A 116,316-nucleotide genomic window follows, 5' to 3' on the forward strand; every position below is an offset into this window, starting at 1 on the left:
GCAGCGATAATCAAAACGCTCATTGGCTGTCGCCAGTACCGTCATAGATTGCAATTTGCCGTGTTTCACTTTCAGCCGGTAATGCGTGATTTAAATAAGAAAGCGCGTCAACTGAGCTATAGTGAATTCGCTATAGCTTTTTCAGCATTTAACAACTTGAATTATGCACTGCTTCCCACACTAAATTATCATCCTACTGTATATTCCACCAAACTGCAAACGTATTGTCATTTGGACTACTGTGGTATTGCTTTTTGACACGACTTCTGCAAATAAATTATACACTCACTCTTTATTGGTTAATTTGTTCTTTATAAAAATAAAAATAAATTAATGCAATACATTTTTATTGCATGGTTACATGATTTGTGGATTTTAAGGCCTATTTTATACATATTGTACTTCTGTTTTATATAAAATTACAGAGTTTTAATGTTAAATACACCTAAATATAAAACTAATAAGATTTACTTTCAAATTACACCGTGTTCCAAATTATTATGCAAATGATATCTTTCTCCGATTTTCATAATTAGTCAATGCAAATGACAGTCAGTATAATTTAAGTCATCAACCATAGGGTATAATTAAGTTGGCTTGGGAAAGCCAACTTACTGAAATCCTATTTAAACTTCTTCTTCTTCTTCTTCTTATTTTTCTGAGCGGAAAATATTTAGACACTAACTCCTCCTAGACCGTTCAAGCTACATACTCCAAACTCGGGTCAGATCTTCATACTGTTCAGACTTAGTGTGCTATATCTTTTCAGACTGTTTTGAGTTATGGTTTTCTTAAAAATTAATATTAAATATCATAAAAAGGTCCCATAGACTTTCATTGACCAAAAGTCCATGTCTGTTTGAACTATGTTTAATGTAAACTGCTAGAAGCCATTGATACTCAATTAAGATCTATCTATCTATCTATCTATCTATCTATCTATCTATCTATCTATCTATCTATCTATCTATCTATCTATCTATCTATCTATCTATCTATCTATCTATCTATCTTCAAACCTTATCTATCTATCTATCTATCTATCTATCTTCAAACTTTATCTATCTATCTATCTATCTATCTATCTATCTATCTATCTATCTATCTATCTATCTATCTTCAAACTTTATCTATCTATCTATCTATCTATCTATCTATCTATCTATCTATCTTCAAACTTTATCTATCTATCTATCTATCTATCTATCTATCTATCTATCTATCTATCTATCTATCTATCTATCTATCTATCTATCTATCTTCAAACCTTATCTATCTATCTATCTATCTTCAAACCTTATCTATCTATCTATCTATCTATCTATCTATCTATCTATCTATCTATCTATCTATCTATCTATCTATCTATCTATCTATCTATCTATCTATCTATCTTCAAACCTTATCTATCTATCTATCTATCTATCTATCTATCTATCTATCTATCTATCTATCTATCTATCTATCTATCTATCTATCTATCTATCTATCTATCTATCTTCAAACCTTATCTATCTATCTATCTATCTATCTATCTATCTATCTATCTATCTATCTATCATCTTCAAACCTTATCTATCTATCTATCTATCTATCTATCTATCTATCTATCTATCTATCTATCTATCTATCTATCTATCTATCTATCTATCTTCAAACCTTATCTATCTATCTATCTATCTATCTATCTATCTATCTATCTATCTATCTATCTTCAAACCTTATCTATCTATCTATCTATCTATCTATCTATCTATCTATCTTCAAACCTTATCTATCTATCTATCTATCTATCTATCTATCTATCTATCTATCTATCTATCTATCTATCTTCAAACCTTATCTATCTATCTATCTATCTATCTATCTATCTATCTATCTATCTATCTATCTATCTATCTTAGTCATGCCAGAATCATGCTAGCGACTTGCTAGTCGTGCTAAAATCATGCTAGTGACTTGCTAGTCATGCTAAAATCATGCTAGCGACTTGCTAGTCATGTTAAAAATCATGCTAGCGACTTGCTAGTCTAGCTAAAATCATGCTAGCGACTTGCTAGTCATGCTAAAATAATGCTAGCGCCTTGCTAGTCGTTCTGAAATCATGCTAGCGACATACTAGTCATGCTAAAATCATGCTAACGACTTGCTAGTCTTGCTAAAATCATGCTAGCGACTTGCTAGTCATGCTAGAATCATGCTAGCGACTTTGCTAGTCATGCTAAAATAATGTTAAAATCATGCTAGCGACTTGCTAGTCATGCTAAAATCATGCTAGCGACTTGCTAGTCATGCTAAAATAATGCTAAAATCATGCTAGCGACTTGCTAGTCATGCTAAAATAATGATAAAATCATGCTAGTGACTTGCTAGTCATGCTAAAATCATACTAGCGACTTGCTAGTCATGTTTAAAATCATGCTAGCGACTTGCTAGTCATGCTAAAATAATGCTAAAATCATGCTAGTGACTTGCTAGTCATGCTAAAATAATGATAAAATCATGCTAGCGACTTGCTAGTTATGCTAAAATCATGCTAGCGACTTGCTAGTCATGCTAAAATCATGCTAGCGGATTGCTATTCATGCTAGAATCATGCTAGCGAATTGCCATTCATGCTAAAATCATGCTAACGACTTGCTAGTCATGCTAAAATAATGCTAAAATCATGCTAACGACTTGCTAGTAATGCTAAAATAATGCTAAAATCATGCTAGCGACTTGCTAGTCATGCTAAAATCATGCTAGCGACTTGCTAGTCGTGCTAAAAATCATGCTAGCGACTTGCTAGTCATACTAAAATCATGCTAACGACTTGCTAGTCTTGCTAAAACCATGCTAGCGACTTGCTAGTCATGCTAAAATAATGATAGCGACTTGTTAGTCACGCTATAATAATGCTAAAATCATGCTAGCGACTTGCTAGTCGTGCTAAAATCATGCTAGCGACTTGCTAGTCATGGTAAAATCATGCTAGCGACTTGCTAGTCATGGTAAAATCATGTTAGCGACTTGCTAGTAATGTTAAAATCATACTAGCGACTTGCTAGTCATGCTAAAATCATGCTAGCGACTTGCTAGTCATTCTAAAATCATGCTAGTGACTTGCTAGTCTTGTTAAAATCATGCTAGCGACTTGCTAGTCATGCTAGAATCATGCTAGCGACTTGCTAGTCCTGCTAGAATCATTCTAACGACTTGCTAGTCATGTTATAATCATGCTAGGGACTTGCTAGTCATGCTAAAATCATGCTAGCGACTTGCTAATCATGGTAAATCATGCTAGCGACTTGCTAGTCATGTTAAAATCATGCTAGCGACTTGCTAGTCTTACTAAAATCATGATAGCAACTAGCTAATCATGCTACCACCCTGGGTACCCTAGTAACCTCATATCTATCCACATTCAAACTATATCTTCTAACTATTTATATCTATAAATCTTTCTATTTTCAAACTATTTATATCTATCTAGCCTATCTATCTTCAAACTTTATCAATCAAACTAAAACTATTTCAAACTGAAAACCTTTAAACTTTCTTTAAACTAAAAGCTTTTAAAACTACTTAAAACTTACTGGCTAGGCTTTCTCAAGCCAACTTAAAGTTTGCTAACAAACTTTTTATCTAGTTTGAATTTTATTGAACAAACCTCCTAATGATAACAGTATTTATTTCAAAAATAAAAAACTGAAAATGCACTGTTCCACATTATTATGCACAACAGAGTTAAAACATTTTATAGGTTGTAAAGAACAGAAAATTGCCATTTTCTGAATTTGCAGCATTAGGTGGTCATATTTACTGAAATCAAAAGCTATTTCAATCAAAAACATCCTAACAGGGCAAGTTACATCTTACCATAGGACCCCTTCTTTGATATCACTATCACAATTCTTGCATCCATTGAACTTGTGAGTTTTTGGAGAGTTTCTGATTGAATTTGTTTGCAGGATGTCAGAATAGCCTCCCAGAGCTGCTGTTTTGATGTGAACTGCCTCCCACCCTCATAGATCTTTTGCTTGAGGATGCTCCAAAGGTTCTCAATCTGGTTGAGGTCAGGGGAGAATGGTGGCCACACAATGAGTTTCTCATTTTCATACTTTGCCGAGGTCATTTTCACACCTTCAGGGACCCTAAAGGGACCAACCAGCTCTCTCCCTATGATTCTGGCCCAAAACGGCACCTCCTTGTTGTGGTCGCAGCCTTGTTGGGACATGTTCCATCCACTACTCCATCCATCTGGACCATCCAAAGACGCACGACACTCATCAGTAAACAAGACTGTTTGAAAATGAGTCTTCATGTATGTCTGGGCCCACTGCAACCGTTTCTGCTTGTGAGCATTAGTTAGGAGTGGCCAAATAGTAGGTTTATGCACAACTGCAAGCCTCTGAAGGATCCTACACCTTGATGTTCGCGGGACTCCAGAGGCACCAGCAGCTTCAAATACCTGTTTTTGTAATGGCATTTTAGCAGCTGCTCTCTTAATCTGATGAATTTGTCTGGCAGAAACCTTCCTCATTCTGCCTTTTCCTGAACAAACCAGTCTGTGCTCTGAATCAGCCTCAAATCTCTTCACAGTACAATGATCACACTTAAGTTTTTGTGAAATATCTAATGTTTTCATACCTTGTCCAAGGCATCGATTTGACGCTTTTTTTCTTTCCCATATTGCTTGAAACCTGTGGCCTGCTTAACAATGTGGAACATCCTTCTTAAGTAATTTTCCTTTAATTGGGCTCATTTGGCAAACTATTTATCACAGGTGTCTGAGATTCATTTCAGTGATCCTAAGAGCCATGAGACACAATACCATCCATGAGTTTAATTGAAAAACAATTTTTTTATGTTTATGACACTTACATCCAATTTGCATTATAATTTGGAACACGGTGTACAAAAAGAACATTAAATTGTTATGGACATAAACCTTAATGAGCTACATTATTTAATTACAGATTGTTTTTGTAATTTTATGTCAATGTGTAAGTAATTTAAGAAAACAGAAAAACAACGTTTTTAACAATTTAAAATAACACAAAAAATACTGTAATTTTCCTGTATAAAAAAAAAAATGTAATTTGCCTTTAATGATACAGGACCTAAAATAACAGTCAAATTGTTAGTTTACAGATATTCTAGATTAATCTAGATTAAAATGGCTAATTTGAATTCTGCTGAAGGCTTTCCGAATATGTGTGCTACCCAAATAATGACTAAAAGGTAGTCTTTCAGAACGGGTTTCTCAAGCCAGGTGGCACATTAGACCAGGCACTCATCTCCTGTTTCCAAAATGCATCACAAACTGCTTGAGAATTGCATTTACAACATAATTAACTATACAAACTTGTGTAACCAAGTACTTCTGCGCAAAAGGCTGCACGACGTGCGCGTTCCCCTTAAATACACAGACGCGTGCGGGCATGGATATCTGTGTGCATAGTCTTCGATTAAACTGCGTTGCTTTTAGAAGCGTCAATTCAGTTGTTGCATATAGTTTGATGTCTTTATTTCGGGATTATCAAAGTAAATTATAACTCAAACTTGAGATTTTACTGGGGCACGTGTAGGGTCTAGCAACGCACCTGCCCTGAAGCAAACCCGGTGGCTTCATAGCGGCATCCATGTTTGCACGTCTTGTTTGATGTGGTCATTTCACACTCACAGTAGGCATACACACAGGTTGAAGACTCGTTCTCACCTCCTACAGTGCAATTCGGCTAGGAAAACATCATCCGCACTAAAATATCAAGGTGAAAGTCATCATATCTTAGGTAGTTTAGACCCAGTTCCCAACTCAACTTTGAGAATAGATTAACAGCGATATTCTTTTTATCGCCTGATAAGAGTCTCATGTTAACGCAGCACGTTAGCGCCGATAACGGCCCACCACTATTAGTAATATTACTAAGTTATGAATGTAATTTGAAATCACAGAAAACTGCTGTAAAAAAGTTAGTTATTTTCTGTAAAATTAGGTTTTTTTCAAACAGTGCAGTTCAAACCAATCTTAGCTTATAAATATGCCATTCGAGACCCATGTATGTGTTCCCAGATCAAACCTATGCCCACTTGGCCCATAAATATGTCATGCAGGACCCATATTTGTGTTCCCATTTTAAACCCATGCCCACTTGGCCTATAAAAATTCTATGCAGGACCCATATGTGCATTCCCAGTTCAAACCCATGCCCACTTGGCCCATAAATATGCCATTCAAGACCCATATATGTGTTCTCAGATCAAACCCATGCCCACTTGGCCCATAAATATGCCATTCAAGACCCATATATGTGTTCCCAGATCAAACCCATGCCCACTTGGCCCATAAATATGTCATGCAGGACACATATTTGTGTTCCCATTTTAAACCCATGCCCACTTGGCCTATAAAATTTCTATGCAGGACCCATATATGCATTCCCAGTTCAAACCCATGCCCACTTGGCCCATAAATATGCCATTCAATCAAGACCCATATATGTGTTCCCAGTTCAAACCCATGCCCACTTGGCCCATAAATATGTCATGCATGACCCATATATGCATTCCCAGTTCAAACCCATGCCCACTTGGCCCATAAATATGTCATGCAGGACCCATATATGCATTCCCAGTCAAACCCATGCCCACTTGGCCCATAAATATGTCATGCAGGACCCATATATGCATTCCCAGTCAAACCCATGCCCACTTGGCCCATAAATATGTCATGCAGGACCCATATATGCATTCCCAGTCAAACCCATGCCCACTTGGCCCATAAATATGTCATGCAGGACCCATATTTGTGTTCCCATTTTAAACCCATGCCCACTTGGCCTATAAAATTTCTATGCAGGACCCATATATGCATTCCCAGTTCAAACCCATGCCCACTTGGCCCATAAATATGCCATTCAAGACCCATATATGTGTTCCCAGATCAAACCCATGCCCACTTGGCCCATAAATATGTCATGCAGGACCCATATATGTGTTCCCAGTTCAATCCCATGCCCACTTGGCCCATAAATATGCCATTCAAGACCCATATATGTGTTCCCAGTTCAAACCCATGCCCACTTGGCCCATAAATATGTCATGCATGACCCATATATGCATTCCCAGTTCAAACCCATGCCCACTTGGCCCATAAATATGTCATGCATGACCCATATATGCATTCCCAGTTCAAACCCATGCCCACTTGGCCCATAAATATGTCATGCATGACCCATATATGCATTCCCAGTTCAAACCCATGCCCACTTGGCCCATAAATATGTCATGCAGGACCCATATATGCATTCCCAGTCAAACCCATGCCCACTTGGCCCATAAATATGTCATGCAGGACCCATATTTGTGTTCCCATTTTAAACCCATGCCCACTTGGTCTATAAAATTTCTATGCAGGACCCATATATGCATTCCCAGTTCAAACCCATGCCCACTTGGCCCATAAATATGCCATTCAAGACCCATATATGTGTTCCCAGATCAAACCCATGCCCACTTGGCCCATAAATATGTCATGCAGGACCCATATGTGTTCCCAGTTCAATCCCATGCCCACTTGGCCCATAAATATGCCATTCAACACCCATATATGTGTTCCCAGATCAAACACATGCCCACTTGGCCCATAAATATGTCATGCAGGACCCATATGTGTTCCCAGTTCAATCCCATGCCCACTTGGCCCATAAATATGCCATTCAAGACCCATATATGCGTTCCCAGTTCAAACCCATGCCCACTTGGCCCATAAATATGTCATGCAGGACCCATATATGTATTCCCAGATCAAACCCATGCCCACTTGGCCCATAAATATGCCATTCAAGACCCATATATGTGTTCCCAGTTCAAACCCATGCCCACTTGGCCCATAAATATGCCATTCAACACCCATATATGTGTTCCCAGATCAAACACATGCCCACTTGGCGCCTGCTTGTCCCTTATATGACCCATGTAATCATCTCATATGGGCTTCCTATGTGGGACTCATGCTACAAAACCTACATGGGACCCACTGATTTCACCCAGCCAAAGCCCATGCCCACACAGTTCCCATGGAACCCGTGGTTAACCCAGCTGGGCCCCACAAGTCATTGCTGGCTGGGAGGTTGGTATTTTTACAACGTTTCTAAAACGTTTTATTTTGGTTACATTATTTTAAAACGTTGCACTACAACATTACCTAATTGCAGCCAAAATACAACGTTGTGGAAAGTTGTAAAAACGTTTTGTGTTTGCTGGGACAGCATTTTCATTATAAAATGCACTCGGTCCGCACTAGTGTTTTCCAAACATTTCTCATCCACACTGAATCGTTAAAAAACTTTAAATTCTCCTTACTGCGCATGTGTAAAACCTCATAAAACCTCACTGAGCGGATACTGATGAAACAGTCATAGTAAGTTGCAGTTCTTTTGGCATGATTAATTTACTAACACATCCAGGTTGCACTTTCAAAAAGCTCTATTTCGTCGACAAAAATTCCATCTCTGTGTGGATGGAAGGACAAAATGGAGAGAAAAATGTGTTTTCAAAGAAAAACATTAGTGTGGACATGGGCTGGGTATCATCAAGACATGATTACAGTCACACATCCTGTTTAATGTGCTAGAAAACCATTATGTTAAGGAGTATGAATTGATAATGTAACAGTTATTAATAATTATGATATGAAAAAATTGTCAAAACTGTTTAATGTTTTTTCTTTTTTTTATTATAGAGCTGGAAAATTTCTTGAAAACTCACAAAATCAAAATGAAGAATAAAGCGAAATATATTTTTGAGGGCAACAGTGATGACAGTGACACAGATCTGAAGGCTGTTTACACAGAGCTGTTCATCACAGAGGGAGATATGAAAGATGTCAATCAGGAACATGAGATTCTGAAGATTGATGATGCTCTAAAGACCCAGAAATCACAGGACAAACCAATCAAATGTGAAGATATATTTAATGAACTGAGGAGAAAGAATGAGGAGAAGATAGCGCTGACCAAGGGAGTCGCTGGCATTGGGAAAACTGTTTCTGTGCACAAATTCATCCTGGACTGGGCAGAAGATGAAACCAGTCAGGATATAGACTGTGTGTTTCTGCTTCCATTCAGAGAGATCAACATGATTAAAGACACAGAGATCAATCTCCATGAGTTTCTGATGAGGTTCTATCCTGATTTGAAGAACTTGGAGAAATCAAAGTTATATACAGAATCTAAACTTGCGTTTATATTTGATGGACTTGATGAGAGTCGCCTGCGTCTGGATTTTAAAAGTAAGTCAGTGAACACTGTTGAGGAAAGATCATCTGTAGATGTGCTGTTCACGAATCTGGTCAAAGGGACTCTGCTTCCATCAGCTCTTGTCTGGGTGACATCACGACCAGCAGCAGCCAATCAGATTCCTCCTCGATGTGTAGGTTTGTTCACTGAGGTGCGAGGATTCACTGACCAACAGAAGGAGGAGTACTTCAGAAAGAGAATCACAGATCAGACTCTGGCCGACAGAATCATCAAACACATTCAGACGAATCGTAGTATCTACATCATGTGCCACATTCCTGTGTTCTGCTGGATCACTGCCACAGTACTTCAGCATATTCTCACTGAAACCAATGCAGAGAACATCAGCACAACACTCACTGAAATGTACATCCACTTCCTGCGGATACAGATGACCATGAAGAACATGAAATATGATGAACAAGAAGAACAACAAAATACCAAGCTCCTGGAATCAAATAAAGAAATGATTCTGAAATTAGCCAAGCTAGCATTTGAACAGTTGAAGGAGGAGAACATTGTGTTTTATGAGGAAGATCTGAAAGCATGTGGTATTGATGTGAGTAAAGACACTGAGTTCACAGGAATGATCGCTGAGATCTTCAAGAATGAATTTGGCCTTTATAAGAGAAAGGTTTTCTGCTTTGTTCATCTGAGTGTTCAAGAGTTTCTCGCTGCAGTGCATGTGTTCATCTGTTACCTGAACAAGAACATGAGAGAGCTTCAGTTTTTCTTTAATAAACAAAAAGAAAATATCACATTGCAGGATCTACTGCAGAAGGCTGTTGTTAAAGCAATGCAGAGTAAGAGAGGACATCTGGACCTGTTCCTGCGGTTTCTGATGGGAATTTCTCTGGAGTCCAGTCAAAAGCTGCTCAAAGGTCTGATCAAACACACTCAAGACACCACAGAGAGCATCAGACAAACAGCTGAATACATTAAACAACTACAACAACAAAGCTTGAATATCAGAGATGAAGCTTTAGTCAACCTATTCTACTGCTTACTGGAGCTCAAAGATCATTCATTATTTGAGGAAATCCAGAGTTACATCAGTTCAGATGAAGGTCCAGGAAGAGATCTCTCCTCTTCAATGTGCACATTGCTGACCACAGTACTGCTGATGTCAGAGAAGGTTCTGGATGAGTTCAACCCAAAGAGGTTCACGTCAGATCCTTCAGACTATGAGAGACTCATTCCAGCTGTGAGATGCTGCAGAAAAGCCCTGTGAGTAATGTCTTCTGTCTTCTGTCTGGTTTGACATTCACATTTGCTGAATCACTGTTCAAATATGTGGAGGACTAGTTATGGGATGATTTTAGACTTAAATTGATTAATAGATTCACACACAATTATCCATGTACTGCCAACATTTTATGCATGTATCTTACTAACCACAAACAAATGCCTTTCAATTGGAGTCAGTGTAATTCAGGATTAAATGATCGTGCAGCAATTTGTACAATCACAGTTATGCATTAATATATCTTATTCCATGGAATGTCTGGATACTGGATTCTGATTGGCTGGCAGGTGTGCAGTAAAACCGTTTAATGCACAGGTAGTTCCAAGTCAGTTTAATCACCGTTCTATATTAATGCGCTGCTTTAATTGATGCACGCTAAAGCACAGAGAGAGAGAGAGAATTGTGAATTTACAAAATCCTTTATTTACAAAGTCACATAATCACAAATCTAACAAGCACCAACTCAGAGAAAAATTAATACACCGTGAAAATCAATTAATCTTCAAGAAGGACACAAAGCATGATTGCAACTCCAAATGTTCTGAAATAAAAACAAGTCATCAATACTCCTATAATAACAGAAATCAATCACAATTCTAGATTGCACCAGGTTAATGAACAATGTAACAATGTTTTGTACTACATTCTGCTCAATTTTCCTTTTCCTGCTCAAATAAATGGCCATCTTTGCTTGCCCCAACACAAAATTAAGCATTTGATACATATATCTCTTCTTTAAAACATATTTACATCCCAAAATGAAAACAACCTGTGTTACAATACCTCATTACATTTTCTAAAAATCTCTCTTAAAACAGAAAACAAAGGTTCAAGCCTATAACAACTTGAGAATGCATGACAAATAGTCTCCATATCATCACAAAAAGGACATTTATCAGAACTTCCAGGACTTAAAACAACAGTAAAAGCATTAACTGCAATAACACCATGAGCAACTCTCCATTGTAAATCTCCTGTCTTTCTGGTCAACGGTGGTTTATAAAAACCTCTCCACTGTGGCTTTTTATCATCCTCTAAATTAAAAAAGGCACGCCAAGGGGTATCTACCCTATTGCTCAACATTTTCTTGTTAAAAGCAATTGTACAATATTTATACAAAACCTTTTTATTACAAGAAAAGAAATCAACATTTAGAGAACTGGTTTCCTTAAGATAAAACACAGAATATTCATCCAATTTAGGAGTGAAGATCAAACAGGGAAAGGGGTCTTCCACATCGCGGCTGCACAGTCCGTTACTGTAATCTGATAACAGGAGTCTCTCATGATCACTTAAAGCCGATTCCCATCTCCGGAGGATTAGTGCCGTAACACGAGTAGAATTAAATCCAAGAACTTGAGAAAGTGCTTCATTATCTTTAAAATCAAGTCCAGTTACTTCCAGCAAGCGACCAAGAGTCACAATTTTGCTATCAATAAGTGCTTTGCTCAGCCCGGGAAAAGACGAGTTGCTCGTCAAGTCCAATCGTTTCCCATGAATTAAAGGTTCTTCCAGCAACCAATACAACGAATTTGGAAACTCTACTCTCTGAAAAGAAAAAAGATTCCACACCTTAAAAACATTCCTATAAAAAACAGGTAATGCAGGAAAATGAAAATTCAATGGATCCATCAAAAATATTGTCCTTCCAAGATTAAGGTTTCCTAAACTATTTAATATCACTCTTCCAACAGCATTCCAGGTAAAAGCATCTGAAGCAGTTAAAGTCGTTGCAAAAAGTGTAGCCTAAAAGCAGCTATTTTACTTTGTAAATGTATAAGACCCTGACCACCTTCTTTTTTAGATAGAAACAAAGCACTTTGCGGGATCCAGTGTAGCTTTGAGGCCACTAAATTATTGACAATCAAAACTTGTCCTCTAAAAGACATTTTTTGAGGCAACCATTTCCATTTTTCCAGTCTACCTTTCACTTTCTCAATTATACCTTCCCAATTTTTTTGGGTTACAGTCTCATCCCCAATAAAAACTCCTAATAAAAGCAATATTATCAAAAATTGATCTACCTGGGACACAATAATTTTGGTCAGGATGAATAACACTATCCATTACTTTGGCTAATCTATTGGCTAAGATTTTTGACAAAAGCTTATAATCACTGCAGAGCAAAGAAACAGGACGCCAACATTTATATCTCCAAGATCTCCCTTTTTCGGCAGGAGAGTCAGCACAGCTCTTCAGCTACTCTGAGGCAGCTTACCTCTTGCCATTGGTATTCAACATCTCTAGGAGATCCTCTCCTTTTGTTGACCAAAAGGACTTGTAAAAGTCCACTGGTTTACCATCAATACCTGGTGTCTTACCAGGCACCATCTCACCAAGTGCTTTCTGTAGCTCACTCATACTCAGAGGGCTAGACAATTCAGTGTTGAGACTTTGAGGTAACTGAGGTAAGTTTTCAAAGAAAATCTCACCCTCATCTTTCTGCTCTGCAGTGATTTCACTTTTATATAAGTTTTCATAAAAAGCAACTGCTCTTTGACGAATTTCTTAAAAAATCTGTCAAAAGAATTCCAGATTCAGAACGTAAAGCATGGATAGTTCCGCTTTGACCATTCTTCTTCTCCAAACTGAAGAAAATTTTTTTTTGAAGCATCCATTTGATCTATGCTTTGAAATCTTGACCTGACCAAAGCTCCTTGTGTCCTAGAACCAAGTAGATCAGCCAACTCAGGGCTCGAAATTAACTTTTTTACTTGGTAGCACTGGTGCTCCCAACTTTAAAAAGTTAGGAGCATCCCAAAAAATTTAGGAGCACCCAATTTCTTTTTAGTTATGCGCCGATCTTGAATCTTCATGGCCGATTCTGATTAACAGATTTTGATAGCCCAAAAATTAATTTAACTAGCCCAAATTAAAAAATATATATTTTTTTAAATATAGAAAATCAGATAGGAGTCTAAATGTCAATCAAAAATGTTTTCAATACACAAATATAAACAAATATCAAGGAAGGAATTTTATTTCACCATTTAGTGTCGCTGCAGCATTTTAAAATATCAATTTAAGGCAATTTATGACCCTTTTTTTTAAGAGCTGGGGTTTGACAATGTACGGTAGAATATTAACCCATAAAATAACATGATTCATAATTCAGATACAGACACAAAAACTAAATATCTAATAAAATGGCATTTCAACCTTTATACCATTAAAAGGGATAAATCAAGTAATTTCTTATATTTATATAAGATATAAAACATTAGTATTACTTAATTGTTTAGATTTTTAAAAGGCACATTAAATTCGTTCACATTTACACATGGATCGATAATTGCAATAATTCGCCCATAAACAGTTGAAAAAAATGTATTAGAAATAAAAATTAATGTTTGTCATGAGGGGGCGCTTTAGGAGCGCTGAAATAATACGGTTTCTCTAGTAACAGCTGTACACAAATCAGCACTAACGCCGTTTTATCAGACATGAATTGACAATGCAAACGACACGTTTCTGAGGACAGTTGGTTCCCTCAGATACATTAATATAAAGAGATCCGTGCTGCGTTTTGACTTTGAAACGTACAGCTTGCATATTTATTCAATGACATCATTGCCTTTTTGAAGATTTATCCAAACCTATCGCGATCGACTTTCTCTTAAACTTATACGTTAATCAAGACTTTTCTTATACCATTTTACATGTTTATAACTTTTTATGGACTTGCATTTGATACAAATAAATTGAGGAGTTTTAAGGACCTGCAGAAGTCCTCTACTTCACGATAGTACGTCTGACAGTCCGGTGAAACATTCTGGTAGCCCGACTGGAAACACAAGAGCCCAGGGATGTCGGGCTAGCCATTTTAGGAGCCCTTCCGGCTAATATCTCAAATCTGCATTTAAGGTAATGATGTGAAGATTAACTTAAATAGTTATGTAATGTTGGAGACATCTGCGAACCCGTCACTGTATCAGCTCACAGAGTCTGTGCAATAGTTAGGATAGCGACAGTTTTAAAACCTAGTCGCACCACACTCATTTCTCTCACTCGCACAAATGCTTCCAAATATAATTTGAGGTCGCACAGGTTAATTTTTGGTCGCAATTTCGAGCCCTGCAACTGTTTTTTTTTTTGTCTAATAACAATTCTAGAAAACCCCTTGTGGCAGTAGACTCCGCCAATTCCAAGAGTTTTAAAATATCAGCCTCCAAGATACCCATTTTAGAATTAGTCTCTGTAGTGATGTTTCGAGTAAATTGTAAACAAAGCTGCTTAATTTGAACTTTTCCTATATCCCACCATTGTTGTACAGAATTATAAAAAACTTTCTCTGTTTTAAAAACTCCCCAGAAGAAAATAAACAATTCTTTAAACCATTTGTCACTTAACAAAGCAGTATTAAACTGCCAGTACGCACTTTTGGGTTTCAAAAGGTTAATAAAAACTGAACATCTGTGTTCAGATTGATCACATTTTTGTAAAACAGAACACAAGATGTTTAAAAACACTATTCTCTCTATCATTGAGACTAGACAATACACACAAACAAAAACAATGACAATTTTTCCATAGCTAACCCTTACTTTTAAAAGTCTTCCTTTAACTATTTCTTCTACTTGAAATGAATGTGGGTTAAAACTTTTCTCAAAAAGAACAGCCACCCCTGCACTAAGCAAAGTGTTATGACTTAGAAAAACCACCCCATTCTCTAGTCTAGCCCAATCAGAGGCATTCATTTTGTCACTATGAGTTTCTTGCAACAAAAGCATGTAACCCGGGTAATCCAGGCTACTGTCAAATAAATTAAAATACTTCAAAATATAGAAAGAGCTGAAAGAAACTGAGAGATGAGAAAAAGGGATAAAGTTCCAGAAGGATGAAAGATTTATCAAATTACTTCTCACTTCAGTGACAGACTTCTGTAAGAACCAATGGTAGCAGCGCATTTATAAGCCCCGCCCACCTGCAGCGCCGGCGCTGACCCTTCAGGTATGTGTGATTGTGGAAGGGGAGAGGAATCAGCGGAACATGCAGAGCCGGATTAAATAAATGGACTACACTAGGCAGGCTGCATTTTTTGGGCCCCCCTCCATCTATGTTATTTATGAATTGAAATCTGAAACTTACCAAAGTTACTAATAAAAGTTAATTCACATTTTGCCTAGTCTTTGGTTACAAATTGGTTGTTTGTATGCCAAAATAATTCATGTGTTGTATATTAAACAGTCTATCAGACTATTTTTTTATATTCATTATTGTCATTACACGGCTCTATTAAATGCTATTAAATTATCCTCATCTTATCCATTGGGAGTGTCATTGTTAAGGCAGTAGTACCAGTAAATAACCAAAAGGTGTCAGTAAACTATGTAAACAGAGCAAATAACTTTATCTGGTTTAGCTGGCGCCTCTATATATGTATATACAGTATATCAGTGATGCGTGGGTCAATGTACATACAAAAAAAAAAAAAAAAAAGGTAAATTGTACTCTACCCGCTTCCTGACCCGCATGTTTAACATTTGTGACTGACGCCAGCGATTATATGCGGCTATGCGGTGGAGATGCGTTCACTGTCAAACATCATTCGGCATTTGTTAGGTAATTTTGTCAATAGAAATGTTCTTGATTAAAAGAAAAATACAGATTGTTCTTGTGATTTATTTTGTCTTTCCATTATACAGATTAGTTTCGTTTTCGAAATACTCTAAATTATGTCAGTAATTCTGCAATGTTAAATAAAGAATAGTTTTATTTCGATCTAAAGTGTAATAAAAGTTAAGAAAAATATTAGCCTATAGCCCTAAAATATATAGACTACAAGCTAATTCCTTTTTTCTAAAAATTATCAAGAATATTTAAATCAACTTAATAGGCTTGGTTAATGAATTTTCTTATACAAACATAACAAATGCACTTCAAAACGAAGTTTTCATATATAAATTCAGGAATCACGAATATGATAAAATAATATAGTTTTATCAAATGAATAAGGAAATTATAGTGCTTTAAATTTATTACGTAATGTTTAATTTCGTTCGTTTTGCTCTGTGGAAATGTAAAGAAAACATACCGTTTTTACATGGATTTCGTTATTAATCCCTGGTTTTAAACAAGCATATATGAGGTAATTTATATATTATTGCTAAAATAAAAGTTTAAAAATAGTGCTAGAAATTTTATAATTAAGGAAATTAAACAGACCTAGGCATTTGAAAAGACAGTGAAATGTGTCTAATAATTCTATATAAATAGTAGCCTATAAAAATGGTACAATTACATTGCTCAGTTCAACCTGGGAAATCAGGCATTTTGTCCCGCCTCAGCATTTATTCTACAGTTAATAACGCTTAACATTCAAAAGGTAAATATTATTCAGCCAATAAGTATATATTTTATAGAAAATCGTGTCTAGTAGCTACTATATAAATTACAAAGGTTTAATTGCCATCTTCATTTCAAACGACCCGACCGTCCGCGACCTGAATATCATTAAAAATATTAATTTTTTTATTCATAACCGCGGGTCACTGCTATATATCAAAGACTATACTTTGTATATATTAAACAGTCATGGGCTGTCGTTAATGTGACGTAATGTAACAGTCTATGGTTAAGATAAACATCGTCACTATTTTTAGTTAATAAATATTGAAATAAATTGTAGATAGGACATTTGTACATTTTATTTTATTTATATTTTTATTTTTTTTTTGCCCTCTGTCTGGGCCCCATCCCTCCAATCGGGCCCTAGGCACGTGCCTAGTTTGCCTTTGCGTTAATCCGGCTCTGGGAACATGTGATTAGTGAATGTGTCAAATATGAAAAACAAAGGATAAAATTAAAAGAGGAAGTACTGAAGTTTGGAGAAAACATGTTGAGCCTTAAAAATCTTTTTAAAATCGGAGAGCAGATAATGGGAGATTTGTTTAACTTTTTAAGAGAAACTGGTTTAATGAAAAGGATTTAATTGATTGGTAAAGTAATTATAAAGGTAGGAAGGAGGTAAAGTAAAGGTGTTTTTTTTTTTTTTTTTTGAGTCATACCGTGATCAGATGCTTACATTTCTGGCCCACACTCCAGCACAGTAGGTGGCGGATATGCACCTTAAATGCCAGGTTGCCACCTGCCATTAAAAAAGACGAAGAAGAAGAAGAAGCGCCGGCGCTGCTGCGCCTTTCAGAACAGAGAGACGAGATTGCACGAGACCGCAGCGGTTGTCTAGAAACTCACAGCGTTAAACATTAATCTAAGGAGAAATGTGATAGAGTACACTTGGAAACGAAACTTAAAGAATCGTGACATCATCTTGAAGTGTTGTCGTCGGACGGAAAGACAGAAGAGAGACGTGGAAATTGAAAGAAGTGTAGTTAGTTGGAGTGGATCTCAGTGCTGAAGCCCTGTGATTAATTATCTTTGTGTCAAAATATTGTTCTATTTGGCTCTGGTGAGTGAATTTTCATATACTGATCTAATATAATTTCAAAATGAGATGTTACAAAGCAATTTTGAGTAGGCCGCGCGCATACCGCATGGGTCAAACTAGTTAGCATGTGAGCTAAAGCTATCTCAGGTAATATTCATAAATGGGTTATGAGACAAGACAACGAGTAATTTATGAAACTCAACGTGTTTAATAACAGTTGAAACGTTGTATTTGAGATGTGTGTATGAACTTGTGATGAAAACGTTTGAATCAGAAGTTAATTGTGTTTTGCTAGGCTGTTTTTTTCTTTTCTTCTAACGTTATATGTTTCTTTCTACGAACGGGATCTTCTGAGAGAATTACCTGTTTTGTGCCGAGCGTAATCCTCTGGTGAGAATCATCTGTGTTGATCGCGATTACATGTGCACAAATGGCGAGCTGCCCACGGACCTTTGAACTGTGATCTGAATTCATGGACTGATAGGAGAATTCCATTGTTTCCTGTTCTTTTGGACACAATTAAAGATCCCGATACTTTGAACAAATTAGATTTTTTGCATCTGAAACGGAGAGACTTTGGTTTTGAACTGGAACTGTTTGAACGAGTGTTCAGCTTTTGAAGCTGAATCATTTGATTCACGAACTTTGATCGACTGAGTCGTTTATCCGCAAAGCATCGTTCAATTGAATCGTTTGATTTGTTCTTGTGTTTTTACATTTCATGGTTGAATTTACTGTTGCGTTTTGAAAGAAAAAGTGTCATTTACATCTATTTTCTGAATTTAGTCAGAGTGAACATCCTATTACAAAGTCTTTTTGAATTATTGGGTTTTTGAATGTAAAGCTCATTGAAGAGTATTTTATTGTGAATTTATTTGGAAGAAACACACACTATTGTTTTGTTTTTTGAGAATTTATTTTATTTTGGTCCACATCGATTTGAATCTGTTGAACTGTTAATATTTTTGATACTGTTCTAGAAAACAGAATATTTCTTGACTGCTGTTAATTGATTGTCCATTAATATAATTACTCTAAACAAACTACAAGGAAAAAGAAAAGGAAACCCATCGATATAAATTCTTTTATTAATCAAATTTAATCGTCTTGTCTATTCACTCACCAGTAGCATCTCGCCCTCTCTCCAGTAGACGTTCCTGGCTTCTGATCTTTGGTCCATATTGAACCCTAAGCTACTGTGACACGCTAAAAACCTCGTCTGCTACAGCCATTTCTAATTTATTCTGCTTTATAAACTCATATCTCCATTCTTTTCTTAATCTCTAGCCCCGTTAATATTTAATGATGCAATGTTGATTTCATTCATTTCTAGAAAAGGTGAAAACAAAGAACATGCCCAAGCTGAAAACATAGAAATCAGAGCACCAAAGCATGCCACTTCAGATTTTTTAGCTATCATCAACCAAATCAGAATTTAAAATTCTTACAATTTTCTTTAGTCAATAAATGTCCTTATTTGTGAATAAGCTTTCTGCCATGAACATTTTTGTTTTATCAACAAACTGTTTAATATCTGGAAAATATTCAGACACGCACTCCTCTCTTATTCTTTGTTGCCCTGAGGAACAGCTTAATATCTTCTGCCTCGTAGCTGCGACTGGATAAATCACTTTGAGAAAGGCTGAAAGAAGAGTCAGAAGATTCGTTGTCACTTTCCATCCTTCCTTTGCTATTATCATCGTCATCATCATCATCAACTACATTTGCTTTTCTCTGAACTTCATTTGAATTCTTCCTTTTTGCCTGGAACCTTAAACTCAGCTTTATCCAATGCTAGATCGGCATCCTCACATATCTCAACACGTTGCTGATTTATAATAACACTCTTACCCTTTGTTAAGACTGACTCAGAAGCAGACTCGCTGATTCTATCACCCACCACACCAGCAGTATTCGACTCCTCTTTTTATAAAGCCACTCTTAATGTGCTGGCTTCAGAAACTGTGTTCTGGGCCTCAGAAACACTAGACCCACCATCGTTCTCCACAAGAGTCAGATTTTTAACTTTCAGAGAGGAAGCATATGAGGTCCCTACTTCAACTCTTTCCTCATCATCACTATTTAGATTAGTCTCTCTCTTGTCTTACTCAGCTTTGATGAATTACCCTCCTTATTTCTTTCAGGGCAAGCACGAATTAAATGCCTTGATCCTTTCAGTTGTGGTGTAAAAGGCATAATCAAAATTGTCAATCTTAACATTAAGAGTCAAGTCATATGAGGCCATAATTATTGAAAGGCCTCTTACAAACACTAGTGAAACGAAAAACATTGATAAACCTTAGTGATAGTCATTCATATGCATTACTGAAAACCTCTTACAAACACTATAGTGAAAACATTGATAAACCTTAGTGAAATTCATTCATATGCATTACTGAAAAGCCTCTTACAAACACTAGTGAAAACATTGATAAACCTTAGTGAAAGTCATTCATATGCATTACTGAAAAACCTCTTACAAACACTATAGTGAAAACATTGATAAACCTTAGTGAAATTCATTCATATGCATTACTGAAAAGCCTCTTACAAACACTAGTGAAAACATTGATAAACCTTAGTGAAATTCATTCATATGCATTACTGAAAAACCTCTTACAAACACTATAGTGAAAACATTGATAAACCTTAGTGAAATTCATTCATATGCATTACTGAAAACCTCTTACAAACACTAGTGAAAACATTGATAAACCTTAGTGAAATTCATTCATATGCATTACTGAAAAACCTCTTACAAACACTATAGTGAAAACATTTGATAAACCTTAGTGAAATTCATTCATATGCATTACTGAAAAACCTCTTACAAACACTATAGTGAAAACATTGATAAACCTTAGTGATAGTCATTCATATGCATTACTGAAAAACCTCTTACAAACACTATAGTGAAAACATTGATAAACCTTAGTGAAATTCATTCATATGCATTACTGAAAAGCCTCTTACAAACACTATAGTGAAAACATTGATAAACCTTAGTGATAGTCATTCATATGCATTACTGAAAAACCTCTTACAAACACTATAGTGAAAACATTGATAAACCTTAGTGATAGTCATTCATATGCATTACTGAAAAACCTCTTACAAACACTAGTGAAAACATTGATAAACCTTAGTGATAGTCATTCATATGCATTACTGAAAAACCTCTTACAAACACTATAGTGAAAACATTGATAAACCTTAGTGATAGTCATTCATATGCATTACTGAAAAGCCTCTTACAAACACTAGTGAAAACATTGATAAACCTTAGTGAAATTCATTCATATGCATTACTGAAAAACCTCTTACAAACACTATAGTGAAAACATTTGATAAACCTTAGTGAAATTCATTCATATGCATTACTGAAAAACCTCTTACAAACACTATAGTGAAAACATTGATAAACCTTAGTGAAAGTCATTCATATGCATTACTGAAAAACCTCTTACAAACACTATAGTGAAAACATTGATAAACCTTAGTGAAATTCATTCATATGCATTACTGAAAAGCCTCTTACAAACACTATAGTGAACACATTGATAAACCTTAGTGAAAGTCATTCATATGCATTACTGAAAAACCTCTTACAAACACTATAGTGAAAACATTGATAAACCTTAGTGAAAGTCATTCATATGCATTACTGAAAAACCTCTTACAAACACTAGTGAAAACATTGATAAACCTTAGTGAAATTCATTCATATGCATTACTGAAAAGCCTCTTACAAACACTATAGTGAAAACATTGATAAACCTTAGTGATAGTCATTCATATGCATTACTGAAAAGCCTCTTACAAACACTATAGTGAAAACATTTGATAAACCTTAGTGAAATTCATTCATATGCATTACTGAAAAACCTCTTACAAACACTATAGTGAAAACATTGATAAACCTTAGTGAAATTCATTCATATGCATTACTGAAAAACCTCTTACAAACACTATAGTGAAAACATTTGATAAACCTTAGTGAAATTCATTCATATGCATTACTGAAAAACCTCTTACAAACACTAGTGAAAACATTGATCAACGTTACTGAAATTCTTTGATGTGCATAACTGAAATGAGTCGAGATTTCAGTATGTGATGAGAGCTAATTTCACTTGAAACGGAAGCTGTGTCAACACTTCCGCTTAATTTGGCGCGTCTGCTTCATGGAGGTTAGTCTAATGCTGGGGACACACTACACAACTAGCAGAAACATTCTAAGACTGAGCTGAACACACTTAACGATTGTTTCCACCGACTGGAACCGACTAAGTTGTCTGAAGTTTAAAAAATTTTAAAACAACATTTTATCGTTTCAAGTACTATTTCGAATGTGGGACGACACGGCACGCACGATGTTACAGACATAGATATTTATACGTAGATACCCCATTGGACCGCTCCAAGCACGTAGATGCGTTTGCCATTTTGCAGCGATCAACTGGACATCATTCGCCATACTATAGGTTCGCAGACCAACGGCTGTGCAGGACTGTGGCATTTCGAATATTCAGCGATTACTATGGTCAATTACATAGATCTATGGGTGAATGACGTCGAGTTGACCGCTACAATATGGCTGGCGGCTTACGCATAACGGCCCATAGAAACAGTCGCTAATGAGGAATCTATGTATATATACATCTATGGTTACAGAGCTCGCCCCCGGCTGATCCGTCATGGCTCTGTGACCGACCGCGCAGCGAGGTCGTGTTCGCTTCGATTCGCTGACAGCGCGGGGCGAACATTTAGAGTTCATGTGTTCATTTTTTTTTTTTTTTTTTATTATTATCATTACTACATGTAAATAGTAGTGTTACCTGCTTTGGGCTGGAAAGCTGTAAAGCACTCGTAATTTTCTTCCAGGACATTATTCATTATTTTTTCATTGTGGAAATATGGAACATACTAAAGAGTACGTAGGTTTAAACATGTTTTTGGCAGATTAAATTAAATTAAAATAAACTAACTAAATAAAATACAGTAAAGTAGCCTACAAAAATAAACACTTGGACGTGCTTAACAATGTTGGACGCTCCTCCAGAGGACTAACTTACAGTAGCCTATTACGTCTCTGCTACGTGCAGTTCTTTGCTGTGGTAGAAAAATAATAAGTAAAAGAATTGTAATAATAAATAAATACTGATTTACAGTATGTTATGTGCAATGAGAATCACGAATTACTGTGTAGTACGAAAAGAGGCTGACGCCAGCGCTATCAACTCGGTGGCGCTAGCGAAGTGAACATGTCCTCCCCGTGTGCCTGTGCTGGGAGTCGGTCACAGTCAGAGCCGCGCTTATGACAGGCCTGCGCGGTGCGAACTCTGTAACATCGCGCTGTTTCGTCCCACCTTCGGAATTGTACTTGACGACAGTAAAATGTTGTTTAAAATACGAAAAGCCAAACATTATCAATGTTTTCACTCTTGTTTGTAAGAGGTTTTCAGTAATGCATATGAATGAATTTCACTAAGGTTTATCAATGTTTTTCATTTCACTAGTGTTTGTAAGAGGAGAGAGAGAGAGAGAGAGAGAGAGGTCAGAGATTGCATTGTGCTGCGCACATTCATAAACTTCTTGTCGGCGTTTGCCTGCGATCCTTATTAAAATAGCCTTGATACTAGATCGCTACATTATATTCCTCAGCAACGGGGCAGTAAAACTGCTGTTTGTGAATGAATTGTTGTTTGTAGAGAGAGACGCACAGCATGCAGGCAGGTAACGTTACGCACACACACAACTGTCATCTCTCTTGCCTTCACACTCTCTCTTGGTCGATCGATAATCTACTGAAACAAATGCTATATTTCATTCAAATAAATGTGATTTTACCGGACTATTTAATCTCTGAGTCTGATTTGAAGCGGCCAGAATGCTAGAGCTGCGTGTCATAACTGACGTCTTTTTTATCCATTCAGACAAATTTTGCGCTGCAAATATCAATCCTAGTTTTAATTTGTCTATAACCATGGAATAAGCGGGATAATCAACGGCTTGCCGTGCGTTAAAGGATTTAAAATGCACTTTGCGTCGGGCGTTTATTAGCCTCCACGTCGTGCATTTAAAATCCTTTAATGCACGGCAAACCGTTGATTATCCCTTACATAAATTGCTCATGCAAAAAGGATTCTGTGCATTTGTGGGTCAGATGTGCATTTATTGACGTCTTGTTTGAGTCAGTCTTGTGCAGTTCATTTGTATTTTGAGACTTCATTTTCGCAGTTTACAGCATTTCACACACAAACAAGGCCCAGTGTGATTCATTAACGTGAACAAAGAGGCATATTTGTGAATTCAAATGTTATAGTTTGGTTAGGGAAAAAATAGCTAGAACATATTTAATTTACTAATGGGCAACAAAGCCCTCCTTACCTAACCCTAAACTATTTTTAAACCCATTAATGCATTAATATTAAAAACTCATTTCAAAAATGATTTGTAATAAATGCAATGAGAAAGGAAGGAAGCATTTCTCTCTGGTCTACTTGGAGAACGCCACTGAAGACACTGTTTACCGCGGTCCAACCAGATGAAATCAACATGACATGAGTTAATTCTCAGCATTTGATTTAGACTTTTCTTCAAGTTTTAGCTTTTTTCTTGAAACACAGCATCTTTATTGTCTAAATTCAATTATTTTATTCTCAACATTTTATTGCAACATTTTTCTGAATATTGAGTTTACTCTCGCATCATGACTTTATTCCGGAGATGTTTTTTTTATTGTTTAGTGCTATAATCCTATTTCCAAATGTTTCATATTCACAATGTTGGCTATTTGAATTTGATTGCTACAATCTATTATTTATTATGTACCCCAGACTTAGTACTTAACGAAAAAAAAAACTAAAATAAAAAATGAAAAATTCACATGAAAAATCATCCTCTTCACACGAGCAAATATGTGCTTGTACTGCGAGCTATTTTAATTAAGCACTAGATGAATCTGGGCTGTTATATGTTTGCTTGACTGTTTTCTCTCTTTTATTTATGTCTTTTATTTATGTACAATTACAATATCAACACAACTTGTGGTTTTGAAAAATATCTGATATCTCCGTCGAACTGCAGCATGGAACAAATGAAGAGAAGCTCAGGCTTAACTCGAGGACATGAGAAATACAGCTATCTATAGGAAGCTTGAAATGTCTACTTCGAAAGAACCAAATACAAACACTCTCTCATTACTGTAAGTCAAAGGTGCATTTCTCCTGAACTGCGGAGATGGCAAATCATCATCGTTAAATTCATCTTTGCAGCCGACACTGACTCAGAAAATAGTTTGTCATTCCTTTAGCCAGCAAGGTGTATGTGTCTACTTCAGAATAGGCTATACTATTGCCTGTAAAAGGCTCATTGGTTTAATGGAGTATTAATTAATTTAATATAAATGTGGCTTAAATAATCTACCATAGAGTTCAATAAAACCTTTGTATTATATTTCTATGGACAGAGGAGAATAGCCAAACCAAAAGAAACAAAGAAAACACAATGTACCATTCATTAAACCGTACACAATGGAATGCGCTCATGTGACTGGAGCTATAGTGTCATCTAGCGCTCGCTGATTTGACGGAACTAAAGTCTCAAAATTGAAATGAATCAAATAGAATCGACTGGAAGAGATGAATGCACACGTGTCACCTGATCCACAAATGCACATAATCCTTGTTGCATGAGCAGTTTGATATATTAATGCAGAATTTGTATCTGCAAACATGTCTGTGTTTCTACAAATGGCTGCAGGATCATTTAATCCTGAATTACACTGACTCACATTGAAAGGCATTTGTTTATGGTTAGATACATGCATAAAATGTATGCCGTGCATGGATAATTGTGTGTGAATCTATTAATCAATTTGAGTCTAAAATCATCCCATAACTATGTGTGTCATAACTATAGCTATCAGATATTTTCCTGTTTACTGTGAACTTTTAATATACAGTGTTCTCAAAGCTTGTTTTTGCATCATTTAAGACCAGAAGAGCTTTTGTAATTCAGGTGAACAGTATAGGCTTATCTCCATTATGGAGCAGTCATGGCCCAATGGTAAGAGAGCTGGGCTTCTAACCCAAAGGTCACAGGTTCGATTCTCACACTGGCAGGAATTGATGGTGGGGGTGGGAATGAACAGCGCTCTTTCCACCTTCAATACTATGACAGAGGTGCCCTTGAGCTCCGGTGTGTGTTCACTGTGTGTCTGTTCACTTCTCACTGCTGTGTGTGTGCACTTGGATGGGTTAAAAGCAGAGCACCAATATCTACTATGGGTCACCGTACTTGACAATACGTCACGACTTTCACTTTTTTCAGTAAATGGAAGCAAGCTGATTATAGTCAGCCTTCTCTACACTGTCGACTAAACATACTGAGGTTTGACATTCACATTCACTGAATCACTATGATCAAATATGTGGATGCATAGGTGCTTCATAACTATCACTAGCAGATATTTCCTGTCTATATTGTAGTATGATTGTATCAGTGGCATTTTCTCCAAGAACACAAGGCAGGCAATGCCTACTCAAAAACCTGATGAGAAAACAGTCAGAGTTCTTCAACCATCCTGAAAAACCTGAAATTTTGTGATGCAGTTTTCCAGATATGAGAATTAAATAATATTCCTTAATGACTTCTTTGAACAGTTTGTTTTAAAGAACTGTTTCATATTCATTTAAAAACATGTTTCCTCTTCTTGTGGATTTGATTATTACAATACTTTATTTCCACTTCATCAGTAAATCCTCAGCTTTGAGGATCATATTTTTCTTGCGCAGGTTCTAAATCTGTTCTGTTGCTAGACACGCGCTTGCTTGACAACGCCTCAGTGTTGCCAGATTTAGCGGGTTTCCGCCCAACTACACGCATTTGATTCGCAGATTAACTGTGAAGTTTAACCATCATAGAGTAAAAGTTTATAATTAGCACATGTTTTGTCTTGCCACTTTACCAATTCAAACAATTTAAAAAGGGAACACGCATGCTGATTTATTATTATTTTTTTTTACCGTTGCCGCACACACCTGACACGAGCACGCGGGGAGAGAGAGAGAGAGAGAGAGAGAGAGAGAGAGAGAGAGAGAGAGAGAGAGAGAGAGAGAGAGGCGCGCGGCGCAATTCACACAGATTGATTCCTCTTTAACTGCTATTTGAACGGAAACGTACATACCAAGTCATGTCTTAATACCCGTTTTGGTGTTCTGTTTAACAGTCGTTTATGTCTTCAGTGAACCGAAACAGCTGAGAAAGAGATGCGTACCAGTATTCGGTTCGTGCATTTGGCCTTAAAGAGACAGCGTTCTATAAATACCCGCTTTACTATGAAACACTAGTTATTTTACAATTAATTATTAAATTTCCCCTCCTGAATACTAGTGTTATTGATTTTATTACTAACTTTATGTTGTATTCATTTACACTTGTCATTTGTATAAACGTTCTTGTTTTGTTACTGAACTTTAGTTCAGATAGTAGTTTTTGCTGTGGATGAGAAGTAGCCTACCTAAAGTAAGCATTCAGTAATTAGAAAAATGATCCGATCCATGACTCAAAATCCGTGTTTGTTACACTGTTACATTGGCTTCAAAGTGTGTGAGAGCCTTGACTTTGTCATGGAATAGAAAATAATTTCTTCTTCTGGAATAGTGTTTTCTGTTGAATATTCCCAAGAAAAATCTGTTAAATTAAATAATAATTTAAAATATCTTCATAGTTTTGTGCTAGACTTTCAATTTAGTCTTAAATTTAGTTTGAAAATGGTATTAAAAAGTCTTAAAATGTCTTAAATTTAACTTGGTCAAACCTGTAGACACCCTGATTACATGAAGCCTATGCCCAAAGTTAAACAAAACCAATTAAAAAAGTAAATGGCATGATGATGTCAAAATGAAAAGCATACAAATACTTATCAGTTCACATTAAAATAGATCAGTTAGGGGTAGTCTTAAGAGTTAGGTTTAGTGGAGACAGGATATACAGTTTAATTTATACATTATTCTATGGCAGGTCCTTATAAAACATGGAAACCCAATGTGTGTATGTGTGCTTCATGTATTTTGGAACATTTTAAGAAACTCTGAATATTAATGCAATTAATGTCCAATAAAGCCTGGTTTAAAGCACTTAATTTATGACATTTTCAGATTTTCTGTAACATAAGCAGTTAATAAGTTGTCAGTAAGTTGTTAATAAGTTGACTCTGTCAAGAAACCTACCATCATAGGAACAAATTCAGTAAATACTCAGCCAATCAAATCAAGAGAGACAGAGGGAAAAAAAAAAACAATTGCAACCATTAAGGACTCCGCAGGGAAGCCTACCAACTCTCCACAAGAAATAAATACAATAGTTGGAAACTTCTATGCTAAACTTTATTCACCTGATAATAACACAAGACAAGAAAATATTAATTATAATTTTTTATAAATAATATTCAACTCCCCAAACTTAACACAGAACAAATCAGTGCACTGGACAAACCAATCATAGAAAAATAATATATCGCCGGAATCCAATGCCTAACAATAAAGCAGCAGGACCCGATGGAGTTCAATAAACACTTCTGGTCCATTTTATGCTATTTCACTCGTTCCCAAACCTAATAAAGATCCAACCCTTCCGTCAAACTACCGTCCTATAATCTCTCATCCACGTAGACATCAAAATAATCACATAGAATAAAAAAAATATATATGTAATTTATTATCCTCCCGGATCAGACAGGTTTCATCCAAAGATTCAGAAAAATCAGATCAGAAAGATTCATCCAATCACTCCTCACTTCAGTGACGGACATCTCTTAGAGCCAATGGTAGCAGTGCATTCATAAGCCCCGCCCACATGTGGCGCCGGCGCTGCTGCTGCTGCTTTCAGTGCGAACACAGAGAGAAAGAGGAGATTATACGAGACTGTTTCTCCAGAAACTCACTGCTTTAAACATTATTCTAATGAGAAATGTGACTGAGTGCACATGAAAACGTAACTTAAAGAATCGAGGCATCATCCTGAAGTGTTGTCATCGGAGAGAAAGAGAGAAGAGTGAAATCAGAGAAGTGTGATTGGAGCAGATCCCAGTGTCGAAGCCTGAGATTAATCTTCTTTGTGACGATATAGAAATCTGTTTTGCTCTGGTGAGTGAATGTTCATATATTTGATCTAATATCATTTTGAAATGATTCGTTACAAAGCTAATTTGAGTAGGCCGTTCACATACCGCGTGTGTTAAACTAGTTAGCATGTGAGCTAAAGCTATCAGGAGTTAAAGTGATAAATGACGAGACAAAGAGTCATTTATGAGAGTCAACATGTTTATTAACAGTCGGAGAGTTGTATTAATGTGTCATTTGAGATAGGGCTGCACTATTATGACAAAAATCATAATTCTCCATTATTCCCTTGAAATTATATTTGCGATTATTATTTACGATTAGTTAATGCATTAAAGGTCCCATATTGTACACATTTCTGGAGGTTTATTTTAGTTGTTGATGTCCTAGTTGTTAGTTGTTGAATATATATTTGCGGTATAAGTGCCAAAATCCATCTCAATAAATTTTTACAGCTCCTTTTTTAAGAGCTCTGTCAAAAACAGGTCGATTTTGGCCCATCTAATGAATATTCATGAGCCTCTCTTCTGATTGGCCTGTTGTTTTCTGAGTGACGCACAGCCAGGCCAATCACAGGTAACTACGGCCATGTGTGCTGCAGAGCCATATAAAAAGAGGGTTGTGACCAAGGGGCAACCTCCCGCTCTCTCTATTGAAACCAACGCGGAAGTGTCTTAAAATGCAATTCATCGATTGGCCGCTAGAGACTGGCTGCAAAAGAGAGTCAGCCCATTGACTCCCCATGTTAAAATGCCCAACTTTACAGCAGAAAAAAGTATGTTTACAGCCTGGTTCAAAAAATGGTTTTGGTCTATATAACTAGTTTTGCCCTTCATGTCAACTGTGAGGGGGGTGAATTTTTTTATAACTCATCCGTTTAAGTTATATTAAGCCTTAAAATTCAGCATAATTAAGGGCGTGGCCACTTGAGTGACAGGGGGGTTGCCGCTGCTGTCACCACTGTCGCGCTAGGCGGGCGTGGTTTCAGCAGCCAGCTCCACCCACGTCCCACCTTTTTGCCCATTTTTGATTATCCGGGAGTGACGTGCGGTGACGCAATTCCAAGATGGCGACGGCCGAATCCCGCCCACAACAGGCTTCAAAATAGCGCTTCAGAATCCTACGGGTGACGTCACGGATACTACGTCCATATTTTTTACAGTCTATGGTTGTGACACTCCCATAGGCTTCATAGGAACTGAGGAATGCGCAAGTAAAGCGTGTGATGGAGCGGCCAATAGTTACAAACAACCAATAGTTCCTGCATTGAAGCCCATTCATTTCAGCGCTTCTCAAGCACAGTCGCAAGTATATTGAAGAAATTACTGCATTTCTTTACATTTTAATGCATCAGTTGACCTCTCGGAAAACTGGCCAATAGTGGTGTTTTATGAAGCGTGTTATAGTTAATGTTTATCGTTAAAAAATAAACAGTTAAACTGTAAATGCAGCTGGATAACGTGAGAAACACTGTAATAGCGACCAGATACTAGTTGTCATATTTTTATGTTTTTAGTCTTTCTGCAATCTCTCTCTCACTGTGGGAGGTTGAATGAGTTTCAGTAAAGACTGCATTCAAGAAACACGATAAAAATGTATGCTGGATGCAGTTCGTTGCTTTGTGTTTTTTAAACATCTTCATCTTTTCTATTATGTTAAATGCCATTTTTGCTTGCCTTTTATAATATTCAGTTATGTTGTATATTTGAATATCATAAAACAAGAGTAAATTACTTTTTTTGTTTTTTATTTAACATTAAATCGTTAAATCGAAACATACTGTATAAAAAAAGAGTGTTTGATCATGTCCAAATACACATTCAGATGTATTTAACCTTAAATATAACACTAACTGTAATCTAAATACTATATTAGAAAATGTTATCTTTTAAATGGTCAGGATTAGTGCTGGGCGATATGGAAAAATCATGTATCACGATATGGATTATTTTATATCACGATAACGATATATATCACGATATACCAAAATATAGTAGATTTTGAGTTACTCTAAAAAGTTTGACATAAATATCATTGCATAATTTTTTTTGCAACTTTATTTTTATTTGTTATTTGAAGTGACATTTAACTGAACTGTCACAAATTAGAAAAATATATTATAGTGCAGCAATATAAATGTATCAAATGACAACAGATGTGGAGGTAGAGCTACAGTAGCCTTCACATTTTATTTATTTTTTTATCCACATCATAGTTAAAAAGTAGGCTATTATCAAAATAAACTCTATTTTTTGTTTTATTAAAGTTATTTTAATTTCAAATCCAAACGTGCTTTTTCAGCATTGGGATACTTTTATCACAGTACACTAATACAATAATACTAGACATATTCTCGTTTAAACTCAACGTATTATAAACAACGTAGGCTGTTATTCAATGCACTTGACTTCTCGATTTGTATATTTGCTCAAGCAAGCTGCAACACATTTAAACACAGCATAGGCTTAATTAAAACTTACCACAGACCGAAACAGTCTGCTCTCTGTGCCTTTCGTTTGCATTAAATCTTTATTACAAAACCATATTTTAAAGAACTTTTCTACCTGGATAATTGCATCTATTATGTTGCCTTGTTTATTTAAAACTGCATTATTTTAAACCTAGCCAAAAATCCACGTGTTGACTGTGAAACACAGTAGACTGCATTTAAGGTACATTTCCGTGTCAATCCATGTTCATTTTTACAGCGAACAATGCGCTGTCACTTTCCTTCAGCGCATGCAACGCAATGCAGCACAGCAAAAATAGACTCTGTGCCGAAACCATCGCTCCACTGCTGCAAGCGCTAGGGTTGTGACGATGAGGAAATTTCCCCACCGGTTAATCGGCATGTGACAACACCGGTAATACCGGTATCACCGTGGGGGTGGTAGTTTCCTTTTTTCCTCTTTTTTTCTGCTTTTAAATAGCTTATAAATGCGTGCGTATTATACTTTCACTTTCAGTTTTGCGGGAATTGGCAATTCGGCGTCAATTGTTGGACGACAACGAAACTACAAAAAAAACTTTGAACCCAAAATATTGCCAAACAGGTGCTTTTGCATTGCTTTTTGACACTAAATCGTCCGCCATTCTCTTTCTGTAAATTCAACTCCTCTCGTTGTGGTGTTTTATTTCGTGATTTTCGGGAGGAGCTCGCACAGATAATTAACACTATCTAAGCACTACAAGAGAATCCCTTTAAATAGCCAAGCAGTCTTACCTTCATCATCTCTTGTTTTCAGCATCCCTCCAACCCCCACCCCCCGTCTCCTCACCTTCAGCTCGGGGGAGCACTTATTGGGTTCGGGCCGAATGCCGAGCTCGGAGCCCTCTCCCGAAAAGCACGCCAAACACGCTTAACTTTAAGCGCGAACTCGTGAACTCCTCACGTGATAAATGAAATATGACGCATTGTAGCTATGTTCAGTTTTTAATTATAGTGCATGCTCTCGTCTTAAGTAAATTATTTAGAATTATATTTTCCATTCAATTCAAATCAATATTTAATAATAAAAAACCCCGAATACTTAAAAAAAAAAAAAAATGTGGAGACGGTGTCACGGTGGAAAAGTGATGTCACCGGTGTTGCGTCTTAAAACCGGTAACACCGTCAACACCGTCTATCGTGGCAAGCCTAGCAAGCGCACCGCTTCTGGAACGCATTACCGGATCGCAACCGCGTGCAGTGTGAACGCTCTAATCCGTTAACATGGATGTGGAAAAAAAATACACAACGCAGACGGAGTATGTGTGAAACAGGCGTCAGCGTCGGGCGCGGAAACAGTCTTTTGGCAGAGTTTGCACATGACTGTCTTCTGCTCCGTGTCGGAGCTCTTGAAGCCAAAATGCCACCCAATCACTGACGTACCCCACGTTTCGGTAAAAGTACTTCTTGGCTGCTGCCTGCGTAGCAGTTTCAGTTTGTTTCGGGCATTCATCTTCAACCTCTTGCGTCTCCATCTTTAGGCTAAGCACTCACGAGTTAAAGCTTGTCGCAACAACGTAAAGCATCACGTCGCACAAGACGGAGTTTCTTTGTGAAAAACTTCATTTTTATTCTTGATTATCACTTATAGGGAGGTAGAGTATGCATTGCATAGCAACAAGACATTATCATACATTTGTCATAGCCTATTTAATGCAATATTTTCTTCAGTAATTGATAAAATTAGGTTAGAAACGATAGAAACGATAGAAGAGAAATAGGACGATAGACACTTTTCTATCGTCCCCGCGATATATATCGTCATATCGCCCAGCACTAGTCAGGATCATTATTGCACATATTAAGTACAAAAAACCTCCTCAAAATATTTACTAAATAGAACTTAACTATATATATATTACAGTTATTTAATTGAATTAAAGTTACACTTAAGGTGTTTGGTCACATTTGACTGCCAAAGAGTATGAGAACATATTAATTATGTCTCTTTATCACTCCCCAGAATAAAATGCGATTGTAAAGCGTATTCAGAGAAGTTATCAATACACAATCAATGCACATTATGTGATAATAATTACTCGAAATTGCTGCAAATTAAAGTAAAACTGCTGTCTATCCTATTTAACTCCATTCAAACACATTGACAGCACGGAGCTGTTTGGAACTATTGAGAGCTCCATGAACCACGAGAACCGTGCGGCGGCGAGATCAAAGCGTGTCGCAACTCTCTTTTTATATGGCTCCGGTGTGCTGTAAGCGAGCTCAGCAAGTAGGGCTCGCTGCAGCCTGCGGTGGACATCCAACCCCGCCCACATCCAAGTGTGACGCCAGACGCCACGCCCATGTTCAAACACGTCACACATCCAACATATTAAATAGTATTAACACATATTAAAATAGTGATAATACGATTAGCAATGTTCACATTTGTGGACATATCTTTAGAGAATTAGATGAAAATGAAAATATGCTAAGTGTTACTTTTACAATCCAAAACTTAATTGTCCGTCTAAATCTGATCTTGTCTAAGCTATGTCAAAATCGATTATAATAAACGTGAATTTATCTCATTACACAAACAAAAAGGGTAAGGTTTAAATGTTTTATTACCAATTACCATTTGCCTAACTATAATGAACCAAAGCAAGCGTTTTAGCGGCTGTTTGAATGTAATTAGTTCCATATGGAAGATGACCTAGGTTTAATTTGTATTATTTAATACGAACTGTTTTGTTTACATCCCCGATACAACATACTTATGCCAACTATAATTAACTTTTCTTTGCAGGAATAGAAACATCAGACCAAAAACTCAGAGACAATTCACAATTATAAAACAAATGACACAAGTCTTCCTCATGTGTGTTACAGAAACTGCAGGTATTATCAATGTCCATGAATTTCGAAAGAGCTACTTTACATGGATAAATTTCGTGAAGTGTTTTGAAATGCACCTCTTTAAGGCTACCGATGGGGAAGGGAGTCACATGATGACGCATTGACGTAGGCGTGGTGTCTGACGTCACACATGGATGTGGGCGAAGTTGGATGTCCACCGCAGGCTGCAGCGAGACGCTCCTCGAAAAATGCGGCCCGATCCGTACTCTATTCTAGACTTCCCCTTGAACTACACGCGACGCGTCCTGTGTGTGATACCTGCGAGTTGTCTGTGCAGCGCTTCACTTTTGTCCGGTTTCATTAAGGGGTGGGTGAAAAATGGATGCATCGCAATCCTCTCTTCAATGAGCTTGTGTTTTCCCCACATATGGCACCTGTGTGCGCTAGAGACGCAGCGGGCTTCATTGCACAGAATTTTTTCACTATGAGACTCGTGCGCATTGCTTGACAGTGTGTGCTTCCACCCGCAGTGTTTTACTTTAGATATGCCTTCATTTCTGCCGTTTGTAATGCAGTACTATTAGAGGCACTAAACTCGCGCACTGACAGACTTTCACTTGTGCTTTGGGTTTGTTCGTCCAAAAAAGCTCGATTGTGGATGCGGTTAAATGCACTTGCATTTTCGAATGCTTTTATACGTAACTGATGTACACACAGTCAGGTATGTTTTTAGATCAGGACAAAACATCTGATAGATTTGTGCATTCATTGAAGTCTGTTAAAGCAGCCACTGTCTATGTCACTGTCTATTGTTTTAAAAAGTAGCCTGCTTATATAATAAAAAAATAAAGTATTTTTAAAGTATAACTTTTGTACAAAATAAATTGTACATATTGTTAAAATGTAAAGATTCCCACCCCTTTACAATGAGCCCATTTGTAACATCAACTAAGATTGATGAAAGCTGAAGAATAGAAGTGTTGTTCCTTGTTAGAGTCTGTTCATTTCAACATTTACTGTAATATTGTTACATTTTGAAGTTTATTTTGTTAACATTAATGGACTATGAAATAACTTTAATGATCAATATATGATTAATATTTTTTTTATTAATTTATAAAGTATGGTTTAGCACTTTAAAAAGAATAGTAGAGCACTATTTTGGTTGCCTTTCAGTATCCATTTTCAAAAACTATGGGTTAATTAATCGATATCGGCCAGTGTGGTCCAACCTAGCTATCGGTAAAAACCAATATCGGTCGACCTCTACTTAAAACATTAAACACTACACACGCAGACAATACGATTTAATCCATTATTCATCACTACAACAGAAAGACACCCTCATAGTCACTAGGGCTGTAGCTATCAAATATTTTAGTAGTCGAGTATTCTGCCGAAGGAGGAAACGATGGTGTTTGAGACTCGTGGTATGTCATGTCCATGTACTGAACTTTTATTATTCAACTATTATTCAGTTTTCCATTCTATGGCACCTTTAATTATATTAACTCAGATCAGCTGTTTTATCTAAAATCAACACCAGAACCATCAATCTTCACCTTCCCTCCGCAGTAGCAGATTTACTTACAGTTGTTTTAAACACCAGAACCTCACACCAAATCTGCAAAACCAGACGCTAATTCGCAGCCTTTGACTCAGTTTTCAGTTTTATAAAACACTTTTTGCAAAACACAACACAATTCTCTATGAAACACAATCTAACAGGAAGTATCTTGATTTCCTTTGTCAAACACAAGTGATTAAAATGGCAAACTAATGGATCAGTTCCTAACACTAACTCCTCACTTGTGCAATCACTCCTTTACTAAACACCAACAAATCATGGCTGTAGAATAGGCCTTGGAATATGTTTTGGAATAATCACCTTTTTCAAATAATGTTTGGTTTCTATCCAGCTACATATGGTTGATATACACTACCAGACAAAAGTTTTTCAACAGTAAAGGTGTGTTCACACCGGACGCGACTTGCGCGGAAAAAACGCGCTATTCGCGCGTAGTTGACCGCTTGAACATTTGAGTTTACTCGCGCTATTCGCGCGGTAAAATTCGCGTCATTCGCGCGTGCAAACAACTTCACAACAGACGCGAATTCGCGTCATGGGAGGGGCTTCTGCTGCCTGGCCGCCAGTCTGTTCGTTGCAAAATGGCTGACATGGATTTCGTTGAGAGAGTAGCTGCGCTTTATTTGTTGTGGAAGGCTGAAAAATGTCGTAAAGTTGTTCGGCGTCGTTTCTGGGTTCATCAGATCCTTCAGAGGCGTACCCAGCTTGGTGAGTTTCACCGACTCCTCCAAGAGCTGCGCCTGGATGACGGCCGGTTTCAGCGGTACTTCCGATTGAGCCGGTCCCAGTTTGATGACCTGCTGTCCCGTGTCGGTGGGAGGATTTCCCTCCAAGACACCAACTACAGGCGCTCTATTCCACCTGCAGAGCGCCTGTCCATCTGCCTCCGGTAAGTGAATAACTTTTATACATATATATAGTCTACTGAACACGCAGTTAACAATACAGCACATAAATAAAATGACAACTTGTGTGTGTAATATTATTGAATATTATAATATTTAGTAATAGTCTGTTTTTGCAATGTAGCTTAGCTAACAGGGCAAATGGTAAATAAAGGTAAAATATTATCAAAGAATGATGTCACAAACATTATTATTATACATATTTATAATTAATAATTTTAATTATAAATATGAATAACTTTTATTCATATATAGTCTACTGAACACGCAGTTAACAATACAGCACTTCAATGAAATGACAACTAGTGTGTGTGTGTGTGTGTTTGTGTGTATATATATATATATATGTGTGTGTGTGTGTGTGTGAAATATTATTGAATATTATAATATTCAGAAATAGTCTGTTTTTGCAATGTAGCTTGGCTAAAAAACAGGGCAAATGGTAAATAAAGGTAAAATATTATCAAGGAATGATGTTACAAACAGTAGTATTATACATATTTATAATTAATAATTTTAATTTTCTGTCTCTTATAAGATATCTTGCCACTGGAGACTCCTTCCGGACCATCGCCAGCAGCTTCCGTGTTGGTGTCTCCACAGTGTGCAAGATTGTCCCAGATGTGGTGACTGCAATCTGGGACTGCTTAGTGGAGGAGTTCATGGCTGTGCCCTCCGCTGATGAATGGAGGACCATCGCAGAGGGCTTTGAGGAGAGGTGGAACTTCCCGCTCTGCTGTGGAGCACTGGACGGCAAGCACGTCCTCATAAAGGCACCACTCAACACCGGATCCCAGTTCTTCAACTACAAGGGAACTTTTTCCTTAGTTCTCCTTGCTGTTGTGGACGCTGAATATTGCTTCCGGGTGATTGATGTTGGGGGATACGGGCGGACGAGTGATGGCGGGACTCTGGCCAACTCAGCCTTTGGTCAGGCACTCAGGGATGGTACCCTCCATTTGCCACCTGACCGTCCTCTTCCTGGTGCTGACCACAGAGGACCCCTGCCCTATGTCTTTGTGGCAGATGAGGCCTTTCCCCTCCGGAAAAACCTCATGAGGCCGTTTCCTGGACGCACACTTCCAAGAGAGAAACGGGTGTTTAATTACCGTCTCTCCAGAGCCCGGCTAGTGGTGGAGAACGCGTTCGGGATCCTGTCTTCACAGTGGAGGATGTATCGTCGCCTCATAGAAGTTCAGCCTGATGTTCTGGAGAGGTGTGTGAAGGCGACGTGTGTCCTCCACAACTTCATGAGGAGATCTGCGGAGGCACCTGCTGTGAGGGGAACGGCTCCAGGGTCAGAGGACTCGCTGCAATGTCTCGGTCGGGTTGCAGCCAATAATTCTGCACGAGAGGCCCTCCGAGTCAGGGAGAATTTCATGGCTCACTTTTCTGAGGAAGGAGCAGTCCCATGGCAACCGACCGAGTAATTGTTTTTGTATTTTGTTTATTATTGTTTTTGTTTATTATATCCTGTGTTGTTTTATGTCTTTTATGTTTATCTCTTGTAAATATGCATTACACGTTGTTTGCCCTGAAGATAGCCTTTTGTTGCTGACATGGCAATAAATAATACCATACCATACCCTTTATTGTAAATATTCTTTTTTTTTTTATGTAATCTGTCTCATTGTTGCATTTCCATGAACATTACACAAAACACTGGTCCAATCACAAATAAATAATTTTTGACTATACTACTCTGAGTGGATTTGCAACCGGATATAATTAGAATGAATATACAAATGTTTGCCATGTAACGATATAATTTCTGATTTATTATGTTTGATTTACTATGTTGTGCACAAAGTAAAACATCAAAACCTTTGGTCATTATATAAAAAAATTCTTTATATATAAAAAGAAATTACATTACAATACAATTATATAAAATATTTACACAATAAAACTATATACACTAAACATTTAACATTATTTACATTCAGGAATAAAAAAGATCTTGCTTGGAAGGGGGAAGAGTGAGGGATTAGATAAAGGAGAGGAGAAGGCTACAGGAGAGAACATCTCCTTCGTTCCCTGCAGAGATTGCTGCCTCTTTTCTAAAACTAGTTTGCAGGTTCCAAATGTTCCAAATTAAGCCATCTGTGCTGCTTTCATAAATTAATTTATAAATTTGAAATTTGACGAATTCTTTCGTCTGAGGTGGCATTCTCTGCAGGGAAGGAACCAGGCTCAAGAGGAAGAGCTCATCCTCGGAGCGTGGAGGCGGCGGCGGAGCAACGGGACGGCTCCTGAGAGCTTCCAGGAGCTGCTGCTCCACCTCTGATGGCTCCTCTCTGGGCCTTCGCCGAGCCCTTCTTCTTGGTGTCACTGAAATAACACATTTTGTACAATGAGAATGCAGACAAGGATTAAACTCATCCATAAACCTTCAGTGTTGCATGAGGCTATTAGTTATTAATATAACATGCATGTACACATGGTCATTATTGCCTGTACACACCTGTGGGTACAGCAGCAGGTGTGGAAAGGCTGGCAGAGGCAGCAGGTTCAGGCAGAGGGGACCCAGGCTCACTGCTTTCCAAAGTCATCTCTGTCATGAAAATAGTAAATATTAATACCACATTAAAAACATTGCACATTACACCAATCAAAGATAAATTATTTTAAACTTTTCATTGCCAAAAAACAAAAAAACAAAACAAAAAAAACTTATATGCCCTCTTGTATTGCTGCACTTGTCAACAAACCTCCTGTCCCTGCTGCTGCCTCTGTCTCGCCCTCTGCGGCCTGACTATCCTCATCCCCCCTCTCCATATTCCCGCTTGTTTCACGGGGAGAAACGAAGGGGTCGAGGAAAGACAGGACCGCAGAGTACCGCCACTTTTTTCCTGACCCTGCTGCTGACCCACTCCTCTTCTCCATCTCCTTTCTCCTCTCCTTTAAATAAGTGTCCCTCAAACACTTCCACTTTTTCCTGCATACTTCCTCTGAATAAACACATTGACTAGTGAGCTGGAAATTAGTTGAAAATACGGCGATATGCCGGCTTTAGCTAACCTGTAGTCTCAATATGCATAATGAGTAAAGAACTTTTTTATAACTTACCAGTTTCTCCGACCTCTTCACTCACTTTCTTCCAAGCAAGATCCTTTTTATTCCTGTTTCTATAAAAATACGAGGTTGTGTCGTACAATTCCGGGTGTCCGCACACAGCAACAATAATCTTCTCCTCCATCTTTGTTAAAAAATTTAGCCTCCGCTCACTGATCACGTCACTACTACAGCGAGCTCCTGATTGGTTACCGCGGCGCGGAATTCCGCCGAAGTTCAGATTTCTGAACTCGCGCGATTCGCGCGTTTCGCGCGGCAATCGCTTGAAACGCTCAATGCGCGCTGCGCCATTCGCGCTATTCGCGCGTTTCGCGCCGCCTCATTCGCGCGTTTCGCGCCGCAGGATGGCTATTCGCGTCTTTGCATTGACTTAACATGTAAATCACTCGCGCTTGCCGCTTCATTCGCGTCCGGTGTGAACGCACCTTTAGATTTTTAATGTTTATTATTTTCTTTTCTTCTGCTTACCAAGCCTGCATCTATGTGATCCAAAATACAGCACAAACAGTAATATTGTGAAATATTTTACTATTTAAAATAACTGCTGTCTAATTGAATATATTTAAAACTGTTATTTTATATATATATATACACATATATACATTGAGGTCAATTAGTATTTGATCACCCTGTTATTTTGCAAGTTCTCCTACTTAGAAATCATGGAGAGGTCTACAATTTTCAGCATAGGTGCATTTCCACTGTGAGAGACATCCGGAAATAACATTGTTTGATTTTTTTTTTTTTTTTTTTTTTTTACAATTTATTTGTGAATTACTGTGTCAAATAAGTATTTGATCACTTGAGTCAAAAAATGTAATATTTGGTACAGAAGCCTTTGTTAACAATTCCAGAGGTCAAACGGTTCCTGTAGTTCTTCAGCAGGTTTGCACACACCGCAGGAGGGATTTTGGCCCACTCCTTCATACAGATCTTCTCTAGATCTGTCAGGTTTCAGGGCTTTCGCTGAGTAACACAGAGTTTCAGCTCCCTCCAAAGAGGATCTATTGGATTTAGGTCTGGACACTGTCTAGGTCACTCCAGAACCTTGATATGCTTCTTACGGAGCCACTCCTTGGTTTTCCTGGCTGTGTGCTTTGGGTCATTGTTAGGGATGCACCGATACCACTTTTTTGGAAAACGAGTACGAGTACGAGTACTTGCATTTCAGTACTTGCCGATACCGATACAGAGTACTTAATAAAAACATGATTTAAATTTACAGGTAACAACAGCCAGTCTTGTTGTTTTTGACAACCATCTTAGATTTTGTCTTAGTCTTTTGGACTAAAATGCTTCTTAGTTTTAGTCAAATTTTAGTCACTTCTATATGTGATAGTTTTAGTCCAATTTTAGTCAAAGAAAAGTCAAAAAGGTTTTAATCTAGCTTTAGTCGACGAAAAGTCAAAAAGGTTTTAGTCTTTTAGTCAAAAAAGGGAGAAAAGTAGTCTTTTAACAAATTAATGTAGGTCAGTAAGTATTTTGCTGTTGGGAAGTGTCACTTATTCATGTTCAACATTTTTAGTTCAACACAATGTGAGCTTCCGGATCGACTATTTTCACCAATAATTCCAATAATGAAGGACTGTTTTAGAACATAAAAGACAAAAAAGGATGGAATGCTAAAACGGCTTGCCATACTAGTATAGCAAAGAGTCTAATGCTAAAACGGCTTGCCATAGAGTCAGTCAGATGTGTGCCTGCGGCTCTATTAATGTTGAACTCCAGCAAGTAAGGTATTTTATTAACTCTAAATAAAGCGATTCTCTTTAATGTAGTTGATGCAGACTCATTCATAAATTGGTTGCGGCAAAAATGCTGATTAATGTTACCGATGTAATTTTCAATGAATCTGCAATATTAGCGATGAAAATATTACTTATCTAGTTAACGTTAGCTCGTTGACCATAGCTTGTTGCATAATGCACTGCAACTAACACGAGTTGCAAGAGTTTGCTGCAGCATGTGTTGTGTTTGTTTAGGAGCGTGGGTGAACTCTTAGTACTCGTTGTCGGGTTGGGATTTTAGGTGCTTGATTAAATGACTTGTGTTAAATGCGCTACCTTTTGAGCTTCCTGTGGACAGTTTCGCTGAGCACAATTTGCAGTCCGCCTTTGTTTTGTCGTTTTCATTCACTTTGAAATAGTTCCACACGGCTGACATGCGTCGCCTTCTCCCCGCTCTGAGCTGCAGGCCGGCACTCGGCGCCTGTGATTAACCCCTTACACGCCGCTCAAACATGGACATTTCTCAGACCGTGGTATTGATCCCCGGTATCGGGGGACTTTTAACGAGTACGAGTACTTTAGAAAATATGGTATCGAGGCCGATACTAGATACCGGTATCGGTGCATCCCTAGTCATTGTCATTAGATTCTGTCCCTCACAGTGGAAATGCACCTGTGCTGAATATTGTAGACCCCTCCATGATTTCTAAGTAAGAGAACTTGCAAAATCACAGGGTGATCAAATACTTAAACACTTTTGTGTGTGCAATTCGTAAATTTGTGTGTGAAGTTTTGAAAAACGGAGGCAAAGTTTTGAAAATGTGTGTAAGCTAGGGCTGTGCAATTAAAGGAGAAGTCCGGTGTGATTTTGACCTAAAGTGTATTGAATCATGATACCGAGTGTAAACGTACCTTGCATATCTCATCTCGTCTTGTCCACTGCTGTCCGAAATCTGGGGTCAGTTAGCCGATGCTCTCAACAGGCTGTCAATGAGGGTCAACAGGGCATCGAAGAAGCTATGTAAATAAACTACTGTTTTACGCCATTTACGAGTCACAAAGTAGCTCCACACTTCATCGGTAGACTTCCAAGGGCCCTGACATTTAAAACGAGACATTGAGAACTCAGAAAAGCACCGGTAGTTTATTTACGAGAAGATTTATACAGACAGTAACTGCAAGAAGTTTAGCGGCCGTCGCCATCTTGAATGTAGTCACGATAAGTCGAGTGTCAGATGAAAAGAACGATTGGATAGGGATACGATTGGATCCCCTAAAGGTTCCTAAATGTTAATAATAATAAAAAACTGTTAATAATTGGTTACACAGAACTTTATTACGGAAATTTAGCACCATATACGACAGCCTACTTGCTGCACAGTCTAAAACTTTTGTTAGGCCACCTTATTTTGCAGGGCTTCCTAACAAGGTTAATTTAGTTTTGCTTTTTTAAATTAGTTTTATTTTAAATAGAGATCACGATTTCCTAGCAATTCTAAACTAAGCAAAATAATGTGAGACAAAATATTAAATGCTTCAGTCTATTAAAAAGTGTTTATTTCATTTGAATGAATTATTAATAATTTAAAGGTTGTATCAGCGATTTCTAGGCTGAAAAACAAAGTGTCAATTTCAGCTGATCTTTCTTCACGATCCGCTCGCTGCCTGCCCCATAAATTGTCTGTGAAAAAACCGCGTCTCTGTGGTCAGCCTACGGTCCGAGATATGCCAAAAAAACAATCGGCACTACCAAACTTTCCACACATAAACAAACATTGTTCCAACCAATCAGCGTCAGGGGTTTGGTGTTGTGGACTTTCCTACTGGTGCAGGGATGTGAGGGAGGCGGAGCGAAAGTCCACAACACCAAACCCCTGACGCTGATTGGTTGGAACAATGTTTGTTTTTCTGTGTAAAGGTTGGTAGTGCCGATTGTTTTTTTGGCATATCTCGGACCCTAGGCTGACCAGAGAGACGCGGTTTTTTCACAGACAATTTATGGGGCAGGCAGCGAGCGGATCGTGAAAAAAGGTCAGCTGAATTTGACACTTTATTTTTAGGCTAGAAATCGCTGATACAGCCTTTAATACATAATATTTAAAAAAGAATATATTTAATACACCAATCTTTTATATTAAATTTATGAAAAAGTGGTTTGAATGAAAAAATGATTTGCTCACAAAAACATAACTGGATGAACCTGCGTTTTTGAATCAATCTCTAGTAGTCAATGACAAATACATGTTTTAACAGTTGTTTCCATCTAGTGGTGAAACAAAGCAATCGACACAAACATTACTTGAAGCGCCAACATTACTTGAAGCGCCAATTACTTTCAAAAAATGACGTGCTCTGTTTTGATCTCTACCATAGACATCACATCAGTGTTTATATCCAAACTATGACCTTTAATCAGAATATTGCTGTGATAATATTAACGACTGGGTATTTGAAAAGACTGTTTGTGAAAGTTTTTTTTTTTTTTATACATAAACATGACCGCTATCTGTCAGCGGCAGTCCAAATATAGATTTGAATGTTCTGGTAAGTCTTTTCAAAGGTTTAACAGATATGAGGAATCGTTGTCATTTACAGATGATCGCATGGGTTTTTTAACTTTTGAATCTCTATCATTATTATTTATTTATTTTTATATTTTTGGTTGGTGTTGAATCTGTGGCGGTAGGAATTTAATCTGTGGCGCATGTGTGGGAAACACTGTATCCACACCACATGGCACTGGCCACCCATTTAACACTTTTGGGAAGATGTCACTGAATCCCTATCCCACCTCCTGGACTCTGTCGCATCCCATTCTCCCCTTGACTCTGTTATTTCCTGATTGAGAGTTGATAGATCCCCCAGTAGACAAACAAAAGGATGATACTCATAGCTCTAGCCATCGCCAAGAAAACATCCTTAAACACTATTCACAGAAGACATTTTATTAATTTTTATTATTATTAATATCATAGAAACATTGAGCAGTAATGAGATAATACTGATGGGAGGATGTTTTGAATGGACGGTAACAGTTTAATGCAGATCATAACACTGAATATACATAATTAAAAATGTTATAAATATAAATAAAATAAAACTGCACTCAACAAATAGCACTCATGTATTTAATGCAGCACCTCAGTTTAAGTTTACATACATAAACATATAGTAATCTGGCCTTGAATGGAGAAAAACATGACACTGACACAGAAGCTAGGATAGGTGTGGTGTGTGTTGGGTATGGGTCATTAGTACTTTTGTCTTTTATATATCTACTATTGTGATTATATCAGTATTATTATTATTATTATTGATATTTCTGTTACCATCATCATAAAATCTTATTGTTATCATTATCTTTAGTATTATTATTGTTGTTGTTACTTCTATTTTTTCTAAACATGCTTATACTACTTCATCTTCATTTCATTGCTGTTTTTTTGATTTGTCTGTTTTTGAATAAGCTGTCAACAAAACATTGCCTAACTTTTTACGAATGAGTTAAACACGTTAATTGCCAATCAATGACTAGTTTACATGTGCACGAATAATGTGATTATTTCCAATAATCAGAGCAAGGACTTAATCACATTATGATGTTTACATGTCAAGAGCAAAGCTCATGTACAACAGCGATCAAAACTAAAGTCCAAAACCTAAAGTTTTCAACACGTATGTATTGAAACACTTAACCTCTTCCACCAGGAGGTGGCCACAACTGCAAGTTTAAAAAGTATTTATCATTAAATCATTCATTCAGGAGATTCTAATAGTGAAAAAAACTTTAAATTTAGTTTGCTTAAGTCTTAAAAATATATATTCAATAAACATTTTATCAGAGCCACTAGTAAATTAAGTCATTTTGTTTAGAATTGGTCTACTTAGAATTTTTCTTTCTTTAAAATTGTGACACAATTTTGATCTCCAATATAAAAAAAACTTTCAATTTATCATGCAGCTTTAGTTTACATGTTTATTACTGCATACAATTCATTAAAATAAAAGTTTAATTTCATAAAGTACAAGCTGATATCAAAATGATACCTACATTTTTTTTTTTTTTTTGCATTTGAATAAAATACTGTTTTTCCTATATATTTCATTGAGGATGTCTTTAAAAAAGTAAAAAAAAAAATTGTGTCAGGCTGTTGTCTCGTCACACCCCTATAAACTACATAATCTATCTGATAAATTGACATTAATATGGCTGTTTGTTTTGTTCTCTTCACAGACTGTGTGGATGTAAACTCACTGCTCAGTCCTGTGAGAGTTTGTCTTCAGCTCTACAGTCCTCAAACTGCCTCCTGAGAGATCTGGACCTGACTAACAATGACCTGCAGGATTCTGGAGTGAAGCTTCTTTCTGAAGGACTGAAGAGTCCAAACTGTCAGCTGGAGATACTGAGGTAACTGGTTTTCCATCAAATAATTAACAAAATGCTACCACAATAAATGGCCATTGATTTTTGTCAACAATCTGCTGTCAATGCAATGCCAGAACAAGAGACAACATTCCCAGATAGCATCCGGATGTGGGCCACCTTTGGCAAAAATGTGTCACAATCGACAAAGACTAATCAGGGTATAAACTAAATGTGGTCCACATATGTTTCAGCAAATGTGGCCCAGGTATATTAACATGTTTCTGGGCCCAATATATCATAAAACAGATGAGGGCTACTTCTGGTTTGGATGTAGCACTGGATAATAGAAATAAACTTTTTAAACTGTAAATAAGGCCTAAACAATTTTAATAGAATTTGGCAACTTTTAGTAGGATGCAACACAGTTAGAGTGATAGTTCACCCAAAAATGAAAATTTGATGTTAATCTGCTTACCCCCAGGGCATCCAAGATGTAGGTTACTTTGTTTCCTCAGAAAAACACAAACGAAGATTTTTGTGCTGTCTGCCAGCCTTATCATAGACGTGGATGGGAACCAAACCTTTAAAAGTAAACAAAAACATGCACAGACAAATCCAAATAACACCCTGCGGCTCGTGACGATACATTGATGTCCTAAGACACGAAACGATCGGTTTTTGTGAGAAACTGAACAGTATTTACATCATTTTTTACCTTTGATACACAGCCATGTCCATCTGTCAGGAGCACGAGTTTGGCATCAGTCACGTCACATGTGTAGCGCTTCTGACGTAGAATACGCAAACGCCGGAACCCATCTGTCGCATGTATACGACACTCATTGTTTACACATGTGTTACAATACATACAGTGCACAGAGATTGTGGGTATAGCGGCCAGAGGCTGTGATAGCGGCTATACAAAATGGTAATTACTTGCGCGTATCCTGGTTGTTGAAACCTTTTTAAAGCTAAAATATTACGTTTGCTTGTGCAAACTCATCTGGGATGACTTTTCACTGATTTCCCCTTACAGAGTTTACGTATTCTACGCCAGAAGCGCGTGCTCATGTGACGTGACTGATGCCAAACTCGTGCTCATGACAGATGGATGTAGCTGTGCATCAAAAGTAAAAAATGATGTAAATACTGTTCAGTTTCTCGCTAAAAAACTAATTGTTGTCATTGTCTACAGTAGTGATCAAAACTAAAGTATCTCAACACTTATGTATTATAACACTTACCTCTTCCTCCAGGAGGTGGCCACAACTGCACATCTAAAAAAGTATTTATCATTGAATCATTCATTCAGATGATTCTAATAGTGAAAAAAACTCTATTAATTGAGACTCTGACTCCTTTTTATTAGTTTGCATATAAAGTACTGAGCAAAAGTTTTAGGCCAATAGGATTTTCACCAAAACCAAAAAGGTTTCAAGTCAGTTATTTCTATCTTTTGCTGTAGTGTCTGTAGGAAATATCAGTTTGCATTTCCAAACATTCATTTTGCCATTAATTGTACAAATCCAGAGAGATTTTAGTTTGCACAAGGAGTCTGACAACAGCCAGTGCTCCACACAGAGATCTGATCTCATCCTCATCCAGTCTGTCTGGAATCACATGAAGAAACACAACAAACGGAGACAATCCTAGTGGCCTAAAACTATTGCACAGTACTGTATATATTTTTTTAAACTTAAGCAATGAACATTTAGTCAGAACTACTAGTAAATTACGTTATTTTGTTTAGAATTTGTCTAATTAATTTTTTTTTTCAGAATAATGAGAAAATTTTGATCTCCAATTTAAAAAAATAAATAAAAAACTTTCAATTTATCCAGAATCATGCAGCTTTAGTTTACATGTTTATTAGTACATACAATTAATTAATATAAAAGTTTTATTTCATAAAGTACAAGCTGATATCAAAATGATACCTACCTTTTTTTTTTTTTGCATTTTGTGTTTTTCTGTTGAATAGAATTTTGTTTTTCCTATATATTTCATTGAGGATTAAAAAAAAAAGTTTACAAATATTGTCTCGGGCTGTTCTTTAACCAAGTCTTGTGTCTCGTCTCGTGGGATAAGTGTCTCGTCACACCCCTATAAACTACATAATCTATCTGATAAATTGACATTAATATGGCTGTTTGTTTTGTTCTCTTCACAGACTGTGTTGGTGTAAACTCACTGCTCAGTCCTGTGAGAGTTTGTCTTCAGCTCTACAGTCCTCAAACTGCCCCCTGAGAGATCTGGACCTGACTAACAATGACCTGCCGGATTCTGGAGTGAAGCTTCTTTCTGAAGGACTGAAGAGTCCAAACTGTCAGCTGGAGATACTGAGGTAACTGGTTTTCCATTAAATAATTAACAAAATGCTACAACAATAAATGGCCATTGATTTTTGTCAACAATCTGCTGTCAATGCAATGCCAGAACAAGAGACAACATTCCCAGATAGCATCCGGATGTGGGCCACCTTTGGCAAAAATGTGTCACAATCGACAAAGACTAATCAGGGTATAAACCAAATGTGGTCCACATATGTTTCAGCAAATGTGGCCCAGGTGTATTAACATGTTTCTGGGCCCCCAATATATCATAAAACAGATGAGGGCTACTTCTGGTTTGGATGTAGCACTGGATAATTGAAACATACTTTTTAAACTGTAAATAAGGCCTAAACAATTTTAATAGAATTTGTCTACTTTTAGTAGGATACAACACAGTTAACTGATGCAGGCTGATCTGGATATGAGTCTTAAGAAGGCTACATAACTAGCAATTTAGTTTTGAAACATGCTTTTAATGGCATTTTTTAATATTTGTACAGTGTAGCAAAAAATAAATAAATGGGTATAAACACTCATTGTCTACAGTAGCGATCAAAACTAAAGTATCTTAACACGTATGTATTGTAACACTCACCCTCTTCCTCCAGGAGGTGGTCACAACTGCACATCTAAAAAAGTATTCATCATTGAATCATTCATTCAGATGATTCTAATAGTGAAAAAAACTCTATTAATTGAGACTCTGACTCCTTTTTATTAGTTTGAATGTAAAGTACTGAGCAAAAGTTTTAGGCCAATAGGATTTTCACCAAAAAAAAAAAAGGTTTTAAGTCGGTTGTTTCTATCTTTTGCTGTAGTGTGTCTGTGGGAAATATCAGTTTGCATTTCCAAACATTCATTTTGCCATTAATTGTACAAATCCAGAGAGATTTTAGTTTGCACAAGGAGTCTGACAACAGCCAGTGCTCCACACAGAGATCTGATCTCATCCTCATCCAGTCTGTCTGGAATCACATGAAGAAACACAACAAACCGAGACAATCCTAGTGGCCTAAAACTTTTGCACAGTACTGTATATTATTTTTAAAACTTAAGCAATGAACATTTAGTCAGAACTACTAGTAAATTACGGTATTTTGTTTAGAATTTGTCAAATTAATTTTTCTTCAGAATCATGAGAAAATTTTGATCTCCAATTAAAAAAGAAAAGCTTTCAATTTATCCAGAATCATGCAGCTTTAGTTTACATGTTTATTACTGCATACAGTTAATTAAAATAAAAGTTTAATTTCATAAAGTACAAGTTGATATCAAAATGAGACCTACATTTATTTATTTATTTATTTATTTTTTTTGTGTTTTTCAGTTGAATAGAATACTGTTTTTTCCTATATATTTCATTGAGGATTTCTTTTTTAAAAAGTTTACAGATTTTGTTTCGGGCTTTTCTCGTGAACCCAGTCTCGTGTCTCGTCTCGTGAGATAAGTGTCTGGTCACACCCCTATAAACTATATAATCTATCTGATAAATTGACATTAATATGGCTGTTTGTTTTGTTCTCTTCACAGACTGTGTTGGTGTAAACTCACTGCTCAGTCCTGTGAGAGTTTGTCTTCAGCTCTACAGTCCTCAAACTGCCCCCTGAGAGATCTGGACCTGACTAACAATGACCTGCAGGATTCTGGAGTGAAGCTTCTTTCTGAAGGACTGAAGAGTCCAAACTGTCAGCTGGAGATACTGAGGTAACTGGTTTTCCATTAAATAATTAACAAAATGCTACCACAATAAATGGCCATTGATTTTTGTCAACAATCTGCTGTCAATGCAATGCCAGAACAAGAGACAACATTCCCAGATAGCATCCGGATGTGGGCCACCTTTGGCAAAAATGTGGCACAATTGACAAAGACTAATCAGGGTATAAACTAGGCTTGCCACGATTGACGGTGTTGACGGTGTTACCGGTTTTAAGACGCAACACCGGTGTCATCACATTTCCACCGTGACACCGTCCCCACATTTTTTAATTTTTTTTTTTTAAGTATTTGTTTTTTTTTTTATGAAATGTTTATTTGAATTAAATGGAAAATATAATTCTAAATAATTTACTTAAGACGAGAGAATGCACTGTAATTAAAAACTGAACATAACAATGCATCATATTTCATTTATAACCTGAGGAGAATGAGAGGAGTCGAGTTTACAGAAAGAGAATAGCGGACAATTTAGTGTCAAAACTAGGGGTGTAAAAATTAATTGTTTTTACGATGCAGACAAGGACGATTCGTTATTGGTTCAGTAATAGACCATAACCAGTTATAACAGACTCAGTCCCGGTGCCAGCACACGCGACACAGGGGGCTTGTATGATTTTCCGGGAGGGGGGGTTGGGCTAACGAGCGGAGTAGGCTACTCTATAAAATAAGTCTTCAGATTTTAGCTGAAAGGATTATTACCACTTTATTTACACACGGTGTCCATTATGGCCCTAATTATGACGAACTAATAAACATCAGTGTGTATTTAACAAATGTCTTTTTTTGTTAGTAATTCTTTAAAAGATTGAAACATTATTTGTATTTGGTTGAAAAGAACTGAGCGCGTCCATCTCAGCACCGTTTTACAAAAATATAACGTTTTGTTGATATTGTGAGTGTACATAAATAATAATAGTACACATTTTGCCGTTTTGAATAATGTAGTACTTTTATGTTTATCAGCAAAAATGGTGTATTTCAGGTTTCCACTGTTATTAAGCAAAAATGCAAGTGATTAATTGCGTTTGAGCTTCCATGTCCAGCTGCAAAGCCTGCTTTCGCTTTCACTCTCTGCAGAAACGATTAGATAGATGCTCTAACCGCGCACATTTATCTAGTTTAAATGTTTAAAACTTAATATTCTGAAATGCATCAAGTGTTTTATGTCTATAGATTTTATTTAATGCAAGTCGTGCTGATTTGAGAAGGCTAAATTTATCAAACATGCTCAACTCATTGCCGCTGGCCGCTTGGTCTTTAGGTCATTATTTTAAAAACCAAAAACTTGAATTTAACAAACATAAAATGTTCCAAACATATGTGTAAATTAACATAAAAAGGAAACAAAACGAAATCTATCCACTTTGCCATTAAAATCCAAAACGGAGTTATTTTATAGGCTGCAACACGAACTCTGTTCTGATAAATTGTCAGACAAGAATGGGGCTCGGGTCTGAGAGTCTCAGGCTGGGCTCGTGTAGGACTCTATTCGTCCCTTGTTTTAATTAAGATCTGAGCGGTACCTCTCGGTTTCGAATCGTATTCGGTTTAGTTTTTCGCGTTTAAAATGACTATAGCGGCGGCTTTTATAGCAAAAAATATATGGCCCTTTTCTGTGGTGGTTAAATACACTGGAGCCGCGATATAAGCTTCCCTCATGCAGACACTTTTCAGAAAAGATTATGCCGCTGTAGGTTCACACCAGTGATGCGCGGGTCAATGTATAAACAACCCGAACCCGACCACCGTTTTAACTAACCCGCCCGCAACTCGGACCGCAAAATAAAAAAAAAGAAAATATTGTACCCGACCCGCTTCCTGACCCGCATGTTTAATATTTGCGACTGACACCAGCGATTATATGCGGCTATGCAGTGGAGATGCGTTCAGTGTCAAACATCATTCGGCATTATTAGGTAATTTTGTCAAAAGAAATGTTCTTGATTACAAGAAAAATACAGATTGTTCTTGTTGTGATTTAGTTTGTCTTGCCTTTATACAGATTTAAATATATATATATATATATATATATATATATATATATATATATAAATGAATCTATATATATATATATATATATATATATATATATTGTGGCGAGGCGTCTGCCCGCCCCCCTAATTTTCATCACCACCCCGTCCCGTATTCGCCGCCCTTCTCCAGGCTCCCGACGGGAGTGGGTGTGTAGGGGAGAGGAGGGGCGTGTAATCGGCTCGGGCTGGCGGCGTGTGATGGGGACACCTGATGTAAATGAAGCCTCATCACCGCCGCTGTTTAAATCCCGAGCGCGCCTCTCCTCGGGAGACCGGTCTTTTCCCCCCCGTGCATGCACGCTGGTGTCCTCGCGGGTCCAGGAGGGGGTGAAGAGGGAATCCCGCGCCACAAGAGTTTGGAGAGCCGCCGGACCCGTGGTTCCGGCTAAGCCGCCAGAAGTCGCCACCCCAGCGCCGGACAGCTCGAGAGGGATGAGCCTGCCGGAGATGCCGCCGCCCTAGCACCCCGGCGCTAGCATGGAAAGCGCCCGCGGCCGCCGGACTCCGCCCCTCTCCTGGACCCTTCCCCTCTGAACACTTTCCCTTCCGTCACGGCGTCTCAGCACCCGAGGACACCAGATCCCCCTTTTATTTTGGACACTGTTTTACTTTATGGACTCACTTTCCCTTATTTTCTGTTTAATAAAAGCCTCTCCGAGGCCTGACGCCACACCCACTGTGTCTGTCGTGTGCCCCTCCCGCCACAGTGGTGGAGAATGCGGGCAAGGCGGGGCTTAGACAGCGCAGTGGGCAACACCTGATGACGTCATCCCCTCTCGCTCGCCAAAGCTCGTGAAGACCCGGACGGGGACGGAGAACGACGGAGACGGCCTCCCAACCGCAAAAGGGGTAAGTGAGGTTTCTTTTAGTCACTTATCCTGCGGTTGGTTGAGGCTGTCGACTAATACCGGTTTTTCTGTCCCTGTTCCGGTGCGCGGCGAGAGGGAGCGTTGCCTTGGAGAGGAATCCCCGCCCACTCCGACCGCTGGAGCCTGGATGAGGAAGGTAGTACTCCTGCGTGGGCGGCGACCTTAGGACGGGGATGTCGCTTGGGGGGGGGAATGTGGCGAGGCGTCTGCCCGCCCCCCTAATTTTCATCACCACCCCGTCCCGTATTCGCCGCCCTTCTCCAGGCTCCCGACGGGAGTGGGTGTGTAGGGGAGAGGAGGGGCGTGTAATCGGCTCGGGCTGGCGGCGTGTGATGGGGACACCTGATGTAAATGAAGCCTCATCACCGCCGCTGTTTAAATCCCGAGCGCGCCTCTCCTCGGGAGACCGGTCTTTTCCCCCCCGTGCATGCACGCTGGTGTCCTCGCGGGTCCAGGAGGGGGTGAAGAGGGAATCCCGCGCCACAAGAGTTTGGAGAGCCGCCGGACCCGCGGTTCCGGCTAAGCCGCCAGAAGTCGCCACCCCAGCGCCGGACAGCTCGAGAGGGATGAGCCTGCCGGAGATGCCGCCGCCCTAGCACCCCGGCGCTAGCATGGAAAGCGCCCGCGGCCGCCGGACTCCGCCCCTCTCCTGGACCCTTCCCCTCTGAACACTTTCCCTTCCGTCACGGCGTCTCAGCACCCGAGGACACCAGATCCCCCTTTTATTTTGGACACTGTTTTACTTTATGGACTCACTTTCCCTTATTTTCTGTTTAATAAAAGCCTCTCCGAGGCCTGACGCCACACCCACTGTGTCTGTCGTGTGCCCCTCCCGCCACAATATTTATATGTGTATATATGTATATATGTATATATATATATATGTGTATATATGTATATATGTATGTATATTAGGGGTGGAGCCGAACCCGAATACGGAATTCGGAAAGGCACAAATAGCGTGTTTTTAACGAATACTTATTTCGAACAAATACCTTAATAAATATTTGTATTCGGGAACAAGAAAAACTTTCTATCAAAAAAGCTGCGTTTCCTCAGGAGACCGCAGTCAGTGTAGCTGTTAAAAGAGGTGACTGACACAGGCTGCTCCACACAGCAACAGAGAAGACTCGGCTGGGTGAAAAAAGACTTCACTGCGTCACTATTTTTGATGAATATATTTCTGTACCTTAACTGGGTTTATAACTTTGGGAAACAGAGTTTGATCGGGAGATTATTCTATTAGGGGCTGTTCGAATGCGCGCTAAAGTTCGTCGTTATTTCAAATGTGAAATGAAAGCAACGCTCACACGGTGATACGCACTCGTTTTTTCCAGGCGCGTCCGCGCCGCATCGAGATAAATATTCTATAATCTTTGGATAAATACATCTCAACTTTTCAGAATGCCACATGCGCACGCAGGTCATGTGACAAGAACCAACAAATCAGCTTCACCCTTTCCCTTATACCATTGAAAAATGGTTGTTTAGCAGCGGCAGACGCCACGAGAAAGAAGTTCTTTCAGAAGAAGAACATTTTTATTTTTATTTTAATTCTGTCTGTTCAGCATCCTCCAACAAGGACTGGTGGTGGTGGGGTTCATAATGTTCATAATGGTATTTTATTAGTTGGTTTAACCATGGATGAGGTAATGGTTGTCATGTTATTTTTTTTTCAATGACGTTCCTTGTTACATATTCAAAAACATTAACCAATATTGCATATCAATAATTATTATAATGGATATAATTACAAAATACTTACACTATAACGTAAATTAAAAGTTAAGCGCACAAAAAAAAAAACTGGATTTTTACACTTATTTTGAATTTTACTCGAATACAAATAGAAATACAAATACTTTTACCCCCTCAACAAATACAAATACAGATACAAATACCGGCTGCTTTGCACACCCCTAATATATATATATATATATATATATATTGTTTTGCGGTGCTCAATTTCCTACACCTTCTACCTTATTTTGTTTATTCTCAGGTTAGGTAAAGATAGTCGAATCTGCCCTATCGTATAAGTAATTTTCATACTCACACCATAGGCTTCAGAAGACTCCTCCGTGGTATGTTCAATTCAAGTCTATCAATCAGAGTCTCTTGGCAGGCAGGCTTCTTGGTTATAATAAAGTATAATTTTATTGTCTATAGGTTATATAATTTACATACAAATACTACTATATAAAATAAAGAAATACAAAAGAAAATAAATTGCTATCTTAGTCGTTCGAAGACTTCAATGGCAGGTCGTCATGGCAGGTCATCTGGCACCGGAGAAGCTGTTGCAGAACCAGCATCTGATGCCCTCTTCGTACTTCAGTCTTTTATACCCAGCAGGTGCATTCCAATGTCCTTTTTGGAAATCCCCTAAGAAAGTACCTATATAACCTCTCTGCATCTTCGCATTCTTTCTTCTCCGGATTCTTCTCCTCTGCTTCACTCTACGCCTGTCTACTACAGAACACTCGACGGTAACATTTGAATTCCTCTTGGTCATTCTTTTTAGCAAAGCTCTTTCTAATACATGTTTGTTTCCTATCTATGTTCTTGCTAGTACCGGTTATAAACCTTTTCTTAATAAATGCTTTAAAACAACAAGTATGGTGTTTTACTTAATAAACTACTTTCAATAAAACGTATACAATACAAATGTGTGGTGTCTTTCTTAATAAACTACTTTCAATAAAACGTATACAATACAAATGTCTGGTGTCTTTCTTAATAAACTACTTTCAATAAAACATATACAATACAAATGTGTGGTGTCTTTCTTAATAAAGCTAACACAGTACAAGTGTTATATAGAAGAAAAGGACATACTTGCAACAGGAAAATTGCATATTTCATTAACACCCCAGTCTTGCAAGTTTGTTCTGCATCTTGAAACCCATGTATGGCATGTAACATTTCTTATTCTTGACACATTTGCTTAGTCTAGTATACACTTGTCTTGACTCCGTACCAACGTTCATTTGGAATGTGTTCATATATTGATCCACCCAGGGTCATTTGTTCTTAGGCCATATAATTTTACTTTCTATAATTTTTCCACTCACAATATCACTAGTTGGCCAAATTTTGATGTTTTGTTTTATAATTGTCAAATATTGCCCAAATTTTTGTCTCATCAATTTCCCATCAGTAATTTCATGATAACATGTTCCAATCAATTGTCCCTTAGAGTCTTCACAAATAAGCGTGCGGCTCCTTCCATTAATCAGACATGTTCTACAAATGTCAACCAATGGAATTCTGGATCTAGGTACAAATACCATCCCAGTGGCCGTCTACGTCATTCTGAAGCTCTGTCGAGACGTTTGTGTCTAGGGTGGCTGTTCTTTCATCTCCAGCAACTCCCTCAATGTTTTCATCTATGAAATAAACACTTCATCAAATTTCACTATGTTAACATCATTGGTGTACTTGCCATGCAACTCATGCGCTAAAAGCAAGTCCTCATTTAGCCAACTTTTGTGAGCACTTAAGTCATTGTACCAGTATCTGGCCTCTGGGTGGAGCAACTTCAGTTTACTCTTGCATTGTTTAAATACATCTGTACTCAGAAATGTGATCAACTTGTGTGATCTTACACAGTTTTCCATTGTTCCATCATCATCATTAAACCAGGCTATCACTTTACATCTTTTAAAGCAATTGTTACACAGATCTCCCATAACAAATCTAGTCTTCTGAATAAATAACATCTGATGATAACACATGCATTCATCTTCTCTAACAGCAATACAGTAGTTCGGATTTCGTGACAACAGTTGACCTTGCAGTTCTTTTAAACTCCTATAAAATATATTACAATTCAAAGTATCGCCATACATACTTTACTTATTTCTTTTATTCTTAGTTACAATGTTCAGTTGTTGCTAATGAACAGCATTATTCTTTCTTAGACAGAATAAATATATAATTACCATTTGGTCGAAATGATCAAGTCGTTCAAAGACAGACTCTGCAGTCATCATTCTGCTATGTGCCATATATTCTCTTCGTGTTGGCAAATTAAGTCTTGGTGTGTCCTTAAGTCTTGAAGTGTTCTGTCTTTATGTTACTAGACGTATGAGGTCTTTTAGGATCTAGGTTTGACAACACCCACTTTATCAGGTGCATGAATAGTTGAATGTAAATTAGTGTCGGGGTTATTTTACACCCTTTTTACACTTTTTCATTATCCTACAGATTCTGAAACAAATCATTCTTATCAGTTTTCTCCAAAATGATTGAAACCAACAGTCCAATTATTGTGATTAATATCACATGAAAATTACTCATGATCCACTTCAAATTTCTATAGGTACTTTTTGACATTCCTCCAAGAAATAAAAAGTTCCTTTTTCTTCGTATTTGTATTTTTTATTTTTAGAGACCTTACTCTCTTCAATTCCCCTTCTGTACCTTTAGTTTTCTCTGGGTTACTACTTTCTTTAAAATAATGTTTTTTAGCCACTGTGAAATATATGAAATGTGGGCTAGCATCTGCATATATCGCCTTATCAGTGTTAATGGTCTTGGATAGCAACCTACTAATTCCCTGATTCATATTATTTCTGTTACTATCTTTTGTTTGCCCATCATACAATTCCAGTTTCTTTTATATCATAACAATATCTCACCATCCAAAATAGTTTCAGATGAACTAATCCTTTGTTATATACAAATCACCTCTAAAACTTCTTATCAATTTATAAGCCATATTTGGCTCATCTTCTTTCCTATAGTATTCTGGAATCTCTTCAGGAATTACCCATGTGTTTATTTGTTTATCGTTCCTATCTCTTATTCAAACTATAGGTATTGGATATTCCTTCCCTAACTTCTTGTTATCATTCTGTACTCTAACTCGATACTTTCCTACTGTGGATCATTTTATTAGATCCTTAATTTTAATTGGAATTATCTTTCCATACTCACTCATTGCTACTTCTTGCAGCAAATCAAACAGCCTAAACTGTATTATCATCTGATCAGTCATCGTGTTATTCTTCGTTATCAGATTTCTCCACAACAGTGGTTGCTTTAACATTGTTTAAATTTTTACTCCTTGACTTTTAACTCCATCTCCATCTGAGAATATTATCCAATAATTGCCTTTGACTTTTGCTCTTATTCCTGCTCTATGACTATAACTCTCATCACCTCTTCACTGCCCTGCCCATATACAGCTGATCTAATATATCTCTCTGACCGTGCAAGCTTGGTTTTTAAATCTCTTATTTAATATTTCTAGTACTTTAAAATGCCACATCACATGTAATTTCCAATCACTATCTAGTCTTGGTTCATTCATTAAAATTATCGTCAGGGCATTTCTCCCAGTATTTATCTGTTATAATCTGTTATAACTGATCCGATAAAATGTTCTTCTCTCTTTTAAATACTTATAATATCCTAGAGTTAGTTTGACGTCTCTAGTAGATTCACCATACCCTCCTAGACTGAGAAATGGATTTCTTAACTTTTACAAACTTTCATATAATGTATATATTTTCGTTTGTAAACAGCTCTTTACACTCTAATGTTTTTCATTTATCTTTTCTTGTTGTTATTCATCTAAGGGTAACATTTTATGATGTTTTATGTTTAATCCTTCTTTTTCTGACTTTCAAGTGAAATCTTTGTTTATCACTAAGGTTGTCAATTTCATAGTCTGGATAAGTGGTACCTTATCCCTGTATCTCTTGATCTATTAGAGTCGCATTTCTATCGCTTTTTCTCAAACTACAAATTACTTCTATAAGTATAGCTAGTTATCATTGTTACTACAAAGTTTAGTTTGCTTAAGCAGACCTTTTTCCCTTTTCACACTATTCTGCTATATTTCCCTCTGCTCGTCCATTTTGTTTCAGTTCCCGTTATCTTGTATCATACAGCAGAAAATGGAGCCTTTCTAAATTCTTTCTTAGTCATTACTCATACGGTTCCTCCCTTCTAGCTCTGACAACTCTCCTACCTAACGGTTCACCACTTGAAGTTGTTTTGTGTGTTAAAGGACTTTTCTTTCTTTAACAGGGCTTTATTCCCCTTCTAAAAGTCCCATTAACACACCAAACATTTTATTATCCCCTTCTTTGTGGGTTATTTTCAATACATTATTCATTTGATGAATTGTATACTTACGGTGCCAGACGACCAGACCACTGCCGGTAAATATTCGTTGTTCACTCATTGCCTCTTTTTCTTGCTCTGCCATTTACTCAGACTCTAGTTTAGTGTTGAATTCTATTCTTCATTTTTCACTAAACATAGTTTCTCTTCACTTTGGTCCATCCAGAGACATATTATTATTGCTTCCTTAACTTACTAATTTCTGTCTTTCACATTTGTACACTAGAGTAAAGCTGCTCTGTTTCTTTTTATGCATTTCACTGCATTTACATTGCACTCTAGGAATAGGGTTATTTTTCTTTCTCTTGGATTTCTTTTCCAAGAATTTACTTAGTTAAAATTAAATTTCTTTTACTCCAAAATCCAGTTTCAGATGGCTCTATTGTTTGATTGCTATCCTACTCTTCTCACTATCTTATCCATATTTAGTGTTAAACTTCTAAAAAGGATAAGCTGACTTCTTATTGTCTAACTTTATTATTATTATTAGACATTATCTCTAACTTGACATTTTATTTTTTTTTCTTTCTTTGATTTTCTAAGTCACTGTAATACAAGGCTTCGTCCATATATTCATTCTATCTCACATAATTTTGATTTGATCTATAATAAGTATAATTATATACTTCACTTGCACACTGTGATTTCATTTAATTCAGGAGTACAGCATAAAGCTTTATATACAACTATATGTTTCTCTGAAAGTCAATCTTCTTACTCCCTTTGAATGAACTAAGTAGCGTAATTACATTTACACGATTGAGGTCTAAACCAACTAGTTGTCTATTCTTCTAATGCTCTTATAATCACATTTGCAGATGCCTCTTTTAAGGATTTTGCCCAAATCCGACTTGAAAATTCATCTACTGCTATCAGCATGAATTTATTTCCTGACCTTGATTTAGGATTTAAAGGTCCAGCTATATCGAATGACCATTCTTGACTAACTCTTTCTGGTGTAATTTTACCATAGTCATTTCTTATAGCTTCATTGTATCTTCTTTGCATACAATTTTTACATTTTAGTCCTATTTGTCTATATTTTTCCTCTAATTGGCAATAGTTATATAATTGTCAGATAAAACTTTGCCTATTTAGGTTTATACTGGGATTTTTCATGTATTTAATGTATATGTATTTTCTAAACAGTGTTATTCTTGTTTTCTCTAACTACAATTATTCTTCTTAATTTTGCTAACTTGTCTACCTCTCAGTTTCCTTGAGCTACTTCTGCGTCATCCGAGGAATGTATAGTTTGATGAATAACTATCGGATCTAACTCTCTTATTAGATCATAAATTTCCTTCTAGTTCACTATGTTCAACAGGTTTTCCACTAAATTTTCCCTATATGTCTACGTACTCATATTATTCTTGTTTTAACATATTTGCTATCTTTTATAAGAATAAGCTTTTATTAGCTTATTTTAATCTTACACAAGCTTTTAATAAACCTATTACCTCTGCAATTTGAGTTATTCCGAGGACACAGCTCTCGTCTCTTAACTCTTCTCCTTTCCTTTACTTGTATGATAAATGTCCAATGAGCTATATTAGCGTCCACGAGAGTTTTTGACCTATCTGTGTACACTGTTATTCCTTTAAACACGGTTACTTTCATTTTCTGACATTTTTCTCTACCTCTATTTTATTTTATAGTTTGAACCTAACCAATCACTGTCATCTCAAATTCTGGGCTTTCGGATCTTTTATTTTTCATTAAATGTCCCGTTATTGCTTCATCTATGTTAATTAATATCTTCTGTCCTTGTGCTAGATCTTAACATTCTGCATATCTCTTACTAATTGCTGCTAGTTTCTTCTTGATAGGTAAAAACTTTTCTTTGGATTTTTCCAGCTTTCATTTCTTTTACGAATTGGTATTTGTAATTACTTCTTTAATTTTTTTCTATTAATTGATAGCCAGTTTAATCGCAATCTAAATGTACTTTTTAAGTCTTCTCATAATTTCATCCTTTCTTCTTTGACCTAAATTTAGAATTGTGTCTTTGAAGTTTTGTAGCATTTTCTCTGCTTTTTCAGTCCAACCTAATTTACTACCTTTCATTGTAGCATATTGGTTAAGCTTTTTACTAAGCTTAAGAATTTTATCCCTTACATAATTCATAAGTCCCATCATTTGTTGTACTTTTTTAACCCTTTCTAAAGTTTTTAGATTTGTACTTCACTTTTTTATTCTTTGTGTAATTTCTCTGTTCTCTGCTGATATCCAAAATCCTAAAAATTCACCCTTATCTGTTATTACTTTCTTAATGTTCGGTTTCAATCCTGCCTCCGCTTGGCGATTCACCACTTTCTTTACAGTTTTTACAAGTTTTTCCATTGTTATCAATGATTAATATATCACCACCATAAATCTCTAATTGCTTTAGTATTTCCTTATGAATAGTTTAGTAACTTCATTACGGTTTACATATTACTAAGTTTGTTGCAATTGTTTAAATACATAATGTGTATTACTTAAAGTAAAAACAGTTTTTTTTTTTTCTTCTCTGATTCTTTTCTGTTAATGGAATAGACCAAAAGCCATTCGCTAAATCTAGCTTTAGTTAGAAATCTTCAATTTTTAACCTTTTAACTGTGTCTCTAGCATTACTTACATAACATCTATCTGTTTCATTACTCTGTTCAATGCTTTACGATCTGTAACTAGTACGTTTTGTCTAATTTTGGTACTAATTGTATGGGACTATTTTTTATCGCAGACTTAACTTCTTTAAGTACTCCCTGTTCTACTAGCTCTTCTATTGTTTGATTTAATTCTTCTTTGGACATTTTAATTTATTGGATATTGCCTTTGAGGCTTATGTATTCCACCTATTATTTCATGCGCCTATTCATCACTTATTTTTCCACAATCATTTTTATAGTTTCTATACGTAGCTTTTCCCATGAATTAATTAATTCATTTTTCGCTTCTTCTTTTTTTTTTAATCTCAAGACCTTTTTTTAGATCTCTAGCAGCTAATAAGTTTTCTATACCCTTTAACATCTTCATGCCGAATTTATCTCCTATTTGTTTCTTTTCTATATTTCTATTATAAGCTTGAATTAAAATACTGTCTGTAAATTGTATTGGCTCTGTTATAGTGGTCACATCTGCTCCTGTATCCAAAAATACTCTCCTTCTAAATCAACAAATAAATGTTCTTGATATGCTATTACTCTCTGGTCACAAATGTTCCGTTCACACGGCTTCTTTCTTCTGGAGTCATTTTTCTTCATCTATCTTCTGAAATATAATTTGATTTTCCAGGATTACTTCCTATGTCATTTTTTCCTATTCTTGTATTATTTTTCTCCCTGATTTTCATACTCTGTTTTTTTTTTCTCTAGTACCTCTGTTTTTTTTTCTCTCTCTCTCTCTCTGTCTAATTTGAAAATGAGTATTATATGTTTTCCCTTCACTCACTTTTGTATTCTGCTTTTTCAACAGATTAACTTTTTGTTGTTTTTGCCTAAGTATATTTTGGGATTCTTCTTTTCACTATTCTTACATGGTGATAACTCAGATCAAATTAGCTAGTCTCTCTTCTATTTATTTCTTAGCTACAGTATTCTAAAATTGCTATTAACTTATATCCGCCTGGAATATTTCATCCTACATCTCTTAATAACCTTACTTTATCTGTCATGGTATCCCTTCTTCTATCGATAACCATACACTTAACTCTGGAACTTAATCTTTGGACGCGTTTATTAACATTTCCTTCCATTGCGTATATTTGTCCTCTGTCACGGTTAAATTCCTCACCCTCTCTATAACTGTTGTTGAAATTTCATGACCTGTACATGTATGGACTAAAGCGAGTTATAGCTCCGCAACCTACATTTGCATTCTCTGCCGCTTTTATAATCCGATCTGTATAAGCATTATGATTTTCTCCTGCCTTTTTAGATCCTATTTGCTTTCTAACTGCCTCCGTTAACTGAAGTTCTAATAACTTTGCCTGTATATCATTTTGCTCCTCTCTACTCCGTTTTGGAGTTGTAAATTCTAATCGCTTCGCTGGAGTCTCCCACATTCTAGTGGCAGGTGTAAAGGGGCCTCTGGTCTTTACTCTCTCCTGATCTGTCTTTTCGCTCTCACAACTCTCTGAAGTCCCTGATTTCTAGTTTTGCTATAGCCTGCCGACCCCTCACAGTATTCAACTCCCTCCTTATTTGCTTTAGTTCTACGTTTAAGCATTTTATCTCTTTTCCATCTCTCTAATTATTTTCTGTTAAATTCAAACCCTTTTGGCATATAATTTGTTTTCCTATTTTTGACCATTCATTTTACCTCGCTTATCTTAGTGGCATAAGGTGACTGGCTTGCTGTTCGCATTTGCCTGTGTTAAATTATTTTCAGGAACAATCTTCCTAACTCATTTTCCTCTTAAATCTCTTCCTTTCTTACTACTAGTGGGATCTTTATACTTAGTTACTTTAATTTCTATTTCTGGTCATTCACTTTAAATTTGTTTGGTCACTCTTCCTAATTGCAATCCACCTCCTTTTTTTCTAATGTAGTCTTGTATCTTATCATATTTCTAACTGTATTTCACTACTTTTACTTTCTTTAGTTAGTGTTGACTAATAATAGTCTTTTTCTTTTGTTCTTTACTACTCATTTCTATTTCTTACTGGTTTTTCGGAGCTCCCTTCTATCTCTCTGTGGCAAAAACTGCCGTTCAGTGGTTTTTATTACTCCCTTTCTCTCATTGTAAGTTTGTTTACAGTTTTCTCTATTCTTGTTGTTCATTAACAGGCTTATTTTATCCAATGCCTTTCTAGTCTACTTATTTTTTCTAGTTAGCATTCCTTTATCACTGCTATTCCAAAATGTCTAAACTGTCCTATTCTTATTAAGGTTAAGTGTATTATTTTAACCTCTCTACTGATTGCAATTTCAATCAAGGACTACATTATTGTTTTATCTTTTAATTTTGAGTATTTTATAGTACGCAACTTCGCCATGCAGTCTGTCATTACGGCATGCATTACAAAATTCCAGTAAGGCGATCCAGTCGTAATTCTAAAGGATCCTGGACTCTGCATACCTAACTATTTTTGTGTATTTTCTATCTCTCTTTACGCCTGTACTTCTAGCAGTCTAGAAACGGCACTTATCTGCACGGGTTCTCTTTCAATAACCACAATTCCTCCTCTAGTTTCTTCTATTAAACCATCTTACATTATAAATTCAATTTTGCCAATTTTTAATCCCTGTTTATTCAGTCTAATTGTCGATCCTGGCTCTGGCATTATTAAGCTCTCTCTATTACTATTCTCATCCTCTTGTTTTCCTGAACGATTTTCTTCTTCAGTTTTTAAGCTAATTATTTCCTTATCTTCTTTTTTACTACTCTCCATTTTAACCTGCTTTCTTAGCACTGTATTATACTCTATTATTACTATGTTATTTCCTATTGAATAAAAATTCAATATAATTAAAACTGAGAATCACTATCTCATTTTTCTTAAACTTTACAGTTTTTAATGTCTCTGGATGGTTACCAAATTATCCCAAATCGTTTTTTCTTCTTTAAACCAACATTCTCTTCTTTTAAGGCACTACTCTAACATACGCGTATTTAAGAATCTTTAGTCCTGCATACTTGTATGTTTCGGGGCTTCACCATCATTTAGTGGAGCGTCCCCCACTTGACAGTTTTATAGCCCCTTCTAAGTTTCACAAAAACTTAGCTAATCTCAGGAAGCGCTTTCCCTTCAGAGATTTTTAGTTTTGTGCGCGCACACAACCCTTTCTGGGTCGTATAAATAACTCGTTTAGAATTATTTTTAGTTTTCGAGTTTCCTATAGGTTTTCCCTACCTATTAAACTCTATATTTTCGTGCCTAAATCGTATTAGCTGAGTTGAGCAAGTGATCATTGATCCTGGCCAGAAATCAATGGTCAATATGCCCCCCCAACACGTTGGGCGCCATGTTTTGCGGTGCTCAATTTCCTACACCTTCTACCTTATTTTGTTTATTCTCAGGTTAGGTAAAGATAGTCGAATCTGCCCTATCGTATAAGTAATTTTCATACTCACACCATAGGCTTCAGAAGACTCCTCCGTGGTATGTTCAATTCAAGTCTATCAATCAGAGTCTCTTGGCAGGCAGGCTTCTTGGTTATAATAAAGTATAATTTTATTGTCTATAGGTTATATAATTTACATACAAATACTACTATATAAAATAAAGAAATACAAAAGAAAATAAATTGCTATCTTAGTCGTTCGAAGACTTCAATGGCAGGTCGTCATGGCAGGTCATCTGGCACCGGAGAAGCTGTTGCAGAACCAGCATCTGATGCCCTCTTCGTACTTCAGTCTTTTATACCCAGCAGGTGCATTCCAATGTCCTTTTTGGAAATCCCCTAAGAAAGTACCTATATAACCTCTCTGCATCTTCGCATTCTTTCTTCTCCGGATTCTTCTCCTCTGCTTCACTCTACGCCTGTCTACTACAGAACACTCGACGGTAACATTTGAATTCCTCTTGGTCATTCTTTTTAGCAAAGCTCTTTCTAATACATGTTTGTTTCCTATCTATGTTCTTGCTAGTACCGGTTATAAACCTTTTCTTAATAAATGCTTTAAAACAACAAGTATGGTGTTTTACTTAATAAACTACTTTCAATAAAACGTATACAATACAAATGTGTGGTGTCTTTCTTAATAAACTACTTTCAATAAAACGTATACAATACAAATGTCTGGTGTCTTTCTTAATAAACTACTTTCAATAAAACGTATACAATACAAATGTCTGGTGTCTTTCTTAATAAACTACTTTCAATAAAACGTATACAATACAAATGTCTGGTGTCTTTCTTAATAAACTACTTTCAATAAAACATATACAATACAAATGTGTGGTGTCTTTCTTAATAAAGCTAACACAGTACAAGTGTTATATAGAAGAAAAGGACATACTTGCAACAGGAAAATTGCATATTTCATTAACAATATATATATATATTGTATAGCTATAATAGTTGTATCAAATGAATAAGGAAATTATAGTGCCTTGAATTTATTAAGTAGGGCCTAAAGCTTAATTTCATTCTTTTCGCTCTCTGGAAATGTAAAGAAAAAAAATAGTTTTTATTCTGAATTCGTTTTTAAACCCTGGTTTTAAACAAGCATATACATGAGATAATTTATATATTATTGCTTGAATAAACGTTTAAAAATATTCATTTATACAGATTTAAATAGTTTCATTTTCGAAGTAGGCCACTCTAAATTATGTCAGTGATTCTCCGATGATAAATATGTTCATTAATTATTTTATTTCGATCTACAGTGCAATAAAAGTTATTAGCCTATAGCCCTAAATATTAGAGACTAAAGCTAATTCCTTTTTTCTTAACTTTTATTTTTCTAAAAATTATTAAGAATATTAAATCAACTTAATAGGCTAGGTTTTAACGACTTTTCTTATACAAACAGAACGAATGCACTTCAAAACGAAGTTCTATAAAATCAGGAATCACGAATATGACAAAATAATAATAATAGTTATATATATATATATATATATATATATATATATATATATATATATATATAGGCCTATATTATGATTATTATTATTAATTGTATAGCTATAATAGTAATAGGAAATTATAGTGCCTTGAATTTATTAAGTAATGCTTAATTTCGTTCGTTTCGCTCTCTGGAAATGTAAAGAAAAAATCCTGTTTTTACCTGGAATTCGTTTTTAATCCCTGGTTTTAAACAAGCATATACATGAGATAATTTATTGCTTGAATAAACGTTAAAAAACAGTGCTTAATTTTATAATTAAGGAAATTAAACAGACCTAGGCATTTGAAAAGACATAGTGAAATGTGTCTAATAATTCCAAAAAGAAAGAGAAACATTGGACATAATCAAAATATTCGAGACATTTATTAGGAATACCATTTCTTAACAATAAGATGATGCATGTGTTTATCCAGTCTAATCGAAGTGTGCGTCTCTCGCTCTCCCAACAAAAATCACACTCCCTCTAAGAAAATACATAAAGCTGACATTACTGAGCTATATGCGTTTAGAAGTAGATTATTAAAATGGTACAATGGCATTGATCAGTTCAACGTGTTGGGAAATCGGGGATTTTGTCCCGCGTCAGCATTTATTCAACAGTTAATAACACTCAACGTTCAAAAGGTAAATATTATTCAGCCAATAAAGTGTAGGTCTATGTATTTCATTGAAAAGTGTGTCTAGTACTACATAAATCACAAAGGTTTAATTGGCATCTTTATTTCAAACGACCCGACCGACCGCAACCCGAATATCATTAAAAATATTTTTGGATGACTCGTAACCGCGGGCACCCGCTCATTTCGGATCAACCCGCGCATCACTGGTTCACACCCCTAGTCAAAACGCAATGCAAAAGCGCCTGCTTGGCAATATTTTGGGTTCAAAGTTTTTTTTTATTTTTTTTTATCGTTGTGGTCCATTCAAACAATTGACGCCGAATTGCCAATTCCCGCAAAAGTGAAAGTATAATACGCATTTATAAGCTGTTTAAATGCAGAAAAAAATAGGAAACCCACACCCCCATGGTTATACCGGTATTACCGGTGTTGTCACATGTAGGCATGGGATGATAACCGGTTTCAAGGTTTACCGCGGTTTGAAAAAGTCACGGTTTCAAAACCGCAAACAAAAAATGTTATACCGTTCCTACAATATGTGCATTTTCTGTGTCGTCAAAGTGAAAGCGCAGGACTCTCTACTGGGTTGTGTGTGAGCGTACCTGCAGAGAAAACAATGCAGCCCCTCTCCCAGCGGTTAGTGCTGTAGACGTGTGTCTGTGATTGTGCTCGTGATCCACAGTCAGTGACACTCAGCAGTAATATAAGTTCAGGATGGACGAAGCAGGAGGTGAACCCACACAACACAGAGTGGGGAATAGCAGACTATATGTACTAACCTTATGTTTCTGTGATTGAACATTAGTAAAACAATTAAGTTCAAGTGAAATCACGTCTTTGCTTTTAATCCTTCTGCCACATTAAAGGTGCAGTGTGTATGTTTTTGCGGCATCTAGTGGCGAAGTGTTGAATTGCAACAGTCCACCGCTCACCTCTCCCTTTACAGAACTACGGAAGACCATACAGGATTAAAATCTCGCTGTTTTTTGACAGCAACGAATAGTGAGTTCCCCTTCAGTCGAATCACTTCGACGTTACATGGGATCTCGCTTGAGAGACCGATCATCTCTGAGCCTTTGCAAATTGCAAATTGGCGAGTGGACGTGCGCGGCGGCCACGCCCGTACATACGGGTATATAAGATGGCCGCGCGCATCACTCAGTTAGACTTTTGCTTTCAGAGCCTTTCTGCTCGAGCCTACAGACTTCAATTGAAGGAAGAAAAAGAAAGACAACGTTCCTGAGCTCTTCTCCGCTGACGTGCTGCCATCTAAAAGAGATTGACTAAAAGAGTGTCTTTGGCAGCCGTCAGCGGTATCCTGCGGGCGGCCGTTTTAACGGCCATTAAAAGCCTCCTGCGCTCCAGCGAGCAGCCCCAGCAGTGCACAGAGTGCCGCGGTTCCTCCCTGGGCAGACCAGGATCTATAAGAGCAATTTCTCACGGCCGTGAAGCGTCCTTTTCAGGATGGTATTCCGGCCGTGCGCTACTGGATGTGGCAGTTTCCTCACTTCTGAGGACGGACATGAACACTGCCTCACATGCCTGGGCTTAGAGCATGCTGAGGCAGCGTTCACGGATGGTTCATGCGAGCATTGTGAGTGCATGACCATGGTCACGCTGAAAAACCGCCGCTCTTTTGCGAGACGGCTCCCCTCTGCGCCCCGCGGCCCGTCGTTAAGCCGTCAGTGCTTTTCGGCCGCCGTGGCGAGGCAAAGGGGGGATTTAAAAGTTACGGTGCAGACCGCGCCGCCGGCTTCCAAAGCCCCGTGGCCGTCTGCACCCCAGCGTGGCCCCGTTGAGTGGCCAGAGCAGTATGCTTCCCCGGTATCCGGGCCGAGCATCTCCTTTGGCGCTCCTCCAGAGGAAGAGATGTCTGTCGCTGCGTCAGAGGGTGAGTCTGACGGCGAGGCGGATATCTCGCCGGGCCAGCGCCCTCCCGTGGTTGCTGCTCCGGCTGACATGGACGCTGAGCTGTCGGCTATGCTCCTCCGTGCCGCCAGGGGGATCGGCCTCGAGGTGTCAGATCTACCTCCTGCCGATCCCTCTAGGCTTGGCGACTGGTTCCTGAGGGGGGCGCCTGCGGTTCCGCCGCGCCCTCCCTCCGTTCCATTCTTTCCGGAGGTGCATGAGGAGCTGGTCAAAACCTGGCGGGCGCCGTTTTCATCGCGTCTCCGCCCCAGCTCCTCCCCCCTCGCCACCCTCGATGGCGGGGCAGCCCGGGGATACGAGTCGGTTCCCCAGGTGGAGCGCGCTGTCGCGGTGCATCTGTGCCCGCGGTTCCGCCGCGCCCTCCCTCCGTTCCATTCTTTCCGGAGGTGCATGAGGAGCTGGTCAAAACCTGGCGGGCGCCGTTTTCATCGCGTCTCCGCCCCAGCTCCTCCCCCCTCGCCACCCTCGATGGCGGGGCAGCCCGGGGATACGAGTCGGTTCCCCAGGTGGAGCGCGCTGTCGCGGTGCATCTGTGCCCGCGTGGCGCCACCACCTGGCGGGACCGACCGCATCTACCCTCCAAAGCGTGTGAGCGCTCGTCCGCCCTTGCGGGCCGCGTCTACCGCGCTGCTGGACAGGCTGCCTCTGCCCTCCACGCCATGGCCACCTTACAGGTCTACCAGGCGCAGGCGCTGAAACAGCTGGACGAGGGTGGTCCTGATCAAGAAGTGATGCAGGAACTCCGCGCCGCCACCGACTTTGCTCTTCGAGCGACGAAGGTCACGGCGCGGTCTCTTGGTCAGGTGATGTCCACAGCCGTGGTCCAGGAGCGACACCTATGGCTCAATCTGGCTCAGATGGCGGACGCCGACAAAGCTCGCTTTCTCGACGCCCCCGTCTCCCAGAGTGGCCTGTTCGGCGACACTGTCGAGGATTTCGCCCAGCAATTCTCGGCAGTCCAAAAGCAGACGGAGGCCATCAAGCATATCCTGCCCCGCCGCGAAGTCAACATCCCACCGCCGGTGGCCCCGCCTCCGCCTGCCCGTCGCCGAGGGCGCCCCCCTGCGGCCAGTAGGTCAACTCCAGCTCCCGCCGAGGGTCACGAAGCCGGGATGGCTACCCGGCGCAGAGCCGGCCGCAGGAGAGCGGCGCCGCCCGCCTCTCAGGGACCGGCTAAGAAAACCCCCCGCAAGAAACCTGCGAGGCGTCCCTGATGCGGGCAACCCAGAGGTGGTGGAGATTGCTCTTCGGGGGACAGTGACATCAACTTCCCCACTCCTGGTGGAGGGCCGGGAGCTTCTGTGCACACAGAGCTTAACAGGCCGGCGGTACCCACTTTTTCACAAAAAGAGCAAATTTCCTCACCTCTGGGGCCTCCGCCCCGAGTTCCCCTCTCGAGCAGAACTTACACTCCTCGACGTCGGACTCGGAGCCCGGCATCGCCAGCGCGGGATCCAGGGAAGAAGGTAAGCGCTGCTTTTCGCGGCCAGACTCTCCCCCAGAACTCAGCGTTCTCTGGGGTCAGTCCCCTTCCCCCCGCCCCCTTAGGCTGCCCCACCGCGGTCACGTCGGTCAACGTTCCCTTGATACCGCTAGTGAGCCGGTTGAGCGCGTGGCTTCCGCTCCCCAACCCCTCGCGGTGGTTGATACGGATGGTACGTCTCGGCTATGCGATTCAATTCGCCAGGCGTCCGCCCAGGTACAGAGGTGTCCATTTTACTACTGTCCATTCGGACACGCACGCCACTGTCCTGCGTGCGGAGGTTGCAGTCCTACTGGCGAAGGACGCAATCGAGCCAGTCCCTCCAGCCGAGATGAAGTCAGGGTTTTACAGTCCCTACTTCATCGTGCCCAAAAAGAGCGGTGGGTTAAGACCCATCCTGGACCTCAAATTGGTCCCTTCTCAGGCTGCCGTTCAAGATGCTCACGACGAGACGCATGCTAACCTGCATTCGTCCCCAGGATTGGTTTGCAGCCATCGACCTGAAGGACGCGTACTTTCACGTCTCGATCCTTCCTCGTCACAGACCCTTTCTTCGGTTTGCCTTCAAAGGCCGAGCGTATCAGTACAAGGTCCTCCCATTTGGCCTGTCCCTCTCTCCCCGCGTCTTCACCAAGGTTGCGGAAGCCGCTCTGACCCCTCTTTGGCAGTCGGGGCTTCGCATTCTCAACTATCTCGACGACTGGCTCTTGGTAGCTCACTCACGAGATCTGCTGTGCGAGCAGAGGGACCTGGTGCTCCGGCACCTCAGCCATCTGGGCCTTCAGGTCAACCGAGGAAAGAGCAAACTCTCCCCAGTGCAGAGGATCTCTTTTCTCGGCGTGGAGCTGGACTCGATCAATATGACAGCCCGCCTCACAAACGAGCGCGCGCAGTCGGTGCTGAGATGTCTGGACTTATTCAGACACAAACCAGCGGTCCCTCTCAAAACTTTTCAGAGGCTCCTGGGGCATATGGCAGCTGCAGCCGCGGTCACGCCGCTGGGCTTGCTTCATATGAGACCGCTTCAGCGCTGGTTACACGATCGAGTCCCAAGACGGGCATGGCACCGTGGCACACTTCGGATTGGCGTTTCCCCGCAGTGTCGCCGCCTTTTCAGCCCGTGGTCAGACCCTGTCTTCCTTCGGGCCGGAGTTCCCTTGGGACAGGTTTCCAGGCATGTCGTGGTGCACACAGATGCCTCCACCACGGGTTGGGGTGCTATATGCAACGGGCAAGCAGCCTCGGGCTCCTGGATAAGACCTCAGCTGCAGTGGCATATCAATTGCCTCGAGTTGTTGACCGTGCTTCTGGCCCTTCGTCGCTTCCGATCGACGCTGCGTCAGAAGCACGTGCTTGTTTACACCGACAGCACTGCGACTGTGGCGTATATCAATCGCCAGGGCGGCCTTCGCTCACCTCGCATGTCACAACTCGCCCGCCGTCTGCTCCTTTGGAGTCAAACGTGGCTGAAATCGCTGCGTGCCATTCACATTCCAGGGGAACTCAACCGTGCAGCGGATCAGCTCTCACGGCAGTCCACCCACCCCGGAGAATGGCGGCTCCACCCCGAGACAGTCCAGCTGATTTGGAGTCGATTCGGCCAGGCTCAGATAGATCTGTTCGCCTCCCCCGAAACCTCACACTGCCAGCTCTTTTTCTCTCTGACCCAGGCTCCCCTCGGCAGAGACGCCCTGGCACACAGCTGGCCGCCGGGGCTCAAGTACGCCTTTCCCCCAGTGAGCCTCCTTGCACAGACCCTGTGCAAGATCCGGGAGGACGAGGAGAAGGTCTTGCTGGTCGCGCCTTATTGGCCCACCCGGACCTGGTTTCCAGAACTCATTTCCCTCGCGGCAGCCCCTCCCTGGAAAATCCCCTTGAGGAAAGACCTTCTTTCTCAGGGGATGGGCACGATTTGGCACCCGCGTCCCGACCTGTGGAACCTTCATGTCTGGCTCCTGGACGGGACGCGTCAGACCTCGCCGGCCTTCCCCAGGCCGTGAGAAACACCATCATTCAGTCCCGAGCCCCCTCTACCAGGCAGGCTTATGCTCTGAGGTGGGGTCTGTTCGTTGACTGGTGCTCCTCTCGAGATGAGGACCCCCAGAGATGCACGATTGCAGTAGTGCTTTCCTTCCTGCAAGAGAAGTTGGAGCGCAGGCTGTCCCCTTCGACTCTCAAAGTCTACGTCGCTGCTATTGCGGCGTATCATGACGCAGTAGATGGAACATCCCTAGGTAAGCACCAGGGTATGTGAGCGGAGCGGAGTGCGAGCGGAGCGCGGAGTGGAGCGGTGTGATTTTGAATGGAGGGAGGAGCGGATTTTTGAAAAGTCGGAGCGTCGTGGTTTTCACTCGCTCCAAGTGCGCTCCACCATCGCTCCATCATAAGTACAATTCATGCCAACGGTCCGTAATATAACTGCATAATAAGCAGGCATTCACATGTTAAACATTTAGCTTGAGAGAGATGGATCACTCAAATCAGAAATAATGTGAATGGACATGAGCGGTAAATTATAGTTCACAAGGATTTAGTTTGTTCCTTCTAGATACTGAATATATTCATATGAAAGCCTCATTTAAACATGTGCAGCACTTATTCACACGCAATCGCTGTGACAATAATGCATTAAAACAAATGTAATGGTATCCGATTTCGAATTATCAGAAATCTGTAAGAAATGCAGCGATCCATATGTAAAATAACTGACGAAAATGTAGTTATTTTCATTACAAACCTTGCACTGCATAAAGCAGTAGTTATACTCTTTTAATGCTGACAATGTTATTAGCTTGGTATGTGGTAGGTACAAAGTTTGCACACTATTCCAAACTCTCCTGTTGTTTTAATATGTGTTATGAACAGGACCGTTATATTTAAAACATAAGGCTATTTCTGAATGTTTTGACGCGGAGCGAAGGCGGAGCGGTGTTTCTGATATCAGTGAGCGAGGAGTGGAGCGGGAGCGGAAAATTGTGAACCCGGAGTGGAGCTGGAGAGGAGCGATTATTAAATGCACTGAGCGCGGAGGGGAAATTGTTGCCGCTCCACTCCGCTCACATACTCTGGTAAGCACCCACTGGTCGTGAGGTTCCTTAGAGGTGCCCGGAGACTTAATCCTCCCAGACCGCACCTCATACCCTCTTGGGATCTCTCCGTCGCCCTCCGTGGCCTACGGGACGCCCCATTCGAGCCACTTGCCTCAGTTGAGCTAAAATTTCTGTCTCTTAAGACAGTGCTCCTGACTGCACTGGCCTCCATCAAGAGGGTAGGGGACCTACAAGCTTTCTCTGTCAACGAAACGTGCCTTGAGTTCGGGCCCGGAGATTCTCACGTCACCTTGAGACCCCGGCCCGGTTATGTGCCCAAGGTTCCCACCACGCCCTTCCGCGATCAGGTGGTGAACCTGCAAGCTCTGCCCCCGGAGGAGGCAGACCCAGCTTCTGCGCTGCTCTGCCCCGTTCGTGCTCTGCGTACTTACGTAGACCGTACTCGGCACTTCAGGCGCACCGAGCAGCTCTTTGTCTGCTTCGGAGGTCAGCAGAAAGGGAATGCTGTCTCCAAACAGAGGTTGGCCCATTGGGTGGTAGAAGCCATCTCCCTATCTTACTTATATCAGGGAGAGCCATGCCCCTTAGGTGTTCATGCCCACTCCACTAGGAGTGTTGCCTCATCCTACGCGTTGGCTCATGGCGCCTCACTAGCGGACATCTGTAGAGCTGCGGGCTGGGCGACATCCAACACCTTCGCTAGGTTTTACAACCTCCGCGTAGAGGCCGTATCCTCCCGTGTCTTGACGTAAGACTTAGGCGAGCGGGAGGATGGCTGGTGTCGGCTTGCTGCGCCATTCCCACGGGGATCCGTGCGCTATTCCCCAGAATGTTCCCTCCGGCGAACCCTGGGTCCTCCGCGCCCCGCAGTCCGGCCTAGATGCGGAGTAGTTCCTGACTGTGATCCTGCCTGGGTCTCCTTCGCCCCGCAGGTTGTGGCTTAGTTTTTATTATTCCAGCGGAGGAGACCGCTGTTTCCCTCGTGTATCCCTAAAAACCTTTATGGATATATTGAATTATTCTCAATTCCACATGTAAAGATTTCATGTGCTCCGCCCCCCCAACCCATGCTTCAGTACAACTGGCATCCCTGGAAGGGCCCCCTTATTGGGCCTCAGGGCGTTGGGAAGGTTACGTTACACTTCGCCTGCCGGCACGTATACTTGTCAGCACGTGAAGTCGTTGCGTAACGCGGCGTCAGGGTCGTGGCCTTTTCCATAGGGCTAGTTCCCATGTAACGTCGAAGTGATTCGACTGAAGGGGAACGTCTAGGTTACGAAGGTAACCCACGTTCCCTGAAGGAGGGAACGGAGACGTTACATTCCCCTGCCACGCCCTGGCGTCGCGCTGACGCCGGCTCGATCGGCTCTTCCATCTTATATACCCGTATGTACGGGGCGTGGCCGCCGCGCACGTCCACTCGCCAATTTGCAATTGGCCTTTTGATATAAGGCTCAGAGATGATCGGTCTCTCAAGCGAGATCCCATGTAACGTCTCCGTTCCCTCCTTCAGGGAACGTGGGTTACCTTCGTAACCTAGACGATTTCTTTTAAAATGTAATTTAAGGAATTATATTTACTTAATCATTCAACAAAACTATGTTATTGAGAATATTACTGTTACCTGTTCATTATTGTGTCAGTGTTTTTTCTTTCACAAGCTGATAATTCCAAGTTAATAAAGAAATAATGGTTCAATAAGGTCTTTAAGCACCCCTGAAAACACAGTTATTGCACCTCTGTCTAGAAATCATCTTAATTATTACACAGTGCACCTTTAACATCTTTTCAAAATCATGGCATAAAAAAAAACCTCGATGGCTCTCACGAGTCTTTGAGTATTTGTTTATTTTTGGAGCTGTCACTAATGGTCATATTTTTGCTTTGATTAGTGATTGCATTTTTTCCATTTAGAAGGATTTGTTTTTGAACATTTTATTTTGTTGATTATTGTTGAGCTGCAGCCTTAGGCTCACACAAGTGACTGAAATTAAATTTAATTAAGAAGATATAATTATTTATTTTAATTATTTTGCCTGATGTTCTATGTTACAAAATGTTCAATATGTTTCCTAAAATAAAATATACTGTGTTCAACAAAAAAAAAAAAAAAAAAAAAAAAAAAAATTTGACCCAGACATTTAAATATAACATTGTAGAGCAGTAATTACAATACCGTGATACCGTGATATTTTTATCCAAGGTTATCATACCGTCAGAATCTTATACCGGCCCATGCCTAGTCATGTCGATTAACCGGTGAGGAAATTTCCTCATCGTCACAACCCTAGTATAAACCAAATGTGGTCCACATATGTTTCAGCAAATGTGGCCCAGGTATATAAACATGTTTCTGGGCTCCATATATCATAAAACAGATGAGGGCTACTTCTGGATGGATGTAGCACTGGATAATAGAAATATACTTTTGAAATTGTAAATAAGGCCTAAAAACTTAATAGAATTTGTCTACTTTTAGTAGGATACAACACAGTTAACTGATGCAGAGAGATTTTAGTTTGCACAAGGAGTCTGACAACAGCCAGTGCTCCACACAGAGATCTGACCTCATCCTCATCCAGTCTGTCTGGAATCACATGAAGAAACACAACAAACGGAGACAATCCTAGTGGCCTAAAACTTTTGCACAGTACTGTATATATTTTTTTAAACTTAAGCAATGAACATTTAGTCAGAACCACTAGTAAATTACGTTATTTTGTTTAGAATTTGTCAAATTTTTTTCTTCAGAATAATGAGAAAATTGATCTCCAATTTAAAAAAAAAAAAAACTTTATTTATCCAGAATCATGCAGCTTTAGTTAACATGTTTATTAGTGCATACAATTAATTAATATAAAAGTTTAATTTCATAAAGTACAAGCTGATATCAAAATGATACCTACATTTATTTTATTTATTTTTTTTTTTTTTGCATTTTGTGTTTTTCAGTTGAATAGAATACTGTTTTTCCTATATATTTCCTTGAGGATTTTTTTTTTTTTAAAGTTTACAAATGTTGTCTCGGGCTGTTCTTTAACCCAGTCTCGTGTCTCATCTCGTGGGATAAGTGTCTCGTCACACCCCTATAAACTACATAATCTATCTGATAAATTGTCATTAATATGGCTGTTTGTTTTGTTCTCTTCACAGACTGTGTTGGTGTAAACTCACTGCTCAGTCCTGTGAGAGTTTGTCTTCAGCTCTACAGTCCTCAAACTGCCCCCTGAGAGATCTGGACCTGACTAACAATGACCTGCAGGATTCTGGAGTGAAGCTTCTTTCTGAAGGACTGAAGAGTCCAAACTGTCAGCTGGAGATACTGAGGTAACTGGTTTTCCATCAAATAATTAACAAAATGCTACCACAATAAATGGCCATTGATGTTTGTCAACAATCTGCTGTCAATGCAATGCCAGAACAAGAGACAACATTCCCATATACAGGGGTGATAGCGTTCCGGCACCACGCCGGATTTCCGGCGTACTGTGGCTGCGGGGAAGAAAAAAAATCAGGTTCGCGGATATTGATCTGTCATTTCTCTGAGATGTGCAGGTCAGAGAGCAGCTTGACGCCCAACGACTCAAACAAGTCACAATCTAGCCGATGAGCCAATCAGAAGTAGGGAAGGGGCGGGCCTTGTGTCTTTGTCAAATAGATTGATACAGGTTAAGGCAATGCTCCATGCGCCAAGGTGTTTTTAGCTCACATACTGTACAATTGTCTCCTACTCGCAACTCAAACCGTAATTCATGGATATGTTTATGAAGCCAGGGGAAGACATTAAGGATTTCGATAAAGGCATATTTACAGGGCTCGCAAAATCGCTAGCCCGACGTCCCGGAGCTATTGGGTTTTCCAGTCGGGCTACCAACATTATTTGACCGGCTGCCCGACGGCTATCCTGAAGTAGAGGGCTCATGGGGTCCTTAAAACTCAATTTAGTTGTATCAAATTTAAGGCCATAAAAAGTGGTAAATATTCTAAATAGTAAAAGAAGAGGATTAATTATTTTAAGAGGTCTTACAGTTGGGGACGGAAAGACGAGAATCGCGATAGAGCTGGATTAAACTTTAAGAGGCAATGATTTCATTGAATAAATATGCTCACTGCACGTTTCAAAGGCAAAACGGGGCACTGTTGTCTTTATATGAATGTATCTGAAGGGAACCGACTGTCCTCAGAAACGTGTCGTTGGCATTTTCATTTCATGACTGATAAAACAGCGTTAATGCTGCTTTGCTTTCAGCCATTCTTAGAGAAGCCGCAATATTTCAGCGCTCCTAAAGCGCCCCCTCGTGACATAGAATTAATTTGCACGTCCAAATTTTTAGCTGTTTTTGGTCAGATTATTGCAAATCTCGACCAATGTTTTTTATGCAAACACAGAGTTGTAAATGTAAAAAGAAGTTAATGTGCTTTCTAAAAATCTAAACAATTAGGACATTGTTTTAAATAAATGTTATGCATTATATACTTGATTTATTCATTTTAATGGGATAAAGGCTGAAATGCCAATCTATAAGCTTTTTTTGTAAAAAAAAAAAAAAACCTTTATCTGACTGAACTGAACCAACAAGTTATGTGTTAAAAGTGCGTCGCATACATAGTACCTCCACCCCACTCACCTCGGGGGGCAAGGGAAAAAAAAGTTCAGGCTCAGGAATTTTTTCCACTATCAGGCCTGCATATAGCATCCGGATGTGGGCCACCTTTGGCAAAAATGTGGCACAATCGACAAAGACTAATCAGGGTATAAACCAAATGTGGTCCACATATGTTTCAGCAAATGTGGCCCAGGTATATTAACATGTTTCTGGGCCCCATATTTCATAAAACAGATGAGGGCTACTTCTGGTTTGGATGTAGCACTGGATAAAAGAAATATACTTTTGAATTTGTAAATAAGGCCTAAACAATTTTAATAGAATTTGTCTACTTTTAGTAGGATACAACACAGTTAACTGATGCAGGCTGATCTGGATATGAGTCTTAAGAAGGCTACATAACTAGCAATTTAGTTTTGAAACATGCTTTTAATGGCATTTTTTAATATTTGTACAGTGTAGCAAAAAATAAATAAATGGGTATAAACACTCATTGTCTACAGTAGTGATCAAAACTAAAGTATCTTAACACGTATGTATTGTAACACTCACCCTCTTCCTCCAGGAGGTGGCCACAACTGCACGTCTAAAAAAGTATTTATCATTGAATCATTCATTCAGATGATTCTAATAGTGAAAAACCTCTATTAATTGAGACACTGACTTTTTTATTAGTTTGCATATAAAGTACTGTGCAAAAGTTTTAGGCCACTAGGATTTTCACCAAAATAAAAAAGGTTTTAAGTCGGTTATTTCTATCTTTTGCTGTAGTGTGTCAGTAGGAAATATCAGCTTGTATTTCCAAACATTCATTTTGCCATTAATTGTACAAATCCAGAGAGATTTTAGTTTGCACAAGGAGTCTGACAACAGCCAGTGCTCCACACAGAGATCTGATCTCATCCTCATCCAGTCTGTCTGGAATCACATGAAGAAACACAACAAACCGAGACAATCCTAGTGGCCTAAAACTTTTACACAGTACTGTATTTTTTTTTTAAACTTAAGCAATGAACATTTAGTCAGAACCACTAGTAAATTACGTTATTTTGTTTAGAATTTGTCTAATTAATTTTTTTCTTCAGAATCATGAGAAAATTTTAATCTCCAATTTAAAAAAAAATAAAATAAATTTCAATTTATCCAGAATCATGCAGCTTTAGTTTACATGTTTATTAGTGCATACAATTAATTAATATAAAAGTTTAATTTCATAAAGTACAAGCTGATATCAAAATGATACCTACATTTTTATTTTTTTATTTTTTTTAATTTTTTTTTTCTGTTGAATAGAATACTGTTTTTCCTATATATTTCATTGAGGATTTAAAAAAAAAAAAGTTTACAAATGTTGTCTCGGGCTGTTTGTGAACCCAGTCTCGTGTCTCGTCTCGTGGGATAAGTGTCTCGTCACACCCCTATAAACTACATAATCTATCTGATAAATTGACATTAATATGGCTGTTTGTTTTGTTCTCTTCACAGACTGTGTGGATGTAAACTCACTGCTCAGTCCTGTGAGAGTTTGTCTTCAGCTCTACAGTCCTCAAACTGCCCCCTGAGAGATCTGGACCTGACTAACAATGACCTGCAGGATTCTGGAGTGAAGCTTCTTTCTGAAGGACTGAAGAGTCCAAACTGTCAGCTGGAGATACTGAGGTAACTGGTTTTCCATCAAATAATTAACAAAATGCTACCACAATAAATGGCCATTGATTTTTGTCAACAATCTGCTGTCAATGCAATGCCAGAACAAGAGACAACATTCCCAGATAGCATCCGGATGTGGGCCACCTTTGGCAAAAATGTGTCACAATCGACAAAGACTAATCAGGGTATAAACCAAATGTGGTCCACATATGTTTCAGCAAATGTGGCTCAGGTGTATTAACATGTTTCTGGGCCCCATATATCATAAAACAGATGAGGGCTACTTCTGGTTTGGATGTAGCACTGGATAATAGAAATATACTTTTTAAACTGTAAATAAGGCCTAAAAACTTAATAGAATTTGTCTACTTTTAGTAGGATACAACACAGTTAACTGATGCAGGCTGATCTGGATGTGAGTCTTAAGAAGGCTACGTAACCAGCAATTTAATTTTGAAACATGCTTTTAATGGCATTTTTTATGTGTACAGTGCAGTAAATAAACAAAAACATAAGTGCAGTATAATAATATCTCTTATAGCTAGAGCCACTGTCCCTCTGTCCTCATCGACTGAGGTGTCCCTCTCTCCAACCCCCATCACCAGCTCACAGCGCTCCTTTACCGCTCCGTTAAAGATCCACTGATTTGAACAAAAATATTGTTCCCCATCAGATCTAATATGACACAAAATTTGCTGTTGTTGGCACACTTTGTAAAAAAAAAAAAACAACAAAAAAAGAAAGAGAGAAGGAAGGCTAAAGGAAGTTCAACATTGCAAACATGAATTCAAGGCTGCAGCAGGTGAATCATCATAAAGCATATTTAACAGTGTTTCACACTTTGATTCTTACAATTAAGGGTATTTTCCATTATAATCACTTGTCTTGATACCAGTAATCTAGTTATCACATCATATTTATAATATTTTATTAAAATCGTATAAATGGCAGGCCCATAAACAGTTAAAAGTTAGAGTTAGGTTTAGTGAGGACAGGATATACTGTTTAATTTAAACATTATTTATTCTATGGCAGGTCCTAATAAAACATGGAAACCCAATGTGTGTATGTGTGCTTAATTTATTTGTTAACATTTTAAGGAACACTGAATATAAATGCAATTAATGTCCAATAAAGCCTGGTTAAGGGCGCTTCATTTCTGACATTTTCAGGTTTTTTGTGACCTAATCTGATCTGTGGTTGATAAATTATCAACAAAATATTTCCTAACTTTTACATATGAGTTAAACACATTAATTACGGTGAACTTACTATTTGCATACAGCCTATTATTGTATTAACTGCAGTTTATAAACCGTTAATAGGGATGTAACGGTATCAAAACTTCACAGTACGGTAATACCTCGGTATGTATGGCATGGTACAGTAAATATTGAATCATTATCAGGAAAAAGACTCGAAAAAAGTGCCAGAAGTGTTTATTAAACAGTTTACATGAACTCTGAGCATATCAATGGCATACAAATTAGCCATCTATCTGTAAACTTTGAAACGGAAACTTAAATATTTCAATTTTAGTAACAAAAAAATATTAAAGCATGTAAAAAACAGTCAAATCAGTTTAGCTGAATGAGTTGTCTGCTTGAAATAAGACTTTTTTTCTTACCCCATTGGCAGATTATTTAGCTTGTTTTAAACAAAAACTCACTTAATTTTGACTTGTTTTTACTAAAAACAAGAAAATAATTTTTACTTGTCTAGAAAATAATTCTTGACTTAAGGATTTTTAGATATTTTGCCTGGAAACAAGACAAAATTCTAAGTAAGAAAAGCATTTTTTTGCAGTGCAGTAGGCTCTCATGCTTTTCTTTCTTTCATTAAATCTTTATTAAAAACACTCCTTTAAAGAACTTTTCTACCTGGACAAGTGCATCTATTATGTTGCCTAGTTTAGCCTCTTTAAAACAGCACCTTTCCTTATTTTAAACCTAGCCAAAAAGCCACGTGTTGACTGTGAAATTTATATGCATTTATGGTACATTCCGTGTCAATCCATGTTCATTTTTACAGTGAACAACCTACTGTAACATTAATTCAGCGCATGCAGCGCAGCAAAAAATCGTGCCGAAACGATCGCTGCACTGCTGCAAAGGCAGCGCTTCTAGGACGTACTGCCGGACAGCAACCGCGTGCAGTGTGTATCTGTTAACATGGGGGCTGAAAAGAATACGTAACGCATACACACTGCAGACGGAGCAGGTTCGACCTTTTCAATCTCTTTTCCTTGCTGCTACAGTCTGTAGCGACAACAGACCGCAAAGGATGATGGCCACGCCTGGGCTGATGGGAAATGTAGTTCTGCTACCTCCCGTTCGCTCCATTCGCCTGAGCAAACTATTCTCAGAAGACCTATTGTTTTATCGAGTCATGCGACCACGGTAGTATCGAAAACAATGTGTTATTGCGATATGACGGTGTTTACAATACCGTTACATCCCTAACCGTTAATGAACTATAATAGTCTTGAAACTATTTGAAAGTGGTTTGTTCTTATATTCTTATTATAAAGTGTTATTCAGCACAAACATGAACTCCAGATTATAAACTATTAGGGACATAATGAGATCTCATGAGATATGACTGGTATCGTGAAAACGTGATGATATCCTGGTAAAACACAGGGTTCGTGCGGGTGCTTGAATTCCTTGAAAATGCTTGCATTTTAATGTAGTGTTTTCAAGGTTTGAAAAATGCTTGGATTTTGGATGAAGTGCTTGAAAGTGCTTGAATATGCAGTTGCATCGGTTTCATATTAATTCGCTTTCATACTAAATAGTACTTTTTTTGTCATGCTTATAATATGTAAAAGAAAGAAAAGAAAAACAGGTCCGCTGGAGTCAGTGTGCACGTGAGGCTGTAGTGTGATCCGCCGGTCTTTCTTGCTGCGCTTCCTCTGATGAAACAGAGCGGTAGATAAAACATGCCAGTTATCAGGAGGTTGCTGCATCAGTCCTCGATGGCTTGAAAACGACAAATAAGAATTATGTTTAAAACCAGAATTTGGGGATCGCAAAATTGCCAGCCCGATGTCCCGGGGCTATTGTGTTTTCCAGTCGGGCTACTAAAATGTTTCACCGGACTATCTTAAAGTAGAGGGCTCGTGCGGGTCATTACAAACTCATCAATTTAGCCGTATCAAAGTTAAGGCCATACAAAGTTTTAAATGTATTACATAGAAAAGGCTTAATTATAAGTTTAAGAGCTAGGGACGGATATACGAGAATCGCGATAGGGCTGGATAAAACTTCAAAAGGCAATGATGTCATATTGAATAAACACACACTGCAGGTTTCAAAGTCAAAACGCGGCACGGATGTCTTTATATGAATGTATCTGAAGGGAACCGACTGTCCTCAGAAACGTGTCTTTGGCATTTACATTTCATGTCTGATAAAACTGTGTTAATGCTGATTTGTGTACAGCCGTTATTAGGAAACCGTAATATTTCAGCGCTCCTAAAGCGCCCCCTCGTGACAGGGAATGAATTTGCGAATATTCAGCTGTTTAGCAAGATTATTACAAATATTGGCCCGTGTTTTTATGCAGCAAACACATTAGAGTTGTAAATGTAAAAGTTATGTGCTTTCTAAAAAAATAAACAATTAAGACACTAATATTTATGTTTTAAATAAATTATACTTTATATATATATTCATTTTAAAGGAATAAAGGCTGAAATGCCATTGTATAAGATGTTTTGTTTTTGTGAAAATCTGAATTATAAATCATGTCATTTTATGTCTAAATGTTACTGTACATTGTTCAACCCCACTACGGTGTTCATTTTACTTGTGCAGCTCTTAAAAAGGGTCATAAATTGCCTTAAATTGATATTTAAAAATTCTGCAGATACACTGTAAATAGTGAACAAAATACCTTGATATTTGTGAATAGGAAATCAGGTAGGAGTCTAAATGTCAATCAAAAATATTTTCAATGTTTAAAAAATAGTCTTTTTTCATTTGGGCCAGTTAAATTGTATTATTAATTTTATAGTGTCTTTTTGACTACCTTTTAGTATTTTTAGGCTGGAATGTGAAATGTATTTGTGAAAATTCTTCAAGTTTTAGAAAGTTTTCAAGTTTTAGAATTTTAGTTTATCATATTTTTTACAGTCATTTTATAGCAGTCATTAATGTGTTACCATAGACATTGCCCTACTCCACTCATACAGTATTACTTTTATTTGTGCAGGTCTTAAAAAAGCCTTTAAATTGTATTTTTAAAACACTACAGATACTCAGTAAATGATATTAATTATATATTTTAAATTATATAATTTGTATACTGAATGTTGACTATTTATATGGGGCAATGTTAAATCCAATCTAGACAGTTGTTTTTTAATAGCACAATAACATCTGATTTAAAATTTAGAACTCATGTCTGTGAATGTGTAATTTCAAATCAAATCAAATCAAAATTTATTTGTTGAGCACCTTAAAAAAACACAGCGTGTACCAAAGTGCTGTACAACACTATAAACACAATAAAAACACAGATATAGATAATAATAATATAGAAACACAGATTCTTTAATAATTTGCCACAGTGCTGGAATATCTTGAAAAGTGCTTGAATTTTACTTTAGAAAAGGTGTAAGAACCCTGAAAACATTTAGCAGAGTTTAATTAGAGCTGCACAATTAATCATTAAAAGATTGCAATCTCTATTTAAACACCCAAGCAATCTTATTCCTGAATGACAACGATTCAGCTGTGTCTATTACGACTGTTTCAGACGCTCCACTGACGCTTACCATGAGAAACAGGTAGGGATGCAGCGATCCGAATCGGCCGATCATGTATTATAACACTTACCCTCTTCCTCCAGGAGGTGGCCACAACTGCACATTTAAAAAAGTATTCATCATTGAATCATTCGTTCAGATGATTCTAATAGTGAAACAGCATCTAGATGTGGACCACCTTTGGCAGAAATGTGGCACAATCGACAAAGACTAATCAGGGTGTAAACCAAATGTGGTCCACATATGTTTCAGCAAATGTGGCCCAGGTATATTAACATGTTTCTGGGATAGTTTTGGCAAAGATATGACACAGTGAGCTTTGGCTAATCAGTATGTCAGCCTAACTTGTCCCACATTTGACATGGCAAATATGCTCCATATATCATAAAACAGATGAGGGCTATTTCTTGTTGGATGTAGCACTGAATAATTGAAATATACATTTGAAATTGTAAATATGGCCTAAAAATTTTATAGAATTTGGCTACTTTTAGTAGGATACAACACAGTTAACTGATGCAGGCTGATCTGGATATTAGTCTTAAGAAGGCTACATAACTAGCAATTTAGTTTTGAAACATGCTTTTAATAGCATTTTTATATGTGTACAGTGCAGCCAAAAAAAAAAAAAAAAAAACACACAAAAAACATAAGTGCAGTATAATAATATCTCTTACAGCTAGAGCCACTGTCCCTCTGTCCTCATCGACTGAGGTGTCCCTCTCTCCAACCCCCATCACCAGCTCACAGCGCTCCTTTACCGCTCCGTTAAAGAACCACTGATTTGAACAAAAATATTGTTCCCCATCAGATCTACTATAACACAAAATTTGCTGTTGTTGGCACTACAATTAAGGGTATTTTCCATTATAATCACTTGTCTTGATACTAATAACCTATAACACATCATATTTATAATATTTTAGTAAAATCGTATAAATAGTAGGCCTATAAAAAGTTAAAGTAATATAAAAGTTCTAATTTAGTTGTTACTTAGTATGTTATATAGCTGTATGCTGTAAAATATTAAATGTCTAACATTATAGGGGAGATTGGAGTAAGACTAGCCATTTTATTTTTACTTTTTTTTTTTTTACTTGTGGTCATCAAGATAAGTGAAAATGACGCAGAAGTACAATAAAAGTATCCATCTTATCCTAATTAAAGTAATCTTATAATTTTATATGATTTATATGAAGTCGAGTCAGTGGGTAAAATGACCATCTGACTAAATCTGATTCAAACCCATGAGAAATAAATAATATAAAAACAAATTAAAACATTTAAAACAGACATCTGGGAAAGTTATAATCTTAAAATGTTCAAGTGTGGATTTCAGTGTTGTATTTACAAGCGTGACTATGTATATAATGATCAGTGGTTTGAGGGAATATTTGTTTCTTCCTGATCTTTTTTGTGACCAGTTGTTTTTATTGAATAATCAGTTCAATATAAAAAGAATCAAACAAACACTAATGTGATGTGGACTGTTGTTATATGTGTCTGTAGGTTGTCTGGCTGTATGGTGACAGAAGAAGGCTGCGGTTATGTGTCTTCAGCTCTGAGTTCAAACCCCTCACACCTGAGAGAGCTGGATCTGAGCTACAATCATCCAGGAGATTCAGGAGTGAAGCTGCTTTCTGAGAAACTGAAGGATCCAAACTATTCACTGGACAAACTCAAGTATGTCAACCTGGAGGAGTTTTATTGTTTAAACTTTTCAGTGTCTCTGTATATCTAAACAAGTCTAGGAGTTTCTAGAGAATGCAACAATATAAATGATTTAAAGAGCACTGGTCTGTGGAGTAAAATTAATTTAACTGCTCAGACAAAACAAATTAACAACAAAACAGTACTTTAATCCCTAGCTGGCCACAAAACAGCAGACAGTGAAATACAACAAACATGGCAGCCATCTTCCTACAGCTTTCATAAAAGAAAAAACAAACATATTCAAAATTATTTATGTTGCAAACATTAACAACTTGTAATATTCAAAGTTAGGTTTTTTTGTTCCTTAATTTACAAGTTACAGATTACAGAGCAATGCAAAAATTTAAATAAGAATACACAATGGTTTCAACAAATAAGTTGAGCAGCACCCGGACAGCAATGTTTCTTAGGCCTTGTTTATGCTGCAGGTCTTGATGACGGATTCAGATTTGTTGTTTTTATAATTTTTTGGCTGTTCGTTTACTCATTCTTTCAATTGTGAACCATATCCAATTCATGCGTTTATACTTGCCATAACATCTTAAACATTGCGCATGCATTGTTGTCGTTTACCTCCTTGACACATGCTTCCTCCTGAGAATAATATGTGAACAGTGTTGATCAAACCAGTCACAATTAACAATTTTTGATGCATATGATGCATGATTTGTTGGACTACGCTACACCCGTTTGAAAATAGAGTCAGCAAAGTTGATTATGAGAATTAAAGTTTTCCTACAGTTATCTTATTAATTATTATTATATCAATAATCAGTTCCTGTGGCGGAATAATCTATATATATGTATAGATAGATATCACATTTGATGCAGCTGTTGAGTTTGTGGTCTGCTTTGAGACTCAATCTCGCCGTTTCTTCAAGCTCTTGTGAAGAACAGGAATAGATTTGACTGCTGCAGAATCCTTGTGTTAGACCAGTTCAGTCCCTGAGGAACAACAACAATAACATGATAATAATAATTAATTGAAATTAAGTAATTAATTTTTGCTATCATGATTCTGACATGTGTTAAAGGTTACATGAACATAAGACTTTTTCCATGTTTAAGAGCTATAATCGTATCTGTGATGCATCTACTAACCAAGAAAACATGAAAAAGGACAACTTTGTTTTGGTAAACCTTTCTCTGCAAGCTTGTAAAACTGACAGGAGCGGCTCTGGTGGAGACTGGATATAAAAACGTTCAGATGACACACTGATCATTTCTAGACACACATTTGTCCGGAAGAATGGCTCTCTCGCACGTTTTTTACCATTTATTCTAATGTTATCAAACTCGGTGTTTTAGCGTGACTAATTAATTGAATGCATGCTTAATTTATTCAAAAGTGTTCTTAAAATAAATTCTGTATTGTGTATTTAAAAATTTCTGGTTATCAAATAATAGCATAAAACATTAATTAAATTTATCTTTTAATTATTGAAAATCAAGCAAACTTTATTTTCTGGCAAACAAATGGGATTTACTATTAAAATTAAAACCTGGAAGAAATGTGTGAATATACAGTGCAGTGAAAAAGTGTTGACTTCCTTCCTGATTTTTTTACACTTTAATGTTTCAGATCATCAAAAAAGTTTTAATATTAATCAAAGATAGCACAAGTAAACACAACATGGTTTTATGAAGGGAAAACAAAATCCAAACCCACATGGCCCTGTGTGACAAAGTGTTTCCTGAGCAGTAAATCAGCATATTAGAATGATTTCTGAAGATCATGTAACACATGCCTGGAGTAATGATGCTGAATATTTAGTTTGATCACAGAAATTACATTTTAAAATATATTCAAATAGAAACAGTTAAAATATTTCACAATATTACTGTGTTTGCTGTATGTTGGACTCTTTCAATTAAAGGTTTGCTCATTCTCATTTATACCTGTTCACATTCACCCTGACTATCACTGTATTAATTGTCAAGTTATTAACTGTATAGTTTCAAAGCAACACCCTAGCAACCACACAGCAAATACCCTAGCAACCATATTTCAGCAGCCTAGCAACTGCATAGCAACACTCTAGAAACCACCCAGAACACCTTAACTACTATATAGTAACACCCTAGCAACCACACTGAGTGCCTTAGCAACAGCATAGCAATGTTATCAGCATCAACGGAACCACCCAAGTACTAGGGATGCACCGAAATGAAAATTCTTGTCCGAAACCGAAAACCGAAAGAATCATGTCAATTATTAGTACCATTGCATTTATGGCTATGACTGTGTACTATTTTAAATAAAATCAAGGCATTGCAATTGTATAAATTAATATTAAAGTTTCAAAGAATAAATCAGTTATATTAATTTAAACAATTATTATCAATCAAGTAATATATTACTTAAATAACATATACATATATTTTACTGCCTTTGTTTACATTTTTTTATAACACATTATCCATCAGTTCACATTTCCAACTCTATGTGTTTCTCTTCCAGCAGGAGGCGCTGTCAGAATGGTACACAAAGCAGCGCAGCAAATGACTTTGAAACGTGCATCGCTCATATTTATTCAATGGATAGCCTTTTGAAGTTTCATCAAATTAAGAGCTTTATTTCAGTCTTTCAAAAAACAACCCTTAAACAATAGTAGGGGACTAAATTAATATCAGCATATGAAGTATAATCGTCTCTCATTGTCTCTGAGAGAATGCATGTCAGATGCTGAAAGCACTGTCAGTTTTTACTTTCACTTTAACATATTGCGCAGTTTTCACGTTGCTTGTGTGATATCCATTGGCTCACCTCCACGGTTTAAAACATAAATATTTATAAAAATACAGTATATAGAAAAGGCATATCTTTAAAATGTTGTGACGTAACACCAACCTAAAGCCATTGTTTCTCACTCATTGAAAGCTACATCTGTCTGGATCTCTGCTCTCATCACTGGCTGCACACACGACTGCAGACACACCCCTCTTGAAATTTCAGCATTACAAGTTTTGCAAATCGCTATCTGTGGGTCTTTCCCAGATCTACTGAAATACGTCCACACCTGCAGAAGTGTTCCTTCAGACAAACACATGCAGGCTGCGGTTTCTGTTTGCGTCAACATACTGTTTCGGCTGTGTTGCTTCAGTTATAAAAGTATTTTGGCCGAAAATTTTTGATATTCAGTGCATCCCTACCAAGTACCCTGACAACTACATAGTGACAGCCCAGCAACCACCCAGAGTACCCTAGCAACTGCATAGCAATGCCTTAGAAACCACTCAGAACACATAGCAACTGCATAGCAACCACCCAATAACTGCATAGCAACAGTTTAATAAATGACTCTCTTTGTGTGTTTTCTAGTGTGGATCATGGAGGAGAATCCAGGATTATAGCCGGACCGAAGAAATGTATGTCCACACACACACACACACACACACACACAGACAGACACACACACACATACAACATTATGCTGCATTACCAAGAGCAAGATGAATAAAGATCTTAATACACAAACACACATTTCACAACCAGTGCTGGAAGTGACACATTACAAAAGTAATAATATTACAGAAATACATTACTTTTTGCTGTAACGTGGTAATATACCGCATTACTAATATAATTTGGGTAATAATATTACGTGTTACAATCTCAGTTATGCAAGTTACAACAACATATTTTAACTCAAAATTAGTTTCCCTGCTGAAAAAAAAAACCCAGCATATGCCAGTTAGGTATGTTTTGGTGCTGGGATGCTGGTTTTAGCTTGTTTATGCTGGTCCTCTTCTGGTTTATGCTGGTCCTCTTCTGGTTTATGCTGGTCCTCTTCTGGTTTATGCTGGTCCTCTTCTGGTTTATGCTGGTCCTCTTCTGGTTTATGCTGGTCCTCTTCTGGTTTATGCTGGTCCTATGCTGGTTTATGCTGGTCCTTGACCACCAACATGACCAGCATAAACCAGCATAAACCAGCATCCCAGCACCAAAACATACCTAACCGGCATATGCTGTTTTGTTTTTTTTTTCAGCAGGGTTGTGAATTTAAAAAATCCACAGGTAAAATAGTTTTCCACATCCAGTCATTTGCGGATAAATGTAAATATTCCAATAAAAACTATAGCCAGGTTCCCATCCAAGGATTTTTTAGCGAAAAAAATATTTAGCTGATTGAAATGCCATTTATCGATAAAATGTGTCGACAAATCTTTTTCCGTTTTACTTTAGCGCATAAATTCTGTATCGATAGTTTAAATGTCACAAAAATAAAAAAGTAGTGTGACATGACAGAATTAGCCAATAGGCAGTGTCTGTGTTTGTGGTGTTGCTCACTTTAAAGCACCGTTTCTCTGTAAGCATTAAATCATATTCATATTAGATTATATCTAAAATTATTTTACATATACCTTTTACATATACCTATGGTAAGAAAAAGTCAAGTTACCTTTCAAATATACATAGGCCTATCTTAATTTGCTGTTTCTTTGCGAGTCAAAATGTATTCATTTTGTGCAAAAAGTACAACATTAATTAGTTTTGGCTTGTTAGCTTATATTTTCATGTTTTATTCTCGGTTCTGTTCTACAATTAAATTTAAAGGATTTGTTCTAGAGTGATGTAAAGTAAAATAGCATGGTTTTCAATATGTTTGTCTGGCTGTATTTTATAATGACAGTAAATAGTCTGCGTTCTGCAGTTAGTAGCTGCTTAATTGTGCGCCAGAACGAACACTTAGTTTCCCCCCTTATAAAAGTGCAAACAACGTACAACAGACTACTCCTTCTTTTGTGGTCACATAAGAGTTAGACTTTATTCGAAACTACTCTAAATTGTATGTACATTCACAATAAAAACAAAACATTTTTAAAATGACGGAAACATGTCGCTTTCTCAAGAGCGCATTACAAAAATGAAACTAAATTCTGCATATAGGCTGCTACTTTTATTATAAGCATAGCGTGACCTGTCCGTTTCATTTTTACTCTCAAAGACTTGCAATTGATGTTAGCGGGTTTTTTAACCTTCAGCAAACGAAAACAGGCGATTGATTCTGTTAAAAATTCTTATTGTCGGTTAACAAATTTACAACAGAATGTTTCTTGACATCCCAAAACAGGGTCTGGGCCAAATCCACGTGTTTGTTTTCACAGTCTTGACTGTAAATGTTTGTGATTAGTTTTTTTGTTATGTACTACAGATTCTGACAATTCAAACAAAAATCAGGCTCCTGTATTCATAAAACAAATGACTACCTTTGATCACAAACACAAGTACATTAAAGTGTTATTTGTGTGCTGTATTTCTCATACTTCAGTAGCTATATACAGCAAAACTACAGCGCTTCCATTAGGATATTTTTACCAAGCTGTCAACACTAAACTCTGACAAACACCCATTCATATATAGGCTATATGTTATTCAATTATAGACATAAAATTATACAAATGTTGTGTTTTCCCTATTTTATTCATTCAATATTTAGAAACGGGTGCCATTGTAAAAAATAAATAAATAAAGATTTTTCAAGAAAGAATTCAACCCCCAAATTTAATTTTCCTCTGTGAGAATATGAGCTGAATCCAGCCCTGGACATGATACTGAACTGAACTTTTATCCTGAATGACTGACAGTTTTATTGATCACTGAGAGAGCATTGATTGGTTTGATGTTGGTTCAATAGAAAAATGAAAATGTGAAAAACAGCTTAGATGTAGTGAACTACTTTTGCCGTGTTGCCGTAGCTTAGCTTGCTACATTAGCCAAGGCCGTAGCTTTAGTGTAGTGAAGCTTCATTTAATGAAGAGTAACTGTTAGCTTAGCTCTCTACGTTTGTCAAGTAGCTTGATAAGAATAAATTACAGTCAACCAAATACAGAAACACTGGTCAAATAAATAGTGCTGCGTAGTACAATCCGTGCCGTTCAGCCTGAGCTCGGGACAAACACATCTTTGCTCACGTGAGGAGGAGGTTTTTAAGTGTGTTACGTATAAATCCTGGTTTACATAATAGTTTATCATTCAAATACATCAGGAATATGAACACATTTAATTGTATTCATGCTGAATGAGAGAGGTAGACTGCGTCTGAACAATGCTTGCTTTCAGTTTCGCTTTGACCCTCATTGGTTTTGGCTTGTTTAGCAACTTATATTCTTCATTCTTGTTTTGTTCTGAAAACTGTTTCAAATAGACTATGAGCTATTTATTGTATTGAATGTTTGTACATTATAACCCTTTGCTTTATTTACCGGTGTTATTTATGAATGTATTAATGTGGTTTGTGCTTATCCATGTTTAACCTAAACTACAACGTAACATTAATAGACATAACAGTAGACCTACCTAAATATGTTTCTGTAATTTTATGCTCGCTATCCTCCACTGAATGTATAATGAGCAGCTATAAACTTATATTTAGGCATTTTATAATCGTGGATATTTTGGTGAAAGTAACTCAAAAGTAGTGTAACGCATTACAGTTTAGAGACAGTAATATTGTAATCTAACTAATGACTTTTAAAAGACAGTAACTAGTAATATATAATGTGTGTCATTTTGTAAGTAAGTTGCCCAACACTGAACCCAACATTATAGAGACCAACGTGATTTACTGGCACAGACCAACACTCAAACATGACACTATGGCTGAATAAAGAGAAATGCCTGATCTTAAACACTACATACAACACAACTGGAGACACACTAAAGAGACCAATGACAATGTGTTTTAGAATTCATTTAATTCAGGAAATCTTTTTTTACTCTCTTTTACCATGTTTTACAAGCATGGCATGCCACTTTAGGGAGAAAAGTGATCCCCATAAACTTCAAAATATTGACAGTAAAAGACTTGTGTAATCTTACAAAACAAAACAAAACATAAAATAAGAACATAAACCACTCAAAACTGCAAAAATGTAAACACCTTTTAAGGGCAGCACATGATGATGTGAAGATGGCATTAAACGGGTGTTAAAATGTATCGATTAACTCTCAAGAGCCAGTAACTAATGAAATGTGTAGAGATTCAGCTTTCAGCTTAAGGGACCGTTCATGTTGTCTCAATGTTGTTCCAAACCCGTATCATTATCCTAACAGGAGTGAAAGGGCCGTTTAAGTACATTTTTTTTAACTAATTGCATTTTAAACGACAGTATATATTATTAAAAAAATATATATAGTTTTTTTTTTTAAAGAACTCTGATCAAAATGACCTAACATATATGACAAGTGTTAATCCTTCACTTGGAACTAACTATATGACAAACCCAATTTATCTGGCAGCATTACTTTCATTTTCACTGCAAGAGAAATCAATCATTCAAAATCTGTGATTTTATTTATTTATTTATTTTTTAATATTGCATCTTTACAATGAATGCAAGACAATGCTGAGACTCAATATAAAACGGTTAGTTCCATTCCTCATTTCTGATTGGTCAGCAGCTGTGTTTTATTCACGACCGCTTCACTCAACGTTCTGTGTATCATTGAACCTCCTTAGCAACCACCCTTAGCAACGTAAACAAGCTTTAGCAGTTAGGCCGTGTTCACACTTGCCGTCCTTTTTCAAACTGCCAGCGTCTGTTTTACATTCTAATCCTATGGAGTAAACCGTCTTTTCAAAAAAGCCTTAGCGCAGAGCATCTTTTTAAGTTGAAAAAAGTTGAACTTTTTTAAAGAAAACGCCCTACGTCAAGCGCTTTTTTGACAGCTGACCAATGACAAGCGAGTAGCGGGACCTATCGTTTCCATAACAACAAAAACAACAAGAAAAAACTGAGAAGTTGCCGGCAGATAAACTTATCGTACTAGTTTCGGAGCACAAGGAGTTGTATGATATGAGTAAACAACTCTATCGTAATATACATCTCAAAGAGGCTCTTTCTCGACATTTCTTCACCACACAGTTATAGCAACAAAAGACGCACTCTGCTGCTTTTTGTAACAGAATGCTGCCAGTTTTTTTGTTTGTTTTTTTACTAAAAAAACGCCCTAGTCAACTTTTTTGTGTGAAAAAAGACGCCAAGTGTGAACACGGCCTTAGGGACTACTTTTTTTTACAGCGGAAGGCAGCTAATGATTTTACTTTATAAAAAAATGTTCAACCTAATATATATATTTATTTTTTGATATTTTTATTGTGTGGTAACCATTTTTACTCTCATATCTTATTGCTTAAATAAAGAATGGGTTCAACACTGCAGCTGGAATTGCTTTTCTGCAGCATGTTTAAGAGAATTCAGACTGAAAGCACACACTAATGAGAAGATTTCATTTATTTGGGTCAGATCGGAAACATTATGTTTGGCAAAATGGCCTCCAGAAATTTTGTTGTAATCTTCTCTTGTGCTACAGTCATTATTGTTCTCTAATTTTGATCACAATGTGTAAAAAAAATAAATAAATAAAGATTCTGATTGAAATGCCTTGGATATTTTGTCAAATATGTAGTATAATCTAATATAATGTTATTTCAAATTTTGAGTGATGAAGTTAACATTTCTGGAAAAAAATAAAGTATTTCTAGATTGTTGTAATTGTAAACTGTTGTAATTTTGATATATAGGTTAAAAAATGGGAATCACTGAAATAAATTGAACCAAAATATGTGAATTAGGGATGGGTCGATAGACGATGCCATCGTCCATCGCCGATGGCCAATAGACATCGCGATCCTCCGCCCCGCCCCGCCCCCGCCGCAGCAGCAACCCGCTCACGAAAAACACACACTAAATCCCTATATAGCCAAATGAAATGCATGCTTTCAATTTCTGCATCTTTGCTTATTTTATTATTATTATTATTAGGAAATAATAACAAGGAAGTTGTTAGTGATCACAATACAAATTACAGTGAACTCCAAACGAATTACATGAAAGTTCCTTTACATTAATAAATGAGGCATACAAAAACAGCAGAAAAAAAATCTAAATAGTTTAAATTAAATTAGATTAAATAAACTACACCAAATATGGAACAAAAACAAGAGTATATCTTTTTTCCATCGAAATACGAATGTACAATACAAAGCCTAGTTGGAACACTTGGATTTGTGCCGAAAAACAGAGGTGCGTGAGCCCAACGCGCTATTTTTAGTTTCGCTTTGTTTTGGTTTCTTAACTTTATATATTTTGTTTCATTTCTGTTCTGTTCTAAATACCTCTACATTTAAATCATTCGTTTTGGAGTCAGGGTAACTAACTTATAGCTATGTTTATAGTGTTTATAATGTTAATACATAATATTTCGCTTGATTTGGTATTATTTCTGATATTAAGCTTTCTCTCTAAACACTCCGCTGCTCATTAAATGCGTTTGGAGAGAGTGTGTTAAGTAAACAAATAATGAGAGCGTTATTGAACTTAAAAAAGCTGACTGGTCGAAAATATGTTAAGGACCAACACACATCCTTAAAATCCATTTATATAAACCCGCGCTTGATCTCGTCTAGTCTGCACGCACGCACTGTCATGATCTAGTGCACTTGTTAATTCCGGATCTTTAAAAACAAAAACCGGAACGCAAAAATCCAAAATCGGACATTTTCCAGGACAGGATCCGGCTCAAATTAAGCACTCGTGGACATGGTAGGCTACAATTAATTAATTCGTTATGAATAAATAATTTAACAACAACCATCCCTCGCCTCCGCCCCCCGCAGACGATGCCATCGTCCATCGCGATGTTTCACATTAGACATCGTTAGGGCTGTCCCCGAATAGTCGAAGATTCGATGCATCGATATGCGGAGCCTGATTCGACCACCGATCTCACAGTCGAATCTTCGCGGGTGAAACGAGCATCATACCATTTTGGCAATATGGGGGTGCTCAATGTCTAATTGCACACAGAACTACTGGTTTTGTACGGTTATATTACGTTATATACAGCCTTTGATTATGATAATGCAGTAAAAACAAAAGTGAAAAGATATAAGCGTTCAATAAATATTTTTAACGTGTTTGTGAATAAATCTAACCACCCCTGTGACAGATTTAATTTTCATTTGCCCTGATCAATGATGAGATGCGGACCATCTTGACGGCAGGGATTAGGCGGCGATCACACCGAATGCGTTTTTTAGGCGCCTCTTTTGAATGGTTTTCTGTTGGCAGTGAGCGTATTGCGCTCTGTTTAAGCGCACCCCCCCCCCCCCCCGCGTTTTTGCAGGAGCGCTCTGAGCGCCTGAAGTTGAAAAAAAAAATCAACTCTGAGCAGAAAAACGCCCAACGTCATTCGCGTTCTTTTCCATTGTCCAATCGAATGAATGGAGAGGAGGGTCTTCTGTTGTGATGGCGAAAGTTTACTTGACTGCAAGAAATGGAGGAGAAACCTTTGGTGTCTGTCGTGGGTAACCAGGAGCTGTATTATTTAGGGTTTCTGCTTATATGACAGTTTACTTATCAGCAAAAAACGAAGATTTTAGAGCGTTCGCGCTATAATCCTTTGATTTGACTGACAGGACAGCTGTTTTGGTCGTTGCTTAGCAAAAAAGGCAGTGTTGTGCGCATCGCGTTTTTAAGGCGCGGTCACACTAGACTTTGAGCGTGCGAAATTCCTTCGGATGCTGCTGCAACGGTCGTGATATGACGTCATGCTCGGCTGCGTCTTTTTAAAAGTTAAATTCAGCACATGACACTAATAATACATTTTAAATGTAAAAACACACAATCTAATACACTTTATCGCAGTGTTGCAGTTTTAAATGTTTAAATTTAATGTTCTTTTCATTCAGCTAGAGGTCATACTGTGACGTATCGATCTCCTGTTGGTCCCACAGAGTCATGTGATACGAATTCGTTGGTCAGAGTTCACCAAGTTTGAACTTTCAGACGCAGCGAAATGCGAAAATAATCGCACGGGCTTGAGTTTCCGGTCTAAAGCATTCGCATGCGTATGAATGGAAGTCAATGGAACGAAAAGTGCAGTGTGACCGCACCTAAAAGACGCGTTCTGTGTTTTTATTTAAACCTAAATAAGTTCGTCTGTCAGTTGGCAGGCAGTTTTGGTCGCTTTATTAAAAGTTGTTGCTGTGTGCAGTGTGTAAAATAAAATAAAAACTGTTTTACCCTCCTGCTGACTATAGTGTCGTGGCCCTCCCAACCCATTCACACACACACATAGGCCTAGATGGTTCGACTATCGGTCGACTATAGAAAGATTCGAAAATTCTGATTCGACTATGAAAATTCATAGTCGGGGACAGCCCTAGACATCGTACGATGCCAAATTGGTCGACATCGCCCAACCCTAATCCCAGCTAACAATTTTTGGTTCCCAGAACGTTCTGGGAACGTTAGTTTTTTCCCGGAACGTTCCCAAGAACGTTCCCTATTGGTTAGCCAGGAAAGTTTTCTTTACGTGACTAGAACGTTCCCTTAAGGTTAGGAACGTTCCCGCAACGTTCTAAGAACATTCCCGGAACGTTCCCAGTAGGTTCCCAGAACGTTCCCCTAACCTAAAGGGAACGTTCTAGTTACGTAAAGAAAACTTTCCTGGCTAACCAATAGGGAACGTTCTGTGTATGTTCCTAGAAGGTTCCCTGAAAGTTCTCTGATGGTTCCCAGAACGTTCTCCTAACCTCTTCACTCCAGTACCGCTTCTGCACGTCTGCACTCCCGTGTCCCGAAGTAAGCGGCACGGAAGGCGGACGGATGTGAATCTCAATAATCACTACTACACACCATGTCTTGTTTTAAACCATTTTTTAATCATCACAGATAATCAGAGCACATTTAACCATCATAAGGAGCATAAATGAGACTAAATTATGCTATACTATGTTAGATTTCGTTAAGATGTAGAAGTACCATACCATAAAACAACCCAGATTTTGTTTATTAAAGCACCAAATAACATGACTTCAACAAAATATTCGATTTTAAAAATGTGTATTTTATTTTTTTACAGACATTAAAAAAAGGAAAACATTTATTTGACTTTAACTAGGATAACATTACGTTTGTTTCTTACCGCTGAATTAACGATGAGGTGCTTCCCTCTTCTGGACACTAAACGAAAACGTCTCGGTTAACATTATGTTTTCTTCAATAAGACGTGTCAAATCTCCCTAAAATAACTATTTACTCTCGTATATATATTAGTTATAAGTAATTATCCATTAAAAAGATCAATCACCGAACTTTAGTCAGTCAGTAAAACGAAATGACCGTTATTTTTTAAATTACGCGAGCGCGCCGCTTTATGTTGAAGACAGGAGAAAGCGCGTGATGGAGAAAGCGCGTGCTGAGTAAAGAAATAAATAGTGTTTATAATATGATTTTCAGACACTTAACCTTGGCTTGTTTTAGCTATAAAATTATAAATTATATTATCATTATAATGCGGTTTGACCACTTTGATGTCATTTATTAAAAGCTTATCTCGGACATGAGATTCTAGTTTGTTTATGATGAAAAAAAAATCCATTTCAGCATTAGAAAAATCAGAGTCATCTGCAAAGTTTTAATTCGTTTAAATGCTAATGATAAAAAAAAAAATAACCTGCAGGGAACGTTCTGGGAAGGTTCTTTTTAGGTTATAAAACAAAAACTAAAAATAACCTGCAGGGAACGTTCTGGGAAGGTTCTTTTTAGGTTATAAAACAAAAACTAAAAATAACCTGCAGGGAACGTTCTGAGAACGTTCTTTATAGGTTATTAAAAAGAGAACCTACAGGGAACGTTCTGGGAACGTTCTCATTTGGTTCCCGAAAAAATAACCAAATGGGAACCATATGGGAACGTTAGGGGAACGTTCTGTGTTTGCTGGGATGTGAATAACTCTTGATTGCTTCAGTGGAGGCACAACAGCTCTGCTTCTCATTTAAAACATGCTCTTTGACAGGAGAAATCTGAAAACAGTGACGGAGGTGGAGCAATGCTCATTTCTGTGAAGAAGAATATTCACCATCATTTCAGTCAACAACATTTCTTTGATGAAAATGAGACTATAACAAAATAAAAACTCTTTTAATTGATAAAACCATCACTTTAATGAATATAAATGAGACGCAAATGTTAGGGAGGTGATTTAATAGATTTCTCTTTTGCGTCTCAATGCAGAAATAGACACAAAATGATGTGCAATAGTCTGCTTTGAGGAGTGTGCATGTAAACACAGCCGATCATGTCTTTAGTCAAACCATGCAGTCAGTTTTAAAGAGACAGCAGCTTAATTTAGTTATTGTAGACTGTGTCCTTATTATTAATGAATCAATGACAGGGTCCGTGTACTTTTTCGTTCATTCATTATTCAATTTCGGAATGAAAGATGAAATTTAAAAAAGGGTGCAGCTTGGTTTTTTGTTTAAAAGAAAAAAAAAGCAGAAATGGCTGTATTTTGTTTTCCAAATGTACTGCTGTCATCAAATAATAGTAATAGAAAATTGGACGCATTTCCGATCGTTTTTTAATTTGTAATATTTATTTGTACATTTATTGTATTTCATTTGACTGATCATATCTTTACCCGGAAGTAAATTACACCGTCGAGCGGGTATCAATTATTATTGTCTAGTATCACTAAAAATACTACTAAGATCCATATTACTATCACACGAGCCAATGGCAATTAAATGCACGGATGCATAGTCAGATAATGAATGAAATACAACTGTTCACCAACAGAAGATTGTGACTCATGCTGCATACGCAATGACAATTATGCCTACTGTAAATATAGATATACAACTACGATTAGAGTTGTTTGCATAAAATGCACCGTGAATTTCACACGTTTGCCTAGCTGTGAGAGGCTACAATTTATCTCCATTAATACTATTTTCTCAATTCTGCTCATATATTTTCATTTACCTTACATCAATTGCTCGATCAATATTATCATCACATATTTTACATTTGTAACTGTAGGTACCACAAACTATTTAATATAGCTAAGTTTGTGTATTTTTACAGGTAGTAAAATGCTTTGTGTGCTGCTTATTAACACCAGAGAGATAATGATTCATGAAAAAGATGGTCTTTACTCATCTCACTTGCACAAAATAAATGCAGTAATAGAAAGTACAGAAACGCACAAAATACACTGAAATACACTGGGAATTATATGCATTTAAAAATTTTGTTGAAATCATCCCCCCAGATCTTCTGCATCCACTCAGTCCGTACGCATGCAGCGTCAACGGGGAATGCGAAGAAACGGTACAAAAATGCACACAACGATGAAGTGCTGAGTCTCCTCTCTTGAATCCTAAAAGCACTCAATGTGAAAAAAATATCTCTGTGACGACAAAATCATGGATCAGATTTATTACATGTTGTTTAAAGGGCCAAACGGGTCAGCCTCCGAGAAGAGGACATGACCTCCATGAAACTGTGTTTTATTGACAAGTGGTTAGGTTTAGGGGCAGGGGTTGGGTTACGTGCTCGTAAATGTGTCTGTTGTGACTGTTTGCATTGAAAAATCACACCCCAATACATATGCAATAATGGTATATTGCAATATTATTACCCAATAGATCATTTAATCATGACGATAACCTTCACAGTGCCTTTCGCGTCAGCTTATTGAAGCCAAGGGTTTCTTATTTAAAGTAGTGGAGGACCCTGCACGTCCAAAAATGACGCTGAAGGGGTACCCTGTGCGTCAAAATGCGACGCCAAAGGCCAAACGTCAATATGTGACGACTTGGGAGTGAGACTGTGTTGCGAGCGCACATTCAGCTCTGCAGGCCTGGTGCTATGCGTATTTAAATCTCCTCTGATGCGCATTTTCCTGCATTAGCCAAAATCATGACAGTCAACCACATCCAGTCATATGTGAATGAATGTAAATATTCGCTAAAACACACAATAAAGACAGCAATGATGCAGTCAGGACTGTGGCACCAGCTTGCTTTGAAATGTATTTGGTTATTGCACCTGATGCGTCTCCCGCACCGAAGTCATTTTAAAAAGTACATAATAACGAAAACAATACCTTACAAATAAAAAGGAGTCGATTTTTATGATCAGAACTTCCTTAAACCAGTGAACCTGTAAACCTTTCAGTCCAAGTAAACGAATGCGTTCAAATAGAATTTCATAATTGCGGGACCCGCGGGTTGAAAAAAAAATCCAACCCGCGCATCAGTATGGGCCAGTACTTCAGGTGAAAACTTCCGGTGATCTGACAGCGAGAGCGAGAGACAACAGCGACCGAGTTCCATTACCACAGAGATATTTTTTCACATTGACTGTTTTTAGGATTCAAGAGAGGAGACTCAGCACTTCATCGTTATGTACAGTTTCGTCTCATTCCCCGTTGACGCTGCATGCGTACGGACTGAGTGGATGCAGAAGATCCGGGGGGATAACTTCAACCCCACCAAATTTTTAAATGCATATAATTCTCAGTGTATTTCAGTGTATTTTTGTGCGTTTCTGTACTTTCTATTACTGCATTTATTTTGTGCAAGTGAGATGAGTAAAGACCATCTTTTTCATGAATCGTTATCTCTCTGGTGTTTATAAGCAGCACACACAGCATTTTACTACCTGTAAAAATACACAAACTTAGCTATATTAAATTGTTTGTGGTACCTACAGTTACAAATGTAAAATATGTGATGATAATATTGATCGAGCAATTGATGTAAGGTACGTGAAAATATATGCGCAGAATTGAGAAAATAGTATTAATGGAGATAAATTGTAGCCTCTCACAGCTAGGCAAACGTGTGAATGTTCACGGTGCATTTTATGCAAACAACTCTAATCGTAGTTGTAAATCTATATTTACAGTAGGCATAATTGTCATTGCGTATGCAGCATGAGTCAAATACAATCTTCTGTTCGTGAACAGTTGTATTTCATTCATTATCTGACTATGCATCCGTGCATTTAATTGCCATTGGCTCGTGTGATAGTAATATGGATCTTAGTAAGTAATACTACTAGACTATAATAATTGATACCCGCACGACGGTGTAATTTACTTCCGGGTAAAGACAGGATCAGTCAAATGAAATACAATAAATGTACAAATAATATTACAAATTAAAAAACGATCGGAAATGCGTCCAATTTTCTATTACTATTATTTGATGACAAAAATACATTTGGAAAACAAAATACAGCCATTTCCGCTTTTTTTCTTTTAAACAAAAAACCAAGCTGCACCCTTTTTTAAATTTCATCTTTCATTCCGAAATTGAATAATGAATGAACGAAAAAGTACACGGACCATACACAGACTCATTTTGAAGCAGTGAGTGTCAATAATATGATCAAGGTGTTTCCTGTGTTATTGCTGTACACCTGTATTTCCCTCATCTAGTCCCACAGTGTCCACACCACAATCATTGTCTGATCACAGCTGCCTCTTAAGACTGATCTGAAAATAACAAACATGCTTTACTCACACTTTCTCTAAGAGCTAGAAAAACTGTTTTAATCCAACAGAAAGTCAGAAATATATTTAATGAATAAATAGACAATCAGTTGTTAATGTAAAACAATACTTATTTAAAAAGGACTTCATAATCTTGCTTGTATTTTAACATGATGATATACAAACAAAAGCACAACGTTTAGTTTTTAAATTAATAAAATAATAGAGCTCTACAATCTTTTTCAGAAATAGTGTTTTTAAAGTGTATCTGTTGATGTGAGATACAAAGGCTTCAGTGTAGTAAACAAAACTGTGTCTCCGCCATTCATACATACAGAGACAAACCAAACATGCAGGGTTCATATTGAAACGCTCTTTTGCATTTTAATATTCACAGACACTAGTCCATGTTTGAATTAAATATTCATTAATTATTACATCTTTTTCCAGGACTCTTTGCTAAAAAGAAACATCCAAAGATCAGCATTTAATTAAACTTATTTGATCAGCATTTCAGGGAGATGCATTTTACATAAATTAATACTTTTATTTAACAAGGGAGCTTTAAATTGATCAAAGCTGATGAGAAAGACACTTATAAAGTTTATGTATATATTTCTAGAGAGAGCGAGAAAGAGGAGAGATGTTTTAAGGCACCAAATCAGCATATTATAATAATTACTGAAGGATCATCAGACACTAAAGATTGGAGAAATGATGCTGGAAATTCAGCTTTGATCACAGGAACCAATTACATTGTTAAATATTCAAACAAATAGTGACTTTAAATAATACAGATATTATAAGCAGATATTCCTGCTGTTCTGGCTGTATTTTGGATCAAATAAATGCAGAAGAGACTTAAACTAAGAACTTTTGGCTGATAGTGCAAGTTACAATTCAGGAGTAAAACGTGCGCATCCTGATCTCTTTGTTTATTATATATATCTCTTTGAGCCCAGCAGATTGTTATTACAGCTATGCAAATGAAAGCAAGTTAAAGCTGACAGAAATGGCCGATTCTCGTCTGACTGTATTCAATCAGTAATTGGCTAGCACCATTAGCATCACGCGCTAGCTGCTTTAAGACTGTAAAAACCAGCTCTGATGCGCTTACAAAACATGCACAAACAAGCCAAAGTCAGCCATAAACTTTTGAAAAACTTGATTAAACAACAGTATAACTTACCTTTCACATTACAGTCTATGCTTCAAACTAACAGGTCCACAGAACAGATGTCTTCACTTCAGCTGCATCCTGTCCAAACAGGAAACTGACCTCTGATTAAACCACCACCATTAGAATAGAAGCGGAATTGAACAAATAATATGAAAATAAATACTAATATTAATATATAATTATCATAAAGTCTAGTAGTTAAATGTGTGGTTCGGTTTACAATCTTAATTCCCAGTTATTTCTCAGTCTGACTCGTAACAGGTTTCAAGAAATGTCATCTTTAGTCATAGTTTATTATATTAACGGTATAGGTTTACTTATATGTTTGCTATACATTCATATGTTTAATTTACAGTTGATCAGTTATTGTTAATGTTGAAAGAATATTGCAAACTGCATTAACTTGTTATAAGATACTGTGCACTGAAGCGGATTGAAGCCCCGCCCACCAACGCCATCTTGTTTTGGCCATTTTCCCAGATTACCGATCGAGCCAATCAGCGGCCTCCAAACTTACACTTGTGTATAATATACTCAACTCTCAGAGAAAAAATTTTTTATTCATCTATTGCAAACAAAAGCAGCAAGAACAACATATATGATCAGTAAGAGCAAGAATAGGCAGTTTCGATTTAAAACTTGTTTGCAGCGTGAGGAATGTAGCCATCTGCTGATTTTTGGATCAATGGTGTTTAAGATAGAATTCACTCACAAGTTTTGAACAGTGATGAATATTGCGTACGAATCACAACACAAGTAGACCTTTATGAAAGATTAATTGTGCATAATATCCACTGTTATAAGAGCTTTAGTTTAGTTATAGGAGCTTTGTTTGTTTGTCTGTGGATTTTGTTAAGAATAACAGTGGTTTGTGTAAGAAAAAAAAGTTACTAGTAATATAACTAGTTACTTTCTCCAGGAGTAATAAAGTAAAGTAAGGGATTAATATTTTTGAGAGTAATATGTAATATTACTATTTTTGTAATATATTACTTTTTTGAGTAACTAACCCCATCACTGCATATATATTTATATATAACACACACACACACACACACACACACACACACACACACACACACACATATATATATATATAACACACAGCTGTAGTGATTGTTGTTGTAAATGTCTCTGTTCTTGTGTTCAGGGGCCTGTTTTCTCACACTGGATCCAAACACAGCAAACACTCAACTCAGTCTGTCTGAGGACAACAGAAAGGTGACACGTGGATATCAGCCGTATCCTGATCATCCAGACAGATTTGATTATCGGTGTCAGGTGTTGTGTAGAGAGAGTGTGTGTGGACGCTGTTACTGGGAGATTGAGTGGAGTAGAGATGTGTTTATATCAGTGTCATATAAGAGCATCAGCAGGAAGGGAGATGGTGATGAGTGTAGGTTTGGATCTAATGATCAGTCCTGGAGTTTGGTCTGCTATCCTGACAGATACTCATTCAGACACAATAAGATAGACACTGATCTCCCTGTGAAGCCCATCATCAGGAGAGCAGGAGTGAATGATGTCTATAGAGTAGGAGTGTATGTGGATCACGGAGCAGGAAGTCTGTCCTTCTACAGCGTCTCTGACACAATGAGCCTCATCCACACAGAACACACCACATTCACTCAGACGCTCTATCCTGGGTTTAGGTTTAGTCTTTGGTCTGGATCATCAGTTTCACTGTGTTGCTGAATGAGAACAGACTGATGAGAGATTGTACCCATAATGCTTTGAGCTGAGGATGAATCAGTAACAGTGAGATGAGTGTCTTCATCACATTAATACTGCAGCTCAACTTCTGTCACTCAAATAACAGAATAAATGTGTGATCAATCCTCATATAGACAGTCAGATCAGTGTGTGTCTACATTTGGGTTTTATTCTAGTGTCTCATCAATCATCTTAGCACTATTATTATTATTACTATTAGGATCTTATTCTGTTGTTTCTGCTCAGAAATAATAAACACTATCACAAATCAACTTCAGATTTTAATTGATGTTTGTGTCATGAATATAATCCATTCCTCACATTATAAAATATGACATTAATCACAGCAATTTATAGATTTTAATTGATGTTTGTGTTTAATTATAATGGGATCTTTAATTTATTCATGTTTATTTATTTTATACCAGATGAACAAACCAATAAAGAAAAACTCTTACTGCAATAATCACAATAACTCTTATTACATTACAATATTGCACTGTAATCAGTATTTAATAATTAAATAAAATTATTGTTTTGGTTATGATTTAAATTACAACAAATATAAGAAATAAAGAAATAATTACAATTATCATAAAATGAAAATAACAAATTGGATTATTGCAATCATAATATATTTCTTTGCTCAAATAAAATAAAAAATAAATGAAAATATAAAATAATCTTAAATATTTTGTTATTATTATTATATTATTATTAATACTGACATTTTACTTTACAGTGCAATATGATTACTGAAATATTAATTTAATTAGTATTTTTTAAATAATGTAATTACATTAATAATAAAACAAAGCATTTATATAAAATTAAAAATAACCAATATATGTAATACTATTTTATTAGAACATTTTATTATATAATAAATATAATAAATGCTAAGAAAGAAATATATAAAAATTGCAATAATCCAACTGTACTGTAAAATAAAAAGGGAATATTTAATAATAATGAAAAAATCATAATTGCATTTTATTTAATATTATAACAATAATCAATAATAATAATAATAAATGTTGATTTAGATTACAATATTATTGCTGAAATTCTAACATTATTATCATCCTCAAATAAAATTCATGTGTTGGTTGTTAATATTGTTAATAAATAATTGTTATTGAAAATAAGATATTGCAATAATATGATTGCAGTGATAAGAGTTTTTGGTAACACTTTACAATAATGTGTGGTTTGTTAACATTAGTTCATGTATTAACTAACATGAAAGAAGAATGAAATGGACATTTATTACTATTTATGAATCTTTCTAAAGTTAGTTCAAATACAGTTGAGTGTTAGTTAATGTTAGTTGACAGAGCATTAACTAATGTTATCAAACACAACTCCTGATTTTAATAATGCGTTAGTAAATGATCAAATTAACATGAAGATTAATAAATGCTGGAGAAGTATTAACCATTCATAGTTCATGTTCACTAATGAACCTTGACAAATGTTTTACTTGTCATTAAATACAATTATAATTAATATTATACATTCTTGATATTCTTATTATTATTGATTATTTTTTCTGATAATATGTAATGTAATTTAAAGTATAACAGCCGAAATAATAATATTGTCTCCAAATGAGAGATGAGGTCAGGGTCCAATATGCAGGGAAGGGAATATTTATTGCAACAATAAACAAATGAACAAACAAACAAAAGGCCAACAGCACAACAGGACACGATAAACAAGAGCGAGACTGGAGCAACAGTTCAAGGGACACGAATACAATACCAACAGGAAACAGGAAGTAATGCCACCAGACAGAGTGTTGGGAGAGGGAGACTAATATAGTGCTAGGTGATAGGAGACAGCTGTGTGATCAGGAATGACAGGTGTTCGTGATGAGGCATGGAGTGTGGCGGGAAAAACAGCGACATCTAGTGGACAAAGGAACACACTGCAGCCCAAACCCCTGACACATGTTGCACTGTAAAATAAAATGTTAGTTTTGAATAGTAATAATAAGCAAAATACTATTTTTATTTGTTTTATTTTAACAATGAAGAAAAGTGAATGCTGTAATCCTATTAATTAATTAATTAAGCTTGAGAGAGCCAACTTACTGAGATGCTATTTTCTTCCTATCCAGAATGTTCTGACTGTATCTCCTCCTAGAGCTTTAACTCTACAAACTCCAAACTCAGTCCAGATCTTCAGTCTGATCTCAGCGGGTGTGCTGTATCTTTTCTAACTGATCCGACTTACGGTTTTCCTAAAAATCACGATTAAAACTGGGAAAAATCCCATTGACTTACATTGACGGAATGTTTAAATGAGCCAAGACTTTTCAAACTCCAACTGTCAAAATTCAAATTTAAACTCCCAGAATCCTTTGAGACTCAATCAAGCTTCCCTTCTATGAACTATATTTCTAATCCAATCAAACTCATTCAAACTCATCTATCTATCTATCTATCTATCTATCTATCTATCTATCTATCTATCTATCTATCTATCTGTCTATCTGTCTATCTATCTAAATCATGCTAACAATATGCTAATCATGCTAAATATATTTATTTAAAATCTCAGCGATAATTGTACACTTAAAAGTATATTTGGTGAATAAGGTTTCAGATCGCCTGCATTACATGTAAATAAGAAACAATGTGAATATAAGCATTTTAATGAGTTTAAAAAGACAGAAATACATGCTGATGATTGAAATAAAAATGAATGTGTTCATCAGATGAGTTGTTGAAACCCTTCCTAAACATGAAATGATTTTTGTAAATCCAGTGGTCAAATGAATAATGCTGTTTTTTCAACTGTTCCACACACAGTCTTTATTTGTCACAGTTTCTGAATCCTGACACATGTGAAACCCGTGGTATATTCCCATGTGAAACATATATTATAAACCTGCTTGAGCAATCCTGTGATTGAGAAATGACTCAATATTTCACTCAATATACACTCAATAAATATAATACATATTTAATCCTGTTTAAGACTTCAGTTGTGTAGTAAAACAGTTTTATTGAGCAATCCTTATACACTATTCATATGATGAAGAATTTAATGAAAAACTACAGTCTGAAGCGTTTATATAAATCTTAAAGGGACAGTTCTTCAAAAAGGGAAGTTCTAAGACCTTCATTCATCTTCAGATCACAAATGATTTCTGTGGTGAAATTCGAGTTTTCTGACGCTACATTGACATCAATCCCATAAATGTAGTAAGAACATCATTACAATAGTTGATGTGACATCAGTGGTTCATCTGTATTTTAGCTCAAAGAAAACACAAATAATGAGTTTATTCAACAATGTCTTCTCTTCCATGTCAGTCTGATGTCCGTACTACGTCTTTAGGCCTGGGAACATTTGCATTGCTGTCTATGTAGGGTTAGAAAGCTCTTGGATTTCTTCCAAAATATCTTAATTTGTGTTTTGATGATGAACGAAGGTCTTGCAGGTTTGTAACGACATGAGGATGAGTAATTAATGACAGAATCTTTCATTCTGAGTGAACTATCCCTTTAATAACTGGGAATGCACCATTGCACATTTGTTCATGAATAATAAAAAGTGACTCACAATATCACAGTTCCCATGACATGAAGTTAATGAACCTGAAAGTACACAGAGAGCCACTATTAAGAACAATGAACACAATATTTATTAGTCTCTTTTGTAATTGTGTTGTATTTAGACCTAACAGTTTGAGTCCTATTTCTTCTGAAGACATGAGTTTGGTCATGAACTGGATTTGTGTCATTGTCTGTAAGGACATCTCCAAACTCATCAGACTTGTCCTCAATTAATAAATGATAAAAAGAGACACAAAACACAAATCCATAGTTTCCAAAATAGTAGTGTTCAATGTAATTACTTATTTAAACTAATCAATGATATTTGTTCTCAATTTAAAATAGTTTTTGACAAATAATTTGACTAAGACTGAGCTAAACTAAGATAAAGTTCACACAGAAAATGAAAAGTCAGTCATTATTTACTTTCACGCCAAATGGTCTTTCTTTTTGACGCCACAAACAGGGGAATTAAAAAATGGTGAAAGTCAAACTCATTTAATTTTTTATTTGTCAAATATTCAGTTGGTCTGGTGTGGAGGACAGCTTTATGAGATATATTTGCTCAACACAGGAAAGATTGTCAAAGTTTGAAGGTTTAAAACACTACACAAACATGACTCTGAAAACTCAAAAGTATTACTGGTTTATTGTCTTTCATGAGATGAAGATCTCCAGACAAGAACAAGGCAAGAACTTGCACTGACAGCCAGAAAACAACATCTATTCACCTCAGAAAGGAAAATATGTGCAGCATTTTCTAGGAGCTGTGTGTTGTATGTGTGTCATTGACTGAATTTAGGTTTTTCTGTGAGTGGTCCATTAAAAAACAGGCAAAAAACAGAGATAGTAGCAGATGTAGTAAAACCAATCCAACACTGACAAACTGAATGAACAACAGTATGAGTAAAACACTTCTGTATTTGATGAAGTGGGACTGTCAGGAAACCAGCTTGATGAAGAGTATTGTTTTTCATTTGTCAAGTCCATGTCTTAAAGAACTCAGGCCATCATAAATGCCAGAAGAGGAGCAACAAAGCAGTCATTCAGTTTTTTGTTTGATGAGTCCATGTTTTTTTCCTCAACATTGAATGATCCATAATTTTGTCCTGTCCGTGATATGAAAAATAATTGTCCATTAATTCAAAGAGCTTAATCTCATTTGTTTGAGGTGTGTTTGACAAAACCAGAATGTTGAATTAGAAAACCAAATGTGGTTTGTAGCTGCCAAAATGCTGATTTTAGGTCTAAAAATAAAGACTGTTTTAAAGTAACCAATCTGGTGAATCTAAAGTATCTAGTTGCAGCTCATTCTACCTCTGAGCAGTTTAGCATTTTCTTCTCCTTTTTCAAAAACAGCTTTAATCCAGATGGAGTTGGAGAGCTTTGATCAGCCGTCTGTACATGTGCTGTTATTCAGAGAAAGCTCTCAGCTCCTGGATCTCAAACTCCTTCCACAACAGTTTTCACCAGTGTTTCCTCATGTGGCCATTAAAGTTAGCTTTACTTCTGTAACTACTGCCACACTGAACACATACCAACGGCTTCTCTCCGGAGTCGATTCTCATGTGGATTTCAAGGCTTCTTTTCTCAGTCCATCTATTTCCACACTCCTGGCAGGTATACAGCGTCTCTCCGCTGTCAGTCTTCATATCAAACGGAAGGCTTACCTTTTGACTGAAAGTGTTTCCACACTGTTGACAGCCAAAATCAATTCTAGCGCTCTCTTCTGAGAAGAAAACTTGGTTTGAGATTTTTCAGTCTAGAAGCAAATCAAAGAGTTTTCTTTTCCGTTTCATCCATTTCAGCCAGCATCAGGTCTAAGATTAAAAATACAAATAAAAGTTAACCTGAGTTTAAAGGCAAGAGACACCAAAAAAAGGTCAAGAAAATATAAAAATAAAATAAAATAATTAGGGCTGGGACACGATTAATCGCGATTAATCGTGTCCCAGCCCTAAAAATAATACACAAAAAACCTGTCCCTCGTAGCTTAGTTAAACCCTTATTTTATTTATTTATTTATTTATTTATTTATTTATTATTTATGCTCATTTAAGTTGTTTATTTTATTAAATGACAGACACATATTATTGCAATCTAAAATAGTGATTTATTCATGATTTTATAATTCTTTTATACATCAAGAATGTGTTAAATTAATAAAAAGTGATATTTTAAAGATTTATTTAATATTTATAATTTATTATATTTTTTATTATACTTATTTAAAAATATACACTACCATTCATATATTTAGGGCTAGTCATTTTGTTTAGTTTTTTTATTTAATAATTAATAATTGTTTTCAGCAAGGATGTGTTAAGTTGTTAAAAAGTGACCTATATTGTTTAAAAAGATTTATATTTTGATTAAATGCTGTTCTTTTTAACTTTTTTAATCGTCAAATCAAAAACCCAGTTTCAACAAAGTGTTAAGCAGCTGTTTCCATCATAATAAATCAGCAAATCAATGCATGTTTCTTACCGTTAAAACAGCTCAGACTTCAATGTTAGTTTGGGAAAAAGCTTAAGCCTTGTCTGTTAAACCAGGGGTATGAGATTTTGGTTTTTATTTTGCAGTATTCTTCTGTAAAGCTTGACTGATTCTAATAAGGATCAGATAAGATTCAGCTTTGAGAATGAAAACCAACCTGTTTGTTCCTCAGTATCTTCACGGTTGTCTTCACTGTCATCTTCAACACTTTTTATTCTCTTTAAGAAAAGACTAGTGTGTCCCTTGGATTTGTCTGTGTGTTTGGAGAATTTGTCATATTTAAGATGAGAACGACTAACAGAAAGACATTAAATAATAAATGAACTATCTGTGTGCGTCTCAATCAGTTCTCTAAGTTCTAGTTTCTAGTCAGTTTACCATTAAATACAGAACAGGGAAGTGTTTCGCTAAAACATTTGCTATTGGTTTGTAAAAGGTGTCATTAAACATATTTGCATTCATGTTCTTGCATTTACTTTGTCATGAATCGTCAGAACATTAATCGCCAGTGACGGATTCGTGTTTACAAATGATTTGTGATATAAGGAGAGAAATGAGACATAGTTTGTCTTTGCCTCACAAAAATAACGCTTCTTGTTTGATAGAGCGTCACATTGTTACATCCAATAATAATTCAGCATTTCACATAGCTTGCCAATGCTAGAAAACTGAGTTTTGCATTTATTTAAACACTTAAATGCACAGCGCACCCCTTTTGACATCCCAATAAAAGACTAGTTCTTCTACTGTACTTTTGTCATTTAATCTGAATTCATTCCTCTTTGTGTCGAATACAGTTCTTTATTAAATGCTCAGCATGTTCTTTAATACTCAGTGCAACACAGAACAAACATGTAGCATTTAGTCCTGTATGATTTTGCCTTGAAATGATATTTCCTTCTATTTTATCATGTTTTTAGGACTGACTTTTGTATTTTGTGATATTGTCTAATGTTTCTGTCTTCCTCCATATTTCTATTTCTTTCTTTTTGATCAGTGTTGTTCATTCTCAAAGTAAGTGAGGAATGTTACTAACTGGGGTTGTTCTGATGAACTTTCATATTATATGACTTTGCTTTTTCTTCTGATAACCAAAAAGATGTGTTTCCCTGGAGTTCATATGACTTCTTTCTATAGCTTCCCATTTTACTAAATTTAATATCAATTTTAATGTAATTTAACTAAGCATTTTCTCCACGTGGAATAATAAGCTTCTTCAACGTCAAAACATATTATTACCACTGGCTCTTTCATTTTAATGTCCTTTTCCACTTCATTAATTACTATTGCATCTGTGGTTGATCTTCCTTTCAAAGTATTTTCTGAAATCTATGGGCAGCCATTGAGCTGCATTTGAAAAAGGTCAAAGGTTATTTTTCCAGCAGTTGAGATCCCTGTCTGACTGACTTTCCCTTCTGTGATGCCAATATGTGAACCCAATCCTGCTTGGTCATTGATCAGCTCTGCTGTATATAACGGTGCTATATAAATATATTTTAGTTACTAAAACACAAGGACATAAGCATATCAGTAATCATACCACTCAAACTACAATGATAAGAAATACTCTGTATATGTACCGCGGTGAATGCTAACTGTCACATATTAAAGAATAAATCAAGAAGCTATGGGTTTTTTTCCCATTGATTTGACAAATTGACCTTTTATTGTGAACAGCCATCAGCGTCCAGCCAAACATGACACAACAGTATAAATATACTGAACTGACACTTGAAACACTTCTGACTTTGAAAGCACATTCACAAACTTGTAAAGCAACTTCCAAGTTCAACAAGTTTCCTGAGAATGAAGGTTTCATTTGAGCTGATAACAGAGTAGATGAGAGATTAGAGATTAGATGACTGACTCTCATTCTCACGTCTCTTCCTGATAGAAGCGAAAGACATTTCAGATCTGCTGTTCAACGCAACTCTTCAGAGGAGAAAGAAAGATCTGTGAATATAATTTGAGGTGAGTGTTTCATCTTTCTTTAGTCGTTTTCATGCATGAGTGTCATCTTAGGATGTGTCTTTGGTCAGTTTGTGCTTCTTTAATACTGTGCTAAAGTCATTTTGATGATTTTATTGAAACCTCTTCATGTCATGGTCAAACATTTGATCAAGTGTGTCTGACAGTGAATCACAGAAAGCTGTGTGTGCTGCTAATGCGGTCAAGTTGTTCGAAATCAATGTTTTTCTCATTTAACTGTTTATTACTAAGTCTGTGATTCTTAAACTAATTCATGCTTCAATTTTGAATGTATATCTGTGAAATATAAGGTTGAAAAAGTATGGCTTTATACCGTAATAATGATTTATATACACTGTCTACATAACCTGACCTGATTACATATCTGCTGAAAACCTCGGAAGCACAGAGAAGTTTATCTGAATTAAAGTAACACTGAAACATGATCCACTGGCATAAATCAAGGCCCGTGTTCTTAAAGCTTCTCAGAATATTTTCAGAAAGCTTCTAATTCAGCTTAAAGCTTATCTTAAGAGTGATTCAGGACCGATCTAAGAGCCACTCTGCGAGAAGAAAAGACAAAATTTTCTGAGTGTGGAGCTGGGGTTGACCCTGTTGATAGTGGTGACACAGTCTTTTGAAGACTGTGATTGGTTGGTTGTCCAAGAAAGAAATAAAAGAGCACTTTTAAGTTTTAAGAGTAGGGTCTAGTATAAGCCTTCACTTTGAAATCATAAGCATATTTTTTTCTGTTTTACCACACACACATATTATATATAATGTTGTATTTAATGTATTTGATAGGAAATGAACAGCAACACATTAAAGCTCTGAAAGTGCTGTAATAGTTTGTGATCTCTTTGCTTATAGAAGTTTGTAAACAGACCCAAATCATCACTGCTGCATAGTTGCATTGATTCCAGTTGCCAAATTATTAATGTAATGTAATAAATGCAGTGATTGCTTTAATTTTTGGCATTTCTGCACTATGTCAGAGATGTTAGCATGTCTCTAATAAAATCGGTCACAAACATTATCCCTGCACAATCTCATGTGTAGCATCTTATTAACTCACTGTCATGCATTGTGTGCAAAATATTTAATTGTCCTCATGTTTTTAAATTGCTCCACTGCTAAACATTTTGGACCTTAAGACCTCTTTTAAGAGTTAAGATGCTTTCTGAATTACTTTTTTTATTTACTAGAATCTTTTCTTTAATATTAAAAGGAAACGGACACATTTCTAAGAATTTTCTTAGAAAACAAAAATTGTTACTAGGAGCAACTCTGCACTAAGATTTTTTTCTGAATACGGGCCCAGGTTTTTGGAAGCCATCCAGCTGTCAAACAAGTTTCATTTGTATTCCTGAAATCGTCCTGTAAATAATATAATATATACTGCAGATATAGGAATGTCAGAGCAGGATATTTTCAGTTCAAATGCAAATTGCTAATTATTCATGCACTAAATTTGGCTGAGAAATTACCTAAAATAAATCTGAAAGTCATTATTGTGTTAAATGAGAAAAGAAACAAATAGGCATTGCAGAATCTAGCTTTAGAAAGGCATGCACATGGATTTGATTTAATTCAACATATGGTTTATTACACTTTTAATGCCTTAATGGCCTGAAAGACAAAAAAAATTGTTTTGCACTTTTCAAAATATCTTTATTTATTCATCCTCGTGTTGCTTCGAATTTTCATTTTTGAAGTTCAGATATCATTTTTAAATGTTAGTTTGCTCTAAACAAAACTCTGGCAATTAGATTCATGTGCTGCAAAAAAATGGATCTCACAGTGACTGTTCCGAATGTCCTGCCGGGCAAACCCCATGGGCTTCTACTTCATCGCGTAGCCCCGCCGTGCTGCCGAAGCAAATCCACCCTGGAGCATTGTGTTGTCCTCATTTGGAAGACCACAAAATTACTTTCACTTTTGCAATGTCTCCATAACATGATTGCTGCAACACAACTACAGCCTTCACTCTTTCCATATCCATATGAGCAGCGTTATGCTAATGTCCTCACCCCCTGATGTGTTCAAGTGGAGGTGTTTGAACGAGCCATTTTAGGAAGTAATACTCCAAAGACAAAGGAAAACAAGAAACCACATCATATGACCCCTTTAATCCCAGCCATTGATAATCCTCAAATAGTTTTATATTCTCAACAAATGTCTTTTTTCAGTAAAAATGAGAGGTGCTATGATGGTTATATTATGCGCTTTGTAATGTAATGATACCCTCTGTGAATGAGACATAATCTGACAGTGTTGCATTCAGTTCTCCACCAGTGCCATCTCTCCTTGTGTGGCAGGTTAGTCTCTGGTCTGCCTGAGCGGGTTCATGTGTTTTGGAGGATTTTGCTAGCCTTTCTGAAATCACCTAACCTACCTTTAATGGTCACTTATTTAAAACTTTCTGGGTGGTTTATTTTAGCTGTTGATGTTCTTAAGAATATACAGTCAAGCTTGAAATAATAACACCCCTGACAAATTCTGACTTAAAGTTACTTTTTTTATTATAATTATTTTTTATTTTATTTTATTTTTTGTCCGGAAATGAGACAGGCTTCTCCCAAAAGTTACGACGATGTACATAATAATTGTGGAAAAAATATTTCTCAGTTTT

General features: G+C 37.3%; 1 pseudogene; it reads left to right on the forward strand.

The window, feature by feature from the left end:
* The first annotated feature begins 8,763 nt into the window (after positions 1-8,763).
* Positions 8,764-105,636, forward strand: LOC141342527 (NACHT, LRR and PYD domains-containing protein 3-like; annotated as a pseudogene).
* The last annotated feature ends 10,680 nt before the right edge of the window (positions 105,637-116,316 follow it).

The sequence above is a fragment of the Garra rufa genome, chromosome 9, assembly GCF_049309525.1.
Source record: "Garra rufa chromosome 9, GarRuf1.0, whole genome shotgun sequence".
NCBI lineage: Eukaryota > Metazoa > Chordata > Actinopteri > Cypriniformes > Cyprinidae > Garra > Garra rufa.